The sequence below is a fragment of the Coregonus clupeaformis genome, chromosome 36, assembly GCF_020615455.1.
Source record: "Coregonus clupeaformis isolate EN_2021a chromosome 36, ASM2061545v1, whole genome shotgun sequence".
In the NCBI taxonomy this organism is placed as follows: domain Eukaryota; kingdom Metazoa; phylum Chordata; class Actinopteri; order Salmoniformes; family Salmonidae; genus Coregonus; species Coregonus clupeaformis.
In genome coordinates, this window is record NC_059227.1 from 38,305,916 (window position 1) to 38,446,342 (window position 140,427).

At 43.1% G+C, this 140,427-nt stretch overlaps 1 protein-coding gene across 1 annotated transcript; it reads left to right on the forward strand.

Annotated features, from left to right (window-relative positions):
- Positions 1-927: 927 nt before the first annotated feature.
- LOC121552835 (heparan sulfate glucosamine 3-O-sulfotransferase 5) lies at positions 928-112,130 on the forward strand. The gene is made up of 3 exons (XM_041865902.2): positions 928-1,425; positions 109,631-109,772; positions 110,012-112,130. Exons 2-3 carry the CDS (start codon positions 109,666-109,668, stop codon positions 110,943-110,945), a joined length of 1,041 nt encoding a protein of 346 aa, XP_041721836.1. The 5' UTR covers positions 928-1,425; positions 109,631-109,665; the 3' UTR covers positions 110,946-112,130.
- Positions 112,131-140,427: the final 28,297 nt, after the last annotated feature.

Sequence of the window (140,427 nt, forward strand, 5' to 3'; positions counted from 1 at the left end):
TGTGGTTAGTAAAAGTTGGATCGGGTAAATCATTAATGGTTCTTCAACTTTGCAATGAAAACAACACTTTCTGCTCTTCAAAACAATTATGAAGCTTAGCTAACTAAATCTTGAGCAACAGCACCCGCATAAGCTTTATTAGTTACATTTGAATATGCAGTAATGTATATTCATTTATTGATGTAAAAAATGTGGTACCAACTCACTAATACATATCCCATGGTTTCCCCTTGCAGCACAGGAAAAAAACAGCCAAGTTGTCTTACGCTTGACAGATTCAATCTGCTCTGGGATGACTGAATAATTGAAAGTTCTAACACAGGACCATCTGGCAGCTGTGAGTGCCACATAAACATCCAGACTAGTTTTTCAAATAGCTTTTGTGACCAAACTAGGCTAGTGACTGAGAAGCCTGGCTATCTAATTGATATTTGTGGCACTGGCGTCAAAGTTATGCTTTGAATGCATCTTTATCAAATCATGACTGCAGTGCCAAATTATCTAGGGCATTCTCAGTAGAGCCTTTGATATGGGTTATCAGCTAATTGCCCTATTATATAATGTCATGACAGTGGCAAGCATGAAGCCCCTGGATAGTCTTTCAAATATTTAAGTGGTACTATTGGTTTTATGGAGATTCAAGGACCTCTCCTTGTCAATAACGCACGCACGCACGCACGCACGCACACACACACGCTTTGCTCTGGTTATCAATTATTTACATTCTTATTTATGGTAGGTTAATTTGATTGACATTTGGACATGGAAGTTACAGTAGCCTACTTCACAAGAAACTTATGGCACTACCATCACCTCTCTTGTCTGAGCTGAGCTGCATATCTTTTGCGCATCCACCTTTCTCCTCCAAGAAACACGCCCAACTCTCAACATCAGTCGACCGTCACAAGTCTGCTGCTACTGGTCGAGGTATGTGGTGGTGGGCGATCCTATTGTATTTGGAACTCAAAAGCTTGAACGCGCAAATTCCAACAGCACAGTGTTTTTTCAAGGTCCCCTAAAAGCAGAGAGAAGAAGAGAGGACGTACTTTAATGCAGATCTAAAATTTCCGTGGGACAGCTCTGAGATTCACCAACACCATTAATATCCCACTAATTTTGCAGATTTACACCTGTATTCTTATCCCCAAGACTAGTCTCAGTGTGCGCGCGTCCCGTGTGGAACCACATGATTGTTTAGAATAGTTTGAGAGCATGTGAAAACAGCGTACCAGAACATTTTCTAGACTACTAGGTCCGGGACATCTCTTGCGGTAGCGTGTTGGTGCTTGAGACGGAGAAGCACCTGCTCTAGCCTGCGGGAAGGAGATTATGTGGAGGCGCTTTCTGACCTCTACTGCATCTTGCCGGTTCTTGTGCATTTCGCTGCTGAGAGGATAGCCGTGTCCCGAGGAGGATGCCGAACAGGTACAGTAACATTTTGTTGGTTCAAAACATTTTTCTGGACATTCCACTAACTCGGCACTGCGCTGTGTCTGACTAGGCTGTTTTCTACCGACTAATTCGTCAGTAAGGCATTTAGACATGTAACTACAACGAAGCATAGACTGAATGGATATATTTTACATTTTCATCCCAAAGTCCCTATAACTTAGTTCACAGAAATAATAGGCCTTAGCATTTTCCTCCATATTTTCACCTGTCAGGACAGAGCTGAAATTGACCTGCTAAGCATAATTATTTTTGCCCATAATTTAATAATATAATATTTATAAACAAACAAACAAACAAAAGTTTTAGATGCCTAGCTTTCCCTTATGTCAGCCTTTCAGTTCACAGTTATACTAACTTGTGTATTGGATAAATAGTATACTATATCTCCATCTAATAACCATGTAATAACCTCCAGAATTTCAAACATATTTCCACGAAATTAATTTGTAACACTTTATCACCTGTTTACAGTTTATGTATTTTTAACATGCACAGCCTCTACAGTATGAATTGATGCTGTTATTTGCTGCAAATTGCTTTATGAAATCTTATAGCAAGTTTTACTATATTTAGTACTATGGGAGTGATAGAGGTCACTCAATGCATTACACAGGCAGTTCATAAAACGTGTTGATGATAAAACAAAAAATCATAGAGATAGCTTCTGAGATACATTAGCTTTGAGATTGCTTTTTAGGATGTACTATAATACACTATATAAACAAAAGTATGTGGACACGCCTTCAAATTGGGTGGTCCTCTGTATCTCAGCTGGTAGAGCACGGCGCTTGTAACGCCAAGGTAGTGGGTTCGATCCCCGGGACCACCCATACACAAAAAATAAAATAAATAAATGTATGCACGCATGACTGTAAGTCGCTTTGGATAAAAGCGTCTGCTAAATGGCATATTATTATTATTATAAATTAGTAGATTTGGCTATTTCAGCCACACCCGTTGCTGACAGGTGTATAAAATCGAGCACAATCTCCATAGACAAACATTGGCAGTAGAATGGCCTTACTGAAGAGCTCAGTGACTTTCAACGTGGCAACATCATAGGATATCACCTTTCCAACAAGTCAGTTCGTCAAATGTCTGCCCTGCTAGAGCTGCCCCGGTCAACTGTAAGTGCTGTTATTGTGAAGTGGAAACGTCTAGGAGCAAAACGGCTCAGCCACGAAGTGGTAGGCCACACAAGCTTACAGAATGGGACCACCACGTGATGAAGCGCATAGTGCGTAAAAATAGTCTGTGCTCGGTTGCAACACTCACTACCAAGTTCCAAACTGCCTCTGGAAGCAACATCAGCACAAGAACTGTTCGTCGGGAGCTTCATGAAATGGGTTTCCATGGCCGAGCAGCCGCACACAAGCCTAAGATAACCATCCGCAATGCCAAGCATCGGCTGGAGAGGTGTAAAGCTTGCCGGCATTGGACTCTGGAGCAGTGGAAACACGTTCTCTGGAGTGATGAATCATGCTTCACCATCTGGCAGTCCGACAGACGAATATGTGTAGGAGAACGCTATCTTCCCCAATGCATAGTGCCAACAAGTTTGTTGAATGATGAATAATGGTCTGGGGCTTTTTTTCATGGTTCAGGCTATGCCCCTTAGTTCCAGTGAAGGCAAATCTTAACACTACAGCATACAATGACATTCTAGACAATTCTGTGCTTCAAACTTTGTGGCAACAGTTTGGGGAAGGCTCTTTCCTGTTTCAGCATGACAATGCCCCCGTGCACAAAGCAAGGTCCATACAGAAATGGTTTGTCGAGATCAGTGTGGAAGAACATGACTGGCCTGCACAGAGCCCTGACCTCAACCCAACACCTTTGGGATGAATTGGAACACCAACTGCAAGCCAGGCCTCAGTGCCCGACTTCACTAATGCTCTTGTTGCTGAATGGAAGGAAGTCCCCGCGGCAATGTTCCAACATCTAGTGGAAAGCCTTCCCAGAAGAGTGGAGGCTGTTATTGCAGCAAAGGGGGGACCAAATCCATATTAATGCCCATGATTTTAGAATGAGATGTTCGACGAGCAGGTGTCCACATACATTTGGTCATGTAGTGTATTTTCTTTGACCTGTTCTCAAAGTTTTCACCTTCATCCAGCAAGTTAAAATCAAAAGAACCTGATTACTCTGATGTGCAAATAGAGCTCTCGTGTCAGACATTTTCAGATCTTAAAACAGATGTATCGTCTGGGCTTCTAGTGATTGGATAGGTAGATCCAAGAGGGTCTTTGCTTTATAAACACAAATGTTAGTGTATTTTAATGTGTCCCTCACAGGTTTACTCTTGGGGTTTCTCTGTGTTCTGTTTTGAACGATGGAGACCAAGGCATTATTTTGACAGGAAAGCGCCGGTTGTATTGTACCCTTTGCTTGCTATGTGCTATCATGTCATATTTTTCCTATGCAATGAAATTCATGAGTTTAAAGTGATACCAGACCGACCAACACAACACAAACACACATACATACACAAACACACATACATACACACACACACACACACACACACACACACACACACACACACACACACACACACACACACACACACACACACACACACACACACACACACACACACACATTTGCTGCTGCTGCTCTGTTCTTCATTTTACTTGTATTATTATGTATCCTGATGGCTAGTCACTTTACCCTGCCTTCATGTACATATCTACCTCAAATACCTCATACCTCTGCACATTGATCTGTTACTGGTACTCCCTGTATATACTGTACCTCCATTCTTGTGTATTTTAATTTAATTCCTCTTGCGTTAGTATTTTATTTTGATCTTTAAACTCTGCATTGTTGGGAAGGGCTCGTAAGCAAGCATTTCACAGTAAAATCTGCACAAGTTGTATTCGGCTCATGTGACAAATACAATTTGATTTGATTTTGATTTGAAATGTAACAATACCACCAAATAATGGATAACATCAACACATTCTCTCTCTCGCTCGCTCGCTCTCTGTCTGTCTGTCTGTCTGTCTGTCTGTCTGCCTGTCTGTCTGTCTGTCTGTCTGTCTGTCTGCCTGCCTGCCTGCCTGCCTGCCTGCCTGTCTGTCTGTCTGTCTGTCTGTCTGTCTGTCTGTCTGTCTGTCTGTCTGTCTGTCTGTCTCTCTCTCTCTCTCTCTCTCTCTCTCTCTCTCTCTCTCTCTCTCTCTCTCTCTCTCTCTCTCTCTCTCTCTCTCTCTCTCTCTCTCTCTCTCTCTCTCTCTATCTCTCTCTCTATCTCTCTCTCTCTCTCTCTCTCTCTCTCTCACTCTCTGCATGCCTCCCCTCTCTTTCATTTCCTGTGTGTGTGCTCTTCTTTGTTATCTGTGTTTGTTTTAATCTCTTTTTGTCTCTGTTGTAATTTAGTTTCATTACTGTCTACAATTGCTTCTTGCAGTGTAGATTGGCCTGTCTTCATTATTCTGCATTTATATTATAATAGGTATTTTGCAATTAGTTAAGTCTCCAACCTCATCTATAACAGTCTGTGGAAACAAAGAAATAAACCACACCGACCAATACTGAACAATGAGCAATGGCGGAATTAACTACACTATGAAACAAAGACAAATGACACAAAAAATGATAGTAAAAAGCTTTGGAGCACCTTAAATGAAATTTTTGGCAAAAAGGCAAACCCCGCTCCATCGTTCATTGAATCAGATGGCTCATTCATCACAAAACCCACTGATATTGCCAACTACTTTAATTATTTTTTCATTGGCAAGATTAGCAAATTTAGGCATGACATGCCAGCAACAAATGCTGACATTACACATCCAAGTATATCTGACCAAATTATGAAAGACAAACATTGTAATTTAGAATTCCGTAAAGTAAGTGTGGAAGAGGTGAAAAAAGTATTATTGTCAATCAACAATGACAAGCCACCGGGGTCTGACAACTTGAATGGAAAATTACTGAGGATATTCGGATGATATTGCCACTCCTATTTGCCATATCTTCAATTTAAGCCTACTAGAACATTTGTGCCCTCAGGCCTGGAGGGAAGCAAAAGTTATTCCCCTACCTAAGAATAGTAAAGCCCCCTGAACTGGCTCAAATAGCCAACCAATCAGCCTGTTACCAACCCTTAGTAAACTTTTGGAAAAAATTGTGTTTGACCAGATACAATGCTATTTTATAGTAAAGAAGTTGACAACAGACTTTCAGCACGCTTATAGGGAAGGACATTCAACAAGCACAGCACTGACACAAATTACTTATGATTGGCTGAGAGAAATTGATGATACAAGTATTATTTGTTAGACTTCAGTGCGGTTTTTGACATTATTCTGGAAAAACATATGTGTTATGGCTTTACACCCCCTGCTATATTGTGGATAAAGAGTTACCTGTCTAACAGAACATAGAGGGTTCTTTCATGGAAGCCTCTCCAACAAAATCCAGGTAGAATCAGGAATTCCCCAGGGCAGCTGTCTAGGCCCCTTACTTTTTTCAATCTTTACTAACGACATTCCACTGGCTTTGAGTAAAGCCAGTGTGTCTATGTATGTGGATGACTCAACACTATACACGTCAGCTACCACAGCAACTGAAATGACATCAACACTTAACAAAGAGCTGCAGTTAGTTTCAGAATGGGTGGCAAGGAATAAATTAGTCCTAAATATTTCAAAAACTTAAAGCATTGTATTTGGGACAAATCATTTACTAAACCCTAAACCTCAACTAAATCTTGTAATGAATAATGTTGAAATTGAGCAAGTTGAGGAGACTAAATTGCTTGGAGTAACTCTGGATTGTAAACTGTCAACGTCAAAACATATTGATACAACAGTAGCTAGGGTGGGGAGAAGTCTGTCTATAATAAAGTGCTGCTCTGCATTCTTAACAGCACTATCAACAAGGCATGTCCTACAGGCCCTAGTTTTGTCGCACCTTAACATTTTAGTCATTTAGCAGACGCTCTTATCCAGAGCGACTTACAGTTAGTGCATACATTCTTTTTTATATTTTTCATACTTCCCCGTGGGAATCGAACCCACAACCCTGGCGTTGCAAACGCCATGCTCTACCAACTGAGCTACATTCCTGCCGGCCATTCCCTCCACTACCCTGGGCCAATTGTGCGCCGCCCAATGGGTCTCCCGGTCGCGGCCTGCTACAACAGAGCCTTGATTCGAACCAGGATCTCTAGTGGCACAGCTAGCACTGCGATGCAGTGCCTTAGACCACTGCGCCACTCGGGAGACATAACTTCTGTTCAGTAGTGTGGTCAGGTGCCACAAAGAGGGACTTAGGAAAATTGCAATTGACAGGACCGCACGGATGTACACAGAGAGCTAACATGAATAATATGCATGTCAATCTCTCCTGGCTCAAAGTGGAGGAGAGATTGACTTCATCACTACTTGTATTTGTGAGAGGTATTGACATGTTGAATGCACCAAGCTGTCTCTTTGAACTACTGGCACACAGCTTGGACACCCATGCATACCCCACAAGACATGCCACCAGAGGTCTCTTCACAGTCCCCATGTCAAGAACAGACTATGGGAGGCGCACAGTACTACATAGAGCCATGACTACATGGAGCTCTATTCCACATCAAGTAACTCATGCCAGCAGTAAAATTAGATTTTAAAAACAGATAAAAATACACCTTATGGAATGGCGGGGACTGTGAAGCAACACAAACATAGACACATGCATACAAACACATGATAACATACGCACTATACACACATGTACACATGGATTTTGTGTCATAGATGTGGTAGTAGAGTAGATGCCTGAGGGCACACACTTAATATGTTGTGAAATCTGTTATGAATGTATTGTAATGTTTTTAAAATGTATAACTGCCTTAATTTTGCTGGACCCCAGGAAGAGTAGCTGCTGCCTTGACAGCATCTATTGGGGATCCACAATAAATACAAATACAAATACAAACCACGTTAGTATCTACACATTGCAGCGCCATGTTGTTGGATGTTCAACATGGGTAAAAAGACAACTGCATAACTTCCCTAAGCCATCTGGCTCTTTGTTCTCCAGCTCAGTCTTGAACATACAACATGGGCACCACTAGACTTCACTAGAGAGCTTGATATCCTACTCCTTTAGAAACACAGCAGAAACTGTAAATAACGGATGGATCTGCTCTGGCATACCAATGGTGGAATAAACTCCCCCACGACGCCAGGACAGCGGAGTCACTGACCACCTTCCGGAGACACTTGAAACCCTACCTCTTTAAGGAATACCTGGAATAGTATAAAGTAATCCTTCTACCCCCCCCACCCCCCACCCCCCCATAAAAAAAAGAAGAAAAGTGGTTGTCCCACTGGCTATCATAAGTTGAATGCACCAATTTGTAAGTCGCTCTGGATAAGAGCGTCTGCTAAATGATGTAAATGTAAATGTAAATGTAAATGAGTGTTTTCCCCTCTCCCCTCTCCATCCACTCCCACATGGGCAACAGTACACCACAGGGATGAACTAAGGGCTGCTGCATTGTCGAAGGCCTAATTTGAGATAATAAATGCCATGATGGCAAACAGCAAGAGGCAGCCAGGGCACCATATTGTTGTATTTATCTTAATGATTCCACTGGGTAGGGCTGCAGCAGGGCACCCAGGCAGGAAGCTGAAAGCTGAAAGCAGGCCAGTCTCAGTTGACCTTCTGGAAGTATAAAATGGAGCGTCCTGCTACTGGCTGATGAAACAACAGGGCTGGCTGGAGAGCTTGCCAAGCACTGTAAAACTCTCAGGAAAGAAAGAGAGAGAGAGAGAGAGAGAGAGAGAGAGAGAGAGAGAGAGAGAGAGAGAGAGAGAGAGAGAGAGAGAGAGAGAGAGAGAGAGAAATGGAGAGTACCCTGTCACTCAGAGTTTACAGTGTCCTTTACAGTGAATACATTTTCTCCATCTCCCAAACCCAAGTTAGGTATATTACATTGTATTTACGTTTGGCAGCAGAAGCACTAATTTAATGTATTTAGTATTCTAGCAATAACTACAAACTTAAGGCTACCTACTCTCATTAAGAAAACAAGATAAACCAATAAAAAACAATCCTGATCTATAATAATCCATTGTCAGATACCAACTAGCAGCAACGCCCAATTTGATGTGACGTGTTTGTGGAACAACAACTGGGATGAATTGCTTGCTTGCAATGAAAGAGAAAGAGAAGAGATGGGCATAGGGGTTATACTATAGGGTTGAAAGCTGCTGCGTATGACGTAAAAATGTGTCAGACCCTATCTAAGTCATCTACCTGTGGCTGGTGAGTTATAGCTAAGGTGACTGTGATCATTATTCACAGACCGATCTGCTCTTCCCTTGCATTCTGTTCCTCTTGGGTCTGATCAGGGGTGCTCTACTATACCTCCCAGTAATGATTTGTGGAGGTTTGGCTGTGAAACATCTGAAGGACAGCGGCGCGTTTTAGCGCTTTTGAAAACAATATCACAATCCACATCCATTAGCCAAATGGGTTTCATTCTCAGGATTCGTCTGATGCAATTTAGACGCGGGTGTACCGCTGGAAACCTTATATTTGATTACAGTTTGTACTTCTGATTTTTATTTTATTTTTTCCAGTTGAGCTTCTCTTTCAAAAACACATTTTTATTTCACATTTGAAATAAGCACGGTTTAATTCGAAATACAAAAATGCATGCCATACTATTGGTGATATGTTGTTGAGTAGCTTTTGCTACAGGTTTTAGAATCAATTGCAGGGTATATCAGGAATTGTATCTATTTTCCTTTGTGTTTGGATGAACAATGAAATTGATAGCTCTCCGTCTGCGGTGCTTGTGGTTTTAAAGCCGTTGAATGAAAACACAGGGCATTACCCCTAGCATGGATCCATATTTACTACCAGTGCTCTGTACTGTGTGTAAATGACTTTGGAATGCATAAATAATGATGACGACTCCTTCTGTGAGTGATGCCTACTACCTCGCTCCCTGTTGCAAGCTCTCACTGCTCATTCCTTATCGTCCCCCACCCAGTCTCTGTTGTAGGCTAAGCCATGATACCGCACCTGTAGCAGTGCTTCTATTAGGAATAAAAGTGAGGGATGAGACCTTCCGTGAGTGACTTGAGTGGAGGAATGTGTGTACTGTTCTGCACTGTATGTTAAGTCCCATGGAAGGCCCAATGCAGATGGCTGTAGAGAGAAGGTCAACATTCCTAATAACAGGCATAATCTCCTCTATGCATGTCAATCATTCCTTGCGTGTCTGTGGCGCGCCATTTCCACAGCATTCATTCTTATGACACAAGTGATTGACTGTTGACTGACCATATTGGCCACTGGCTGAATACAAAGACAAGATCAGATCATTCAAGATCATTCAACTGTTATAAATAAAGTATCTCTTATAAAATGTAGTTGTAAATGTTTCATTCCGGCATTGATCTGGCAAAAGAAAACAATTGTAGAAAATATATTAAAATCCCCCTTCAAAGCTTCATGCTGTCTCATGCTTGTGAATCAATTGATAAACATCAAGTTTTATCTGATCTGCCTTCCTCTCCGGCTGTGTCCAGGGTATCATTCTCCAGCCTGACCTCTCTGTTGACAAAAATGATGAGAGCAGCATCTGTTTGTTGTCTGACTGCAGAGCACACAGTCATTACTTCACAGAGACAGACAGACAGAGGTTGTGGTGGGGTTTTTTCTCCTCTGTGGCGCGTTGAGTTTCGTCAGGGTTCAGCGTATTTTAAATTTTTTGCATTTTCTGCTGAAGTCTTGACCATAAACAACACTAAAATGCTAAAATCTTTTCTAGTTATATTTTCAACAGAAATCTGATTTAATTGACCAGATTCCTGGGTTGACTAATGGCAGGCATAACTAAATGAGAGTCAGGTTAATCAATTTCACAGAAAGCACCTTCCTGGCACCCATGGCTGCCAGGAATGAGGGGAAAAAGGACAGAGAGAGAGAAAGGAACCTAATTTCTCTTCTTCAACTCTGCTTGTTCTCTACTGTTTCATGCTTGTCAAATAATGCAGGCACAAGAAAGCCTAATGGAATTTTTACATATGAGAACTAATATACAGTGGGGAGAACAAGTATTTGATACACTGCCGATTTTGCAGGTTTTCCTACTTACAAAGCATGTAGAGGTCTGTCATTTTTATCATAGGTACACTTAAACTGTGAGAGACGAAATCTAAAACAAAAATCCAGAAAATCACATTGTATGATTTTTAAGTAATTAATTTGCATTTTATTGCATGACATAAGTATTTGATCACCTACCAACCAGTAAGAATGGCTCTCACAGACCTGTTAGTTTTTCTTTAAGAAGCCCTCCTGTTCTCCACTCATTACCTGTATTAACTGCACCTGTTTGAACTCGTTACCTGTATAAAAGACACCTGTCCACACACTCAATCAAACAGACTCCAACCTCTCCACAATGGCCAAGACCAGAGAGCTGTGTAAGGACATCAGGGATAAAATTGTAGACCTGCACAAGGCTGGGATGGGCTACAGGACAATAGGCAAGCAGCTTGGTGAGAAGGCAACAACTGTTGGCGCAATTATTAGAAAATGGAAGAAGTTCAAGATGATGGTCAATTACCCTCGGTCTGGGGCTCCATGCAAGATCTCACCTCGTGGGGCATCAATGATCATGAGGAAGGTGAGGGATCAGCCCAGAACTACACGGCAGGACCTGGTCAATGACCTGAAGAGAGCTGGGACCACAGTCTCAAAGAAAACCATTAGTAACACATTACGCTGTCATGGATTAAAATCCTGCAGTGCACACAAGGTCCCCCCGCTCAAGCCAGCGCATGTCCAGGCCCGTCTGAAGTTTGCCAATGACCATCTGGATGATCCAGAGGAGGAATGGGAGAAGGTCATGTGGTCTGATGAGACAAAAATAGAGCTTTTTGGTCTAAACTCCACTCGCCGTGTTTGGAGGAAGAAGAAGGATGAGTACAACCCCAAGAACACCATCCCACCGTGAAGCATGGAGGTTGAAACATCATTCTTTGGGGATGTTTTTCTGCAAAGGGGACAGGACGACTGCACCGTATTGAGGGGAGGATGGATGGGGCCATGTATCGCGAGATCTTGGCCAACAACCTCCTTCCCTCAGTAAGAGCATTGAAGATGGGTTGTGGCTGGGTCTTCCAGCATGACAACGACCCGAAACACACAGCCAGGGCAACTAAGGAGTGGCTCCGTAAGAAGCATCTCAAGGTCCTGGAGTGGCCTAGCCAGTCTCCAGACCTGAACCCAATAGAAAATCTTTGGAGGGAGCTGAAAGTCCGTATTGCCCAGCGACAGCCCCGAAACCTGAAGGATCTGGAGAAGGTCTGTATGGAGGAGTGGGCCAAAATCCCTGCTGCAGTGTGTGCAAACCTGGTCAAGACCTACAGGAAACGTATGAGCTCTGTAATTGCAAACAAAGGTTTCTGTACCAAATATGAAGTTCTGCTTTTCTGATGTATCAAATACTTATGTCATGCAATAAAATGCAAATTGATTACTTAAAAATCATACAATGTGATTTTCTGGATTTTTGTTTTAGATTCCGTCTCTCACAGTTGAAGTGTACATATGATAAAAATTACAGACCTCTACATGCTTTGTAAGTAGGAAAACCTGCAAAATCGGCAGTGTATCAAATACTTGTTCTCCCCACTGTATACTGTAATGTTACCTTACAAGTGGCATCAAAAACAATACCAGCAAGTCATATGTCTGGTTTAGTGTTTATTATATAGATTTGAGATGATATTACCTTATTCATGCTAGTGAATTAACATCCCATTCTTGGCAAAGATGATTTGATCATTTTTAGGACACCTAGACAAGTCTGTCTGATTTTTTATGTAGTGATAGAGTACTCTTGTAACTTGGGCCACACAGGGGCACAGAGTTACATGGATACAGATGTGGTCGGCCTGACAGCGGAATGCAACACAAAGTGTAATTCTGTGCTGCTATTCACCGCTATCAATTAGCCGTTTTATAGAGAGGTGCTCTCAGAGTTGCCATGGCAACCACTGTCTTTGACAGAGCTATGCATCACCTGCAGGCCTTGCCCCTGCAGGGCTTGTGGATGGAGTGCTGCAAGTTTTACTGCACTGTACCATTTTAAAGATTCTAAATCTTCAGCGTCCAGGGACAGAAACAATAAGCATGAAATACAGTGTTGGCAGAGCGAGCATAGTGTGTATCGTGGACCTAGTTTCTTCACTGGGTTCTCTCAGCTTAGCTAGGATTGCTGAGGCCATTTCTTGCGAAAAGATTGGCTTTGACAATATTGTGCCAAGGCAAGAGTCTTTCGGAGGCAGTCATACAGCGGCATCGGATCCAAGCCCCGGGGTATGTTGAGTTTAATATTGCTACTTTTCAACAGGAAATTGTCTGCGATGGGACACTTAGACAAGCCTCTTAGATGGATCCAGGCAAATGAAAATGGATGAGTTGACAACTTGATTCAAATCAAATAGTATTGAGATACATATTCTGTACACAGACAGTCTGCTCTGATTTAACCCTCAACCCTGAGTTTGCATCCACAGACTGAAACATCTAGGAATCTTCCATCTTGGAGATACTGCTACTGGCGGCCAGGAGAGGTCAACCTGAAACATACAGAGATGGATGGAGAGACAGGGACACGGGGTGTAGAGGGCTTGATGTCAGACTGGTCTGGCTGAGCCACTGGAGAGTGATGCTGATGAGGAGTAATCTGAACCAGCCCTCGGACAGAGAAAAATCTCTCTCTCTCTCTCTCTCTCTCTCTCTCTCTCTCTCTCTCTCTCTCTCTCTCTCTCTCTCTCTCTCTCTCTCTCTCTCTCTCTCTCTCTCTCTCTCTCTCTCTCTCTCTCTCTCTCTCTCTCTCTCTCTCTCTCTCTCTCTCTCTCTCTCTCTCTCTCTCTCTCTCTCTCTCTCTCTCTCTCTCTCTCTCTCTCTCTCTCTCTCTCTCTCTCTCTCTCTCTCTCTCTCTCTCTCTCTCTCTCCAGTCTCCCCACTGTGAGTTATGGGCGGAATTTATCTGATGGAGCACTTAGTTGCTGGTTGAGCCTTGTTTTCAAGTAGTTTTTTCACTTACGTTGGATCGATCGCTGTTGCCAGAGTGTTAATGATGAGTCATACTAATAAATGTGATGACCCACACCGTATTCAATTACCTCCCTTTCTTATAGAGATGGCACCTTGTAATTGAAGTCTAAGCAGATGCACTTAGAAAGGAAGAACAGCAGGCAAAACACAATTACACAGATAGCCTTCACACTGATACCAGTAGAGAAGAAATATGGAGCAGAGCAGATCTAAGGCTGTGTAAGTTTATAGTTCTCATTTTTTATTGGTTTCTCTCACTAAAATATATTAATGATTTGGTGAAACTAGTGAAATAAAATACTGGTGTGAAACTGACAGGATAATAATTTATGGGAATTAATGGGGGAGTACATCCTTTTTAAATTTATACGGCGTGGAATTTCCCCCAGTTGACTGTAGGTTGTGTTGGGAATGTGCAGTCACAGTGGTAGATGTAATGCCGAGGGCCTCCGGTCAGGCTAAGGGTTTTATATACATGAATAATTGAATATAACGAGGCTGTGTAGGACAGAGTTGTGTAACCACTAGGCAAAGTGCTTCTGTTCAGCCCGTCATCACTCGATTCTACTGACTTGCTGTATGTTTTTAGAGAGGAGGTGGAGGAAGAGTAGGGGAATAGGAAGAGGGCTATGGGATATTATTGTCAGTGCTGGCCACCCTGTCTGGGTGTGTTATAAGCAGTGGGACTGGGGTTGCGTTACTTTCATCTAATGGCAGGCTGAATAATTCAAAGGAAGAGAGCCAACCAAGGAAGGTTTTAGGTAGATCTGGATGTCTCCTGGGCACGTCTTACTTCTCATAGAACACCCTGCCACCCATTTAAGGTGGTTCTGAGAAATAAGTTGACCCAGGGCTGCTTAGATTCATGTGAACATATTTGCCTAATGCGTAAGAACATTGATCACTTAAACCATGACAAAACCTTCATGTTTGGTCTGCAGTGCTTATGTGGATCAATTATTATGTGGGATTGATTTGTGTTTTCTTTGCAGGCAGCATAACAAACACGAGGATCTAGTTTACATGGTTTCAGAATATCTGTCTACCAGGTCCTCTAAAATGTATTAATTTCATAGCCAGTTTGCTCCCTGAATCTCTGAGAGGGCAGACTCCTCTCCTCATAACTTTATTACATTCTCAGGACAATCTTGTGTCTGATTGCGTATTCAGGTCACCCTGTAGCAGCCCGAGGGGCGGTAATAAGAGACATGTCAGAGGCCATAAAGGCTGTGAAACTGGAAAGTTTATGCTGTCAAAACAGCAAAATCATATTAATATTCAATTGGTCTCACATAGAAGAGCTAGGAGGCTACAGCATTCCTTTAGTCATCAATTAGCCCACGGAGTAGGACACATAGGCTGAGTGACTTGCAGTGCTAGCCCACGTCATAGCCCTAAAACAGTCAGTCAGAACATCAGCATTGTCCTTTAGTTTGACAGACCTGACTCAAGTGCTACCGTGCCACCAATAATAAGAAGATAATAAGAAGAAGAGAATTATGCTGTTGAGGACGCTGTTTTGAATAGACTATGGAATCTGTTGCATGTATTTGAATAAGATATTCAACATTAGGTTAATGCAATAGACTGCAGGCCCTTTCTTAAGCCCGGCAGGTGTATGAAGAGCTGTTAGATCAACTTAATTCTAACTCTTACTGGCATCTCATTAACTATGTTAGAACAACTATGTTAGGGAGCATCATGGTTTAACATAGACTAAACAAGTTTCCTAGATTTTAGTGACATGTTTTGCAGAACAAAGAAGAGAAGGTAGTGGGTCGTTCCACCAATTCAGTGCCTTTTGTTTAAAGAACGAAAAATAACCGATCCTCAGCACTAATTACTTGTTACTTGTGTGAACTTTCATTATCCTTTCATTAACGTGAATATATCTTAAAGATATGTGGCTTTTTGGTAACAGCATTACAAGGCACGAGGCAATATTTTTTTAACCTACAGAAGGTAAATAATTTATCCAAAATGAAATATAAGTCTTGATATTAGTTGGTAGGTGTGATGGGTGGTTTGAAGGAGTCAGGCGCAGGAGGGTAAATCACAGAATACAGAATTTATTCCGGAATACAGTGTTACGCAGAAATGCGTCAAACAGTCCAGTGTGCAAAACAGGCGCACTGGAACCAAACAGGTACACGGGGAAAAATACCCCGGCAATACAAAAATACACAGAGCTCAACCGAGCTACACTCTCCTCACAATAAACAATCACACACAAGGACAAGGGGGTAGAGGGAACCCTTATACAAGTACTAATGAGGGGATCTGAACCAGGTGTGTGGAATAAACAAGACAAAACAAATGGAATGATGAGATGAGGAGCGGCAGTGGCTAGAAGGCTGGTGACGACGAACGCCGAAGCCTGCCCAAACCAGGAGAGGAGGCAGCTTCGGAGGAAGTCGTGACAGTAGGGGTCTTTACGTCAACATTATTGTGTTTTGATGTGCACTGAGTGTACAAAACATTAAGAATCCCTTCTACAAGGTGTTGAAAGCGTTCCACAGGGTTGCTGGCCAATGTTGACTCCAATGCTTCCCATAGTTGGGAGGATGTCCTTTGGGTGGTGGACCATTCTTGATACACACAGAAAACTTTTGAGCGTGAAAAACCCAGCAGCGTTGCAGTTCTTGACACAAACCGGTGTGCCTGGCACCTACTACCATACCCTGTTCAAAGGCACTTAAATCTTTTGTCTTGCCCATTCACCCTCTAAATGGCACACATACACAATCCTTGCCTCAATTGTCTCAAGGCTTAAAAATCCTTCTTTAACCTGTCTCCTCCCCTTCATCTACACTGATTGAAGTGGATTAAACAAGTGACATCAATAAGGGATCATAGCTTTCACCTGGATTTACCTGGTCAGTCTATGCCATGGAAGGAGCAAATGTTCCTAATGTTTTGTACACTCAGTGTATTTCTGATACCTTTTAAGGCTTTTTCTGGTAGATATTTTCTAAGACCCCTTTTCCATCTGTTTATCCAGAAACCAAAGCCTTTACTTATACCTAATTTTTAAGATGGAAAATGGTTGAAAAATGTATATATGCCTTCATTCCCCCAAAATATAGACTCTTAGCTTTCATTTGACACCCAATGTGTTATGCGCCTATGAACTTCACATGTTGGTGCTCATGGGTCGATTTTGATGGAAATGCCTTGCTACAGCAAACAATATTACTAGCATAAGATCATTACCCTCAAGCAGAACTTTTAGGGACCTCGACTTAAAGTACTCTGACACTGTCGGCTTTTTGAAATAATAAAATCATCCTGAAAGCAAAAACTGTCACTTTTGCTCAGAAACTCATGTTCTCACTCGGCCAAATGTAAAGTTTTGTGTCTGAACCCTCTCCAGGCCTGAGAGTGCAGTGCCCTCGCCAGACAAGAACAGACTCACCTAATGCGTTTCACTGTCAGATCGCACAATTACAAATACTCCCTTGAGCATGTGCTCAAGTATCAATCAATCAAATTTAATTTATAAAGCTCTTTTTACATCAGCAGATTTCACAAAGTGCTATACAGAAACCCAGCCTAAAACCCCAAACAGCAAGCGATGCAGATGTAAAAAGTATTAATGTGCAGGGTTGTTTCATGGCTAGCTTTATTCTCTGTATTTTTTGTGTGTCTCCTAATGATGTGGAAATAACCACACTCAAATGCAGTATTCAATTTGGGAATATTAGTGTGTAACAGTTGCTGAAACTGTTTCAGTGCACCTCTTGTACTCCTCTGCTCTCTCAGATGCACACACAATGCATCATTACATTTGTTGTCACAGATAGAATGAGGTGGAAGTGGGGTACAGTACATCCTCTGGGATGTAACCTACATGTTTTTATCCTCTCAGAGCTACATCCTTACCTGCTGCATAACAGCTTCTTACGCTTACTGTTGCTTACGTGACCTAGGAGGTTATACTAACATTACAGCCCCTGAAAATAATTCAGTTTTGAGTCATTTTTGTTTTGACATCTCTGCTTTTACACATTGTAAGCATGTTCCATTGTTGTATCCAGTCTCTCTCTCTCTCTCTCTCTCTCTCTCTCTCTCTCTCTCTCTCTCTCTCTCTCTCTCTCTCTCTCTCTCTCTCTCTCTCTCTCTCTCTCTCTCTCTCTCTCTCTCTCTCTCTCTCTCTCTCTCTCTCTCTCTCTCTCTCTCTCTCTCTCTCTCTCTCTCTCTCTCTCTCTCTCTCTCTCTCTCTCTCTCTCTCTCTCTCTCTCTCTCTCTCTCTCTCTCTCTCTCTCTCTCTCTCTCTCTCTCCCCCCTCTCTCTCTCTCTCTCTCTCTCTCAAATGTTTTTTTTTCCTGAGCTGTGTAACATCTCAGAGGTCTCAATTGTAAGTGTTGAAGGAAACACAGAGGGACTGGAGTTTTCAGTCTTCAAAGTGGTTCTGCTGAGTTTCTGCTTTCTCTGTTTACTCCACAACACTGCATCAGCCTTCCCATTTTGTCCTTTAAGCGGCATACAATTGTGTTTTTATATAACATCACATTTGCTGGGTTTTCTTTTAAATCTACAGTACTAATTATATTATAAGCAGAAATCTGACCTAATGCTAATGCACCAAAACACTGTAACGAACACGATAGTGTAACTACAGTAGAAGAAAAGTACACATTCAAGCTTTAGGTTCTTTCAATTGCTCCACTACTTACACCTATGCTCTGCTACTTACACATACAGTGTTGAGTTCATATCAACACAATACATGCATGAGCTGGGATGTATTAGTTGAGGCAGCAGAAATAAAGGCCTTTAGAATAACGGTTTGCGTTGAGCACCGGAGCTGATGACCTCAGGGTCAACAAATGCATTTACAGGTCATAGGTTCTCTCCGTCTCCGACAGCCACCTCCATTGAGCAGCGGACAGCTGAGCATCTTCCATGATTAGGTGCAGCCTCTGCATCGCAAGGCACAATGGAGATAAGGGGGATGGAGGGGGGATGTAAGGGAGGGGTGTATGGAGAAGGACGGACGGGGAGACGAGCGAGGTCATCCATTCTGGAGCTCCAGCTACTGCCTAGATCAGTAGATGTAGTACATAGATGAGTGTCCTGGCCTACAACTATGTCCTGCATACACCACTGACCTGGCACATCACTCTATGTATCTCTGGACGAATGCTATACTTTACATTGATATTAATGAGCTCCCACTGTATGCATGCATATAGGCATCAGTAAATTGAAGATACATTGCTTCCCTTATATGCAGCCTCAATCCCATTACACAGCTGGTCCTCTGTAGCTCAGCTGGTAGAGCACGGCACTTGTAACGCCAGGGTAGTGGGTTCGATCCCCGGGACCACCCATACACAAAAATGTATGCACGCATGACTGTAAGTCGCTTTGGATAAAAGCGTCTGCTAAATGGCATATTATTATTATGTACTGATATGGAAACTAATCCATGGCTAACTCTGGGGATTGAATTTCTTGTACCTAGCTACATACTCTCAGTTACCATGTAATACCAGATGTAATAACATATAATCTCTCTCTATACAGCATATTCCCTGCCTGGATTGCCAATATATCAAATCAAATCAAATTGTATTTGCCACATGTGCCGAATACAACAGGTGTAGACATTACCGTGAAATGCTTACTTACAGCCCTTAACCAACAATGCATTTATTTTTTAATAAAAAAGTAAAATAAAACAACAACAACAAAAACGTGTTGAGAAAAAAAGATCAGAAGTAAAATAAAATAACAGTAGGGAGGCTATATACAGGGGGGTACCGGTGCAGAGTCAATGTGCGGGGGCACCAGCTAGTTGAGGTAGCCATGATTAGCTGTTCAGGAGTCTTATGGCTTGGGAGTAGAAGCTGTTGAGAAGCCTTTTGGACCTAGACTTGGCGCTCCAATACCGCTTGCCGTGTGGTAGCAGAGAGAACAGTCTATGACTAGGGTGGCTGGAGTCTTTGACAATTTTGAGGGCCTTCCTCTGACACCGCCTGGTATAGAAGTCCTGGATGGCAGGAAGCTTGGCCCCAGTGATGTACTGGGCCGTACGCACATGTAGTGGCTTGCGGTCGGAGGCCGAGCAGTTGCCATACCAGGTGGTGATGCAACCAGTCAGGATGCTCTTGATGGTGCAGCTGTATAACTTTTTGAGGATCTGAGGACCCATGCCAAATCTTTTCAATCTCTTGAGGGGGAATAGGCTTTGTCGTGCCTTCTTCACGACTGTCTTGGTGTGTTTGGACCATAATAGTTTGTAGGTGATGTGGACACCAAGGAACTTGAAGCTCTCAACCTGTTCCACTACAGCCCCGTCGATGAGAATGGGGGCGTGCTCAGTCCTGCCATGCTGATCCTCAACACGGGGGCCCCTCAGGGGGCATAGCTCAGTCCACATTCATCTCCTTTGTCTTGGTCACGTTGAGGGAGAGGTTGTTATCCTGGCACCACACGGCCAGGTCTCTGACCTCCTCCCTATAGGCTGTCTCATCATTGTCGGTGATCAGGCCTACCACTGTTGTGTCGTCGGCAAACATAATGATGGTGTTGGAGTCATGCCTGGCCATGCAGTCATGGGTGAACAGGGAGTACAAGGGGACTGAGCACACACCCCTGAGGGGCCCCCGTGTTGAGGATCAGCATGGCAGATGTGTTGTTACCTACCCTTACCACCTGGGGGCGGCCCGTCAGGAAGTCCAGGATCCAGTTGCAGAGGGAGGTGTTTAGTCCCAGGATCCTTAGCTTAGTGATGAGCTTTGAGGGCACTATGGTGTTGAGCGCTGAGCTGTACTCAATGAATAGCATTCACACGTAGGTGTTCCTCTTGTCCAGGTGGGAAAGGGCAGTGTGGAGTGCAATAGAGATTGCATCATCTGTGGATCTGTTGGGGCGGTATGCAAATTGAAGTGGGTCTAGGGTTTCTGGGATAATGGTGTTGATGTGAGCCATAACCAGCCTTTCAAAGAACTTCATGGCTACAGACGTCAGTGCTACAGGTCGGTAGTCATTTAGGCAGGTTATCTTAGTGTCCTTGGGCACGGGGACTATGGTTGTCTGCTTGAAACATGTTGGTATTACAGACTCAGTCAGGGACATGTTGAAAATGTCAGTGAAGACACTTGCCAGTTGGTCAGCACATGCTCGGAGTACATGTCCTGGTAATCCGTCTGGCCCTGCGGCCTTGTGAATGTTGACCTGCTTAAAAGTCTTACTCACATCGGCCATGGAGAGCGTGATCACATAGTCATCCGGAACAGCTGGTGCTCTCATGCATGCTTCAGTGTTGCTTGCCTCGAAGCGAGCATAGAAGTGGTTTAGGTCGTCTGGTAGGCTTGTGTCACTGGACAGCTCGCAGCTGTGCTTCCCTTTGTAGGCTGTAATAGTTTTCAAGCCCTGCCACATCCGACGAGCGTCAGAGCCGGTGTAGTATGATTCAATCTTAGTCCTGTATTGACTCTTTGCCTGTTTGATGGTTCGTCAGAAGGCATAGCGGGATTTCTTATAAGCGTCCGGGTTAGAGTCCCGCTCCTTGAAAGCGACAGCTCTACCCTTTAGCTCAGTGCGGATGTTGCCTGTAATCCATGGCTTCTGGTTGGGGTATGTACGTACGGTCACTGTGGGGACGACGTCGTCGATGCACTTATTGATGAAGCCAGTGACTGATGTGGTGTACTCCTCAATGCTATCTGAAGAATCCCGGAACATATTCCAGTCTGTGCTAGCAAAACTGTCCTGTAGCTTAGCATCTGCGTCATCTGACCACTTTTTTATTAACCGAGTCACTGGTGCTTGCTGCTTTAGTTTTTGCTTATAAGCAGGAATCAGGAGGATAGAGTTATGGTCAGATTTGCCAAATGGAGGGCGAGGGAGAGCTTTGTATGCGTCTCTGTGTGTGGAGTAAAGGTGGTCTAGAGTTTTTTTTCCTCTGGTCGCACATTTAACATGCTGGTAGAAATTAGGTAGAACGGATTTAAGTTTCCCTGCATTAAAGTCCCCGGCCACTAGGAGCGCTGCCTCTGGATGAGCATTTTCCTGTTTAGTTATGGCCTTATACAGCTCAATGCCAGCATTGGTGTGTGGTGGTAAATAGACAGCTATGAAAAATATAGATGAAAACTCTCTTGGTAAATAGTGTGGTCTACAGCTTATCATAAGATACTCTACCTTAGGTAAGCAAAACCTCGAGACTTCCTTAATATTTGATTTTGTGCACCAGCTGTTGTTTACAAATATACACAGACCGCCACCCCTTGTCTTACCGGAGTCAGCCGTTCTATCCTGCCGATGTAGCGTATATCCCGTCAGCTGTATGTTGTCCATGTCGTTGTTTAGCCACGACTCAGTGAAACATAAGATATTACAGTTTTTAATGTCCCGTTGGTAGGATAACCGTAATATTAGGTCATCTAATTTATTTTCAAATGATTGAACATTGGTTAATAGGATTGATGGAAGAGGCAGTTTACTCGCTCGCCGTCGGATCCTTACAAGGCGCCCCGACCTACGTCCACGATATCTCCGTCTCATTCTCCTGCGATTGACAGGGATTTGGGCCTTGTCGGGTGTCTGTAGGATATCCTTCGCGTCCGACTCGTTGAAGAAAAAATCTTAGTCCAATACGAGGTGAGTAATCGCTGTCCTGATATCCATAAGCTCTTTTTGGTTATAAGAGACGATGGCAGAAACATTATGTACAGAATAAATTACAAATAACGCAAAAAAACACACATAATAGTACAATTGGATAGAGGGCTGTAAAACGGCAGCCATCTTCTCCGGCGCCATCTAATCTAATCACTGCCTCATTGCCTCTTACTCTTATACTCAGCTGGCAAACGTTTAACATTCCTACCAATGTGTCCGAGTCTTTACTGGTTTGATCAGTTAATTCCCTGTCCCTTTCCATGGAAAGATGATAGACTTCTAAAAGCTAAATACATGTTAATCTGTATTAATTTGGGAAATATGATATTTCCTCTGGCTATTTGTCAAAAGGCAGGTAAAGCTTTTGTTGTTGTTGATGTTGTTTTCCTCTGATGATAATATACATATTTTGCTTGTGATCCATGATGATGAATATGTGGCCCGCGCAAATACAGTGGGGAAAAAAAGTATTTAGTCAGCCACCAATTGTGCAAGTTCTCCCACTTAAAAAGATGAGAGAGGCCTGTAATTTTCATCATAGGTACACGTCAACTATGACAGACAAATTGAGAAAAGAAAATCCAGAAAATCACATTGTAGGATTTTTTATGAATTTATTTGCAAATTATGGTGGAAAATAAGTATTTGGTCACCTACAAACAAGCAAGATTTCTGGCTCTCACAGACCTGTAATTTCTTCTTTAAGAGGCTCCTCTGTCCTCCACTCGTTACCTGTATTAATGGCACCTGTTTGAACTTGTTATCAGTATAAAAGACACCTGTCCACAACCTCAAACAGTCACACTCCAAACTCCACTATGGCCAAGACCAAAGAGCTGTCAAAGGACACCAGAAACAAAATTGTAGACCTGCACCAGGCTGGGAAGACTGAATCTGCAATAGGTAAGCAGCTTGGTTTGAAGAAATCAACTGTGGGAGCAATTATTAGGAAATGGAAGACATACAAGACCACTGATAATCTCCCTCGATCTGGGGCTCCACGCAAGATCTCACCCCGTGGGGTCAAAATGATCACAAGAACGGTGAGCAAAAATCCCAGAACCACACGGGGGGACCTAGTGAATGACCTGCAGAGAGTTGGGACCAAAGTAACAAAGCCTACCATCAGTAACACACTACGCCGCCAGGGACTCAAATCCTGCAGTGCTAGACGTGTCCCCCTGCTTAAGCCAGTACATGTCCAGGCCCGTCTGAAGTTTGCTAGAGTGCATCCAGAAGAGGATTGGGAGAATGTCATATGGTCAGATGAAACCAAAATATAACTTTTTGGTAAAAACTCAACTCGTCGTGTTTGGAGGACAAAGAATGCTGAGTTGCATCCAAAGAACACCATACCTACTGTGAAGCATGGGAGTGAAAACATCATACTTTGGGGCTGTTTTTCTGCAAAGGGACCAGGATGACTGATCCGTGTAAAGGAAAGAATGAATGGGGCCATGTATCGTGAGATTTTGAGTGAAAACCTCCTTCCATCAGCAAGGGCATTGAAGATGAAACGTGGCTGGGTCTTTCAGCATGACAATGATCCCAAACACACCGCCCGGGCAATGAAGGAGTGGCTTCGTAAGAAGCATTTCAAGGTCCTGGAGTCTCCAGATCTCAACCCCATAGAAAATCTTTGGAGGGGAGTTGAAAGTCTGTGTTGCCCAGCGACAGCCCCAAAACATCACTGCTCTAGAGGAGATCTGCATGGAGGAATGGGCCAAAATACCAGCAACAGTGTGTGAAAACCTTGTGAAGACTTACAGAAAACGTTTGACCTGTGTCATTGCCAACAAAGGGTATATAACAAAGTATTGAGAAACTTTTGTTATTGACCAAATACTTATTTTCCACCATAATTTGCAAATAAATTCATAAAAAATCCTACAATGTGATTTTCTGGAGAAAAAAATTCTCATTTTGTCTGTCATAGTTGACGTGTACCTATGATGAAAATTACAGGCCTCTCTCATCTTTTTAAGTGGGAGAACTTGCACAATTGGTGGCTGACTAAATACTTTTTTTCCCCACTGTACACAGTCCCAGAGGTACGATCATTTCCCACTTGACTGATCAGACTCCTGTTTAATGGGGTTCACACCTTCACGCTCCACATAATGATCCCACCTGTGACATCATTAACTCTTGCAGCTCACCCTGTAGGCTACCTATAGTAGTGGTTCTCAAACCTCTCCTCGGGGACCCCCAGCCATTCCATGTATTTGATCTATTTCAGACTAAGCACATCTGATTCAACTTGTCAACTAATCATCAAACCCTTGACTAGGTGAATTAGGGGAGGTAGTTCAGGGCTATAACAAAATTGTGAAACCTCTAGGGGTCCTCGAAGAGTGGTTTGAGAACCACTGACCTATAGTACTCTACTGTATAGGGGTTTTTAACTTTGCTGCGTCATCCATATACAGTCATGACATTGTCTCTTCACACAGTGTGTTTCAGTTTTATCAGTAACTACAATTATCATAAAAAAGAGCATAGCCTTAAATGTCCACACCAGTAGAAATCCACTTTTTGGAGCTGAAAGATGACGGCCAGAGCTTACCCAAGATGTTGCACAACGATTTAAGTCAATAAGTCATTGTTTTAGTCAAAGTATGATATATTTGGGCTTGAAGTGACAAATCCGAACTGCCCACTTCTTGCAAATCTGTGTAAATGCTGTGTCTTTTCCTGTGATATGACATTTAAAAAATGTTCAAACTACGTTTCGTTTTCAGGGCTGGGTTTTATTCTAATGTTACCACCCACCAGCATGGCATTGTTTATTAAGTTAAGAGATGAGCCAAACAGCCTTGTGTCCACATGGCCACCTGAGCCAATAAAAATAGGGGTTGCAAACATATGTTTTTGCACCTCTTTCTTTTACCAGCAAATTATCATAATCCATTGGCTCATTTGTAGATTTTTATTTATGTTTGAGCTAGTCTTTATTAAAACAATATATATATATATATATATATATATACAAAAGTATGTGGACACACCTTCAAATTAGTGGATTCAGCTATTTCAGCCACACCCGTTGCTGACAGGTGTATAAAATCGAGCACACAGCCATGCAATCTCCATAGAAACACATTGGCAGTAGAATGGCCTTACTGAAGAGCTCAGTGACTTTCAACATGGCACTGTCATAGGATGCCACCTTTCCAACAAGTCAGTTTGTCAAATTGCTGCCCCGCTAGAGCTGACCCTGTCAACTGTAAGTGCTGTTATTGTGAAGTGGAAACATCTAGGAGCAACAACAGCTCAGCCGCGAAGTGGTAGGCCACACAAGCTCACAGAACAGGACCGCTGAGTGCTGAAGCGCGTAGCGCATAAAAATGGTCTGTCTTCGGTTGAATTGGGACAGACCTCCTTCCTAGACTGTGTAGGGCAGGCTGCAGTATCTTCAGCCCCAGGGCACCGTAGTACAGGATCTATGGCTGAGAGCAGACCAGGGCTGAGTGAAGGAGTCTGCAGGGCTGCTGTCCATGGTGCTGATTCAGCCCAAGGAGATGAGCAAGGAAAGCTATCACCCCAGTACTCAGACTCAACTATCAACACTTTTACTAGAGTGAAGATACATATTTATTTTTGCTCTGAATAATTCCATGACTGCGGGAATAGATCTGTCTCAATTATCCCCTATGCTTGTCCTTTGATAGATATCAGGTGTATTTATTCAATCCAAATATTTCCCTGTGCAGTTCCCAAGTAGTGCATTAGCAGTGCTACTTATCTGTCAGAGCATATGAGCGGAGTGGAGCGGGAGCGAGCGTGGAGCGTGAGCGGACGGATGTTGAACAGAGCGCAAAGCGGCATTTTTAAAAGGACGGAGCGTCGCCCTATGTCCCGCTCCAATTTCGCTCGCTCACACCACGAGTCTGAAGCATGCTCAAGCCTGACCCAGAATCCATCTGTTTAATTTAATTTGTGTCGTCCATGAATTTGTATTTTATAGAGCGAGAGGAGCAGCAGCAGCAACAAGAGAAAAGGGTTGAGGAATTCAAAAGTTTATTCACTGCACGCAAAGGCCCAACCATAACAAGGGAGAGAAAAAGAGAGCTGGATGTAGCATTTTTTAAAATGATTTTCATGGACTATGAACCGCTGAGTAAAGGAGAACGCGAAGGGATGCAACACTTCGCCAGCGCAGCTCAACCGGGCTACACTCCCCCAAGAAACTATGATAAATCAGTACTTTACTTTGTCAAATTTACATCTGAGATGCCCCATTCACATGCTTCAGCTGGCGGTCAAAAACGCCGTTAACAAGCACGACAACATTAATAGGCTGTTAGTGAAAGTCGGGCACCTGGTGAAAAGTGTACGCAAGAGCACAGAGGAAACCGACCAATTAGGTGTCCGCCCCACAAATGCCTGCGCCATTCGATGGAGCAGCCAGCTGCAGATGATTCAGTCGTTCATCCGGTTGTTCCAAAAAGACCCGTTATGGGTCAAACTCAAGTCTAATGTTGCTAACATCACCCTGAATCAAGTACGGCAGCTGACGCACCTTGTCAGTGTGCTGACACCACTAGCAGACCTCACAGACAAAATGCAGAAGGAGCTGGGGAACCTGGGGATGATCCTCCCTGCTGTCACAGAAATCAAATCCCTGCTCACCGATTACACTCACGCTGCACTTCCAATGGGCATCGCTGCTTTTGCAGAAACATTGGCAAACAACGTGTCAATTCGCTATGGAATATACTATACTGATTAACATCTCATTTTAGCGTCAGTGTTAGATCCCCGTTTCAAGACAGAATGGATAATCCGAGATGAGTCTGTATGCAACAAATTCGGGGAGATAAAGTAAGGCTGTGGTTTAAGCTAAAAGTGAAATACATGCAGATTTTGTTACTTTTTTGGAGTGAGCGGGGGGCGATTTGAGTGGAGCGCGATGCAAACTGCGTTGAGCGCTGAGCGATAATGAGCGGACTGGCCTGATGTGGCTTTGAGCGGGGGGAGCGGAGGGGTGAACAGCTCTGTGAGCGAGGAGCTGAGATTCTCACCGCTCCACTCCGCTCATATACTCTGTTATCTGTGCAAATAGATTGAGTTATTTCCAAGGAATGCCGTTCTTATCAGGAAAATGCTGCATCATAGTATTGGTTCAGCAGAATTAAATCCACTAGAGACGTGGCTCTGTGTCTAAATGGATTTGCTGCTCTGTGATTTGTGGGATCGGTAGCAGCCTCTTAACACAATTTCACGGAACAAGAGATTATTGATAACAAGCCATGAATATAATGGCCAGCTGCTGCGTGCGTGGTCAGTGAGGAGGGAAGTGTCATACGTTGGGGAAGATTGATGCAGGCCACGCTGTGTGGGGTCAAACACATTTCCAGAGCTGTGGCCAGGAAGCCATGGCCAAGGTAAAACTCAACATGTACATACTTTATGTATAATATATCCTGTCAGACAGTTCTGCACTATGAGCCCAATGCAAGAAGAAAAAGTTGTAAATAAACCCATTGAGATGTGATATGCTTTACACAGCTCCTTCTAGACATGATAAAGCCATGAAACGTATAGACGTGATATTGTTGTACAGTATCTGCAACTCCAAGGATATAGATGACTATCAACAGTCGGGTTATGAGGCAGAGTTTATATGAGCTCTGTAATCATTGGAATGCATGCTTATACCCCGCTGTAAATAAACCATGGCAACAGTGGCCATGGTTAGATGAGCCTCCATAAAAACTGCAGAATCCTATTAAAAAATATATAAAAGCGGCCATGTTTTATGAAGTCAACTCCACTCAATATTATTTCCAAGGGTCATAGCTTAGCATTGGGACTTGGGAGGGAGCAGCTGACATGATCTTATTACAGAGGATTGAGCAATGGACACTAACAATCCATAGATCTCAGGGCCCTCCACATTGAAGTCAATGTCTCTTGTATCCCATCTTACCGGAAAACGTATTCCTTTTGATGTCACTGGTTCCTATCAACAACCTCTCCTGTGATACAATGAGGGGAAAAAGTATTTGATCCCATGCTGATATTGTACGTTTGCCCACTGACAAATAAATGATCAGTCTATAATTTTAATGGTAGTTTTATTTGAACAGTGAGAGACAGAATAACAACAACAAAATCCAGAAAAACGCATGTCAAAAATGTTATACATTTATATGCATTTTAATGAGGGAAATAAGTATTTGACCCCCTCTCAATCAGAAAGATTTCTGGCTCCCAGGTGTCTTTTATACAGGTAACGAGCTGAGATTAGGAGCACACTCTTAAAGGGAGTGCTTCTAATCTCAGCTTGTTACCTGTATAAAAGACACCTGTCCACAGAAGCAACCAATCAGATTCCAAATTCTCCACCATGGTCAAGACCAAAGAGCTCTTCAAGGATGTCAGGGACAAGATTGTAGACCTACACAAGGCTGGAATGGGCTACAAGACCATCGCCAAGCAGATTGCTGAGAAGGTGACAACAGTTGGTACGATTATTCGCAAATGGAAGAAACACAAAAGACCTGTCACTCTCCCTCGGCCTGGGGCTCCATGCAAGATCTCACCTCGTGGAGTTGCAATGATCATGAGAACAGTGTTGTGGTCAGATGAGACCAAAATGGAGCTCTTTGGCATCAACTCAACTCGCCGTGTTTGGAGGAGGAGGAATGCTGCCTATGACCCCAAGAACACCATCCCCACCGTCAAACATGGAGGTGGAAACATTATGCTTTGGGGGTGTTTTTCTGCTAAGGGGACAGGACAACTTCACCGCATCAAAGGGACGATGAACGGGGCCATGTACCGTCATCTTGGGTGAGAACCTCCTTCCCTCAGCCAGGGCATTGAAAATGGGTCGTGGATGGGTATTCCAGCATGACAATGACCCAAAACACACGGCCAAGGCAACAAAGGAGTGGCTCAAGAAGAAGCACATTAAGGTCCTGGAGTGGCCTAGCCAGTCTCCAGACCTTAATCCCATAGAACATCTGTGGAGGGAGCTGAAGGTTTGAGTTGCCAAACGTCAGGCTCAGAACCTTAATGACTTGGAGAATATCTGCAAAGAGGAGTGGGACAAACCTGGTGGCCAACTACAAGAAACGTCTGACCTCTGTGATTGCCAACAAGGGTTTTGTCACCAAGTACTAAGTCATGTTTTGCTGAGGGGTCAAATACTTATTTCCCTCATTAAAATGCAAATCAATTTATAACATTTTTGACATGCGTTTTTCTGGATTATTTTGTTGTTATTCTGTCTCTCATTGTTCAAATAAACCTACCATTAAAATTATAGACTGATCATGTCTTTGTCAGTGGGCAAACGTACAAAATCAGCAGGGGATCAAATCCTTTTTTCCCTCACTGTATCTGAAGAGTTAGGTCCCTCTGTTGAGCATTGATAGGATACACTGTGGGGCTGTGCCTCAGAGAAACTACGTTCACCTTCCAGACATCACAATAACAACTGAAATAGAACCGTCCGCACTTCTACACTTCTAACCCACCTGAGCTTTCATTTTCTGCTGGGTTTCTTAGCTAGTGATGCATCACAGCACACAGCATGCACATAAAGGCCTGCTTCATGGGAATAGCTGTTGCCTTGGCTGTTACATGAGTGTGTGATTTAATTTACTCCGTGGCCCCAGCTGATGCACTCTTCATTATTTGTCAACACAGCAGAGCATGACTTATTAATGATTTCTTCATGGTTTATTAAGCTCACAGTTAAAACACTTCATTGGGGACTTCTTTGGGGGAAATTTCCCTTTCTCTCCTCCCACTGACAAAACTATTTCATGCTGAAAGAAGTAAAAAACTAGCTCTCAACAGGGTACCTCCTTGAACAGTTGTTTTTCCTTTACACACAACACCTGAGTCACTGCACTCAACACTGTGTAATGAAAAGGATACTCCTGGGAGCTTGATCATCACATGGGACTGGATTACTGCTTGTGGGCACTTTGCCTTGCAGCCATTTTAGAGCAGATTGTCCATGTTATTGCAGAGCTGTGTGTGTGGTATCAATCAGGCTTGGCTTGCTTACCCATCACCATTCATCCTTCAGCCTGTAGATTTCCATTTACAGGCCCTCCTGGTCGATGATTTCGGCAATCTACAGTTATCACTGCCTCAACAGTGAGTGGCGGCCATGCCAAATGGAGCCACAAGAAGAAGCAGTAGTGTGGCTCCTCTCCCCGGCCACTTCAGACCAGGAAGAAGACTGCTTCTTTTAGGCATGGCTCCTTTCCTCTACCCCCTCTACCCCCTCCAGTCTCTCATGCAGGGGGCCTGTCTGCGTTATGGATGTGACTTGCTCTTGGAGCACATGGCAGCCATGGAGTGAGACTATATATTTGCTTTAGAGGGGGCTCTCTCTACCCTCTACAGTCTACCCAGAGCACTGAGGTCTGAGAGACAGATGTTCTTTTCCTGATTCTGTTTACTTGTTGGGCTCGGAGCCAGCGAAGCCAAGTTTACTGCTGTGCTTGTTACTTTGCCTGTAGCAATGTCTAGTCCAGCTCCATCCCCTTCTAATACATTTACTCATCTGCTGCTTCCCCTGCTCATTAAGTTTGTGTGATGTTTATGCAAAAAAGCAGAATACTTTTAAAGAGAGTTGGCAGGAAGAAATCTCATGTTCAGGATGACTCATTGTAAAACAAAGTTAGATATTAAATCAGTGATCAAATAGTTTTCTCTGCGCAATTGTATTAATATAAAATAATATCATTTCCCCACTTCACAATATAGCTCAGTATTTGTATTATTTATTTTATACATTATTTTTTTGCTCATCTTTATCAAGGGTGCCAATAATTTTGGACCTAACTGTATATGTGTGGAATTAGCATGGGTCTAGTTATACAATGACAACCCAGAGACTCTTCTGGTGTTTTTGCACTTAGAGACAAATAAGATAATCTAATCAGTTGAGAATGACATCATGTTGCTACATCTCTGCTCAAGTGATCAAAGAGGAGAGAAAACAAGTTAATTGGATCTCCTCAGGGAAATCAGGCAGGGAGACAGATCCTGCATGAAATGTAGTTCAAAACACTGAAAATACAGTCTAAATATATACAGTACAGTGCAATATTATTTATGTCACTTCAAATTGCTTATACAGAGATGAGCATAATATGTTAAAACAGGTGCAACGAAATGCTTGTTTCTAGCTCCAGCAGTGCTGTAAATGTCTAACACAAATAATGTAAAAAAAGAAATTATTAAATATCAGAACGAGCAATATCGGAACGACCAATGTCAGAGTCCGGAATATAAATATGTGGTGTGTATAGACAGTATGGACAATATACAGTTGAAGTCGGAAGTTTACATACACTTAGGCTGGAGTCATTAAAACTCGTTTTTCAACCACTCCACAAATTTCTTGTTAACAAACTATAGTTTTGGAAAGTCGGTTAGGACATCTACTTTGTGCATGACACAAGTAATTTTTCCCACAATTGTTTACAGACAGATTATTTCACTTATAATTCACTGTATCACAATTCCAGTGGAATACACTAAGTTGACTGTGCCTTTAAACAGCTTGGAAAATTCCAGAAAATGATGTCATGGCTTTAGAAGCTTCTGATAGGCTAATTGACATCATTTGAGTCAGTTGGAGGTGTGCCTGTGGATGTATTTCAAGGCCTACCTTCAAACTCAGTGTCTCTCTGCCTGACATAATTGGAAAATCAAAAGAAATCAGCCAAGACCTCAGAAAAAAAATTGTAGACTTCCACAAGTCTGGTTCATCCTTGGGAGCAATTTCCAAATGCCTGACGGTACCACGTTCATCTGTACAAACAATAGTACGCAAGTATAAACACCATGGGACCACGCAGCCGTCATACCGCTCAGGAAGGAGACGCATTCTGTCTCTGTACTTTGGTGCGAAAAGTGCAAATAAATCCCAGAACAACAGCAAAGGACCTTGTGAAGATGCTGGAGGAAACAGGTACAAAAGTATCTATATCCACAGTAAAATGAGTCCTATATCGACATAACCTGAAAGCCACTGCTCCAAAACCGCCATAAAAAAGCCAGACTACGGTTTGCAACTGCACATGGGGACAAAGATCGTACTTTTTGGAGAAATGTCCTCTGGTCTGATGAAACAAAAATAGAACTGTTTGGCCATAATGACCATTGTTATGTTTGGAGGAAAAAGGGGGTAGCTTGCAGGCCGGAGAAAACCATCCCAACTGTGAAGCACAGGGGTGGCAGCATCATGCTGTGGGGATGCTTTGCTACAGGAGGGACTGGTGCACTTCACAAAATAGATGGCATCATGAGGAAGGAAAATGATGTGGATATATTGAAGCAACATCAGGAAGTTAAAGTCCCCTGTAGCTCAGTTGGTAGAGCATGGCGCTTGCAACGCCAGGGTTGTGGGTTCGTTTCCCACGGGGGTCCAGTATGAAAATGTAAGTCGCTCTGGATAAGAGCGTCTGCTAAAATGACTAAAAATGTAAAATGTAAAACGCTTGGTCGCAAATGGGTCTTCCAAATGGACAATGACCCCAAGCATACTTCCAAAGTTGTGGCAAAATGGCTTAAGGACAACAAAGTCAATGTATTGGAGTGGCCATCACAAAGCCCTGACCTCAATCCTATAGAACATTTGTGGGCAGAACTGAAAAAGAATGTGTGAGCAAGGAGGCCTACAAACCTGACTCAGTTACACCAACTTTGTCAGGAGGAATGGGCCAAAATTCACCCAACTGCTTGTGGAAGGCTACCCGAAACGTTTGACCCAAGTTAAACAATTTAAAGGCAATGCTACCAAATACTAATTGAGTGTATGTAAATTCTGACCCACTGGGAATGTGATGAAAGAAATAAAAGCTGAAATAAATCATTCTCTCTAGTATTATTCTGACATTTCACATTCTTAAAATAAAGTGGTGATCCTAACTGACCTAAGACAGGGAATTTTTACTAGGATTAAATGTCAGGAATTGTGAAAAACTGAGTTTAAATGTATTTGGCTAAGGTGTATGTAAACTTCCGACTTCAGCTGTATAAGTAGGAAAAGGTATGTACAGCAGTAGTTATATAGGATGAGCTATGTGGAGAATACATTTTGTGCATATAAAGTGAGTGATCAATTAGCTTAATTTCTCAGAAATCAAATTACAATTCAACAAAATAATGTTGCAGGAATGCTAATCTTACATGTGTCTAACTACATAAACGATTTCAGAACAATAAACATGATGTAAACATTATTAAAGTGACCAGTGTTCAATGACTAATTTCGATTATGGCAATTCATCTGAACATACACTACATGAGTATGTGGACACCTGCTTGTCGGACATCTCATTCCAAAATCATGGGCATTAATATGGAGTTGGTCCCCCCTTTGCTGCTATAACAGCCTCCACTCTTCTGGGAAGGCTTTCCACTAGATGTTGGAACATTGCTGCAGGGACTTGCTTCCATTCAGCCACAAGAGCATTATTGAGGTCGGGCACTGATGTTGGGCGATTAGGTCTGGCTCGAAGTCGGCATTCCAATTCATCCCAAAGGTGTTTGATGGGGTTGAGGCCAGGGCTCTGTGCAGACCAGTCAAGTTCTTCCACACCGATCTCGACAAACAATTTCTGTATGGACCTCGCTTTATGCACAGAGGAATTGTCATGCTGAAACAGGAAAGGGCCTTCCCCAAACTATTGCCACAAAGTTGGAAGCACATAATCGTCTAGAATGTCATGTATGCTGTAGCTTTAAGATTTCCCTTCACTGGAACTAAGCGGCCTAGCCCGAACCATGAAAAACAGCCCCAGACCATTATTCCTCCTCCACCAAACTTTACAGTTGGCACTATGCGTTGGGGCTGTTAACGTTCTCCTGGTCTCCAACAAACCCAGATTAGTCCGTTGGACTGCCAGATGGTGAAGCATGATTCATCACTCCAGAGAACGCGTTTCCACTGCTCCAGAGTCCAATGGCGGCGAGCTTTACATCACTCCAGCCGACGCTTGGCATTGTGGATGGAGATCTTAGGCTTGTGTGTGGCTGCTCGGCCATGGAAACCCATTTCATTAAGCTTCCGACTAATAGTTTTTGTGCTGACATTGCTTCCAGAGGCAGTTTCAAACTCGGTATTGAGTGTTGCAACCGAGGAGTAGACGATTTTTACGCACTACGAGCTTCAGAAATCTACGGTCCCATTCTGTGAGCTTGTGTGGCCTACCACCACTACGAGGCTCAGCCGTTGTTGCTCCTAGACATTTCCACTTCACAATAACAGCACTTACAGTTGACCGGTGCAGCTCTAGCAGGGCAGAAATGTAACGAACTGACTTGTTGGAAAGGTGGCATCCTATGACGGTGCCACGTTAAAAATCACTGAGCTCTTCAGTAAGGCCATTCTACTGCCAATGTTTGTCTATGGAGATTGTATGGCTGTGTGCTCGATTTTGTACACATGTCAGCAACGGGTGTGGCTGAAATAGCCGAATCCACTAATTTGAAGGGTGTCCACATACTTTTGTATATATAGTGTACCATGCAACTATTGTAATGAAGCATCCAATAAAACGTCATTTTGAAACATTTGCCAAAATGCAATTTGCGTGAAAACACCATTCTAAACACCGCACCTGATGCGAGCCGTATATGACAGAAATGAAAATCTCCGTTAGAAACTTGGAAAGAGGGTGAATCTAAAGATGCAACAACTAGGATAGGTTGCTAATATGACTAGGATTGCGCCTTTGGTTTCTGGACAACAAAATAAAGTTCATATGAAAACCAATAGAACAGGAGAGAAATGGCATATGATGAAGTCTTTCATAGGCAGCTCACGTGGCAAAAGCCCTATAGGCTAAGTGAAGGTACCTGGGCTTGTGACATGCCAGTGACATTGATGGACTTGTTGATTTGTGGTTAGGCTAGCTTTAACTAACTTTAAATGGCACTTAAGGTTGCCACTTTCTATAGACTGTAAGAGCAATATTGGTTAAACCTCTTCAGGGTAGTGAACTATGTAGGAGGGTTACTGAGGAGTATTTCTTTTCATAATAATGTATAATTTTTTAGTTTTTGGTCTATCTGATTGGGTGGGCCTGGCTTGGTCTGGCTCCCTAGGCCAACTCACTGCTGAATCATAATGAGTCTAAATGTGTGTAAATGTGTGAGGACCGGAGCATCCGTTGGTAGTTTAGTCTCCCTCCCTCCCTCCCCTCCCAGCCTCCTATCCTCTACTTTCAGGGTGGTAATAGTTGACTGGCACATGCAGTCTGTCTGAGCTGGGTAATTACGTGGGCAGAGAAAACTCCATTATCTCTAATGAACACTTGCAGGCAGCTGCTTTAAAAGGTTCCATGTCTGCCATGGGAAAGAAGAAAGAAAAAGTGCTGGAACTTACTTACCATCAAGCTTGCTGTGTGCCCTCTCTCCTCTGTGGAGTTGCTCCAGCACTCTTGTATCTTCTCAGAGGCTGCACCGTCTCTATTGTGGGTGAACATCTGATTTATGCCATTGGGTTGTGTTGTGATGGTGCATAACGTTGGGTTGTGTTGTGATGGTGCATAACATTTGGATGATGTGCAGGGCTCAGCACTAACGCTTGTCCATTTGCCCGGAGCAATTTAAAAAAAAAAAGTCTGACAACAAGAATATAGATTTCAGTTGTCAGAACGGACAAGTAAAAAAATGTAATCACACATAAATCACAATATCAAACAATTACTCCAATCAGAATTGGATCAGAGAGGCCAACATTGGAATAATATTCAAAATGTTTCATAAATAAAAAAGCCTACATGTCAAAGTGTAGGTGACATGCATATTGGCCACAGCCTCCTGTCCAAACCAATGCTGACATGAGGGAGGCGCCAGAAAATGTAGCCAAACTTTGATATATTTTAGTTACATAAATATAGGCTAAACGGCAGTCATGTTTGACTAATATAATGAAGGATAATTAATGTCTAAAGGCTTGATTCTGTCGACATACTCGAGGCACGGTTCGTTCAGATCAAATGGTCACAATACCAGTGAGTGAAGGACAGTGCCTGCCCTGTTGCGCACCGCACATCACCTACCTTGAATCTGAGTGGAGACGGTCAGCATTTTGAAACTATTTAACCATAAACTTAATTGTTTAAAACCTAGACGTTTTATGTAATTTTATGAAGCATGTCTTAAATTGTTTCAAAGTAGCTTAGCCCAGACAAAATACCACCATAGAAATGTTGAGGGAATTATTTTATAAACACTTAATATGCCATTGAAATCAGCATTTTCTCATGTTCTACTGGTTTTCAAATCAACTTTATTTTATTGTCCGGCAGCCAAAGGCATAATCCAACAGTGGCGAACAGCGCGTATTGGACCTAGGCCTTCAGTTGGGGAAAACATTTCCAAAACATCATATCAAATAAAAAAAATCTAGAAAATAACAGAAACAGAGCATCACTTAATGCGCCCGACATTATATTGTGTAGTCGGACTGTAAGAAAGGCTAACCTTCTCCCCTCCTCTCTACCTAACTTTCCCTCGGAGTCCCTTAATTCTCCAAAAGTCCCCCAGCTGTCCATCACATCCCTTTGGCTTCAGCCAATCAGCGTGCCTAAATGCACATCTGGACTCTGCCCTCTCCCGCCCCAGGTCAGAATGTTTTAGTCCTCGGAAGAAGACACACATTTTGACTGGTGAACAAGTTGACTGTGTTTACTAGAAAGATTGTGCGTGCATCTAAGAAAGTGAGTTGTGGGGCCTACTGTTGGGGGTTTTATGCTGCTAAACGATGCTTAGTTACTAATAGTACTTGTAACTGTATTGTAGTAGTACTATGTTATCTTGCAGCTAAGGTTTGTGTATATTTTAGATTGTGTATGTTGTTTTTATTGTCTAAGTGCCAGCATTGCCTTAATTGCATGAGTATTTGCACAGTAGATGTTATTGTCTAGAGATGGTTATTTATATAGCCTGTATGCCTAGTGGTATGCTGCACTTTCATAGTTCTTGCTACTTTTATGCCATGGTGAGTTCTAGAACCTGCCAGAAGTCTCGGAGACGTCCTCTGAGCTCCCGCATGCACAGTAAGATTTACGACCCTGTGGCACCAGACACAGATCAGATAAGATCTCCACCAGGCTGGAGAGAGATGGCCATAAATCTAGCCTGTCAGATTAATTAGTTTCAGCACTCGGCGGTCCCATTCTGTGAGCTTGTGTGGCCTACCACTTCACGGCTGAGCCGTTTTTGCTCTTAGACGTTTCCACTTCACAATAACAGCACTTACAGTTAACCGGGGCAGCTCTAGCAGGGCAGAAATTTGACGAACTGACTTGTTGGAAAGGTGGCATCCTATGACGGTGCCACGTTGAATGTCACTGAGCTCTACAGTAAGGCCAATGTTTGTCTATGGAGATTGCATGGCTGTGTGCTCAATTTTATATACCTGTCAGCAACAGGTGTGGCTGAAATAGCCGAATCCACTAATTTAAAGGGGAGTCCACATACTGTTGGTGATGTAGTGTATGTTGAGGTGTGTATGTGCTGCTTTGTGATTATCCCTTATTGGTGTAATCCTATGCCATTCATTCCTGTGTATACAAGTATATTCCTATTGCATGTACACCTATATTAATACTGTCATATGTATATTTTCCTTACCTTTAGAACCACAAGTCCATCCTATATAAACTGAATATTTCTGTGTGTGAGTGAGAATACTATAGTGTGGTGAAGATAATAAACGTCCTGGACTGAGAAGCATCCATACTGTTCCTGCCGGACAGCCTGTAGCGAGTCAGAACCAGGTATATCAGCATTCAGTCACTAGCGGGTGAGGGCTCAGAAGCCAGACGCTTAGATGGCTCCAGCTAGCCGTTTTTACACGGACCATTCTAGTGCATACTCTAGTGCAGGAGAAGCTGTGACACTCTGGCTCTGGGACTTTTGTATTTGAGCCAGGGTGTATTTTGTTTTGTTGGGTTTTGGTTTTGTTTCTAGGTTTGCCTTTCTGTTGGCTGCATTTCTAGGTTTGGTCGATGACTCCCAATCGGAGGTAACGAGTGTCAGCTGTCGGCTCGTTATCTCTGATTGGGAGCCATATTTATTCTGATTGTTTTCCTGTGGGTATTGTGGGTTTTTGTTCCTTTTGGTCAGTGTACCGTGGACTTCATTGAGTCGTCTTTTGTTTGTAGTTCGATAACGTTTATTTAATAAAGTCATGTTTCTTGGACACGCTGCGCCTTGGTCATACTTGGACGACATAGACGACCGTGACAGAAAAACCCACCATAAAAGGACCAAGCAGCGTGTCAAGCGGCAACAGGATTTATGGACGCCTATCAAGGATTCATGGACATGGGAGGAGATACTGGATGGAAGGGGTCCTTGGGCACAACCGGGAGAATATCGCCGCCCTCGTGAAGAGCTGGAGGCAGCTAAAGCCGAGAGGAGGCGGTATGAGGAGGCAGCACGGAGTCAAGGCTGGAAGCCCGTGGGTACTACCCAAACATTTCTTGGGGGGGGGCTAAAAGGGAGTGTGGCGAAGTCAGGTAGGAGACCTGCGCCTACTCCCTGGACTGACCGTGGAGAGCGAGAGTACGGGCAGACACCGTGTTACGCAGTAGAGCGCATGGTGTCTCCTGTACGCAGGCATAGCCCGGTTCGGTACATTCCAGCTCCACGTATCGGCCGGGTTAGAGTGAGCATTGAGCCAGATGTCATGAAGCCGGCCCAACGCATCCGGCTACCAGTGCGTCTTCTCGGGCCGGCGTACATGGCACCAGCCTTACGCATGGTGTTCCCGGTTCGCCCACATAGGCCGGTGCGGGTTATTCCACCTCCCCGTACTGGTCGGGCGACGGGGAGCATCAACCCGGGTAAGGTTGGGCAGGCTCAGTGCTCAAGGGGGCCAGTAAGCCTGCACGGTCCGGTATTTCCGGCGCCACCTCCCCGCTCCAGCCCAGTACCACCAGTGCCTACACCACGCACCAAGCCTCCTGTGTGTTCCCCGAGTCCTGTGCGTCCTGTTGCTGCTCTCCGCACTAGCCCTTATGTGCGTCCCCAGGGTCCAGCATGCCCTGTTGCTGCTCTCCGCACTAGGCCTTATGTGCGTCCTCAGGGTCCAGCATGCCCTGTTCCGGCTCTCCGCACTAGGCTTTATGTGCGTTCCCAGGGTCCAGCATACCCTGTTGTTTCTCCCCGCACTAGCCCTGAGATGCGTGTCCTCAGCCCGGTACCTCCAGTTCCGGCACCACGCACCAGGCCTACGGTGCGCCTCAGACGGCCAGAGTCTGCCGTCTGCCCAACGGGGCCTGAACTGCCCGTCTGGACTGAGCCTGCAAAGCCGCCCGTCTGCCATGAGCCTTCAGAGCCGTCCGCCAGACCGGAGCCGCTAGAGCCTTCCGCCAGACAGGATCAGCCAGAGCCTTCCGCCAGACAGGATCAGCCAGAGCCTTCCGCCAGACAGGATCAGCCAGAGCCTTCCGCCAGCCATGAGCAGCCAGATCCGTCAGCCAGCCATGAGCAGCCAGATCCGTCAGCCAGCCATGAGCAGCCAGATCCGTCAGCCAGCCATGAGCAGCCAGATCCGTCAGCCAGCCATGAGCAGCCAGATCCTTCAGCCAGCCATGAGCAGCCAGATCCGTTGGCCAGCCATGAGCAGCCAGATCCGTCGGCCAGCCATGAGCAGCCAGATCCGTCAGCCAGCCATGAGCAGCCAGATCCGTCGGCCAGCCATGAGCAGCCAGATCCTTCAGCCAGCCATGAGCCGTCCAGCCAGGATCCGCCAGAGCCGTCCAGCCAGGATCCGCCAGAGCCGTCCAGCCAGGATCCGCCAGAGCCAGCCAGCCAGGATCCGCCATTGAGTCCGGGGCTGTCCCTTAGCCCGGTGCTGCCCCTTATCCTGGTGCTGCCCCTTAGTTTGGTACTGCCCCTTAGTCCGGTGCTGCCCCTTAGTCCGGTGCTGCCCTTTAGTCCGGTGCCGCCCCTTAATCCAGTGGGGTTTAGTTGGGGGGTGGTCATGTGGAGGAGGCTACGGAGGCGGATAGTGACTAAGGTGGGGTGGGGACCACGACCAGGGCCAGAACCGCCACCGTGGACAGACGCCCACCCAGACCCTCCCCTAGACTGTATGCTGGTGCGCCCGGAGTGCGCACCTTTAGGGGGGGGTACTGTGACACTCTGGCTCTGGGACTTTTGTATTTGAGCCAGGGTGTATTTTGTTTTGTTGGGTTTTGGTTTTGTTTCTAGGTTTGCCTTTCTGTTGGCTGCATTTCTAGGTTTGGTCGATGACTCCCAATCGGAGGTAACGAGTGTCAGCTGTCGGCTCGTTATCTCTGATTGGGAGCCATATTTATTCTGATTGTTTTCCTGTGGGTATTGTGGGTTTTTGTTCCTTTTGGTCAGTGTACCGTGGACTTCATTGAGTCGTCTTTTGTTTGTAGTTCGATAACGTTTATTTAATAAAGTCATGTTTCTTGGACACGCTGCGCCTTGGTCATACTTGGACGACATAGACGACCGTGACAGAAGCAATGCTTTTTGATGACAAAATCAAACAGGCCTGAGTTTTGCGTCGGGCTGCAGCTCACACAGAGACAGCACATGGACACAACAGTGACAGACACATCAACAGTAGCGGGAACCAAGCCAGGAAAAAAAGCCATATTACTTATGTTGTGATAATTGCGTTGTTTAGGCTACTCTATAACCCGTTAGAAATGCATTCATACACCACAGTGATATACTGTATAAGGTCGAAAAGCCATACATCGTTTCACAGAAACAGTTCTAAAAGACAACACTCCCACAGTGGTGGAATAAATTCAACCACACATAGGCCTAACTATTGATTCAGGACCACAGACAGTTACTGTGAGTCAGAGCAAAGAAAACAGGTGCGCTGCCTCTGCTATTTCAGCATCATGCTGAAAGAGAGCGCCAATAGAAACAGCAGTCACACACAGCATCAAATAATGTTAAAGAATAAGTAGCCCATTCACTCGAAAATAATAAGCCAGTAGACCCCAATACAAAAACACAACCATTTAGTAGTTCCAACACAAAATGCACAAGCTAGCTATTACTTCCCATTGCAAACATATTTTATCACGTTCAACACACAAAATAACCAGTGGTCTAAAGTTCAAATGCAACAATGCTTCACACACATTATATCAAAGCGATTAATAGCAACAGCAAGCAAACTGCAATAAAAAAAACTGTCCCACTCACCAGATGATGATAATTTGAAAACTAAGTTTTTGTCTGTGTATGTTTTTTGTTTGTTGTCAAAAAAATACAGCAACAAAACAGTAAGTTGAATAAAATATTACACAAAAAAAAGAAAACGAAGTCCATACTCCAGTCCTTTTTTATGAAATGATTAATGGCAGGTTCATATAGTTTGTCCTTTGATTTTATATCCGAGAGAAGTACTTTCTCCATTGAGATCAAAGCCAAGTCAGGCCTGTCCGGTGGTTTTCCTGGAGTAAGTCTTGATCCGTTTCAGGGTGGAGAATGTCCTTTCAACTGAGGCAGTGGACAGGGAATGATCAAGACCAGACAGGTAAGCAGATACAGTTGGTAAATGCTCTCATTCAGCCTCTTCTGCCGGAGAAAGTGGAGGTCGTCGGCCGGGCTCCTACCCTCAAAGTCTAACATAGAGTACATCAAATAAAATAAAATGTTATTTGTTACATGCGCTGAATACAACTGGTGTATACTTTACCGTAAAATGCTTGCTTACGAGCCCTTCCCAACGATGCAGAGTTTAAAAATATAAATAAATATTAACACAAGGAATAACATAAAATACACAACAATGGAGCTATATACAGGGAGTACCAGTACCAGATTAATGTGCAGAGGTATGAGGTATTTGAGGTAGATATGTACATGAAGGCAGGGTAAAGTGACTAGGCATCAGGATAGCTTGAAGTGTCCCCACTGGTGAGATGCTTCAGGTGGGCGGTCACGTGTGCTAGCAAGGCACAGATCCCGAGTTCGCGCCAGTTATGGGCTGAATCGGGAGGAAGCAAGCAGCGCTGAGCTGTAGTCTATGAACAGCATTCTCACATAGTTATTTCCCCTCTTGTCCAGGTGGGAGAGGGTGGTGTGAAGTGCAATTGAGATTGCATCATCTGTGGATCTGTTGGGGTGGTATGCAAATTTAGGTGGGCCTAGGGGGTCTGGGATGATGGTGTTGATGTGTGTCATGACCAGCTTTTCAAACCACTTCAAAATTACAGATGTGAGTGCTACAGGGCGATAGTCATTTAGGCTGGTTACCTTGGAGCTCTTGGGAACAGGGACAATGGTGGTCATCTTGAAACATGTTGGGATTACAGACTGGGACAAGGAGAGATTGAAAATGTCTGTGAAGACACTTGCCAGCTGGTCTGCACATGCTTTGAGAACACGCCCTGGTATTCCATCTGGCCCAGTGGCCTTGTGATTGTTAACCTGTTTAAAAGTTTTGCTCACATCGGCCATGGTCTTTCACGCAAGGCACAGTGCTGTATTCCTCGAAACGAGCATAAATGGCATTAAGCTCGTTTGGGAGTTCTGCATCGCTGGGCAACTCATGGCTGGGTTTCCCTCTGTAATCCATTATCTGTAATCCGTTATCGTCTGCAAGCCCAGCCACAAAAGACGAGCGTCGGAGCCGGTGTAATAGAATTCCACCTTCCTCCTATATTGTCCTTTTGCATATTTGATGTCTCGTCGGAGGTCATAGAGGGCTTTCTTGTACGCGTCCATGCCCGTGTCCCGTTCCCTGTAAGAGGTAGCTCTAGCCTTTAGCCCAGCGTGGATATTGCCTGTAATCAAATCAAATCAAATGTATTTATAAAGCCCTTTTTACATTATCAGATGTCACAAAGTGCTTATACAGAAACCCAGCCTAAAAGCCCAAACAGCAAGCAATGCAGATGTAGAAGCACGGTGGCTAGGAAAAACTCCCTAGAAAGGCAGGAACCTAGAGAGAGAGAGAGAGCGAGAGCGAGAGCGAGAGAGAGAGAGAGAGAGAGAGAGAGAGAGAGAGAGAGAGGAAGATCACGTAAGTGACTCAATCCACTCAAGTGATGCACCCCTCCTACGGACGGCATGGAAGAGCACTAGTAAGCCAGTGACTCAGCCCCCGTAATAGGGTCAGAGGCAAAGAATCCCAGTGGAGAGAGTGGAGCCGGCCAGGCAGAGACTGCAAGGGCAGTTCGTTGCTCCAGTGCCTTGCCGTTCACCTTCGCACCCCTGGGCCAGACTACACTCAGAATCATAGGACCTACTGGATAGATGAGTCTTCAGTAAAGATTTAAAGGTCGAGACCGAGTCTGCATCTCTCACATGAATAGGCAGACCATTCCATAAAAATGTAGCTCTTTAGGAGAAAGCCCTGCCTACAGCTGTTTGCTTAGAAATTCTAGGGACAATAAGGAGGCCTGCGTCTTGTGACCGTAGTGTACGTGTAGGTAAGTACGGCAGGACCAAATCGGAGAGATAGGTAGGAGCAAGTGCATGTAATGATTTGTAGGTTAGCAGTAAAACCTTGAAATCAGCCCTTGAAAACAGTTTGGTGGAGCACCATTTCCATTCCAATTTTCTGGAAGCTTGCTTCAGGGCTTGGGTATTTTCTGTATACCAGGGAACTAATTTTTTATGACAAATGTTTTTAGTTTTTAGGGGTGTGACTGCATCTAGGGTATTACGCAAGGTTAAGTTTAGATCCTCAGTTAGGTGGTTAACCGATTTTTGTACTCCGACATTCTTGGGTAAGTGGAGGGAGTCTGGAAGGGCATCTAGGAATCTTTGGGTCATCCGAGAATTTATAGCACGGCTTTCGATCATCCTTGGTTGGGGTCTGAGCAGATTATTTGTTGCAATTGGTATGAAAATGTATGCACTCACTAACTAAGTCGCTCTGGATAAGAGCGTCTGCTAAATGACTAAAATGTAAATGTAATTGCAAACATAATAAAATGGTGTTCCGGTAGTCCAAGATTATGAGGAAAAACATTTAGATCCAATATTTATTCCATGGGACAAAACTAGATCCAGGGTATGACTGTGGCAATGTGTAGGTCCAGAGACATGTTGGACAAATCCCACTGAGTGGGTTTTTGGAGTGAGTCTGTGGACTTTTCCATGTGAATATTGAAGTCCGATAGGAATTCAGGGAACTCAGTGAGGAATGCTGTATACGGCCCAGGAGGCCTGTAAACAGTAGCTATGAAAAGTGATTGAGTAGGCTGCATAGATTTAATGACTAGAAGCTCAAAATAAAAGTAAATTGTAAATTGAAATCTGCTGTCGTAAAAGTTAGCAACATCTCCGCCTTTGCGGGATGCGCAGGTAATATGGTCACTAGTGTAACCAGGAAGAGAGGCCTCATTTAACACAGTAAATTCATTCATCGGGCTTGAGCCATGTTTCAGTCAGGCCAATCACATCAAGGTTATGATCAGTGATTAGTTAATTGACTATGACTGCCTTGGAAGTGAGGGATCTAACATTAAGTAGCCCTATTTTGAGATGTGAGATATCACAATCTCTTTCAATAATGACAGGAATGGAGGTCTTTATTCCAGTGAGATTGCTAAGGCGAACACCGCCATGTTTAGCTTTGCCCAACCTAGATCGAGGCACAGACACAGTCTCAATGGGGATAGCTGAGCTACTACACTGACTGTGCTAGTGGCAGACTCCACAGAGCTGGCTGGCTGGCTAACAGCCTGCACCCTATCTCAATGTGGAGCTAGCGGCTGAATGAGCGACACCGGTTGAGCATGCCGACAGCATTTATTTCCAGAAGCCTTGAGAAAATTGTCCGGCTGCAGGGACTGTGCAGGGTTTTATACTACTATTTTTACATACTGGTGGCACAGACGCTGTTTCATTCTTTCCTACACTTAAATTGCCCTTGTCTAACAATTGCATCTGAAGCTGGGCTTGCAACTCAGCTATCATCATCATAAGGCGATAGTTCTCCTGAATATTATGAGTACAGCGACTGCAATTAGATGGCATTGCGTTAATGTTACTACTTAGATTTTTCGGCTGGTGGAGGTCCTGTAGAACCATGTCCAGATAAAGCGTCCGGGGTGAAAAAGTTGAATGAAAAAATTAGAGCGAGGAAAAAACTAAGACGTTGGTAAATGTGTTAAATGCAGAGTTTTGATTAAACAGTTATTAAAAGTAAAAAATGAAATGTTTGGCAGGTAGCCAAGTAGCAACAACGAGCACAGCAGCACGGAGACAATGCGTAAATGTGACGTCACAATCCATGGTTTTTGGTTTGGATACGTTCACTCACTGTGGGGACGACATCGTCTATGCACTTATTGATGAAGCCCGTGAATGTTGTGGTAAACTCCTCAATGCAATCGGATGAATCCTGGAACATTTCCCAGTTTGTACTGGCAAAACAGTATTGTAGCCTCGCATCTGCTTCATCTGACCACTTACGTATTGAGTGCATCACTGGTACTTCCTTTGACAATAAACAAAAACATACATAGACAAAAACAACAGACAACTTAACATTTACATACATACACCTCCACAAACACCAATGACATCACACTGGCTCAGACCCACATGTTCCCACCGTATCCACACCCAATGTTGTTTCCAATGCTTGTAATATTACAGCTTTTCAAGTCTCGCTGATAGGAGACTCTCGAACAAAATTCATCCAACTTATTCTCGAGTGACTGGACATTTGCCAATAGAATGGAGGGGAGCGCCTTTCCGTTTTCTCTTCCCCTCAATTTCACCAGGACTCCACCGCGTCTCCCATGTCTACGCCTGCTGCGTTTTGGTAGCCCATGGATCAAAGGAATAGGGTCCGGTATGAACAGTGGAACAGCTGAGACGGAGTTGAAGTCGTATTTGAAGTCAAAATTTAGGTTAGTAACTGTCGATCTGATGTCCAGAAATGCTTGGCGGTCATATGTGATAATAGTATGAACTTTCTGTACAAAAAAAGTAAAGATAAACACGATAAAAGTCACTATATAGTTGGATTGGAACTTCTAAATTCAGACTTGAGAACATTTCATCGTTGTGAGAAAGAGTATCTCTGCGGTGCTGCTTGTTAAGCTGATGGTCCACTCTTGTGTCCCCAAATGTCCCTGTAGCTCGCAGATGTGAAGTTGAGTCTTGGTGGCGCAGAGCTGACTTGTAAAACTGGCCAGGTCTCTTTGAATCCAACCAGCACTGGCCCAGGTTGATGTCTTGTCAGTGCTTTCGAGCAGACAATCCCAACAGTACAGCTTCTTGGTTTGCTCACACTCAGTCATTCATGGATAGCGCTCATAATTGTTCACTTGAAAATGCCTTTCAAAGCACTTTCTTCATTGCACCAATCCTGGCTGTGCTGGTGTTTGCCTCCCCCATTTAATTTCTCGTTCAAAGTTAGTCTTGAAATTAACTACCACATCCTTCTCGACAACACCTGCTACAGCCGCCGCCATTGTCACATACACTACAACAAAAGCATGGGAAAACAAGTCTATTGCTCACTATTGGCTCTCAATCAGTAGTGATGTGTCAGAAGGCCTAGACACAAAAAAAAAAAACATAAAATGGTCCAACCCATTGCAAGTCAAAATGTGAGTGGTTCATTCCACTGTCACTCCAAAATTCTGCTCTAATACTGTCCAGCTTTGTAGGTTAGCAGTAAAACCTTGAAATCAGCCCTAGCCCTAACAGGAAGCCAGTGTAGAGAGGCTAGCACTGGAGTAATATGATCAAATGTTTGGGTTATAGTCAAGATTGTGTTTAGCACTAACTGAAGTTTATTTAGTGCTTTATCGGGGTAGCCGGAGAGTAGAGCATTGCGGTAGTCTAATCTAGAAGTGACAAAAGCATGGATTAGCTTTTCTGCATCAGAGGCAGAGGCCTTCTGTCCAGCTTCTGAAGGCCTAGCCAATGGCTGGCTGAGCTAGCTAGATCTTTCTACTCAGATACCTCCAAAGAAAAATCATGAATGGATATTTTTCTCTCTTCAGTATTAACCCTTCTCTTTCCAACACAAACTGAAGATCAGAAGATCATTCAAATTATTGAAAAGATGAAATAGAAATTAAAACAACATTTAATAAAAAAACTAATTAGAAGGCCATGAGGGTTCCCCATTGAATCCTAGTCATATTAGTAACCCATGCTAGTTGATGCATCTTTAGATCTCCCCTTTCTTCATTTCGAACTGATATTTTCATCTCTGTCACATGAAACTGCTCGCAAGTGTGTTTTTCCACTAATTGCATTTTGGAACATTTGCGTGTAGCCTACAGCCATGTGCGCATTGTTGAGGTTATAATATGCATTGTTGAGCTGATAATATGAATAAATAAACATTTTATGCTAACCGGTCTGATCTGTTGCATCAGCCTCATTGCTTAAAAAAAAAAATGGTGCATGAATTTTGGATCTGTCGACCCAGAACTGTCCCTTAGTCTGTTTTGAATCATAGACATATTTTTTTCGGGACAACATAAATTTAGAGCCCTGGATGGAATTATTTTATAAAGACACAGAAAGTATTTGGTTGTAATTGTAATATTGCAATATGTTATAGGGTACCAAAGGTGGCCAACCATCCTGCAGGAGAGCCTTAAAGGGGAGTGTTGTATTTTGAGACAGGCTTGAATATGCAAAGAAGCCAATAGGCAGAGTGTAGCCTACATTTTTGTCTGATTCGCTATGATAAAAAAAGATAGTAATGCATTTTATTTGGTCAAGTGATGAGTTTTTTGACAAGTAAAAAAATCTGTCCTACTTTTCCAAAGGACAAGTGGCTAAAAAAGTTAATGTCAAGCCTTGATGTGAGGGAGCCACACAACTAGTGACTCACAACTGATGGGTTTGCTCTGTATTTGCAGTCTATTAAATGCCCATACATGTTAAAAAAAGATTCCTCACTATGTATAAATAGACACAATGTCTTCACAAGACGTATACAACGCACATATACAATGACATGGTAGCAGCTATGCAGTGAGATTTACAGTGCTGGTTGTGAACATAGCGCTTGCCCTAAATGACTGTATTGTGTCACTGACACAGATTACTGACTCAATCATATAACGATCTCCCTGATCAACTCTATCGAGGAGTAATTAACACGTAGACACTGAGGACTTGGCCTGACAGTTTTATCAGTCACATCTCACACATGATTCAAACTTAAGTTTTTGCCCTTTCGGTCTTTGTCTTCATTCATTCCTCCTGAAATTTCAACTAGATACAGTGCCTTCAGACTTTTTCCACATTTTGTTGTGTTACAGCCTGAGATTTTGTGTCACTGATCTACACACAATACCCCATAATGTCAAAGTGGAGTTATGTTTAGACATTTTTACAAATTAATTAAAAATGAAAAGCTGAAATGTCTTGAGTCAATAAGTATTCAACCCAAGTAAAAATGTGCTGAACAAGTCACATAATAAGTTGCATGGACTCAGTCTTATTTTTGAATGACTACCTCATCTTTGTACCCCACACAATTATCTGTAAGGTCCCTCAGCTGAGCAGTGAATTTCAAGCACAGATTCAACCACAAAGACCAAGGAGGTTTTCCAATGGTTCCCAAAGAAGGGCACCTATTGGTAGATGGGTAAAAAGAAAATAGCAGACATTGAATATCCCTTTGAGCATGGTGCAGTTATTAATTACACTTTGGATGATGTATCAAGTAACTACAAAGATACAGCCGTCCTTCCTAACTCAGTTGCTTAAGAGGAAGGAAACCGCTCAGGGATTTCACCATGATGCCAGTGGTGATTTTAAAACAGTTACAGAGTTTAATGGCTGTGATAGGAGATAGCTGAGGGTGGATCAACAACATTGTAGTTACTCCACAATACTAACATACATGACAGAGTGAAAAGTAGGAAACGTGTACAGAATAAAAAATATTCCAAACATGCATCCTGTTTGCAATAAGGCACTAAAGTAATACTACAAAGATATTAACTTCTTGTCCTGAATACAGCGTTATGTTTGGGGCAAATCCAACACATCACTGAGTACCATTTTTCATATTTTCAAACATGGTGGTGGCTGCATCATGCTATGGTATGCTTGTCATCGGCAAGGACTAGGTTTTTTTTTAGGATAAAAATAAATGGAATAGAGCTAAGCACAGGCAAAGTCCTAGAGGAAAAGTTAGTTCAGTCTGCTTTCCAACAGACACTGGGAGACAAATTCACCTTTCAGCGGGACAATTACCTAAAACACAAGACCAAATATAAAACTGGAGTTGCTTACCAAGACGACATTGAATGTTCCTGAGTGGCCTAGTTACAGTTTTGACTTAAATCAGCTTGAAAATCTATGGCAAGACTTGAAAATGGCTGTCTAGTAATGATCAACAACCAACTTGACAGAGCCTGAAGAATATTTAAAAGAATGATAGGCAAATATTGTACAATCCAGGTGTGCAAAGCGCTTAGAGACTTACCCAGAAAGACTCACAGCTGTAATCACTGCCAAAGGTGATTCTAACATGTATTTACTCAGGGGGTTGAATACTTATGTAATCAAAATATATTAGTGTATTATTTTCCATTAATAAAAGAAAACTTCCACTTTGACATTACAAAGTATTTTGTGTAGATTGTTGACAAAAAAATGACAATTAAATCAATTTTAATCCCACTTTGTAACACAACAAAATGTGGAAAAATTCAAGCGGTGTGAATACATTCTGAAGGCACTGTAAGCTCTGCCTTGGGTGCTGACAATAGAGATGTTTTTATTTTATTTCTTCAAACTCAAGTTTCAGCTTTAAGTTTTACCAGAAAACCAAGCACTTGAACATAATCAACAAACAAACACAGAAGGCAGAAGTGCATTTCTATAACTTGAAGGATCGAAATTGAATGATTATGGGTTTCTCAGAGTGAGGCTATCTCTGCTATACAGACTTCCGGGTGTGAGTGCTGCTGTCACAGATGTGTTGCTACCAGCCAACTGAAGAACGAGTAGAGAGAGAGTTTATTATGCACCCAGTAAAATAAAATGGGTAAAGTATTTCCTGTTCCCATAGAGATCACTCATAAAGTACAGCATGCTACTGGAGGTAGACCAACACAAGCTGAAGTTCAAAGCCACTTAACATTTTATGGTTCACTGTTCACAGCATCTAATTGGCTGTCCTTATGGGTCTGTACTCTGGCCACATACAGAATTGCCCTGAGTTTTACTGACCCAGCTTTAAAGGCCTCAGCATGATACTATGTAGCCACTAAGCGCTACTCTTTTAGCTGGTCAGTGAGCATGTGGCACTGGCAACAGCTGATAAACTGGGAGGCTGAGGAGATGAAGCCTTGGCCAGTGGTGGGCTGCTGCCGCTGCTATACTAGGGTCCGTGCTGCTGTTTGAAGGCTGTCAGTTTTACAGCTGACCTTGAGCACAGTTCCGCACAGTAATTTATGGCAAATAATGTTCTAAGGAGACACATTTCCGAGATTCACTGTCATTTTGCACTAAAATATCACTCTGCCTCCAAAGACAATCTACACTCCTGACAGAGCAATCCCATTAACAATATTGCCCGGCACCTGGGTGTCCTATACAATTAGGTGGAGTGGAAATTAATAATTTTAAAAGCTGCTAGTTTTTGAAAGGTTATTGCAATTTATTCTAGCCGGTTCCGTGGCGTTATGATCTATTGGCTTATGGCATCATTAGTTTCTAGTGTGAGCGCCTTGCCTTGCAAGAGTGAACTGCATTGCCAACTCATTGATGTAATACTTATTCTGAATGTTGAAGTCCGAGTCAATCTATGTCGCGAACGGCTTAGTAATGGGTGACATTAGACCACTATATTTGAAGAATCTCTAGCCTGAACTTTGGTTTAAAAAATGTTTTTACCAAAATAAATGATCAATTCATGTTAATGTATTGATTATATATTAAAATATTGGTTATCAATTTGCAATGCATTAATACAGTTTGCTAAATAACCAGATTTCCTAGCTGTATGTGTCGATAGATTGTTGTTACATTTATGTAGCATGCTACATTGTACAGCCATATTAATGAACTCAAAGCAGAGTTGATTTATGACTTCTGTTGCTGTGTAGATGTCCCTGGACCCTGCTCTGGCACAGGGTGACCAAGGCCCAGGTTGCGTCCCACATTTTTTGCATCCCAAATGGGAGCCTATTCCCTTAATAGTGCACTACTTTTGTCCAGGGCTCTATGGGGGCCTGGTCAAAAGTAGTGCACTAAATAGGGAATAGGCTCCCATTTGGGACGCATCCCCAGAGTGTGCCTCTAAGCAGCTCTGGCTGGGATAAAGTGTGGAACTTCTTAGCCATTAATAATTAGAGTCCGGCACTCAAGGACATCTGTTTCCCCAGGCTGAATCAGCACATAAATACTTTAAGTTGATGCAGGAGGTCTAAAAGTGGACTCACGTGGTGACACTGCAGTTTCTCACCCAACCTTTCTTTGTCATCGTCTTGGCCCAAAGCCAGATCATGTTATAAATTAGTGGATTAGCATTTTGTCTCCCTTCCATTTCCTACCCTGATAAAAACAACAGCCCATATTAGAGCAAGTGGAAAAACCCTGCCTCACAGCTGGCCCTCCTGTAGCTCAGTTGGTAGAGCATGGCACTTGCAACGCCAGGGTTGTGGGTTCGTCTGCTAAAATGTAAATGTAAAGAATGGATAAGACCTGAGTGGATGCTAAAGCCATTTGTTATCATTAATAATGTGACTGCTGGGTCAAAAGGCATTCAAACAAATATACTAAGAGACAAGCAGGGAACTTATAGACAGTGCTGCAAAGGGGATTGTGTCGGTTGGTGCTGTGGTAGGATTGCAAAACTACTGGTCATTTACCAAAGTTGCCGGAATTGTTTGTAATTTTGGCAATCTATCGCTCTTTCTATAAATCCGACCCAATTTTTAGGCTACCCAAGAGGAAACACCAGCGTTACAGAGGCAAGAGAGGGGGGATCCTGGTGAGATTAAGGCGAAGGGAAAACCGGCCACCACATCCTTCACTCTACTGGTCACTTGATAATAAGATGGATGACCTTCGATCGCGGATTTGCTACCAACAGGACTCTCGAAAATGCAATATTCTCTGCTTTTCTGAAACATGGCTCTCGGACAAGATACCCCCAATGTTTATCCAACTCGATGGGTTCTCCAGTCACTATACGGACAGGACAGTGGAGTCAGGGAAATCGAGAGGGGGAGGGGTTTGTCTCTTCATCAACAACAACTGGTGTGCTGATTCAACCGTGGTGGAAGTGTTGACCCATTGTTCACCCATCTTGGAATACCTGATGGTCAAATGCTGACCCTTCTAGCTCCCAATGGAGTTTTCAGCTGTTATTTTGACTATTGTATACATTCCACCTCAAGACAAGAAAAATAACAAGCTGGCCCTTCTCGCGTCATTAAGACACTTGATGCCCAACTTCCATCAACACGTCTCCCTTGCCACTAGGGGTCGATAAAGTCCTAGACCACTGTTATTCAACCCACAACCAAGCATACAAGGCCCTCCCTCGTCCGCCATTCGGCAAATCAGATCATGACTCCATACTCCTGCTTCCTGTTTACAAGCAGAAGCTCAAACAGGAAGTACCGTGACTCGCTACATTGAGAAATGGTCACCAGAATCAGAGATTATGCTACAGGACTGCTTTGCTATTGCTGATTGGAATATGTTTCGACCTCCGTCACCAGCTTCATTAGGAAATGCATTGGTGACTTTGTCCCCACAGTGAAAGCTTGCTGCATCCCCAATCAAAAGCCCTGGATTAACACAGACGTTGTCGCTAAACTAAAGGACAGGGCTACAGCACACAGGCCTATCGCAGACAACCCTGAGGCTACGACTGAGGACAGCAACAAGTACAAGAAGTCCTGCTATGACCTCCGCAGAGTCATCAATTGAGCAAAAGGACAATATAGGAATAAGGTGGAATCATATTACATAGGCTCTGACACTCACCATGTGGCAGGGGCTACAGTCCATTACGGATAACAAAGGAAGATCCAGCCGTGACCTGCCCAACGATGGCTCTCTATCAGACAAATTCAATCCATTTTATGGACGCTTCAACAATAACAACATCGTGCCGGGTGTGAGGGCGCCACCGACCCAGAGGATTGGGTGATCTCGCTCTCCGAGGCCGACGTGAGTAAGCTCTTTAATCAGGTCAACACCGACGGTATTCCAGGGCACGTTCTCAGAGCATGCGCAGAACAGCTGGCAGGCATATTCACTGTAATTTTCAACCTCTCCTTGTCCCAGTCTGTAATACCCACATGTTTTAAGATGACCAGCATCATTCCTGTTCCCAAGAACTGTAAGGCTTCATGCCACAATGACTACAGCCCTGTAGCACTAACATTTGTAATTATGAAGTACTTTGAGAGGCTGGTTATGGCACACATCAACTCAATCAACCCTTGAACCACTCAATTTGCATACCACCCCAACAGATCCATAGACGACGCAATCTCAGTTGCACTCCACACTGCCCTCACCCACCTAGATAAGAGCAATACCTATGTGAGAATGCTGTTAATTGACTACAGCTCAGCGTTCAACACCATTGTCCCCTCCAAGCTCGTCACCAAGCTTAGGACCCTGGGACTGAACACTTCCCTCTGCAACTGGATCCTGGACTTCCTGACGGACCAACCCCAGGTGGTGAGGGTAGGCAACATCACCTCCGTCACGCTGACCCTTAACACGGGGGGCCCTTAGAGTGCCAGGAGTGTGCAAAGCTGTCATCAAGGCAAAGGGTGTGTTATTTCATAGTTTTGATGTCTTCGCTATTATTCTACAACGTAGAAAATAGTAAAAATAAAGAAAAGCCCTTGAATGAGTAGGTGTGTCCAAACCTTTGACTGGGACTGTATGTACTTCTATCACTCCAGTATCCCTGCACATTGTAAATATGGTACTGGAACTGACTGACCCTGTATATAGTATGCTTACTTACTTTCTCGTGTTTTTCTTGTTTCTTATTCTTATTTCTTGTGTTTCTTTGTTCTACTTTGTTATTTTAAGTATTACATTGTTATTGATTACTGCATTGTTGGGTTTAGAGCTTGCAAGAAAGGCATTTCACTGTACTTGTGAATGTGACATTAAAACTTGAAACTTTAATCACTTATTATATCTGTGTCCATATTGTCCCTGAGTTTTTAGTGGATAGACCATATGGTTCAAGAGAAAATAGCCTAATAAATTAAAAAAGCATCTAATCAACAATGCCATTATTTTTATTTAACTGTCACGTTGTATAATGATTTGAAGACAGGCGCAGGAATACGTATTAGGGTTTTTATTACTCCACCCAACACAAACACGTATAAATACAAAAGGGATGTAACCCAAACAAAGAGCGAGGTGTAACCTCTACACAATACACGGGACGAGACCCGTAAACAACAAGAGCACAATACACGGTACTCACGAGACCAACGGACATGGGACAATAATGGACAAGGACAATGGGGAAAAGAGGGCACATATATACACATACTAATCAGGGGGAACGGGAACCAGGTGTGCGTAATGAGACAAGACAGTCCGGGGTTGGTGGTAATGATCTAGTTCAGTGACACCTAGAAGGCCGGTGATGTAGACCTCCGGAGCTGGTGAACAGAATGAGCAGCAGTACCGGGGGGATCCGTGACATTAACTCTGCAGCTCTTCCAACTATTGACTTTTTTCACAACTGCCACCAGTTTGGCACCAAAACAGTTACAACAAAGATATATTGACATAGTAAAATAAAAAAAAGTGTGTAAAAATTTAAATGTAAAAATGATGAAACCCTCATATTAAACACCAACGGTATTCACTAAGGGCCCGATTCAGACTTAGGAAATGTACGGCTTTCCTACGCACGCCTTTCCTACACACTTCTCAGTAGTTGGTATTCAGCCTTTACGCACAAAATATATTGGTGAATCAAAAATACAGGGGTTTGATTAATCCTGAAAGTTGCCATATTCCATTTTTCAATCCATTAAATATTGGAAGGTGAGGAAAGTGTACAATAGGGGTTTAACAGTACTCCTATTAATCTACCCGTTGTGATGTCACGAGAGGCTACACAGCTTTCAGCGGGATTGCTCAAGTAGTGCAAGGAGACCAGGTTCAACCAAAACAAGGATTTTATTAAAGGTCTTGGGAAACTAACGAAAGTATAACACAATTCTGTTCTCTGGTGGCTCTTTAAGGGTTAACAGTTCAGGGATGTCTCTTCCACATCCAAAATCATAACTCTCCCTCGCTCAAATAACTTTTCCCCAGTCTTACTGTATTCCACGTTGCAGCTAGTGGCCAACCCAGCAAAACGTCCTTCCAAATGTCCCACACGTATTTCCACAGGTGCATATATCCAAAGGTGAGTATTTCCCAAAGGTAAGTATCTCCAAATCCTTATATTCCTCATGGAAGTGGACGTGCAGCACTCTTGTCCTCCAGAGAGCCCAGGTTGGAGACTGTGTTACTTCCCTTCCCAAACCTTCAGCTCATCAGCTCCTCATTTGTTTCAGCTGCGTGGGAAGATTGGCCATAGAGGGGTGGAGTTCCCGACCATACCAGCAGATGGAGCCATAGCTGTCTGGGTTTGCAGCCACCTCAGGGGGATGTAACGTCCCTCCAGGACACAGCCTCTCGTGACATCACACATCCCCCTCCTCGGGACCGACGTCCTCGTCGGTAAAGGCAGCGAAGAAGGCATCACGCCGGGAGAGGGCGTCCGCATTGCCGTGGTGCTTGCCAGCCTGCTCTCTCTTCAACTCCTCCACCTCTAGGACCAGGGACTCAGCCTCCTGTTGTCTCTCCTTGAGTTTCTTACTGAACGCATCAGCCTTGGTTTTAGCAGAGTTTAGCTTCTGTTGAGCAGCTTTCAGTTCCTTCTCTCTCTCTGCCTCCGCATTCTTCATCTTGTTCTCCAACACCTTGTACTTCTCCTCTGCCTTCTTCTGGACCTCCTTACTACTGCGCAGGGTCTCCTCACACTCCTCGATGGTCCTGCGCAGCCTCTCCAGCTCCTCCTGTTGCTTATGGAAGGAGCTCTGTTGGAGTTTAGCCTGGAGGATATCTAACTCTTCTGTCTTCATGTCTAACTGTTGCTTTAACAAACGATACCTCTCAGCGGTCCCCTTCAGACCAGACAGTTCTTTGTCCAGATTCTGTAGCTCCGTCTCTGTGTCGGTCTGGGCACCTGCCATCCCTATCAGAGCCCGGGCGGGAGTGAGTAACTCGGAGGATTGCACCGGAGCCTTCCCAGGATGAGTCTTGCCTCTCCGTTTCCGAGGTACTCGGGTTATCCTCTCCTGAGACTCTCTCCAGAGTGGGTAAAAGGCTGGGCAGTCTCGTCCAATTAGGACAGGGACGGGGAGGGAATCAACCACCCCCGCCGTCGTGTGTATGGTTCCCCCGTGTGCTGGTCATTGTAAGTTCAGTAATGGGGTATTCTCTGGTGTCCCCATGGACACAGGAAACTGGGAGGACTTTCCCCGGGGGTCAGACACGTTGGGCCCACCAAATCCTTACGCACCAGGGTGGCCCGGCTACCAGAATCCAGTAAGGCCTCCACATCATGGTGATTCACAGTTACCGGGCAGGTGGGGGGTCGATCTGGGCCGCCATCCACGACTCCCAAGAGCGAGGCAAAACGGTGTGTGGGTGCTGAGCTGGAGGACTCCGCAGTGGGCATAGGTTCATCGGCTGGTTTCCCACACTGCCAGGAGATATGTCCCATCTCCCCACACCGGTAACACTGTCGAGTTTCCCCCTCCTGGTGTACTCTTCTTGGACCCGCCTGGTTTCTGGCTCCCCCTGGAGCCGGGATAAGTCCTGACGTGGCTGGGTTCGAGACCTTGGGGTCCTTTGGACGGGTTCTTCCCATTTGTGGTGGGGCCGCACTCCTGGGGTCTTTTCGGGAAGCATTCAGCATCTCCGCTGTGGCCTGGTACTTTTCCACAGCTTCCACGGTCAGATCAGCCGTGGTCAAGGCCTGTTGACTGATGAACCGTTTTGCCTCATAAGGCAGGGCGCGTGAGGTAACGATCCACCACAACGGCCTCCACCACCGCCGCTGCTGTATTCCTCTGCGGATCCAGCCATTTCCTTGCGATTCGGACAAGTTCATGCATCTGCGCCCGAGGAGGTTGGTCTGGTTGGAAGGTCCAGCTGTGAAAGCGCTGGGCCATACCAAACTTTGTGAGTCCATATCTGCTGAGGATCTCAGACTTCAGGGCATCATAGTCAGTAACCTGGTCAGGGCCCAGGTCCCGGACAGCATTCAGCGATTCCCCGGTTAGAAAGGGGGCTAACAGACCACCCCACTGTTGCTTGGGCCAGGCTTCCCTAGTGGCCGTGGCCTCAAATGCATGCAGGTATGCCTCAATGTCATCGGTAGCTCCCATCTTAGATATAAAGTCACTTGCCTTTATTGGGCGGGTATTTTGGACAACCCTCTGTCTCTGCAACTGCAATTCCTCTGCCTTCAGAAGGTTGGCTTTCTTTTGCTCCTCCAAGAGAGCCACGTTTGCTTGCATCTGGGCTTGCTGGCCAGCAACAAGGGCTTTCAATATGTCCTCCATTTCAGTCGGCGGGGGAGCCTACGGCCAACTTGGAAAACTGGGTGATCAAACCTTCGGTATCCTCCTCTGACATGCACTATTAACGCTTGAGCGTGCCTGTATTCTCCACCATCTGTGATGTCACGAGAGGCTACACAGCTTTCAGCGGGATTGCTCAAGTAGTGCAAGGAGACCAGGTTCAACCAAAACAAGGATTTTATTAAAGGTCTTGGGAAACTAACGAAAGTATAACACAATTCTGTTCTCTGGTGGCTCTTTAAGGGTTAACAGTTCAGGGATGTCTCTTCCACATCCAAAATCATAACTCTCCCTCGCTCAAATAACTTTTCCCCAGTCTTACTGTATTCCACGTTGCAGCTAGTGGCCAACCCAGCAAAACGTCCTTCCAAATGTCCCACACGTATTTCCACAGGTGCATATATCCAAAGGTGAGTATTTCCCAAAGGTAAGTATCTCCAAATCCTTATATTCCTCATGGAAGTGGACGTGCAGCACTCTTGTCCTCCAGAGAGCCCAGGTTGGAGACTGTGTTACTTCCCTTCCCAAACCTTCAGCTCATCAGCTCCTCATTTGTTTCAGCTGCGTGGGAAGATTGGCCATAGAGGGGTGGAGTTCCCGACCATACCAGCAGATGGAGCCATAGCTGTCTGGGTTTGCAGCCACCTCAGGGGGATGTAACGTCCCTCCAGGACACAGCCTCTCGTGACATCACACCGTATAATCCTCAGTAATCATAGATAACAACGGCCCAGGTCCAGTTGTCGTGAACGATGAGCCAGGCTCCAGGTTTAAACTGCTACATGTGGTCTGAGTTCCATAATGATTCAAATAGGCTACATGTCCCAAATTATTGCACAACTTGTAATACATTAGCCTAATATGATTCACTATTGCTAGCGATCCTCAGGAACAACCACACGAACGTGACAGAGAAAAGAAAAGATAGGTACACTAACTACAGTGCCTTCAGAAAGTATTCACACCCCTTGACTTTTTCCTAATTTTCTTGTGTTACAGCCTGAATTTAAAATGGATTAAATTGAGAGTTTGTGTCACTGGCCTACACAGAATACCCCATAAAGTGGAATTAGGTTTTTAGAAATGTTTACAAATTCATTAACAGTGGATATCTGAAATGTCTTGAGTCAATAAGTATTCAACCCTTTTGTTATGGCAAGCCTAAATAAGTTCAGGAGTAAAAATGTGCTTGACAAGTCACATCAGTTGCATGGACTCACTCTGTGTGTAATAATAGTGTTTAACATGATTTTTGAATGACTAGCTCATCTCTGTACCCCACACATACAATTATCTGTAAGGTCCCTCAGTTGAGCAGTGCATTTCAAACACAGATTCAACCACAAAGACCAGGGAAGTTTTCCAATGCCTCGCAAAGAAGGGCCACCCAAAGTTATTAATCACACTTTGGGTGGTGTTTCAATACACCCAGTCACTACAAATATACAGTCATCCTTCCTAACTCAGTTGCCGGAGAGAAAGGAAACCACTCAGGGATTTCACCATGAGGCCAATGGTGACTTTAAAACAGTTACAGAGTTTAATGGCTGTAATAGGAGAACACTGAGGATGGATCAACAACATTGTAGTTACTCCACAATACTAATCTAAATGACAGAGTGAAAAGAAGGAAGCCTGTACAGAATAAAAAACATCCCAAACATGCATCTTGTTATATGGCACTAAAGTAAAGACTTTATGTCTTGAATACAAAGCGTTATTTTTGGGACAAATCCAACACAACACATCACTGAGTACCACTCTTCATATTTTCAAGCATGGTGGTGGCTGCATCATGTTTTGGATAAAAAGAAACAAAATAGAGCTAACTAACACAGGCAAAATCTTAGAGGGAAACCTGGTCCAGTCTGCTTTCCAACAGACACTGGGAGACAAATTCACCTTTCAGCAGGACAATAACCTAAAACACAAGGCCGAATATACACTGGAGTTGCTTACCAAGACGACATTAAAGGTTCCTGAGTTTCCTAGTTACAGTTTTGACTTAAATCTATGGCAAGACTTGAAAATGGCTGTCTAGCTATGATCAACAATCAACTTGACAGAGCTTGAAGAACTTTTAAACAATAATGTGCAAATATTGTACAAAGCTCTTACAGACTTACCCAAAAAGACTCAGCTGTAATCGCTGCCAAAGGTGATTGTAACATATATTAAATCAGGGGGTTGCATACTTATGTAATCAAGATACAGTATATTAGTGTTTTATTTGTATTTTCTTTTGTTTTATAGTTTTTTAAATCATCCTCTTTGACATTACAGAGTATTTTGTGTAGATCCTTGAAAAAAATGACAATTAAATCCATTTTAATCCCACCTTGTAACACAACAAAATGTGAAAAAAGTCAATAGTGGGTATTGTGGGTAATATTTAGAGTTGAAGTCAGAAGTTTACATACACTTAGGTTGGAGTCATTAAAACTCGTTTTTCAACCACTCCACAAATTTCAAAAAACCAATAGCTTGGGCCTCCAAATGTCATCCTTGCATAGGGTCAGCATTTCATTAACTTCAATGTGGAAAAGGTAATATGTTGATATGTTTCAGTTTGCTGCCAAATGACTGGTTTCACATTTGTCTCCAGCAAGGTTATTATAGTTTTGTGATTTAATATTCATTTTTCATTTTTATTTGAAATTCAGTTTAGTTTCAGTTAGTTTTCAGACTTGATTTACAGTGGCTTGCAAAAGTATTCACCCCACTTGGCATTTTTCCTATTTTGTTGTCTTACAACCTGGAATTAAAATTAATTTGGGGGGGGTTGTATCATTTGATTTATACAACATGCCTACCACTTTGAAGATGCAAAATAATTTATTTTGTGAAGCAAACAAGAAATAAGAGAAATAAACAGAAAACTTGAGCGTGCATAAATATTCACCCCCCCCAAAGTCAATACTTGTAGAGACAACTTTTGCAGCAATTACAGCTTCAAGTCTCTTGGGGTATGTCTCTCTAAGCTTGGCACATCTAGCCACTGGGATTTTTGCCCATTCTTCAAAGCAAAACTGCTCCAGCTCCTTCAAGTTGGATGGGTTCCGCTGGTGTACAGCAATCTTTAAGTCATACCACAGATTCTCAATTGGATTGAGGTCTGGGCTTTGACTAGGCCATTCCAAGACATTTAAATGTTTCCACGTAAACCACTCGAGTGTTGCTTTAGCATTATGCTTAGGGTCATTGTCCTGCTGGAAGGTGAACCTCCGTCCCAGTCTCAAATCTCTGGAAGACTGAAACAGAATCTCCCTGTAATTAGCGCCATCCATCATTCCTTCAATTCTGACCAGTTTCCCAGTCCCTGCCGATGAAATACATCGCCACAGCATGATGCTGCCACCACAATGCTTCACTGTGGGGATGGTGTTCTTGGGGTGATGAGAGGTGTTGGGCTTGCGCCAGACATAGCGTTTTCCTTGATGGCCAAAAAGCTCAATTTTAGTCTCATCTGACCAGAGTACCTTCTTCCATATGTTTGGGGAGTCTCCCACATGGCTTTTGGCGAACACCAAACGTGTTTGCTTATTTTTGTCTTTAAGCAATGGCTTTTTTTCTGGCCACTCTTCCTTAAAGCCCAGCTCTGTGGAGTGTACGGCTTAAAGTGGTCCTATGGACAGATACTCCAATCTCCGCTGTGGAGCTTTGTAGCTCCTTCAGGGTTATCTTTGGTCTCTCTGTTGCCTCTCTGATTAATGCCCTCCTTGCCTGGTCCATGAGTTTTGGTGGGCAGCCCTCTCTTGGCAGGTTTGTTGTGGTGCCATATTCTTTCCATTTTTTTATAATGGATTTAATGGTGCTCTGTGGGATGTTCAAAGTTTCGGATATCTTTTTATAACCCAACCCTGATCTGTACTTCTCCACAACTTTGTCCCTTACCAAGAGCTCCTTGGTCTTCATGGTGCCCCTTGCTTAGTGGTGTTGCAGACTCTGGGGCCTTTCAGAACAGGTGTATATATACTGAGATCATGTGACACTTAGATTGCACATAGGTGGACTTTATTTAACTAATTATGTGACTTCTGAAGGTAATTGGTTGCACCATATCTTATTTAGGGGCTTCATAGCAAAGGGGATGAATACATATGCACACACCACTTTTCCGTTATTTATTTTGTATAATTTTTTCAAACAAGTTATTTTTTTCATTTCAATTCACCAATTTGGACTATTTTGTATATGTCCATTTCATGAAGTCCAAATAAAAATCAATTTAAATTACAGGTTGTAACGCAACAAAATAAGAAAAACACCAAGGGGGATGAAATACTTTTGCAAGGCACTGTACTATTTTTTATTTAGGATCAGTTTAATAAAAACATTTATATTTTGTTGTTATATTATTTCGTTTTAGTTTTAGTGTTAGGGACATGCGTGGGAGGCTAGGAGACATTTATGTGTTGTAGGCCTATATTTGGGTTTTTTGGGATGTCACTTCAGTAATACATAAGGTGATGGGCCAGGACCATAGACTTGGATAGACATAACATCTCTGTATCTGTGTCATGATGGCATCTGTGAGAGCATGGGCAGAGCCATCTCCATCTTGAAATAGTATATTTTCTTCTTCACAAGTAAAATTCATGGGCTGATCCCTCCTGATGACCCGACTGTCACGACTCCAAACTGGTTAGCAGGACATGCCAACCAGGTCATCAGGAGGAATCAGCTAATGAAGTTGGAAGTCCCGCCCAGTTGACTAAACCAAAATGGAGAAAGTCCTCAATGATGCTGCCTTGCTAACACAGGCTTTTGGCCACTAGAGGACTCCATACACCTCTATGGCCAGGACATATGATTGATTTAGAATTTAAACCTAACCAAACCTAATTTGGATTTAAAGGATAAGTGCTTAGACTGGTGCAAGAAATATGGTGGAAGGAAACTCTCTTGCCCATGTTTACACCAATACAATGCTTTTTTAACTTTAGTAGTAGATGTTAGAAGAATAAAGTACCTTTACCTTTATCTGACAGAGGAAAAATCCGTAAGTCATGGCACATTTGACATGTTATGTTTATGCAATACTAAACATGTATCACTGACTAACCCCTTCAAATAGGGTTAATAGAAACCTCTGCAACAACAGCAAAAACATAAGCAATACAACACTTCTTCACAGATCTATCAGTTCACAGCCAGCCAGCTTGTGTGTGTGTGTTTGTTCAACCAAACAAGATTTATCTTCAAGAAGACTGCGTTCCAGAGGGGGTCGTTCGGTTTCTCAATCCTGATGATAGTTGTCCACAGACAGAGAATATTCTCTCCACGAACGCTTGGGATGCAGGGGAAGAAACCAAATCCAGTGCCATAGAGCACAGCTTTGGATAAACAACCAATCCTTGCCTGTTAGAACTGGAGAGGTGACTCTGTAAACATGCCCCCCTTTACCTCTTTCAGGTATTTCCGCAGCTCACACGTGGCACTTAATGCCCTGCCAGGTTGACCCTCCGGCTAGACAGCGACCTCAGACACAATCTTCAATGCGAGAAAGCTATATTTCTGAAGCACTGTGGTCAAGATGCTTGCTGGATTCATAGTGCTGGCATCTTCATAGTGCTGGCATCTTCCTGGGGTCCTGGCTGTACTCTCTGATTTTCTGAAGTACAAAACACTGCTTCCCTCATCAGTGGCATAATTTCTGATGAGCGAAGTGCCAGAAACATACTTGGGTCCATCAGGCAAGCTGCTGTTGGGGTTGGATCGAAGTTGGCTGCCAGATGATTCAGTATGCATGCAAATTGCTCACGCTGTGACTTCAGGAGCACCTGTGCCAACTTTTTTGCAAAAGTAGTTGACTGCAAGTTTGCTTCAAGGTTGAGAAGGCACGGTACCACAAACAGCAACTGACTGTCAGTTAGAAGTTGGTCGGTGTGGATTACGAACGGCACCTGCAACTTCACAAGCTGCTCTAGCTTGGCCCAGTCACTGGTCAGCAAGTTGGTCGGTGTGGATTGCGATTGGCTCCAGCAACTTCACAAGCTGTTCTAGCTTGGCCCCGTCACGCTCCGTGCTAACCCTAGGATTTCTTCACTGTTAGCCAGTGATAGTTAGTGATAGTGATGCACAAGCTAAGCCTATTTGAAACATTGGCATCTACTTTACCCACCAGATTTAGAAGTTCGAAAATCCCATTAGAAAAAAAAGCTTGAAAACCCCATTAGATTTTTGCTCCAAGTTTAGAAAGAAACTGAAACTAAACATCATTTATGATGGTTTTTATTTTATTTTAGTTAGTTTTAAAGATAATAGTTTCAGTATTGTTTTAATTTTTCAGTAGTTTCAGTAATAGTTTTTATTTCAGTTTACCAAATAATTGTTCTAATTTTTGTTTTTATTTTTGTTTTAGTTTACTATAATAACCTTGGTCTCCAATTGTCATTTATATTTACAATCCCCTTATCCAGAAGGCTTACTCAGTTACCTAGCTCTTATCAATAGCTCTTATCAATTTGTAAATTACAGTGCATGGAATATGGTGTTATTTCTATAGGAAAAATTACAGTAGATGTTGTTCAGAGACTTTTCCTGAAGCCACTCCTGCGTTGTCTGGGCTGTGTGCTTAGGGTCATTGTCCTGTTGGAAGGTGAACCTTCGCCCCAGTCTGAGGTCCTCAGCGCTCTGGAGCAGGTTTTCGTCAAGGATCTCTCTGTACTTTGCTCCATTCATCTTTCCCTCAATGCTAACTAGTCTCCCAGTTCCTGCCGCTGAAAAACATCCCCACAGCATGATGCTGCCACCATGCTTCACCGTAGGGATGGTGCCAGGTTTCCTCCAGACGTGACACTTGGCATTCAGGCCAAAGAGTTCAATCTTGGTTTCATCAGACCAGAGAATCTTGTTTCTCATTGTCTGAGAGTCTTTAGGTGCCTTTTGGCAAACTCCAAGCAGGCTGTCATGTGCCTTTTACTGAGGAGTGGCTTCCGTCTGGTCATTCTACCATAAAGGTAGAGTCTCCCATCTCCACAGAGGAACTCTGGAGCTCTGTCAGAGTGACCATCGGGTTCTTGGTCACTTCTCTGACCAAGGCCCTTCTCCCCCGATTGCTCAGTTTGGCCAGGCGGCCAGCTCTAGGAAGAGTCTTGCTGGTTCCAAACTTCTTCCATTTGAGAATGATGGAGGCCACTGTGTTCTTGGGGACATTCAATGCTGCAGAAATGTTTTGGTACCCTTCCCCAGATCTGTGCCTTGAAACAATCCTGTCTCGGAGCTCTACGGACAATTCCTTTGACCTCATGGCTTGGTTTTTGCTCTGACATGCACTGTCAACTGTGGGACCTTATATAGACAGGTGTGTGCCTTTCCAAATCATGTCCAATCAATTTAATTTACCACAGGTGGACTCCAATCAAGTTGTAGAAACATCTCAAGGATGATTAATGGAAACAGGATGCACCTGAGCTCAATTTTGAGTCTCATAGCAAAGGTTCTGAATACTTATGTAAATAAGGTATTTCTGTTTTTTTTCTAAAAACGTGTTTTTGCTTTGTCAATATGGGGTATTGTGTGTAGATTGATGAGGAAAATGTTTTATTCAATCCATTTTAGAATAAGGCTGTAACGTAACAAAATGTGGAAAAAGGGAAGGGGTCTGAATACTTTCCGAATGCGCTGTAGTTGACTGCAGAAATCAACACTGCTCCTGTGAGTAGTGTGAAGATGGTTATCGTCTCTACGGGCGAACGTTGTGTTGTATCCTGTATTCCTGTGCCTGCTTCACAGGTTGTATTCTACCTCATCAAAACACAGGGCTGTGGTTCATAATTAGGTAGGTGTAAGACACGGGAGTTCACAAGCCCAGCAATCTGTTGCATGCAGAGCTGTCTCTTTTTTAATTATTAAAATTAATCTACCCTTGTGCCTATTTGCATAAGTTAAATTAATATTTGTTCTGCACTGCTTGGCAAACACATTCCCGTTCCTAACAGTGTACAAACTCTCTTACTTGCAGTGTGTGCGTGTGTGTGGATCCTACAGGAGCAATATTCTCTGTAGCTCCACTGATAGAAGAGAGAGGACACAGTTCAGAGGCCTTATATATGACCTTATCATATATGATTCATCTCCTTTCAATTCTGTCACGATGCTTAATATTTTAAGTGATTCAAGTACTGTGCATTCCTTGAGGGTAGACCAACAACACCGACCCCTCTTCCCCACCCATGGGATTTGACCTTTTGACCCTGTGACCTTTGAGGTCAGAGTAGAGCTCTGTAATCACAACATTGCCTGCTTTCCTCCTATCTCCATCTCTGCCTTCTGCTACTACTCCATAAGGCTGAAGGAAATAGAGCCCAGCATATGAGTCTTAATGATTGTCATGAGCCCCCCTTTCCAAAATATGTTATAATATTCTCATGATGGAGCATAGTCCCGTTGCATCAGTCTGCATGGAATAAATTACGGAGAGGCTTAAAGCCAGAGCCAATCAATACATTATATGAAGTGAAAGGTCTGTGAATCACTTGTGGGGGGGGTTGTGCTTTCATGTCCGTATTGCATTCCTCCCTGAGCCTTCCTATAGTCTGGGATAAAGTAGCTAGCAGTCCAGCCTGCCCAGGCAGGTTAAATTTACAGCTTGATACTTTTGTGATGGTCATAGTGGTTGAAGGTGAAGGCAACAGTAATTACAAGGTTGTAGACTCGCTGTGTAACCAACCACTGTGGCCTATCTGTTTACATAATGGTAACTGAACGTCAAATTGAATCATACTTAAAACCCCTTGTTTCCAGGGTGTCCAGACGCTTGGCGGACCGAGATTGTTTCAGCGGAAAGAGAAACAGCATTATAAGCATAATAATTAAGTTATGTTAGTAGAAGCAGTGCAATTATAACGAAATTATTTCCGGAAGCTTCCCAGATAAAACTGCTTGTGTTTATGCTAATGTATTGCTATAGTGATGAGTTCTGTGTTGTTCTCGTCTGCTGGGACGCTTTTAACACAGTACAGAATCCCCCTGGTGTATATCAGTCTATTTATCATACCAGCTGGAGGTGAATGAGCTTCTCCCTGAGTGTGAGGTAAACAGATGTGTTAGTAATTTAATTTACAGATGTTTACTTAAGCAATAAAGCACGAGGGGGTGTGGTATATACCACACATACCACGGCTAAGGGCTGTTCTTATGCAAGACGCAACGCGGAGTGCCTGGATACAGCCCTTAGCCGTGGTATATTGGCCATGTACTACAAACCCCCGAGGTGCCTTATTGCTATTATAAACTGGTTACCAATGTAATTAGAGCAGTAAAAATAAATGTTTTGTCATACCCGTGGTATACAGTCTGATATACCACGGTTGTCAGCCAATCAGCATTCAGGGCTCGAACCACCCAGTTTATAATATGATTTATACCACAGCATTGTTGAATACTCATTTCTGATTGGTTAGAAGGCCATTCTAGAATGGACAAGGTTCCTTTATTAAAGTATTTTAATTACATACCATTAATATTAGATGTAGTCCTGAAAAAATCATGAAACTCCATGCATTTGTCTCTCAAGTTGACATACAGTACCTTCAGAAAATATTCAGACCCTTTGACTTTTTCCAAATTTGAATGCTTTATTCTAAAATTGATTAAATCGTTTTTTACCCTTATCAATCTACACACAATACCCCATAATGACAAAGCAAAAATATGATTTTTAGAAATGTTTGCAAATGTATTATTAATAAAAACCTGAAATATCACATTTACAGAAGTATTCTGACCCTTTACTCAGTACTTTGTTGATGCACCTTTGGCAGCGATTACAGCCTCAAATCTTCTTGGGTATGACACTACAAGCTTGGCACACCTGTATTTGGGGAGTTTCTCCCATTCTTCTCTGCAGATCCTCTCGAGCTCTGTCAAGTTGGATGGGAGCGTTGCTGCACAGCTATTTTCAGGTCTCTCCAGAGATGTTAGATCGGGTTCAAGTCCGGGCTCTGGCTGGCCCACTCAAGGACATTCAGAGACTTATCCTAAAGCCACTCCTGTGTTGTCTTGGCTGTGTGCTTAGGGTCGTTGTCCTGTTGGAAGGTGAACCTTCACCCCAGGCTGAGATGCTGAGCGCTCAGGAGCAGGTTTTCATCAAGGATCTCTCTGTACTTTGCTCCGTTCATCTTTACGTCGATCCTGACTAGTCTCCCAGTCCCTGCCACTGAAAAACATCCCCACATCATGATGCTGCCACCACCATGCTTCACCATAGGGATGGTGCCAGGTTTCATCCAGACGTGACGCTTGGCATTCAGGCCAAAGAGTTCAATCTTTGTTTCATCAGACCAGAGAATCTTGTTTCTCATGGTGTGAGAGTATTTAGGTGCCTTTTGGCAAACTCCAAGCGGGCTGTCATGTGCCTTTTACTGAGGAGTGGCTTCCGTCTGGCCACTCCACCATAAAGGCCTGATTGGTGGAGTGCTGCAGAGATGATTGTCCTTCTGGAAGGTTCTCCTATCTCCACAGAGGAACTCTGGAGCTCTGTCAGAGTGACCATCGGGTTCTTGGTCACCTCCCTGACCAAGGCCCTTCTCCCCCGATTGCTCAGTTTGGCCGGGCGGCCAGCTCTAGGAAGAGTCTTGCTGGTTCCAAATTTCTTCCATTTAAGAATGATGGAGGCCACTGTGTTCTTGGGGATCTTCAATGCTGCAGAAATGTTTTGGTACCCTTCCCCAGATCTGTGCCTCGACACAATCCTGTCTCGGAGCTCTACGTACAATTCCTTTGACCTCATGGCTTGGTTTTTGCTCTGACACGCACTGTCAACTGTGGGACCTTATATAGACAGGTGTGTGCCTTTCCAAATCATGTCCAATCAATTGAATTTACCACAGGTGGACTCCAATCAAGTTGTAGAAACATCTCAAGGATGATCAATGGAAACTGGATGCACCTGAGCTCAATTTCGAGTCTCATAGCAAAGGGTCTGAATACTTATGTAAATAAGGTATTTATGTTTTTAATTTTTAATACATTTGCAAAAATTTCTAAAAACCTGTTTTTGCTTTGGCATTATGGGGTATTATGTGTATATTGCTGAGGATTTTTATTTATTTAATCCATTTTAGAATAAGGCAGTAACGTAACAAAATGTGGAAAAAGTCAATGGGTCTGATTACTTTCTGAAGGCACTGTAGAGTGTTTTATGTTCATGCATTGTTGTGTGGTTATTAAATACTGCACATGTTTATAGAAAAAAGGTTATATGGTCATAGTAAGTGTATTATTGCCTAACAGGTGCAGTGAAAAGGAAGGAGCAGGATTAGCCTGTTGTCTGGCCTAGGCGACTGTTTATGTCACTGCAAGTTACCTGTCCTTGGTGGTGACTTTGCCCTGTTCCGCATTCACTTGTCAACAGTTGAGCTGAGAGGGGAGATGGCTGACGAGCCCTGCTGCCTGCCTTGGCACACACACTGTGAGTGGTGGTGGGGTGCCAGCATCGTCTGGGCTGGGGGGGTGGCAGGCCACTAAATCTCCCCCACACTCATCCATCAATCTTCCCACGTTTCGCTCTCTTCTCTCTTTCTCTTTTCTCTCTCTCTTTTCCTATCTTTCTCTACCTTATCTCGCTCTCTCTCTCTGTCCCTATCTCTCTCACTCTCACACTCACGTTCTCTTTCTCTCTGTTTCTTTCTCTCTCTCTTTTTCTCACCTTCTCTCCCTCCCCCCCCCCATCTCTCTTTTAGCAGAGGCAGAGAAACATCTCTGTCTACACAATTCCTGAGTTGCATGATTAATCACACCTCTCATATCTCTGCTGATGTGTCAGCACCATTACTGCTTTATAGGCTTATTTTCAGATGAAGTGACAGTTCCACACTAAAATATCACCAAATTAAGATCACTGGCATGTGGAAACAACACAAATATAAATCTATATTGTAAATAAAACTTTGAGCATATCACCTTGGTTGTCTTAACACTTTATTGGCCAGTAGTGCTGCTGTTGTTCACTGGATATCAAATAAATGTAGTGTGTGTATAATTAGTTTACGATTAGTCAGTGGGGCCATTTTTATTGCCTATAAAGTATTGAGACACCTTCACCTTTCCCACATTTTGTTACGTTACAGCCTTATTCTAACATTTATACAATTATTTTTTTTCCTCATCAATCTACACACAATACCCCATAATGACAAAGCGAAAACAGGTTTTTGGAAATTTTTGGAAATGTATTACAAATAAAAAACAGAAATACCTTATTCACATAAGTATTCAGACCCTTTGCTATGAGACTCGAAATTCAGCTCAGGTGCATTCTGTTTCCATTGATCATCCTTGAGATGTTTCTACAACTTGATTGGAGCCCACCTGTGGTAAATTAAATTGATTGGACATGATTTGGAAAGGCACACATCTGTCTATAAAAGGTCCCACAGTTGACAGTGCATGTCAGAGCAAAAACCAAGCCATGAGGTCGAAGGAATTGTCCGTAGAGCTCCGAGACAGGATTGTGTCAAGGCACAGATCTGGGGAAAGGTACCAAAACATTTCTGAAGCATTGAAGGTCCCCAATAACACAGTGGCCTCCATCATTTTTAAATGGAAGAAGTTTGGAACCACCAACACTCTTCCTAGTGCTGGCTGCCCGGCCAAACTGAGCAATCGCGGGAGAAGGGCCTTGGTCAGGGAGGTGACCAAGAACCATCTCTGCAGCACTCCACCAATCAGGCCTTTATCGTAGAGTGGCCAGATGGAAGCCACTCCTCAGTAAAAGGCACATGACAGCCCGCTTGGAGTTTGCCACAAGGCACCTAAAGGACTCTCAGACCATGAGAAACAAGATTCTCTGTTCTGATGAAACCAAGATTGAACTCTTGGCCTGAATACCAAGCGTCACGTCTGGAGGAAACCTGGCACCATCCCTACAGTGAAGCATGGTGGTGGCAGCATCATGCTGTGGGGATGTTTTTCAGTGGCAGGGACTGGGAGACTAGTCAGGGGGAAAGATTAATGGAGCAAAGTACAGAGAGATCCTTGATATAAACCTGCTCCAGAGCGCTCAGGACCTCAGACTGGGGTGAATGTTGACCTTCCAACAGGACAACGACCCTAAGCACACAGCCAAGACAACACAGGAGTGGCTTCGACAACAAGTCTCTGAATGTCTTTGAGTGGCCCAGCCAGAGCCTGGACTTGAACCCGATCGAACATCTCTGGAGAGACCTGAAAATAACTGTGAGTGACGCTCCCCATCCAACCTGACAGAGCTTGAGAGGATCTGCAGAGAAGAATGGGAGAAACTCCCCAAATATAGGTGTGCCAAGCTTGTAGTGTCATACCAAAGAAGACTTGAGGCTGTAATCGCTGCCAAAGGTGCTTCAACAAAGTACTGAGTAAAGGGTATGAATACTTATGTAAATGTCATATTTCAGGTTTTATTTATAATACATTTGCAAACATTTCTAAAAACCTATTTTTGCTTCGTCATTATGGGGTATTGTGTGTAGATTGATGAGGAAAAATCTATGTTAGAATAAGGCTGTAAAGTAACAAAATGTGGAAAAAGTTAAGGGTTCTGAATGGTTTCCCGAATGCAATGTATAAGAACATGTGATATAGATGAGCTCTACAAAGTTTGTTTTGAGGTTTTGAGAGAAACTTTTCTGATCAGAGTTTATTTATTTATCTTTTTGTCAGTTTTCCATAACTTTTGACTTGTAAGTTTTTCTCTATAACCTCAGTAATATCTTCAACCCACATCTTTATCCAGAGCATATTTACTTTGATCTTTTATCAAGTCACAGGGAGCATTCTGTTGTGTAACTACTTGAAAGTTTGTCAGGGTAAGTTTGGCAACTTGGAGGAAGTGTGAAGCACTTTGACAGGAGGGAAGGAAGGGAGCTTCTCCCACTGGAGTTTAATCCAAGGCAAGGCCCTGCAGCAGCCCCGCTGTGTAGCAGACAGCTGGGGAAGGATTTTTACTCTGCACGTTGTAGAGAAACGTTTACAATCTGAGTTCTGACTTACCTGCATATGCATTAAGTTAATTTGCTAAGTGTGTTGAATCCACCGAATTTAAAAAAATAAATAAGCTACATCTCACACACACTCTTACGGCACAGCTCTGTAACCACATTTCAGACTGTTCAAGCATCAGGATGGATTTAGCCCTGCTACTGAAGGGGGCTGGAATTTAATTTCTCAGATCTACCAGAGAAATTATTTTCTCCCTTCCATCCTCTTGTCATCTGCCATAAAATACAGGCATCTGTGAGACGGAGGCCTCCCTATCAATATTCCTAATTTCTCTTTGAAACTGGAGGGATTTATCCCAGAATGCTTTGCACAACGATTAAGAAGCAGGAAGGGAGGGATATGAATGGAGTTCTGTAAGCTGTCCTAAAAGTGTTGACAGATGACAGCAATTATGGAAAAAAAATCTAATACACACAGAATTATTCGAGAATATGACAAACAGATTTTTCCATCTGAGCTTTCAGATATTTTCTTCCCCTCAGTCGGGTTATTTTCATGCACAGAGTATCTGTGCTAGGCCTACTAAACTGGGCTGAAATGTGACAACAGCGTGTGGCTAATTGTATTGACAGAGAAACATACATCATTTAGGCCATTTACATTTTCATTAGCTGAATCACTATCACTTTGACAAGGCCAGCTGAAGGACAATGGCATTATGAAGTCTGCATTTTCTGCTTTGTTTATGATCAGCTGGCTGCTGAATCACGATAGAGAGATAAGAGCGTTAGCTCACCTTTTGGATATTTTTTTGTATGCAAGTGACTGGCCACGAGCAAATGGCACTAACAGTAATGATGCAATTACCTTTAATTCTATGCAAATGGAATGCCCAGGCCCCAGACCTGAAATGTTCAATCAATGCGATCAAAGGCAGCCATCCTGTTATGCCCTAAATGTTCCATTAGAACTACCAAAGTTCTGCACTACTTACTGCCCCTCTCTCACATTCAGGTTCTGCAATATTTCATCAACTCAATATAAGATATTGTTGGGCCGGCTTATTTATGGATCGACAGTGTTCCCTTTTAGCTTGCAGGGCAGAGCTCGGCCACGCTCTAATGAGGCAGAAGACAGGCTGAAATCAATAGCTGCTCCAAGTGCAATGCAACGAGTTCCACGCCATGGCAACACAGCTAGGACACCAGTAATTAAATGTATTTTACCATGTATAACAGCAGACTGGTTAAAGGTTGGAGGACCAGAGAATTACTCTGTAGATGCTGCCTGGCTGTCGGAATGGAGGTTATTCTTCTGTTGGAGGGAGACCATTTCACACTAGCCCTGGTACTGAAGAACATTTGCTTCATAGGGTTAGTTTACGTTCTAGGCCTGTTAATTTTCACTGTAGGAGAGAGAATACTTTGGCCCAATGTAAAAGCTTGATGTAGCACAAATGACTAACATAGGAGCTGTTGTACAGATTTGCTCGGTCGCTATCTCGGTGTGCTGTACAGCATGGAAATGTCAGATGATTCCCTTAAGAAGAATAGAGAGTGGGTATGAACTGCCCTTGCATCTCCCAATCGCTTTACACTTCAGGGTGAATCAAGGAGGATCCATCAGTCTCTGCTAATAAGGAAATGGAGTCAATCCCACCTAGACTGGGCTAGTCATGGGGTGTAATACAGATTTTCACCCTCAAACTATGAGATTTTCAACTTGTTTTAGGTTTTGGTAATACATTATGTAGTTTCAAACAATACACATTACACTCAGTTCTTGGAAATAACAGATATTAACACCAGGGTCTGAAAGAGAACACAGCAAGCTTTTGCATCATAACCTCAGTAATGTCTTCTGTTGACACAAATACTAACAAAAGGCCACTCCCGGGCCTCCTGAGTGGCGCAGTGGTCTTAGGCACTGCATCGCAGTGCTAGAGACGTCACTACAGACCCGGGTTTGATCCCGGGCTGTATCACAACCGGCCGTTTTCGGGAGTCCCATAGGGCGGCACACAATTGGCCCAGCGTCGTCCAGGTTAGGGGAGGATTTGGCCAGGGGGGCTTTACTTGGCTCATCACGCTCTAGCGACTCCTTGTGGCGGGCTGGGCGCCTGCAGGCTGACCTCAGTCGTCAGTTGAACAGTGTTTCCTCCGACACATTGGTGTGGCTGGCTTCCGGGTTAAGCGGGCGGGTGTCATGACTCGACCTTTGCCTCCCAAGCCCGTTGGGGAGTTACAGCGATGAGACAAGATCAAAATTGGGGTAAAAAAAATAGATTTAATAAATAAAAGGCCACTCCCCTGTTTTATAATCAGCCTGTTATAATTTCCATATTTCCTATTATTCAGGAGTTTCATAAATTGTAGAGGAATGGTGATGAAACTAAGCAGTTGCTCCAGCCACTGTGGCTTTTAATGTTGTATCCCAGTGCTAGGCAACCTGCCTGAGGCGGGCCATAATTGAAGTTGATGTCACGAGAGGAATGGGACGAGGTCATCGGAGGAACACATCCAGCGCGTGGCCGGATGACACACTGGTGTAACCGAGCAGTCACCGTTGCTGTATACATTATCAACTACTGCCGCCAGGGTGAGGGTACATAGCGGCGAAATGGATGCATAAACCACTGCCCTTCAAACAAGGCCTTTGCCTTAGATACTTTGGCATAATTACATTGTATGTAGAGGTTGTTGTTATCATTTTGCTTGAGATGTACAGTGCTGTATGAGCTACAAGAGAATGTAGTTTGAAGGACAACACTGAGATGCATTTAAGATAGTTTAATGACTGTGTTCTTCACATGGAATAGACATAGAATCTAATTGTAGGAGACAGTACGACAGTAAGAGGTTTTTACGGAAGGTTTTGTCTGATTAGCTTTGGCAGAAATAAAGTTTGAGTCTAAATAGATTTGTTCAGGTTTGAGAGTAAATAGTGTGATGTCACGAGAGGCTGTGTCCTGGAGGGACGTTACATCCCCCTGAGATGGCTGCAAACCCAGACAGCTATGGCTCCATCTGCTGGTATGGTCGGGAACTCCAACCCTCTATGGCCAATCTTCCCACGCAGCTGAAACCAATCAGGAGCTGATGAGCTGAAGGTTTGGGAAGGGAAGAGACACAGTCTCCAACCTGGGCTCTCTGGAGGACAAGAGTGCTGCACGTCCACTTCCATGAGGAATATAAGGATTTGGAGATACTTACCTTTGGGAAATACTCACCTTTGGATATATGCACCTGTGGAAATACGTGTGGGACATTTGGAAGGACGTTTTGCTGGGTTGGCCACTAGCTGCAACGTGGAATACAGTAAGACTGGGGAAAAGTTATTTGAGCGAGTGAGAGTTATGATTTTGGATGTGGAAGAGACATCCCTGAACTGTTAACCCTTAAAGAGCCACAAGAGAACAGAATTGTGTTATACTTTCGTTAGTTTCCCAAGACCTTTAATAAAATCCTTGTTTTGGTTGAACCTGGTCTCCTGGCACTACTTGAGCAATCCCGCTGAAAGCTGTGTAGCCTCTCGTGACATCACAGATGGTGGAGAATACAGGCACGCTCAAGCGTTAATAGTGCATGTCAGAGGGGGATACCGAAGGTTTGATCACCCAGTTTTCCAAGTTGGCCGTAGGCTCCCCGCCGACTGAAATGGAGGACATATTGAAAGCCCTTGTTGCTGGCCAGCAAGCCCAGATGCAAGCAAACATGGCTCTCTTGGAGGAGCAAAAGAAAGCCAACCTTCTGAAGGCAGAGGAATTGCAGTTGCAGAGACAGAGGGTGGTCCAAAATACCCGCCCAATAAAGGCAAGTGACTTTATATCTAAGATGGGAGCTACCGATGACATTGAGGCATACCTGCATGCATTTGAGGCCACGGCCACTAGGGAAGCCTGGCCCAAGCAACAGTGGGTTGGTCTGTTAGCCCCCCTTTCTAACCGGGGAATCGCTGAATGCTGTCCGGGACCTGGGCCCTGACCAGGTTACTGACTATGATGCCCTGAAGTCTGAGATCCTCAGCAGATATGGACTCACAAAGTTTGGTATGGCCCAGCGCTTTCACAGCTGGACCTTCCAACCAGACCAACCTCCTCGGGCGCAGATGCATGAACTTGTCCGAATCGCAAGGAAATGGCTGGATCCGCAGAGGAATACAGCAGCGGCGGTGGTGGAGGCCGTTGTGGTGGATCGTTACCTACGCGCCCTGCCTTATGAGGCAAAAGCGGTTCATCAGTCAACAGGCCTTGACCACGGCTGATCTGACCGTGGAAGCTGTGGAAAAGTACCAGGCCACAGCGGAGATGCTGAATGCTTCCCGAAAAGACCCCAGGAGTGCGGCCCCACCACAAATGGGAAGAACCCGTCCAAAGGACCCCAAGGTCTCGAACCCAGCCACGTCAGGACTTATCCCGGCTCCAGGGGGAGCCAGAAACCAGGCGGGTCCAAGAAGAGTACACCAGGAGGGGGAAACTTCGACAGTGTTACCGGTGTGGGGAGATGGGACATATCTCCTGGCAGTGTGGGAAACCAGCCGATGAACCTATGCCCACTGCGGAGTCCTCCAGCTCAGCACCCACACACCGTTTTGCCTCGCTCTTGGGAGTCGTAGATGGCGGCCCAGATCGACCCCCCCACCTGCCCGGTAACTGTGAATCACCATGATGTGGAGGCCTTACTGGATTCTGGTAGCCGGGCCACCCTGGTGCGTAAGGATTTGGTGGGCCCAACGTGTCTGACCCCGGGGAAAGTCCTCCCAGTTTCCTGTGTCCATGGGGACACCAGAGAATACCCCATTACTGAACTTACAATGACCAGCACACGGGGAACCATACACACGACGGCGGGGGTGGTTGATTCCCTCCCCGTCCCTGTCCTAATTGGACGAGACTGCCCAGCCTTTTACCCACTCTGGAGAGAGTCTCAGGAGAGGATAACCCGAGTACCTCGGAAACGGAGAGGCAAGACTCATCCTGGGAAGGCTCCGGTGCAATCCTCCGAGTTACTCACTCCCGCCCGGGCTCTGATAGGGATGGCAGGTGCCCAGACCGACACAGAGACGGAGCTACAGAATCTGGACAAAGAACTGTCTGGTCTGAAGGGGACCGCTGAGAGGTATCGTTTGTTAAAGCAACAGTTAGACATGAAGACAGAAGAGTTAGATATCCTCCAGGCTAAACTCCAACAGAGCTCCTTCCATAAGCAACAGGAGGAGCTGGAGAGGCTGCGCAGGACCATCGAGAGTGTGAGGAGACCCTGCGCAGTAGTAAGGAGGTCCAGAAGAAGGCAGAGGAGAAGTACAAGGTGTTGGAGAACAAGATGAAGAATGCGGAGGCAGAGAGAGAGAAGGAACTGAAAGCTGCTCAACAGAAGCTAAACTCTGCTAAAACCAAGGCTGATGCGTTCAGTAAGAAACTCAAGGAGAGACAACAGGAGGCTGAGTCCCTGGTCCTAGAGTTGGAGGAGTTGAAGAGAGAGCAGTCTGGCAAGCACCACGGCAATGCGGACGCCCTCTCCCGGCGTGATGCCTTCTTCGCTGCCTTTACCCCGACGAGGACGTCGGTCCCGAGGAGGGGGATGTGTGATGTCACGAGAGGCTGTGTCCTGGAGGGACGTTACATCCCCCTGAGATGGCTGCAAACCCAGACAGCTATGGCTCCATCTGCTGGTATGGTCGGGAACTCCAACCCTCTATGGCCAATCTTCCCACGCAGCTGAAACCAATCAGGAGCTGATGAGCTGAAGGTTTGGGAAGGGAAGAGACACAGTCTCCAACCTGGGCTCTCTGGAGGACAAGAGTGCTGCACGTCCACTTCCATGAGGAATATAAGGATTTGGAGATACTTACCTTTGGGAAATACTCACCTTTGGATATATGCACCTGTGGAAATACGTGTGGGACATTTGGAAGGACGTTTTGCTGGGTTGGCCACTAGCTGCAACGTGGAATACAGTAAGACTGGGGAAAAGTTATTTGAGCGAGTGAGAGTTATGATTTTGGATGTGGAAGAGACATCCCTGAACTGTTAACCCTTAAAGAGCCACAAGAGAACAGAATTGTGTTATACTTTCGTTAGTTTCCCAAGACCTTTAATAAAATCCTTGTTTTGGTTGAACCTGGTCTCCTGGCACTACTTGAGCAATCCCGCTGAAAGCTGTGTAGCCTCTCGTGACATCACAATAGCAACATGTGTTAACAGTTTAATTCTGTAGGTGATTAATTAACAGTCTAAATGGCTTGCAGGTTCTGTACCTCAGATGGGGAAAAAACAATATATTATATTCTGGAGTTCCAATTCACACTATCACACATTGCATGTTGTTTTTAGTTTTTTGTCTACTGATTCTAATCATACTCTTGGCTAGTTTTTACTTACAGGATTATACTGTGCATCCTCTCACCCAAGTAGGAATTTGGATGCATTCTATAATTCATTGCACTCCAATACATGGACAGTTCATAGAGTTGATCTCTCATCTCTGCCTACATTGGTAGAATGTATACACTGTAATCTATCCTAATGGGCCACTAGTGACATCTTATAGAGCCTGTAAAGTACAGTGCTACGGTATGTAAGAGCGTATGTATGAAGTCTTTATCCTACCCCAGAGTGCTTTGATTCTATGAGATATTCCTCAGATCAAACACTGTCAATGCATGGCTTAGATATGTTTAGCAAGCACTGGGTTCACCAGGCACGTACACGAAATGAGAGAGAGAGAGGAGAGGGAGGAATGGTATTATTCAGCAGCACAGCAACACTGAATCCATTATTCATGGACCGTGTACTCACTGCAGTCTTCATTTCGTGTAACAAGGCTTTTCGATTACATCTTTCCGGGCTTTGGAGGCAGAGCACCCCTCTATATGAAATTGTGGGTTTTGCCTAGCTAATGTGGCATTATAAATAATTAATTGTAATAAGTGGAGCGTCCAAACTTCTATGTTTTATTGCCTCCCTCCCTCCCTCTGCATTGCCCTGGCATTCCAGAACTGGCAAATATGTCTGGAAATGGCCAGTGCACATTAATAATAGAGAAGGCTTTAGTTCTTTTGAGACTAGATTTCTCTCCTCTCTCAGGGTTTTTACCTCAGCCCTTTCCTTTTTATCACTTCCATTGTGCAAATGTTATGATGGATATAATATGGGGAGAGTAATACAAGTTTTTATACAAAGCTTTATAAGTCGTTCATAAAGTCACCAGAGCCAAGTGCTGTGGAATTAAAGGGACGTTTTGGAAGCAGGCCAAATGTCAGAGCCTATTTGAGCAAAGCTATACTATTCAGAGCAATATCTGTACTTCTTCTTCTTTTTCTTCTCTTTCGCTCTCTTCCCTCCCTTTCAGTCTTCCACTGAGCTCCAAATTCTCCGCTAGAAGAAGTGCATGGTCCAAAGGGTCATCAGTGCTGTCTGCCTGCAGTGAGAAAAATATATATTTCATTATAGTTCTCTATGCATTAGATAAATCCACCTCTCCACACTGTGACAAATGGATTGACTATAGACTCTACTACTTGGCACGTTTAAGTAATACTTATCCGCGTGGCTTTGAGTAATGATTGTTCTAACAGATTTCGGTTGGCTGAGTAGAAGTTATAGGACAGGAGCTGCGACTGTCCATATTGTCGTCTCTGATGAAGGAGTAGGGATGCACACAGAGGTTAACGACATAGATTGTGAGTTATTCCTTGCTACTTTATTCTGTTTCATATGCAGCTAGTGAGCTGGTTTTAATCATACTGCTAATAGATTTTAGATAGAAAAAGAGCCTGCACCAAATTCACAAATACCAAAATATCTCTATGATAACACGTTGGGATATGATTTACAAAAGAAGCACGCAAACAAACAATGTTCTTACATGTGGTTTTGTAGATGGACATCATGTTTATTTCAGTTTGATTGTGTCTGACAAAAAATAAAACAGAGCCTCTTTCCAAACATGAATCTGTTTCAAAGTCTGTATTAGATGACAACGACAGGAGCACAAACAGGCCAGAATAAATATTTCATTCCTAGTTGAGAGGTATTTCACGAACAGAAAAACATGGCTACATATATTTAGTATACATTATTAATAGCACATCAGCTATTTAATGCATTAGTATTCTCTGGAGACTCAATTTGATTTGACTGCTTTACTGAGATGGATCTTATGAGCCAGGTCTTCAGTGACACCATTAGTTGGGAGTGAGGGGTGATCTATTGGAACTCATTTCTGTTTGGCTCCCCCAGGTGATTCTGTTTTACCTTTAGTAGTAGGCTTTAGTAGTGATGGGCAAATCCTCTAAGAGTATGACATTTACTTTGGTGATGAAGCTAATGCATAATGACACCAGGATGGACTTTGTTTGGCAACATGGTGAAACAGGCACTTAAGGAAAGAATCTGAATGTGCCACCAATTAGTTTAGAGTGTGGCAAACCACCAGAAGCTGCCCGCCCGGGGCGACAGCACACCAGGCCCCCTTATTAGCCTAGATGGTGGGAATCTCCCCAGTGTTCAGTGGTAGAGAGAGGGTCTTCCTCCCACAGTGGGGGTCTAACATTGTGTGACAGTTCCACTAATCAGCTGATCCACTGCAGCAATCTCCATGCTGTGGTTGGTCAGAACGATCAATCGCCTGATTGACTGGAGACGTTGACTGGGCTTGATGGAGTGTGATGGAGGAGGACGAGAGTCTAGAGACAATGAATTGTTGAAGGAGTGTATACATGATGTAAACAGAACTGACCAACATTGTGACCACCTTGGTAGCTCAATTGGTAGAGCATGGTGCTTGTAACGCCAGGGTAGTGGGTTCGATCCCCGGGACCACCCATACGTAAAAATGTATGAACACATGACTGTAAGTCGCTTTGGATAAAAGCGTCTGCTAAATGGCATATTATATTATATTATACTGTACGTGGATTTAGCTATTGTCACCCGACATTTTAATCCAAAAATAGAAGCATGTTATGGAGGCGATGTTGAAAAGGCTTTAAGGAAAGTTCCTAGTTTTACATTTGTTCATGATTAAACTCAAAAGGGTTAACGCTATCTGGACAGCGGACACCACTGAGGCAATTGCCCTGGAGCTCATTTCTCTTTTCCACCTTGTTCACATCTCCCATCTTTCACTCTCGTAGACCAGATGAGGCCTGGAGCGGTGCACACTAAGAAGGAACCAATTACAGAGAGAACATGGTGCTCAGGATCAGCTCATTACAGAGACTGAAGGAGTGCTTTCTTCGCTTCAGTCCGTTACAGCAGGGGATAAGTATCTACAACCATTCAAGTACAGGGAACAGCAATGGGGATCTCACTCACTCCAGTTCTGCACTGTGAATTTCCATTTAGATTCTCTGCGAGAACAAACTGCTTGTGTGATTGAAACATGAGATTGAATCTATCGATCCGGCGCTTGATTCAATAAAATTGTTTTCCACCCCAAATGAAAAAAGTGTCAAATGCTAATATTGATTTGATTGTACGTGGCTGGTCCACTATCAAAGACTATAACAGCATTAATAGGGATGTCCTGCTGTGCTGAGATGGGCTGTTTGCTGACAACCGGATAGAGCAATGAAATCCTGGGCAGCAATAGGTCTCTGCGGAGCGGAATGGATGAAATGTTAAGCACCTTGGTGGGGTAGATTCTTTATGCAAGGCAGAGCAGCAGACCTGTCACTGGGAATCAGAAGGATCTTGATGGCTGTACACAGAGAGGGTTCTGGGTAAGAAGAACCTGCTGCATATGCAGCACCATGTGGGTTATTAAGGTCCATGTGCATTTTGTTGTCTCTTGCCAGAGGGATGTGTTTCACATGACTCAGAGGGTGCATCCCAAATCCCCACCCGATTCCCTATATAGTGCACATATAGACCAGAGCCTCAGAGTCTGATCACTTACACATTAGTCAGCTTTAACCTCCACATGCACCTGCCTTTTTTTGCTGTCCCTCAGAACCTTCATAGTCCAGCTTTAAAATCATGGATGCATCCCAAATCCCAAATGGCACCCTATTCCCCATATAGTGCACTACTTTTGACCAGAGCTCTATGGGCCCTAGTCAAAAGCAGCGCACTATATAGGGAATAGGGTGCCATATGGGATTCACACCATGTGAGACCGATGATCCTGTTAGGATAGGCCCGCTCACTCTGTTTGAGCTGTGTGTGGATGGCAGAGTTTATTTACCCAGGTGTGTGCATGCATAAGCCCCTAATAAGATCTGGTCTTGTATCACTGGGCTAATGGTGAATGTCCTTTCATCTTTTGATGAAACACCTGCTTGATCCATGGCTGTTTTTTCTCTCTCGTGCCATATCATGGGAAAAGCAATGTTGCTGATCTGCAAGATGATCAAGTGTTTGCTCACTGGAACAAATATGAAAATACCTTAATAATAGATCAATAATAATATATTTATTTTACAGACAGGCCACGAAGCTCTTCATCGGGCACCTCGTTGTCTTCGATAGTCACAGCTTCTCGTCTGTAGGTAGGCTGGATTGTCTACTACTGAAATGTAGCAGCCATCTGGGTGATGCTTCGACAATTGTAAAAGCACCAGTAACACCACCACACCTCAGCAGTGGTCCAGAAAAACCCTCTACGAAGCGGCATCTGCATCCCCTCACATAGCAGTCCACTTCCCTCGAGGAACTAGGGCAGGAAGCCAAAAAGCTGATGCTGTTGATCTGGTTTTGCTGCATCATTCAAATCATATTAGCAAATCATATTAGCCAAATAAAAACGGACTTGCCATAATCAGTCCTGCAATTCCGTGGGTCACCACCATATATTTCAGTTCATCTATCAACAAAAAAAGTTGATAAAAAAATGCTATAAAAAACACTTAAAAACAATACAATATTTACAATATTTGAAGATCACACACACACACACACATGCCACACACACAAACATTAATGCACGCTCATGCAGGCATGTCTCCTATTAAATCCTGCCAACAAAAAAGCCCTCTAGTCAGTGGGCTATGTCTAGATGACGGTATCCGTCTAGGAAACATGCAGGCACGACACTGTTATACAGAACTAAGCTTGTCTCCCCTGGATATCTGGATTAAGTTGTTTCCACTTGACAACCTCTGTTTTAGCAGTGCCTGCCCAGTCTCCTAGCTAGCTGTAGTAGTGGGGGCAGAGCCCAGGACAGCCAGCGAATAGAGCAGAGCCCAGGACAGCCAGGGAACAAACAGCATGTAGCAGTAATGGAACTGAATCAGAGCGGTTGAAGCAGCAGCAGTGGCTCTGGCTCTGGGGAGGTTGTGACTGTGCAGCACTGCTCCTCTGGTGGTGTACCAGACAGACAGACAGACAGACAGACAGACAGACATCAGCCTGCCGATGGCTGAGCACGGCGCTTTACTGAGCACAAACTCAGCACACAGCCAGCCAGCCTACATGGCCCAGCCGGCCTTCAACCCGAGGGGGTCGGTGGGGGCTGGTTGGTTGTTAGGACAGCAGACTCTCCTGTTAGGGAAGGAGGGTTGGGTGGCACAGCTGTTGGGGGTGGCACAGCTGTTGCAGACCAGAGCCCCTCTCTCAGATGTGGCCCAGGTTCCCCCCAGAGGTAGAGAAGCAGCCAGAGGCTCGTACACCCCCACCCTATCGCATCCCCATACAACTAAAGTACATCACGTGCCCCCCTCTCACAAGTCCCATTTGCGAATTTAACTACAAAGGTAAAACAGGCCTTCTTCTATTAGCGTACTTGACAACAAAGGTCAAATCACCCCCTTCCCTGATACATGTGAAAATATTGGACTATAAATTGTGCCTTCCTGTATTATACTTATGCTAAAATGTCTATTCTATTCTACTGAGCCATTTACTTTATGTTCCTATTATTTTCTTAGTTCTTATTATTGTTGCATTGTTGAGAAGGAACCTGCTAGTAAACATTTAGTTGGACAGTGTATACCATGTGGATCCTGTATCTACACTATATATACAAAAGTATGTGGGCATCCCTTCAAATTAGTGGATTCTGCTATTTCAGCCACACCCGTTGCTGACAGGTGTATAAAATCGAGCATACAGCCATGCAATCTCCATAGACAAACATTGGCAGTAGAATGGCCTTACTGAAGAGCTCGGTGACTTTCAACGTGGCACCGTCATAGGATGCCACCTTTCCAACAAGTCAGCTCGTCAAATTTATTCGCGTAGCGATTAAAAATCGTCTGTCCTCAGTTGCAACACTCACTACCGAGATCCAAACTGCCTCTGGAAGCAATGTCAGCACAAGAACTGTTCGTCAGGAGCTTCATGAAATGGGTTTCCATGGCCGAGCAGCCGCACACAAGCCTAAGATCACCATGAGCAATGCCTAGCGTCGGCTGGAGTGGTGTAAAGCTCGCCACCATTAGACTCTGGAGCATGGAAACGCGTTCTCTGGAGTGATGAATCACGCTTCACCATCTGCCAGTCCGACGGACGAATCTGGGTTTGGCGGATGCCAGGAGAACGCTTCCTGCCCCAATGCATAGTGCCAACTGTAAAGTTTGGTGGAGGAGGAATAATGGTCTGGGGCTGTTTTTCATGGTTCGGGCTAGGCCCCTTAGTTCCAGTGAAGGGAAATCTTAACGCTACAGCATACAATGACATTCTAGACGATTCTGTGTTTCCAACTTTGTGGCAACAGTTTGGGGACAAAGTGAGGTCCATACAGAAATGGTTTGTCGAGATCGGTGTGGAAGAACTTGACTGGCCTGCATAGAGCCCTGACCTCAACCCCATCGAATACCTTTGGGATGAATTGGAACGCCGACTTCGAGCCAGACCTAATCGCCCACCATCAGTGCCCGACCTCACTAATGCTCTTGTAGCTGAATGGAAGCAAGTCCCTGCAGCAATATTCCAACATCTACTGGAAAGCGTTCCCAGAAGCGTGGAGGCTGTTATAGCAGCATAGGGGGGCCCAACATGGTTGCTCCAAATGCAGTTGGCTGTGGTTTGCTGAGGTTTGTTAATGCAAACAGACATCTTTAATTGGAGGTGTGGTGCTCTCCTCTGTCTCATTTGCAAATTACACCTCATTCCTCTGTGGGGTAGGCAAAGTCTAAGTCACAGGAATAGAGAGAGACAATCCTTTGTCTTACCTCGCAACGACCCTGTCTGTTCTCGGTTGAGGGACGACCGTCCGTAGGAGTTACGCCACCTGTCGGAAGACAATGTGAGAAAATCAGGATGACTGCAAGTGTTATCAAGCAAGTGACTTCAAGTGATATCTCCAGTTTACATAGACAAAATCAGGTTGTGAATATCTGTTTTTTGTGCACATATTATGTGTATTTCATCAGCGTCTGGGATCTATAGTGTCATTCATATCATCTTCAGAAGGGGTGGGGAGATGAAGAGTAAATGCCACACTATAGAGAGACTTTGTCTTGAGGGGTAGAAGCATAAACCTTGAATCTCTCCGTCTCTGTCTCCAGGCTGGGAGTTTATTGCATCAAGGTTCTGTCTTATTTGTTGCTTCAAGGTCGCAGCATAGTCAGCAGATATTGTCTTTTGAGTTCAGTGCAGTGATGCTGTTTATTATTTCAGCCCACTAGTTCACTTCCTCCCCCCATGTCTGCATGACCTTTGTATGGAATATTCCAAAGACCCCTCAAAGGGACTTCTACCAATTAGTGTATTTTTATTTGGCGATGTGTCTGATAGCAGCTTGTCTGGAGTTAAAAGGGAAGGCTGGCATTTATGAAGAGCTGAAGCACTTTCAGGTTGTCTAATTGAGCCTGACATTAGTAAAGTAACTTGACATTAGTCGAGTCCTGGGGTGATCAAGCCTTCACAAAGACATGGATGGGTTAGTCAGTTGACCTGAAGCGATAGCGCTTTATTTGCGTAATGATGTGATTATACACTGAGTATACCAAACATTAGGAACCCCCCGGAATCACCTGGTCAGTGTATGTCATGGAAAGAGCAGGTGTTCTTAATGTTTTATATACTCAGTGTATAGTTTTGATATTAGCTTATTACGTTCCGTTGTGTACTGTGTTTGTGTCTTTACTATGTAGCCAAAGCAGCCAGCAACAGTTTCTTTTGATATGTAAATCATAACAATATCCCAATGTTCATGGTTTCTCTGGTGTCTCTTTCTGTGTGTGTGTGTGTGGGGGGGGTGTCTGTGGACAACGAGGCATGCAGACACATTGGTGCCAGAGGAGAGTTCAGGACAAAGCCAATGCAGCGTGCTGGTGATAAATAATGTAGGTGTAATATCACAACATGGAGGCTTGGAGAGGCTGGTGGAAGGGCTTGGGTGGAGGCTGGCTGCAAACAGAACAGTAAAATCATTCCCCAGTGCATAAGCATACAGATCAATAATAATAATAAACCTCAGACACAGTGGTGAATTATTCATAACCATTCCGTATTTCTTCATCTCTTTCATCCCACCACGTTGTCCTCAGATGGCATTACTGGGCATTAGAGGGAATAGTGGCGCCACAGTCTGTCTCCATTAAACTTCATTGGGATTTTTTCATTACCAAAGAGACACTTAGAAATGTGAGAGATGCAATAAAGTTTGTATATGAATATGTTCAGATGAATGGGATTGAATGTTGTTTGGCCTACATCAATAGTCTGTATCCTTCCTTTTGCACCAGTTCATAGTAGCCGTCTACTGCCCAATCCCAGTCTTCTGTCAGCTATGGAGAATGACATTCCTATGTCTGTGTCAAGTAGACTGTTTCATTTCTAGTGGTAGTTTCTCTGCTGCTCGACTTGTCAGATAAATGGTGTGAAGTAAATCACTCAACTCAATGTACTTTCCCCAAAAGTAAGTGAATTTAGCCTCTAATATTCAGCAGTCACATTACATGAGCATAACTCAAGATGGGACATGATTCTGAATAAAATATAGTAATTTGCTGCGTGCTTCATGGGTGTGAACAATGACTCGTTTGAGGAAAAATGTTCCTTCTGGAAATAGTTCCCCATATCACTTCTCTGTGTGGATCATTACCATTTCCTAATGTTCCGCTCCATCCTATAGACATTCTGTTTCCCCATTTATTTGGAGTTGGAAGGCAGTGGAGATAAGGCAGTAGTCAGTCATACATATCTCCAAATGGATTATTTGAAGTCGAGAATATGGTATTGATCTGACATGATAGTTTGGATCAGAGACAATGTGTCTCTCTAGACTGTTCTTACAGCTTCCATGTGATGTGACACTCCACAGCTGCTGACTGTTGCTGTTGCTGCCACTGCGGGTATCCCTGTGCCCTAGCCGCCTGTCTGTCCTCTTGGTCCTGGTGACAAACAGGGAGTAGCCTAGGACACAGTAGCCCTGAGACCCTACTCTGTGGGGCTCTTGGGGGGCAGGCAGGACCAGAGACTGGGGCGGGTTGGGGTGGGGATAGGGGGTGCTGGGGGTCTCCGCTGGCTTGTCTAATAACACTGGCCCACTCAGGTGTTCTACTATGAGCTCACAGACGGCCATGGACTCCACTGAGAACAACTGCAGCACTGATCTATTTTTACCACCCAGCCACAGCGTGATGTTCTGAGAATTAGAACAGCAGCGTAGCAGAGTACACATAATTAGCAGTCAACAAGATTTTATGCAGTATCACTGTCTATAAGCACATGCTACAGTACACTAATATGAGGGCTTTATTATAGGGTGCATAGTCTATATTGAAATGATTGTTATTATCTAGTCTGTGGATATTAAACATTTACTCAATGTTCAAATGTGATTTGGGAAATAGCATGTAAGGATCTCCATGGTCTTTGCAATTGCAGAGGACGTATTGTGGTAAAAAAACATAGTATTTTGAAGCCTATGCTGTACTTCAGAACTCATGTCAGTCAAAATAAATGTGGGAAACAAATAGTCTACCTTCTATCCCTGTTTTGCATACAATAAACATTTGAGGGGTAAGAATGCCTTGAGACAGTTAAAGACATGCTTCGGAACTTTGGCGACTAGTAAGTATTTTTTAAATGTATGATGTATCAATGTGTAGTTCATACATGCATAATCTATGAGCAGAATTACTGTATTACCTCAATTAGCCACAAAATCCTTTGAAAGAGACTGTTTACTATGGCCGGGACGATACTAGTATTGCGATACTCGTTAGTATCGTGGCAAAGGAAACTAAACACAAAGCGGATTTTACTTCTTTAGAAAAACAGCCCTAATGTTGGAAACAAACATCATGTGACAAGATAGCGCCGGCATACTTTGCAGTATTTAGTTTCTTTGTGTGTTATTTCTTACATTATTAGCCCAGAACATTTTTCTACTGTATTTTAATCAATGCCACTTTGACATTGCCTGTCCGAATATTTATATATTTCTTAATTTTATTATTTTACTTTAGATTTGTGTGTATTGTTGTGAATTGTTAGATACTACCGCACTGTTGGAGCTAGGAACACAAGTATTTCGCTACACCCGCATCTGCTAAATAGGTGTATGTGACCAATAAAATTTGATTTGATTTGATTTGATTTTATGTTGTCATCCAGAGTCACATTTATTTATTTTCCAAGCTATGGCACACAATATTTTACATACAACAGGTTTTTAAAGGACCAAAGAGTTAGGTCTGCTTCATGGTTAAATTTTTGGCATCGAAAAATATTGCGATACTGGTATCGTCACAGCCTTACTGTTTATTGGAAGCTTTGTGGCGCCATTTTCCCTACATTCCCCCCCATGTGGGCCAGCCCCCTAGCAATTTCAGTTCCAGCCAATGAGATTCAGCCCCTCTCCATTTGAGTAATAGCTAGCAAGATGCACACACAGCAGAACGAGAGAGGGAGCAATGACATGGTGCACGTATCTGCACATGTGACGTAGTACGCAATTTTCGGGGACCACTTTTGGCTCGTGAACGTTACTTTCAGAACTACTGGTCTAAAAAATATTCAAAAGTACCGGAGAATAGATGAGAAAAATTGAAAATTACTGAATAAAAGGTTATTTAACCGAGAACTGAAACATCAGAGGGCCTTATTATGGATATCCATGCTTTGATGTAAAAAATCTACACAAGAGTCTGCCAGATTTGTTTGAATCCCCTGCATTAATGTCAATTCCTTGTGTTGTCTGTTAAACTGCATTTTGGCTCAGAGTTGGACAGAGCAAGACTTTTTGTAAAACTGAGAAACTACAAATAAATACATCTTGTCATAAACTTGCTTCCAGAATCTAGTAAAACTGTCAAGGTGAAACTGATTTCTTCTCGAAATGTGTATTGATGCTGCTGTTCAATTTATTTGTATACAATTCCATTTTCCTCTCGAAGGACCTGCCTGCTTACAAATGCATCGAAAATATGTCAGTCTTCGTTTCCCTCTGTCACTGGTACCTGTACACTCTCTACTCTGATTGTTCAAACTTTTCTCTTTGTCTGTCAAGTCCTTCAAAGGGAATATCTCGGAGGCTCATCTCGGTTTATTTAGGTCACATTGTGTGAATCTGCTGCTCGATTGCCTTCTGAGGCTATTGTGCTCCTAACTTTGTTTTTGCAGGCTATAGGCTATAAATACAGTGCCTTCAGAAAGTATTCATACCCCTTGACATAATCCACATTTTGTTGTGTTACAGCTTGAATTCAAAATTGATTAAATATATATTTTTACACACAATACTCCATAATGACAAAGTGAAAACATGTTTTTAGAAATTCTTACACATTTAGTGAAAATGTAATACAGAAATATCTAATTCATATAAGTATTCACACTCAAGTCAAAACTTTGTAGAAGCACCTTTGGCAGTGAATTCAGCTTTGAGTAGTCTTGGGTATGTCTGTATCAGCTTTGCACATCTGGATTTGGGGAGCGGCGGTGAACAGTAATCCTCAAGTCTTTCCACAGATTTTCTTTGGGATTCAAGTCTGGTCTTTGGCTGGGCCACTCAAGGACTTTCACATTCTTGTTCTGAAGCAATTCATGGCTGTATGCTTGGGGTCATTGTCCTGTTGGAACGTAAATCTTCGCCCCCAGACTAAGGTCGTTTACACTCTAAAGCGGGTTCTCTTCAAGGATTTGCCTGTATTTGGCTCCATTCATTGTTCCCTCTATCCTTACCAGTCTCCCAGTCCCTGCCGCTGAAAAGCATCACCATAGCATGATGCTGCCACCACCATGCTTCACGGTAGGGATGGTGTTAGACGGATGATGAATTGTGCCTGTGTTTTCCTCCAGACATAGCGCTTTGCATTCAGGCCAAAGAGTTGAATTTTTGTCTCATCAGACCACATAATATTTTGCCTTATGCTATCAGTGTGCTGTCATGTGTCTTTTTCTCAGGAGTGGCTTCCATCTGGCCACTCTCCCATAAAGCCCAGACTGGTGAAGTGCTGTAGAAACTGTGGTCCTTCTGGCAGGTTCTCCCATCTCAGCCAAGAAACTCTGTAGTTCTGTCAGAGTGGTCATTGGGTTCTTGGTCACCTCCCTGACCAAGGTCCTTCTTGCCCGGTTGCTCAGTTTGGTCGGACAGCCAGCTCTAGGCAGAGTCTGGGTAGTTCCATATTTTTTTCAGCACTCAATAAATAGTTTTATACCCTTCCCCAGATGAGTATATGTAAGGTTCTGTATTTATTTTCTTAGTTCACCTTGTGTTCTTGAACATAGCCCTGTTTCTTTGTGTTCTTGAATGTAGCCCTGTATTTCATTTTTGTTCATTGATTTCACCTGTGTTAGTTACTCACCTGGTCTCATCAGCTCCTTATTTAGTTCAGTTCTTTCTGTTTGTGCCTTGAGAGGTACTGTTCATTTTGACTCTACTAAGCCTTTTCCTAGCCTGTTTGTGAGAACCAGTTTTAGCTTTCAGTCCTAGTTTTGATTCTCCTGCCTGTTTGCCTACCTGTGTATGACCATTGCCTGCCTGTGACCACGATTCCTGCCTTCTGCGAAGGCGTAATAAACACCTGCCGCACTCTGCACGTGAATCTACACCTTTTTGTCCCTGAGTATTCATTACAGAATACCTCACCAAAAACCGAATGGTTTCAGCAGAGCTACAGTGGCGCCTAACCCGGCAAGAGGAGTGTATGGAGGTAATTGGCCATCTTCTCCGCCAGCCTATCCCTACTCCTCCGATGCCAGGTATCGTAACCCATAGCCCTCCTTCAATCATATCCATGCCTAGAAAATATGACAGTTCACCTGGGAAATGTCAGGGATTTCTGATGCAATGCAGCAAATACATTGAGCACAACCCCACTAACTTTGCCACCGATAAGAGCAGGGTGGATTTTGCTGTGTCTCTCCTCACAGGCAAAGCCCTGGATTGGGCCACCGCCATATGGACTGCCAACAGCACAGAACTCGGATCCGAGACCCATTTCCACACCCTCTTCAAAGAGGTATTCGATCACTCTCCTTCCGGTCATCCTATAGGGGACCTCCTCATAGACCTTCAACAAGGATGCAATTCAGCTGCCGAGTATGCCCTCGAGTTCCGCACCATGGCTGCAGGGAGTGGATGGAGTGAGGCTGCTTTACTTACCGTCTACCGAAGAGGGCTCAACAGGGAACTTCAGGCGGAGCTGGCCTGTAGAGGTGACCTTCAGGATTTAAATCAATACATTAGTATGTCCATCTCCATCGACCACCTCATCGCCGATCACCGAAGAACTCTGCCACCCAGGAACCCGAAACCGTGTCTTTCCATGATTCCATCATCCCGTCCGAGTCTTCCAGAGCCCATACAGTTGGGTCATGCTCCTCTCCCGTGTATCAAACGTCAAAGGTGGATACAAAAAGGGCTCTGCCTATACTGTGGAGGGAAAGATAATCTACTTAGCCATTGCCCTGTTCGCCCCCCACGGAGAGATGAGAAGGGTCCCTCCGCTGCCATGCAGGTAGGTGGGTCAATATTTCTAAATATCTCCCAGAAGCAATTCTCCATCCCAGTATTGATAACCCAGAAGGGGGTTACGAAGTACGTAGAGGGCTTGATAGATTCGGGAGCAGCAGGTAGTTTTATCGATCACCAGCTAGTACAAGAGCTTGACATTGATCTTACACCTGTCACCCCTCCCTTAAGGATTAACACCCTGGAAGGGCAGCCATTGGGCACGGGCTTCATTACGCACCTGACACAGAGCGTCACCCTCCAGATTGGAGTCTTCCACACCGAAACCATTCAACTCATGGAACTCTTATCCCCCAAACAGCCACTCATCCTCGGACACCCCTGGCTTTGTCGTCACGACCCTGCCAACTCGTGGCGACAAGGTGAACTACTCTCCTGGTCTCCTACCTGCTTCACCAGTTGTCTCAGCCTACCCAGCAGAGCCACCACCATTGAGGACTCTGCCTCTGCAGTGCCACCCACCATACCATCTGAATACGCCCAGTACAGCAATGTCTTCAGCAAAATCAAGGCCTCCACTCTGCCACCACATCGCCCAGGGAACTGTGGTATTGACTTACTCCCTGGAGTGTCCCCACCGAAGGGCCGTGTTTTCCCCCTATCTATTCTGGAAAATGAGGCAATGGAGAACTACATACAGTGGGGGAAAAAAGTATTTAGTCAGCCACCAATTGTGCAAGTTCTCCCACTTAAAAAGATGAGAGAGGCCTGTAATTTTCATCATAGGGACACGTCAACTATGACAGACAAAATGAGAAAAAAAAATCCAGAAAATCACATTGTAGGATTTTTAATGAATTTATTTGCAAATTATGGTGGAAAATAAGTATTTGGTCAATAACAAAAGTTTCTCAATACTTTGTTATATACCCTTTGTTGGCAATGACACAGGTCAAACGTTTTCTGTAAGTCTTCACAAGGTTTTCACACACTGTTGCTGGTATTTTGGCCCATTCCTCCATGCAGATCTCCTCTAGAGCAGTGATGTTTTGGGGCTGTCGCTGGGCAACACGGACTTTCAACTCCCTCCAAAGATTTTCTATGGGGTTGAGATCTGGAGACTGGCTAGGCCACTCCAGGACCTTGAAATGCTTCTTACGAAGCCACTCCTTCGTTGCCTGGGCGGTGTGTTTGGGATCATTGTCATGCTGAAAGACCCAGCCACGTTTCATCTTCAATGCCCTTGCTGATGGAAGGAGGTTTTCACTCAAAATCTCACGATACATGGCCCCATTCATTCTTTCCTTTACACAGATCAGTCGTCCTGGTCCCTTTGCAGAAAAAACAGCCCCAAAGCATGATGTTTCCACCCCCATGCTTCACAGTAGGTATGGTGTTCTTTGGATGCAACTCAGCATTCTTTGTCCTCCAAACACGACGAGTTGAGTTTTTACCAAAAAGTTATAGTTTGGTTTCATCTGACCATATGACATTCTCCCAATCCTCTTCTGGATCATCCAAATGCACTCTAGCAAACTTCAGATGGGCCTGGACATGTACTGGCTTAAGCAGGGGGACACGTCTTGCACTGCAGGATTTGAGTCCCTGGCGGCGTAGTGTGTTACTGATGGTAGGCTTTGTTACTTTGGTCCCAGCTCTCTGCAGGTCATTCACTAGGTCCCCCGTGTGGTTCTGGGATTTTTGCTCACCGTTCTTGTGATCATTTTGACCCCACGGGGTGAGATCTTGCGTGGAGCCCCAGACCGAGGGAGATTATCAGTGGTCTTGTATGTCTTCCATTTCCTAATAATTGCTCCCACAGTTGATTTCTTCAAACCAAGCTGCTTACCTATTGCAGATTCAGTCTTCCCAGCCTGGTGCAGGTCTACAATTTTGTTTCGGGTGTCCTTTGACAGCTCTTTGGTCTTGGCCATAGTGGAGTTTGGAGTGTGACTGTTTGAGATTGTGGACAGGTGTCTTTTATACTGATAACAAGTTCAAACAGGTGCCATTAATACAGGTAACGAGTGGAGGACAGAGGAGCCTCTTAAAGAAGAAGTTACAGGTCTGTGAGAGCCAGAAATCTTGCTTGTTTGTAGGTGACCAAATACTTATTTTCCACCATAATTTGCAAATAAATTCATTACAAATCCTACAATGTGATTTTCTGGATTTTTTTTCCTCAATTTGTCTGTCATAGTTGACGTGTACCTATGATGAAAATTACAGGCCTCTCTCATCTTTTTAAGTGGGAGAACTTGCACAATTGGTGGCTGACTAAATACTTTTTTCCCCACTGTAGATGAAGCACTCAAACGGTTTCATTCGTCCTTCTTCCCCGGCTGTGTCCAGCTTCTTCTTCGTTGGAAGAAAGGACGGTGGACTTCGTCCATGTATTGATTACGTTCCCTGAATGACGTTACGGTCAAGAACCGTTTTCCTCTGATCCCAGCGACCCTTGAACAAGTGGGCCACGCCAACATCTATACAAAACTCGACCTGCGGAGTGCTTAAAGCCTTGTCCGTATACGTGAAGGCGACGAATGGAAGACGGCCTTTATCACCGCATGAGGGCACTACGAATACCTGGTCATGCCCTACAGCCTTACTAATGCCCTCGCCGTCTTCCAATCCTTTATGAACTAGGTTTTCCAGGATATGATCAACCGCTTTCTTATCGTCTACATTGATGACATCCTGATTTACTCCCACTCCCTGAAGGAACACATACAGCATGTACAAAGTGTTATTCAATGGCTCCTTGACCATAACCTTTATGTGAAGACTGAAAAGAGCACCTTCCATATAACCTCAGTAAACGTCCTCGGTTTCGTACTGACACCTGGAGGGGTCAGCATGGATGAGAACAAAGGCACCGGCGTCAGTAACTGGCCCAAACCCACCACCGTTAAGGAACTCCAACGTTTCATTGGGTTCTCCAACTTCTATCGCCGGTTCATTCGGAACTTCAGTTCTACTGCTGCTCTCCTCACTGCCCTTTACAGCCAAAAGACCCGGACCCTTCAATGGACTGATACCGCACTGACCGCTTTCAACACCTAGAAACGCCTCTTCACCTCAGCTCCTGTCCTTTGCCAACCTGATCTGACCCTTCCTTTCACTCTGGAGGTGGATGCCTCCGAAGTAGGCGTAGGAGCCATACTCTCGCAGTGGGTGGGAACACCTCCAAAATCATATCCTTGTGCCTTCTTCTCCAGGAAGTTATCCCCTGCTGAGAGGATTTACGATGTGGGGAACAGAACTCCTCGCCATCAAGCTGGCCCTCGAGGAGTGGCGCCACTGGTTGGAGGGCACACAACATCCCTTTCTCATCCTAACAGATCATCGTAATCTGGAATATATCAGAGGGGCCAAGAGGTTAAACTCCAGACAAGCCCACTGGGCTCTTCACACGCTTCCATTTTCATGTTACTTACATCCCTGGAAAGAAAAACGTAAAAGCTGATGCTCTCTCCCGCCAGTTTGACCTTCCGACCAGTAACTCAGACCCTACACCCATTCTTCCTTCCTCTTGCATTATGGGACTGGTACAGTGGGAGGTTCACTCTGCCATACAAGAAGACCTAACCTCAGACCCGGCTCCTCCTGAGACACCAGCTGGGAAGAGTTACGTACCAGCAGCTGTTAGACCCCAACTGATGCAATGATGTCACATGTCCTTGGGGTCAGGACATTCAGGCATTACACAAACTACCAAACTTCTAGCCCGTAAATTCTGGTGGTCCTCACTGGCATCCGACGTCAGGGATTACGTACTCTCCTGTCCAGTCTTCGCACAAACCAAAAGCCCTCGTCATCTCCCTTCCGGGATGCTTCAACCTTTGCCAATCCCTCACAGACCCTGGTCCCACATAGCTGTTGACTTCATCACAGACCTTCCTGAATCCTCTGGTAACACCACCATCCTTGTCATAGTAGACCGTTTTTCAAAAATGTGTCGTCTGGTTCCTCTTCCTCATTTACCTAACGCCATGGAATTGGCTGAGTGTATGTTCCAACAGGTGTTCCGTCTATATGGGATTCTGGAGGACATCGTATCTGACCGTGGGCACCAGTTTGTCTCCCAGGTGTGGCAAGCCTTCTGTGACAGACTGGGGGTCGCCCTCAGCCTCTCCTCTGGGTACCATCCCCAGACCAACGGGCAGACGGAATGCCTGAACCAAGAAATAGGGAAGGTCCTCTGCCAACAATGTTCTGCCTCTCCACACGACTGGAGTCGGTATATGTCCTGGGCCGAATACGCTCAGAACTCACTCACGCATTCATCCCTCCGCCTTACTCCGTTTCAATGTGTCCTTGGTTACCACCCCCCCCATGTTTCCCTGGGAGGCGGAGCCTGGTACTGTCCCAGCTGTCGACGACTGGTTTTCGGCATAGTGAGCGTGTATGGGAGACCGCTCACCGGCATCTGCAGGACCCCTCTAATATCCAGAAACGCTTTGCCGACAGACGCCGCCGACCTACACCACTCTTTCACCCGGACAGCGTGTGTGGCTCTCTACCAGAGACATTCGGCTCCGCCTCCCCTGCAAAAAGTTCTGTCCTCGCTTCATTGGTCCCTTCAAGATAACCCATCGCATCAACCTTGTCACGTTCCGCCTCCAGTTACCCCGTCAGTATAAAATCTCCTCGTACTTCCATGTGTCTCTGTTAAAACTGGGGGGGGAGGTACTATAAGGTTCTGTTTTTATTTTCTTAGTTCACCTTATGTTCTTGAACGTAGCCCTGTTTCTTTGTGTTCTTGAACGTAGCCCTGTCTTTCAGTTTTGTTCATTGATTTCACCTGTGTTAGTTACTCACCTGGCCTCATCAGCTCCATATTAAGTTATGTCTGTTTGTGCCTTGAGAGGTACTGTTCGTTCTACTAAGCCTTTTCCTAGCTCGTTTGTGAGAACCAGTTTTAGCCTTCAGTCCTAGTTTTGTTTCACCTGCCTGTTTGCCTACCTGTGTATGACCATTGCTTGCCTGTGACCACGATTCTTGCCTTCTGCGAAGGCGTAATAAACACCTGCCGCGCTCTGCGCATGAATCTACACATTTTTCTCCCTGAGTATTCATTACAGTATATGCCTCATCACAATTCTATCTCGGAGATCTACTGACAGTTACTTGGACTTCATGTTATAGTTTCTGCTCTGACATGAACTGTCAACTGTGGAACCTTACATAGACAGGTGTGTTTCTTTCTAAATAATGTCCAAACAATTGAATTGGCCACAGGTAGGGCTGTGTTGGTCATGGAATTTTGTCAGCCGGTGATTGTCAAGCAAAAAAATGTTGTCTGACCGTTAATTAACATAAACACATTTAGCATCTCCAGTCATCCATGCATAGCCTACAAGCCACTGATGCAGACCTTTTGAACATCTACATTTAAAAAAGTCTAATAAATCCATGTAATAGCCTACACCATCACAATAAATCTATTATTTATTTTAGACAGGTCTATAGAACATGATATGAAGAAAATGTAGTCTATTTCAGAAGAACAGAATAGCATACTCTGAGTTGTCCTTATGTTAGGCCCTGATCTGGCTATGCCATATGGCTGTGGGCTACACTAGTTCATTTAGCAGACAAGATTTGCTTAGAATTCCGTGGCATTATTTTATAGTATGAAGAATACAATTTAACATAGCTGAATAAAATAGAAAGGACAATTTGAAGGAGTGCGCACGTGACTATCCTGTGTTGAGCAGTTAACAAAGAAACAGGTACTCCTATATGCTTAATTTAGAGTTATTTATGTAACATTAGTTGTGATACAAATGTTGGGCTATATGTTTAGATTTTTTATACATTGTAAGGCTGAATGATGCGACTCTAATGATGATTTGAAAAAAGTTGCATGAAAGGCATAAGCTCTGCTTTGTTTTTTTGCGCAGGCTGTACACACTTCATCAGTCTCTCATTCACAATTTGACAAGCACGTGATAATGCCTCGAATCCCCTTTGTGTGGCCGTAATGCCGCCTAAAAAAATCCATGCCTTTTACAGCCAGTGGACGTTGTGCCCTTGGGCTGAATATAATAATTATAATTCCCTTCTCCCGGCTGCATCCTCCAAAGCACCTCTCACTCACATGGCTCTCCGTCAAGTTATCAGGTCTTTCTCACAGGCTACAAGTGAAGACAGACACATCGGGGACGCAACTGCGCGTGTCCTCATCCAATTCCGAGGCGCATGAAGATATTGGAAGAACTGTCCACATTTACTTTTCGATGCAATAGATCCCAAATTAATACAACAAAAACACTTTTTTAAGCAATGAGACTGACGCAACAGATTAGAACGTTTAGCTTAAAATGTTGATAAACTATTAGGCTTTTTCTTCACATTATAAGCGCTGCAATACGCACACGGCAGTAGGCTATAAGCGCGAATGCTCCAACTGCAGGAAAACACCATTCTCAAAAGGGACCACAAATGCGATTATGCATGTAATGCTTTTATTATAAAGGTACATTTTATGACCAAAAGTTTCTTCCCCAAACTTGAAACTCACGTGCTGCGTATGTATGCCTGTTAGGCTCTATACCCCTTGTAAAGCAGATTAATGGGCTTCATTTGAAAAAGTTATTTGGCCACTTTAGTTGCTATACAATCCTTATCAAAACATATAGGCCTACGGGCTAGGCTACATAAGGTGTGCATCTATGATCTGAAAAAGTCGCAAAAAAAAGGCATGTGCTGTTTCTTGCCTTAAGCTGGACATCATTCACAAGTGATAATATATCATTCACAAGTGATAGGCTAATATTGTCACCCATCAGACTATTCTTGATTTAATCTTGTCTTTACATATGTGTGACATTTGTTTTGAATTTTTTTTTTTTTTTTTTTGTCATTTAGCAGACGCTCTTATCCAGAGCGACTTACAGTTAGTGAATACATATCTTTAATTTTTTTATACTGGCCCCCCGTGGGATTTAGAATGGACCATTATCATGCACCTGTCTCGAAACAGAGGCAGCGGGAAAAAATACATGTCATCTATGCACTTAAATAGCAAATGGAGGACGCTTTTCCGGTGGTTCATTTTCATGCCAGCCAGATAGGCTATACTCCTGTTGTAAAGAGAAGCAATGTGCTTAATATTAGGAAAGTTGAGAAATAAATATAATAGGCCTAGCCTATAGAAAGCTGATGGAATCCTCCTTTTTTTAATAGAGGCCATCACTTTTCTCAAGCAATTGCATAGCCTATATAAATGCTGTGCAACATGAGCTCATGGGCTATCATAAAGTGTTTGATTAGATTTTCGATTACATTTGCGTTGATGCCAGAGTGATTAGAGGGACAATAGAGTTCTGAGTACAAGGCAGTTAGCAAGTTTGGTAGGCTACTAATGACCATCAGCAGCATCAGAGCTTGGAGAAGCCCATTTACCATGACTAAACGGTCACGTGGAATTTGACTGCCGTCATGACTCGTGTCCGCCGGTGTGACGGTAATATGGTTGTCGAAACAGCCCTAGCCACTTGTGGACACCAATCAAGTTGTAGTGACATCTCAAGGATAATCAAAGGAAATTGGATGCACCTGAGCACAATTTGGAAAAGTCATAGCAAAGGGGTGTGAATACTTATGTAAATGAGATATGTCTGCATTTCATATTCAATACATTTGCAAACATTTCGAAAAACATGTTTTCACTTTGTCATTATGGGGTATTTTGTGTAGATGGGTGATACAAAAATCTATTTAATCCATTTCGAATTCAGGCTGTAACACAACAAAATGTGGAATAAGTCAAGGGGTATGAATACTTTCTGAAGGCACTGTAATCTGTAACAGTCAGAAGAGGACTGGCCACCCCAATGTGGTTCCTCTCTAGGTTTCTTCCTAGGTTCCTTCCTTCTAGGGAGTTGTTCCTAGGCACTGTGCTTCTGCCTGCATTGCTTGCTCTTTATGGTTTTAGGCTGGGTATCTGTAAAGCACTTTTACATTTGATAAAATACATTTAATTTAGTGTTGACTGTTTATGTTGATGCTGGGGCTTCATAGAGAAAACCCCATATGGGCAGTGCACAACTCTTCTTATCTCTTGATGACCAAAATGTAAATGTAACATGTCCTGATAAGCGCAAACACGATCATGATTCTTTTTTGAACAACAGAGGTTCACAAATGGGTCAAGAAAACTTGTCCGAAAGGCAATTTACTATACATTACTCTACTATGAAACTAATTTGACTACAAGTCTTTCAGACATCTTTGCAGTGCTAAAATAAGCCAGGGTTCATCATGTGAAAGAGGCAATTAATTCAGACATTCAACAGTCTGAGTGAATAGAAGGAATTCAAATACATCAGTATTTGGTAAGAGTACTATAATAATAATAAGCCATTTAGCAGACGCTTTTATCCAAAGCGACTTACAGTCATGCGTGCATACATTTTTTTGTGTATGGGTGGTCCCGGGGATCGAACCCACTACCTTGGCGTTACAAGCGCCGTGCTCTACCAGCTGAGCTACAGAGGACCACAGAGATATGGGGGTAGCAGGGGGATATGTTTCCCACAGATTTCCTACAATTGAGTCAAATGTAGGTCCGCTGTCCCTGACCATAGCGTAGAGGATAGGAAAGAATGGACACCCTGGAATTCTAAGGGTGTACATTAAGTGTACTCTAAAGTAGCGGTTGGGCTTTAAAAAACAGTGCATTGATTTGGAGCGAGTCTACTTCAGCATTGTACGTAAGTAGGAGCATTGTTCTGCAAATGACACCCTCTATAAACCAAAGAGCCATTGACATAAAAGCTCTCTCCAGGAGATCTGTGAATCGCTCCCAAGCCCTCTCAAAGATACCACCTGTGATGAAAAACATTTCATTTCCAAATGGGAATCCACAAACAAGGGGACTGGACTGGCCCTCTGGCTAAATGGGTTTATTCTCCTGTTTTGTCAGACTGATAAAATAGCAATTGCTTGGCTAGAGTCCCTTTAGAGGCCAGGGCAAGGTAATATTACTTATTTTGTAGTTACAGCGAGAGTCAAAAGCCCACTCGACATGCCTGTTATATTTTATATTCAATCAAATCAAAATCAAATGTTATTCGTCACATGCTTCGCAAACAAGAAGTGTAGACTAACAGTGAAATGCTTACGGGCCCTTACCAACAATGCAAAGAGAAAAAAATAGAGAAATAATAGAAAAGTAATAATATAAGTAATAATAAATACACAATGAGTAACGATAACTTGGTTAAATACATGGGGTACCAGTACCGAGTCGATGTGCAGGGGTACGAGGTAATTGAGGTAGATATGTACATATAACTAGGAATAAAGTGACTAGGCAACAGAATAGATAATAAACAGTAGCAGCAGCATATGTGATAAGTCAAATAAAGTTAGAGCAAAAAGGGTCAATGATAGTCCGGGTAGCTATTTGGTTAACTATTTATCAGTCTTATGCAGACTTGGCACATCGGTACCGATTGTAATGCGGTAGCAGAGAGAACAGTCTAGGACTTGGGTGGCTGAAGTCTTTGTAAACATTTTGGGCCTTCCTCTGACACCGCCTGGTATAGAAGTCCTGGATGGCAGGGAGCTCGGCCCAAGTAATGTACTTGGCTGTACGCACTACCCTCTGTACCGCCTTGCGGTCGGATGCCAAGCAGTTGCCATATCAAGTGGTGATGCAGCCAGTCAAGATACTCTCAATGGTGCAGCTGTAGAACTTTTTGAGGATTTGAGAGCCCATGCTAAATCTTTTCAGCCTCCTGGGCCCGTGTAGCTCAGTTGGTAGAGCATGGCGCTTGCAACGCCAGGGTTGTGGGTTCGATTCCCACGGGGGGCCAGTATGAAAAAAAAAATGTATGCACTCACTAACTGTAAGTCGCTCTGGATAAAAGCGTCTGCTAAATGACTAAAATGTAAAAAAAAAAAATGAGGTGAAAGAGGCGTTGTCGTGCCCTGTTGGTGTGTGTGGACCATGATAGTGATGTAGACACTGAGGAACTTGAAGCTCTCGACCAGCTTCACTACAGCCCCGTCGACGTGAATGGGGGCGTGTTTGGCCTTCCTTTTCCTATAGTCCACGATAAGCTCCTTTGTCTTGCCCATGTTGAGGTAGAGGTTGTTGTCCTGGCACCACACTGCCAGGTCTCTGACCTCCTCCATATAGGCTGTCTCATCGTCAGTGATCAGGCCTACCACCGTCGTGTCGTCAGCAAACTTAATAATGGTGTTGGAGTCGTGCGCGGCCACGCAGTCGTGGGTGAACAGGGAGTATCAGGAGGGGACTAAGCACGCAGCCCTGAGGTGCACCCGTGTTGAGGGTTAGCGTGGCGGATGCGTTGTTGCCTACCGTCACCACCTGAGGGCGGCCCGTCAGGAAGTCCAGGATCCAGTTGCAGAGGGAGGATTTCAGTCCCAGGCTTTGTGGGCACTATGGTGTTGAACAAGAGGTGATGGCGGCGGCTAGCCCTGCGGCCTTGTGAATGCTAACCTGTTTAAAGGTCTTACTCACATTGGCTACGTAGAGCGTGATCACACAGTCGTACGGATCAGCTGCTGCTCTCATGCATGGTTCAGTGTTGCTTGCCTCAAAGCAAGCGTAGAAGGCATTTAGCTCGTCTGGTAGGCTCTCGTCACTGGGCAGCTCGCGGTTGGGTTTCCCTTTGTAATCCGTGATAGTTTGTAAGCCCTGCTACATCCAACAAGCTTCCTTGTATTGTATTAGGATGATCCAAGCCATCTGCTAATTGGTTTTGGAGACTGATCTCTCTGGGTCCACAGGGGTAAACAGTCAAAGCTGTGTAATTTGTCAGTTGGTGGTTATTCTTTGGAGAGGAAAGTGGGCTTCCATAGCCTAAGTCTACATAACTTTGCAAAGCAGAGTGTTCTACTGCTCCCTCTTATAATTGTTCTAAAATATTAAACATCTGCAACCACTGACAACCACTAGTATGTCTCAACCAGGAGCAGGATAAAAGACTTGCAGAAAAAAAACAGTAATGTCTGTGAGAGTCACAGTACTTTGATGTCATTATTAGATAATGAAACACTGTCCCCACATGTGTCACACCCTGGCTCTGGGACTCATTATGTTGAGCCAGGGTGTGTTCATTTCTATGTGTGTATTTCTATGTTGGTGTTCATTCTAGTTTGTTGTATTCTATGTTTGCCTGAGTGACTCCCAATCAGAGCCAACGAGTGTCAGCTGTTGGCTGGTTGTCTCTGATTGGGAGCCATATTTAAACTGTATGTTTTCCCTTTGTGGTTGTGGGTTTTTGTTCCGTGTTCGGTCATTGATACCGTGGACGTCACGAGTCGTTTCTTGTTTTGTTTCGTGCTTTAACTAATTAAAGTCATGTTTGTTCATCACGCTGCGCCTTGGTCTACTCCTTACCTCGACCTTGACAGAAAAACCCACCCGCCAATGACCAAGCAGCGTGTCCAGGGGCAGCTCTTGGGCTGGACATGGGAGGAAGCGCCGGGAGAAGAGACGGTGGAGGCGCGCCGTAGAGAGGAGCTACGGCGTGATCAGGGTCGTCGTCGGACGGTCGTGAGGCAACCCCAGAAAATTTTTAGGGGGGGGCACACGGCATGGACGACGGGGCTGACGGAGGAGAAAAGGGGGCGGATCCAGAAGGCCACCAGGCCAGGGTACACCGCCCTGTACGTCCTGTGCGGATGCCTCACACAGAGTGTGTGAGGGTAGGCATTCAGCCAGGACGGGTGGTGGCCGCTCTTCACTCCAGGCCTCCTATCCGTCTCCACAGCCCGGTTCGGCCTGTCCCTGCTCCACGCACCAAGCCTACGGTGTGCGTCGACAGCCCAGCCCGGCCTGTCCCTGCTCCACGCACCAAGCCTACGGTGTGCGTCGACAGTCCAGCCCGGCCTGTCCCTGCTCCACGCACTAAACCTACGGTGCGCGTCGCCAGCCCGGTCCGGCCTGTTTCTGCCACCCGCACCAAGTCTACGGTGCGCGTCGCCAGCCCGACCCGGCCTGTTCCTGCCACTCGCACCAAACCTACGGTGCGCGTCGCCAGCCCGACCCGGCCTGTTCCTGCCACGCGCACCAAACCTACGGTGCGCGTCGCCAGCCCGGTCCGGCCTGTTCCTGCCACTCGCACTAAGCCAGGGGTGCGAGAAGTCAGCCTGGTAAGGCCCGTCCCTCTTCCACGCACCAAGCCAGGGGTGCGAGTCGTCAGCCTGGTAAGGCCCGTCCCTCTTCCACGCACCAAGCCAGGGGTGCGAGTCGTCAGCCTGGTAAGGCCCGTTCCTCCTCCACGCACAAAGCCAGGGGTGCGCGTCGTCAGCCTGGTAAGGCCCGTCCCTCCTCCACGCACCAAGCCAGGGGTGCGAGTCGTCAGCCTGGTAAGGCCCGTTCCTCCTCCACGCACCAAGCCAGGGGTGCGAGTCGACAGCCTGGTAAGGATCGCTCCTGTTAAGTCCAGTCCTGCTCCAGCCGGGCGGGGCCAGACTGGACCAGGGGCACTATGGGGGGTGTATTGGAGGGTGGTGGTCAAGGCCGGAGCCAGAACCGCCGCCGAGGAGGTATGCCCGCCCAGCCCTCCCCTGGTTTGTTTAGTTGAGGCGCGGTCGCAGTCCGCGCCTTTAGGGGTACTGTCACACCCTGGCTCTGGGACTCATTATGTTGAGCCAGGGTGTGTTCATTTCTATGTGTGTATTTCTATGTTGGTGTTCATTCTAGTTTGTTGTATTCTATGTTTGCCTGAGTGACTCCCAATCAGAGGCAACGAGTGTCAGCTGTTGGCTGGTTGTCTCTGATTGGGAGCCATATTTAAACTGTATGTTTTCCCTTTGTGGTTGTGGGTTTTTGTTCCGTGTTCGGTCATTGATACCGTGGACGTCACGAGTCGTTTCTTGTTTTGTTTCGTGCTTTAACTAATTAAAATCATGCTTGTTCATCACGCTGCGCCTTGGTCTACTCCTTACCTCGACCTTGACAACATGGTTTAACAGAGGAACAGGTTTTAGTTTTACGTCATTGAAGGTCAAACGAGTCATGTTGTACACGATAAAGATACAGCAGTTTTATTTTGTATGCTAATCACAACAAGGGATATGTGCTGAGGCAGATGGTTATTGATGATCTTACACTATTAGCACCAACAGTAGTCTCTGGGCCCAATTTTTCAAAAATGATATATCTGGATTTCGGCTATCGGATAGGAATAAATGCATTGAAATAGAATGAATAGAATGAGAGTCCCCATTCAAGTAAATTATTTGTATAATGGGAGTCCCCATTCAATTCAATTATTTGTTTAATGGGAGTCGCCATTCAATTAAATTATTTGTATAATGGGAGTCCCCATTCAATTAAATGATTTGTATAATGGGAGTCCCCATTCAAGTAAATTATTTGTATAATGGGAGTCCCCATTCAATTAAATTATTTATATAATGGGAGTCCCCATTCAAGTAAATGATTTGTATAATGGGAGTCCCCATTCAATTAAATTATTTGTATAATGGGAGTCCCCATTCAATTAAATGATTTGTATAATGGGAGTCCCCATTCAAGTAAATGATTTGTATAATGGGAGTCCCCATTCAATTAAATGATTGGTATAATGGGAGTCCCCATTCAATTAAATGATTTGTACATTCTATTCATTCTATTTCTATGCATTTAATCCTGTCCGATAGCCGAAATCCAGATAGATAACTTTTGCAAAACTGGGCCCTGGTGATTGATTGGCTGTTAAGAGTTTGTCATGAAAGCTCTGGACTGGACAGAGACATGCAGATCAAATGCTGTCTTATGAGGTAACATTGATTCAATCAATTAGACAATATTGTCAATTAGACAATAGACACATAATCCCTTTCCACTCTAAAATAAAAACCATACATACAATGAGGGAAAAAAGTATTTGATCACCTGCTGATTTTGTACGTTTGCCCACTGACAAAGAAATGATCAGTCTATAATTTTAATGCTAGGTTCATTTGAATAGTGAGAGACAGAATAAGAACAAAAAAATCCAGAAAAACGCATGTCAAAAATGTTATAAATTGATTTGCATTTTAATGAGGGAAATAAGTATTTGACCCCCTCTCAATCAGAAAGATTTCTGGCTCCCAGGTGTCTTTAAGACAGGTAACAAGCTGAGATTAGGAGCACATTCTTAAAGGGAGTGCTCCTAATCTCAGTTTGTTACCTGTATAAAAGACACCTGTCCACAGAAGCAATCAATCAATCAGTTTCCAAATTATCCACCATGGACAAGACCAAAGAGCTCTCCAAGGATGTCAGGGACAAGATTGTAGACCTACACAAGGCTGGAATGGGCTACAAGACCATCGCCAAGCAGCTTGGTGAGAAGGTGACAACAGGTGGTGCGATTATTCGCAAATGGAAGAAACACAAAAGACCTGTCAATCTCCCTCGGCCTGGAGCTCCATGCAAGATCTCACCTCGTGGACTTGCAATGATCATGAGAACAGTGAGGAATCAGCCCAGAACTACACGGGTGGACCTTGTCAATGATCTCAAGGCAGCTGGGACCATAGTCACCAAGAAAATAATTGGTAACACACTACGCCGTGAAGGACTGAAATCCTGCAGCGCCCGCAAGGTCCCCCTGCTCAAGAAAGCACATATACAGGCCCGTCTGAAGTTTGCCAATGAACATCTGAATGATTCAGAGGAGAACTAGGTGAAAGTGTTGTGGTCAGATGAGATCAAAATCGAGCTCTTTGGCATCAACTCAACTCGCCGTGTTTGGAGGAGGAGGAATGCTGCCTATGACCCCAAGAACACCATCCCCACCGTCAAACATGGAGGTGGAAACATTATGCTTTGGGGGTGTTTTTCTGCTAAGGGGACAGCACAACTTCACCACATCAAAGGGACGATGGACGGCACCATGTACCATCAAATCTTGGGTGAGAACCTCCTTCCCTCAGCCAGGGCATTGAAAATGGGTCGTGGATGGGTATTCCAGCATGACAATGACCCAAAACACACGGCCAAGGCAACAAAGGAGTGGCTCAAGAAGAAGCACATTAAGGTCCTGGAGTGGCCTAGCCAGTCTCCAGACCTTAATCCCATAGAAAATCTGTGGAGGGAGCTGAAGGTTTGAGTTGCCAAACGTCAGCCTCGAAACCTTAATGACTTGGAGAAGATCTGCAAAGAGGAGTGGGACAAAATCCCTCCTGAGATGTGTGCAAACCTGGTGGACAACTACAAGAAACGACTGACCTCTGTGATTGCCAACAAGGGTTTTGCCACCAAGTACTAAGTCATGTTTTGCAGAGGGGTCAAATACTTATTTCCCTCATTAAAATGCAAATCAATTTATAACATTTTTGACATGCGTTTTTCTGGATTTTGTTGTTGTTATTCTGTCTCTCACTGTTCAAATAAACCTACCATTAAAATTATAGACTGATCATTTCTTTGTCAGTGGGCAAACGTACAAAATCAGCAGGGGATCAAATACTTTTTTCCCTCACTGTATAATGTTGTGAATATTAGGATCTGTTCTAGATTGGAACAGTAGATGAAGTGTAGCCTACAATGAATTGAGGTCAGTATTTACCTTTGATCATTCTTGTTTTGTTCCCATGCAGCAGCTTCTCACAGTGATGCTTTCTTTTCATACAACATGATAGTCTCTTTGTGGTGCATATTCAAAATTCAAAAACAGGTGTGTGTGTGTGTGTGTGTGTGTGTGTGTGTTTGTGTGTGTGTGTGTGTGTGTGTGTGTGTGTGACGGAATGGTTTGAACATCTAGTTAACAACATCCAAATATGCCATTTCTATCCTCTTTTCAGTCTTTCTTTGAGGTGAACTATTTTCATGAGGCACCAATTTACAGTATTTATTCTAGATTGCTGGTTTTTCTTTGCAATAGGCAGTTCCTCTATTCTCTGAAACTTTATAATTGAATGGGAGTCACAGTAATCTAGAAAGTTAAACCTTATCATATTCTAGTTAATGAATCTCTCTCTCTCTCTCTCTCTCTCTCTCTCTCTCTCTCTCTCTCTCTCTCTCTCTCTCTCTCTCTCTCTCTCTCTCTCTCTCTCTCTCTCTCTCTCTCTCTCTCTCTCTCTCTCTCTCTCTCTCTCTCTCTCTCTCTGTCTCTCTTTCTCTCTCTCTCTTCTCTCTCTCTCTCTCTCTCTCTCTCTCTCTCTCTCTCTCTCTCTCTCTCTCTCTCTCTCTCTCGCTCTCTCTCTCTATATATATAGTAAAAGTTTGGACACACCTACTCATTCTTAAAAGTTAATTTGTGGAATTTCTTTCCTTCTTAATGTGTTTGAGCCAATCAGTTGTGTCGTGTCGTGATAAGATAGTCCTATTTGGTAAAAGACCAAGTCCATATTATGGCAAGAACAGCTCAAATAAGCAAAGAGAAACGACAGTCCATCATTCGTTTAAGACATGAAGGTCAGTCAATACGGAACATTTCAAGTTTCTTCAAGTGCAGCCGCAAAAACCATCAAGCGGAACTGGCTCTCATGAGGACCGCCACAGGAATGGAAGACCCAGAGTTACCTGTGCTGCAGAGGATAAGTTCATTAGAGTTACCAGCCTCAGAAATTGCAGCCCAAATAAATGCTTCACAGAGTTCAACTAACAGACACATCTCAACATCAACTGTTCAGAGGAGACTGTGTGAATTAGACCTTCATGGTCGAATTGCTGCAAAGAAACCACTATTAAAGGATAATAAGAAGAGACCTGCTTTGGCCAAGAAACACGAGTAATGGACATTAGACCAGTGGAAATGTGTCCTTTGGTCTGGAGCCAAATTTGAGATTTTTGGTTCCAACCGCCGTGGCTTTGTGAGACGCGGTGTGGGTGAACGGGTGATCTCTGCATGTATATTTCCCACCGCAAAGCGTGGAGGAGGAGGTGTTATGGTGTGGGGGTGCTTTGCTGGTGACACTGTCTGTGATTTATTTAGAATTCAAGGCACACTTAACCAGCATGGCTACCACAGCATTCTGCAGCGATACGCCATCCCATCTGGTTTGGGCTTAGTGGGACTATCATTTGTTTTTCAACAGGACAATGACCCAACACACCTCCAGGCTGTGTAAGGGTTATTTTACCAAGAAGGAGAGTGATGGAGTGCTGCATCAGATGACCTGGCCTCCACAATCCCCCGACCTCAACCAAATTGAGATGGTTTGGGATGAGTCGGACGGCAGAGTGAAGGAAAAGCAGCCAACAAGTGCTCAGCATATGTGGGAACTCCTTCAAGACTGTTGGAAAAGCATTCCAGGTGATGCTGGTTGAGAGAATGCCAAGAGTGTGCAAAGCTGTCGTCAAGGCAAAGGGTGGCTATTTGAATATATTTTTATTTGATTAATACTTTTTTGGTTACTACATTATTCCATATGTGTTATTTCATAGTTTTGATGTCTTCACTATTATTCTACAATGTAGAAAATAGTAAAAATAAAGAAAAACTCTTGAATGAGTAGGTGTTTCCAAACTTTTGACTGGTACTGTATATATATATATATATATATATATATATATATATATATATATATATATATATATATATATATTCATTAATTTACACCTGAGGGGTTGGCTGGAACCAAACTGTGCAGTCACCCTTTTTGTGAAGAAAAAAAAAAACACTGGCTGTTGAAATAATTGTGTATTCTGCTTTGCATTAGCTACATGAAAATTATACCATCAGGCTCTCACAGAGGGAGGCTGCCTGTCATACATTTGATCCAATCTGATCCAAGACTTATCTGGCAGAAATAATTAAATGAATAAATAAAAGGGTATGAGGAAAATCGGGGGTGTACTCATTAGTCGGATTTGTCTGTTGCAAAATGTTTTGCAACGGAAACCATTTACTGTTTACTCTAAGAACCAAACGGGGCGGGACCTACCTGAATTTGCCCAATAGAAACTCTCGTTTTAGTTGCAGAACATTTTACGTTTGGAGTAAACGGTTTTTGTTGCAAAACGTTTCGCAACAGACAAAACATTTTGCAACGGAACCCGACTAATGAATACACCACAGGCGTCTGCTCTAATGGCACTGCAGCACTTTGCAGGCTCCTGTGAGTGTGGCTTAATCACTTGTAAGACTTGATTGAGTGTGTGTTAATAAACATTAGGCTGTCTCCTCGCCAGTGATTAGTGGTTTATGTGCTCTGCTCTCCCATCCCCAGGCTGAAGACGCAGTCCTGAAGATTGATGGAGGGCCATGCTATTCAAACAGCAGGCGTTGCTGAGACAGAAGCTCTTCGTGTTGGGCAGCCTTGCTATCGGGAGTCTCCTCTATCTAGTGGCCAGGGTTGGGAGCTTGGATAGGTACGTTGTTTGCTGAAAGCAATGCCTGTTGAATGTCAAGTATAGAATGCTTTTAGTTTATATGAATAATCTAATATTTTTTTCCAATAACAAAATCTTGATCATATATGATTAGATTATGATAAGACTTTATAGTATTTAACAATGTGTTTAAAGTTAATTCCAAAGTGCTCTATAGTATACTGATGAAATTATTATACAGAACTAAATGTCTCTTTCTGTGTTTTCCCCTCCTCCAGGCTGCAGCCTATTTGCCCCATAGAGAGCAGACTGGGCCCTCCTCACCTGCCGGAGCAGATCCCTCTCCGGACCCTGCAGTATAAACGTGGCCTGCTCCACGAGATCCGCAAGGGCAATGCCACCAAAGAGCAGATCCGCCTGCACAACCTGGTGCAGCAGCTGCCCCGGGCCATCATCATCGGGGTGCGCAAGGGGGGCACGCGCGCCCTGCTGGAGATGCTCAACCTGCACCCGGCTGTGGTCAAGGCCTCGCAGGAGATCCACTTCTTTGACAACGAACAAAACTACGCCCGGGGCATCGACTGGTACCGGGAGAAGATGCCCTTCTCCTTCCCCAACCAGATCACCATTGAGAAGAGCCCCGCCTACTTCATCACAGAGGAGGTCCCGGAACGCATCTTCAAGATGAACTCCTCCATCAAGCTGTTGATTATTGTGCGTGAGCCCACCACCAGAGCTGTGTCTGACTACACACAGGTGCTGGAGGGCAAGGAGCGTAAGAACAAGACCTACCACAAGTTTGAGAAGCTGGCCATCGACGGCAACACGTGTGAGGTGAACATAAAGTATAAGGCGGTACGGACCAGCATTTACACCAAGCACTTGGAGCGCTGGCTGAAGTACTTCCCTGTGGAACAATTTCACATTGTAGACGGCGACCGTCTGATCACAGACCCTCTGCCTGAGCTGCAGCTCGTTGAGCGCTTCCTCAACCTCCCCTCCAGAATCAGCCAGTATAACCTGTACTTCAATGCCACCAGGGGATTCTACTGCCTGCGATTTAACATTGTCTTCAACAAGTGCCTGGCAGGCAGCAAGGGGCGCATCCACCCTGAGGTGGACCCCTCAGTGGTGGCCAAACTGAGGAAGTTCTTCCACCCCTTCAATCAGAAGTTTTATCAGATTACTGGGAGGACGTTCAACTGGCCCTGAGAAACTAAGGGAAGGCCTAGCCTATATAAACTTGTTAACTGAAGTTGTTCTGTTGGTATTTTCAAGATGTCAACCACAACAATATTAAAGGATATTAAAAGCACTTTGATTGAATTTAATACGTAGAGGAGAGTGGGGTAAGTTGAGCCGAAGGGTTAGTTGAGCTACTCCTTGTTTCTAGGAAACCATACACAAAATGTACCATGTGACCAAATATTTAGGAATAGGTCATCATTTCATGGAGTCTATGAAAGAAGAAAACACATGGAAAAAGTGGTAAGCAAGTTAGGTCAAATTAATGTATTGTGTTATAGTTTTCATGATGCTTCTATCTAAACCAAAGTAGATTGTTTTGTACATCAGTTGGGGTCTCTATAAGCTACAATATGAGGTCCTAAACCTAGCATGAAAGTGCACCCTTGTAGCTGTGTGGGCTAATATAGTCAAAATGTTTGCCTTGGGGTAAGTTGGGCCAATGGCCACCATACCCCATGCAGAAGATGATTACATTTAGTCAGTTTTATGCATAAAATACATAGTATTTTTGCAATGTGTCATGCATATGAACTCAATATAATGCATTTATATTGTTATAGAGCAGACATAATCATTCCCCGTGTATACAAATGTAAAACAAGCAGGGATCTAGCCCCCCTTGAGGTTCTTGAGAGCAGCCAAGGAAGTGAGAGAAGGGAAGAAGTCCATTTGAGCAGCAGCAAGGGATGAAACAAATAGACTGAATGACACTGAGGAGGTACATTGACGAAAAGGAAAACGAACATGTAGCTGTGTGAAACAGAGGCTATTATAGAGTAGCAGAGACACACAAGGTCTTCTCTGATGAATTGGAGTCTGAGCTTGCTAAACGTATCCAGAATCTCGCGGGCCAGCTTCATGTCCCAGACAACTGGTCAAGAAATTGAAGGGTAAGTGATATTTAACAGAGAAATCTATATCTGAATGTAGGCATACATTTAAGATATACAGTACAATATACCACACCCCCATTCCATGAATTAAACTATGACCAACTAGCACCATCATCCACTGTCACAGGACACCATCACCGACTTACCCAAAGGCGGCTCAACTTACCTTTTCCCTATGCTCAATTTACCCCGGAGTAATTTTTTTTATTTTACAAACTATGTTTTTAAAACTGTTATGTTTACATGAATTCTGATTATTTCCAGGGATACATAACATCCTGAAATATATGTAGATATCTTTGTTAGAAATAATACTATATTGACGGAGTGATGCTGAATGTAAAAAATGGCTCAACATACCCCACTCTGTCCTGTGAGAACGACAATGTGACCAAATATGTAATGGAATCAATGTATATTTGTTTCTTAATATGTAAGGTGGCAGAGGAGGAAAAATGGTTTGTGAGTTGTGTGATTAGAAAACAATTGAGTTTAATGCGCCTGATCTTCCTGCATAATAGTTCACCTGTTTGACACTTGTGCCCGTTATAAACTCATAATTTTGCCATAATCTCAGCCAATATTGAATGAAGGATATACTACAATGAGCGATAGACATGAGATTATTTTAAGTGAACATGTGGCTTTTGAAAGAAGACTTGTCAGTCAACAACACATGCATTTAACAGATTTGAAGGCTATATCATGAAGCTATATGTGTGACAATGTTTCATATAAAAACAACCTTGACAAAGACGTAGGCCTACGTGTTCTAGCAGTTCTGAATGTGATAGTGTTGCATTTATTACAGTCCTCTCATTTTGGTTTTGGTTTTCTCCTGCATGTGTATAGAACATACCATTGACAAAGCATTGGCTCTCTAATGTAGTTTTGTGTTATTTAATTTATTGCAGTATCATTCTTTAAAAATGTGCTACTTTTATTTGTTTCTATGTGGTTTTTAGGTAGTTTTTTTTATATTCTCAAACTACCATGAAGTGCTTGTATCCGTAATCTACAGTTGAAGTCGGAAGTTTACATACACTTAGGTTGGAGTCATTAAAACTCGTTTTTCAACCACTCCACAAATTTCTTGTTAACAAACTATAGTTTTGGCAAGTCGGTTAGGACATCTACTTTGTGCATGACACAAGTAATTTTTCCAACAATTGTTTACAGACAGATTATTTCACATATAATTCACTGTATCACAATTCCAGTGAGTCAGAAGTTTACATACACTAAATTGACTGTGCCTTTAAACAGCTTGGAAGATTACAGAAAATGATGTCATGGCTTTAGAAGCTTCTGATAGGCTAATTGACATCATTTGAGTCAATTGGTGGTGTACCTGTGGATGTATTTCAAGGCCTACCTTCAAACTCAGTGCCACTTTGCTTGACATCATGGGAAAATCAAGAGAAATCAGCCAAGACCTCAGAAAAACAATTGTAGAGCTCCACAAGTCTGGTTCATACTTGGGAGCAATTTCCAAACGCCTGAAGGTACCACGTTCATCTATACAAACAATAGTACGCAAGTATAAACACCATGGGACCACGCAGCCGTCATATCGCTCAGGAAGGAGACGCATTCTGTATCCTAGATATGAACGTACTTTGGTGCGAAAAGTGCAAATCAATCCCAGAACAACAGCAATGGACCTTGTGAAGATGCTGGAGGAAACAGGTACAAAAGTATCTACATCCACAGTAAAACAAGTCCTATATCGACATAACTCAGCAAGGAAGAAGCCACTGCTCCAAAACCGCCATAAAAAAGCCAGACTACGGTTTGCTACTGCACATGGGGACAAAGATCGTACTTTTTGGAGAAATGTCCTCTGGTCTGATGAAACAAAAATAGAACTGTTTGGCCATAATGACCATTGTTATGTTTGGAGGAAAAGGGGGTGGCTTGCAAGCCGAAGAACACCATCCCAACCGTGAAGCACGGGGGTGGCTGCATCATGCTGTGGTGGTGCTTTGCTGCAGGAGGAACTGGTGCACTTCACAAAATAGATGGCATCATGAGGAAGGAAAATTATGTGGATATATTGAAGCAACGTCTCAAAACATTAGTCAGGAAGATAAAGCTTGGTCGCAAATGGGTCTTCCAAATGGACAATGACCCCAAGCATACTTCCAAAGTTGTGGCAAAATGGCTTAAGGACAACAAAGTCAACGTATTGGAGTGGCCATCACAAAGCCCTGACCTCAATCCTATAGAACATTTGTGGGCAGAACTGAAAAAGCGTTTGCGAGCAAGGAGGCCTTCAAAACTGACTAAGTTATACCAGCTCTGTCAGAAGGAATGGGCCAAAATGTACCCAACTTATTGTGGGAAGCTTGTGGAAGGCTACCCGAAACGTTTGACCCAAGTTAAACAATTTAAAGGCAATGCTACCAAATACTAATTGAGTGTATGTAAACTTCTGACCCACTGGGAATGTGATGAAAGAAATAAAAGCTGAAATAAATAATTCTCTCTACTATTATTCAGACATTTCACATTCTTAAAATAAAGTGGTGATCCTAACTGACCTAAAACTGGGCCTTTTTACTAGGATTAAATGTCAGGAATTGTGAAAAACTTAATTTCAATGTATTTTGCTAAGGTGTATGTAAACTTCAGACTACAACTGTACCCATAGATTGGACATAATATTTTCTAGGCCATTAGCGATAACAGGAAATGCACAAGCCGTAGGTTACACTATAGCTCAAGGTGGCTACATCGTAATGTCGGATTGTACGGAAAAAACTGTAAATGTCTTACATTTATGGTTTAGATTTAATTAATATGTATATGTTTGCTGATGCTGGTTTAATCAGTGAAGTAATGAGAGACATGAGATATTTGTGACATCACATTCCTCCAGTCACTAAAATATGATAAAACTTATCACAAGGTCATGGTCCATCTAGGTTACATTGAATCAACGACTAGGAGATTAAGGTGTTACGGATTCCCCATGCCTTTGAGTCTTATCATTTCATGCAGCTCACAACCCCTTCTTAAAATAAAGTGATGATCCTAACTGACCTAAGACAGAGAATATTTACTAGGATCAAATGTCAGGAATTGTGAAAAACTGAGTTTAAATGTATTTGGCTAAAGTGTATGTAAACTTCCGACTTCAACTGTAACTAAGAAATATGTAGGGGTAGGAAATTATCATGAGGGAATGGGAACATAGCATTTCTCATAAAATTCTGACTCAGATGATGTCCTCATACGTCAAGCATTTAAATGTTGCATAAGGGATTTAAGTGGTAACTTTGTTATTTTTTTCCCAGTATTGATTACATTGTTTGTCATTCCCCTTGGCGAAAAGCCACAGTAAAAAAGTAATTTGTTAGTTACTGTCAAACTATCTAATGCTTATTCTACTACAATTAACATATTTGTCTTATGTGCAAATAGCCATTCTGTATCATAAGTGTGTTGTTCTGTAACAAAAAATAATTGAATTAAAATTACATTTAAACGCGTGTCAGCTGAGTCATTAATTCTTTCTGTTTTGTCTCGTAATCTATCGTGGTGTTCAAAGACTGAGACTCTTCCTTGATGCTTTCATTTATAATAATCACTGCGTCATTCTATTGAGTCTGTCATTTGAATTAAATTACAACTGGAAACTCCTGGTACCTTCATTAATTGCCCACATCTCAGCAAATACATAATTCCACATATAGTATCTTATTATTAGAGGATCAAAGTAAAACAGAAAAAGTGGTATTTTCTGATCTGCTGCAGCGCAGAACAGCTATTCAGCCACAGACTAGCTGGTGAGTTTGTTCAATGTCCAATTTTCCAAATCATAATTTCCATTGCTTCAATGCTGGCTTGTCTGGACTGTACCCGTATCTGAGTCAGGCTGTGTGTACAGTTTAATCTTATTGAATGATGACACCTACTGCTGTGCAGTTGAATGAGACGGTTAATCATGTGGGAATGGAGTGGCAATAGACTCAATAATACCCTGTCCCTAACAAAAATCTGAGCAGGTTGTTCATCCTTATTGCAATAATAAAGATGCTGATCATTTGGAGAGTGTAATGATGTCATGTCATAGTATTGTGAGGACAGAGGAAGAGTTAAGAGATGAGTGGTTTGGGGCCATGAAGTCTACATTCCATTAGGTCAAAGGAGATTAGTGATGTTTAGGATAGCATGAGTGATGTTTAGGATAGTGACTTGGGGTAAAGAGTGATGAACATCAAAGACAGGGAGTGCCCATTGAGACTTGCCAGATGTATGCCAGGAAGATGGTAATAAAGGGTATATAAGGTAGAGTGTCTTTGTTCAAGTTAGTTCAACTGACGAAGGGCAAAGCCATGTCCGTTTGTTAGATGAACCCACAAGCTCGTGATTCAATAAATACTTGGTATGAAATCTCCACAGAATGTCTAAGTATATCCTTGCATCCTTGATTCTTTGATACCTGAGAAACTCATCATAACAGATGGGCGTCTAAACGAACAGGATGCAGTTCACAGCTCAACTAACAGGTAAGCAGACTTTCATTTTTTGAATTATGTCAAAATCTGCTTGTCTGTGGTAAAGCTGAACTGTAACGAACTTTAAAATTCAATATTTTTTGAAGGGGGACGATGAGTGGTATTGAATTATGTAAAGGGATGTAAGGAGGAATATATAATTTTACTATTACATGGTGCTATGATTCAAATTAGAGTGTGGTCGAACTAAGGAGTAAATGCAACAGATTAGTGAGAGATAAGGCGCAGGGCACCTTTAATATGATTTAAAAGATTATATCATAAATAGAGATTAGGCGCAGAGCACCTTTAATATGATTTAAAATATTATATTATAAAGAGAGTGGGCGGAAGGCATCCTTAATGTATGGTACATTATAAAGATAGTGGGTTTTTAGTCCCGTAGTGTGAAAGACATTACAAAAGAGAGGAATCGGTTACGGACCGTTGATGTAATAAATCGTCATAAAATGAAGTTTGTAATACTCAAAACGACCAGGAGATGGAGCCAATAACATGTAACATATTGAATCATAGCACCAAAATGACATTAAAGGCGAACTACATTTTAAAAACATTATCAGAAGTGGATATTTGATGCAAGTATTTAATTACTAGCATTGAATGTTACTAACATTGCATAAAATAATAATAGTGATAGGTAAGCATAGAGGTGATAATAAATATCCTCAGGAGAGTATTTATAAGAGTTAATAGAGCTTGATGTTATTGTAGAAAGTAGTGGAAGAGTCTGTGTTTTCTGGGACAGGCATGGCAGTGTCCTTGGAAATTACAGTATGTTTTTTGCTTCCGCTGAGAGAATGAAGGAGAGGCTGATTTGGGTTGAATGAGGATTGTTAAACTAACTGAAGTATTCGTTGATGTGATTATCTATAAGTTTCTAACGGTCTATATGGAGTTTGTGACAAATGTGAAAATATGATCCATTTTACGTATATGTAGGTGATTATTAGAGATTTCATAAAATAATAATTGGAATAATAATAAATATTAACTTGTTCACCCAAACGTAGATGTACGTCGTGGGTGAAGAAAGTAATTAATATGGGTTTTCTAAGTTTATACCATTGTTGGATCATGTGATGGTGGAATAAACTGACCATAAGTAATGTTGTTTTAGACGTAATGTATAATATAGTACAAAGCCAATATAGGGTTCAATTGAACTAATTATCATGGTAGAGCTAATGTAGTGAAGTGAGGGAACTTCATTTTATATCAGAGGTTAAGATGAAAAATCATTGTAATGGCGCTATTTGTGGAATTTATTTATCATTTCAAGGCATGGAGTAACAATCTGCATCTATGAGTGTAAATTCCACTGCTGATGTGTTGATTGAATGGGTACGACAGAGTATTTGGTTTGGTGATGTTGTATTTGAAGCGTGTGTGGTTTAAATAGCAGGACTCTTGTAGCTCGGTTGGTGGAGAATGGTGCTTGCAACGCCAGGGTTGTGTGTTCGATTCCCAAGGGGGGCTAGTATAAGTATAAAAAATGTATGAGCTCACTAATTGTGGGTCGCTCAGGATAGGAGTGTCTGCTAAATAACTAAAATGCAAAAATGTTAACGGGTATGGAGAGAAGTGTGCGTGGTAGTCATTTTTTGGGGCATTGAATAAGGTTTTGCTAGATTAAACGAGTGAAAATTGTGGAATATGTCAATAAATAAATTGGATCGTGATAAATGAATGATTTCAATATATGATGGTAAACTACAGCAAGTGTTTGGTGTTACTTGTAGCCTACTTAGAAAAGACAGTTACCTAGATCTGATGTATTCTGATAATGGCAGATTGGTGGTTTCAGAAGAGCTGTGGCTATGATCTTAGTTGATTACAGAGGACATAGAATGTAGTTTAGGACGCATAGAGAAGCAAATGTCTTATCTTCAGGGGAAGTGAAGCAAGGGAATTCTGAGAATAAAAGGAAATATAACATTGACTGAGGACTGAGGTAGAGTATCTTATGATAAGCTGTAGACCACACTATTTACCAAGAGAGTTTTCAGCTATATTTTTCATAGCTGTCTATTTACCACCACAAACCAATGCTGGCATTAAGATTGCACTGAATGAGTTGTACAAGGCCATAAATCAACAGGAAAACGCTCATCCAGATGCAGCGCTCCTAGTGGCCGGGGACTTTAACGCAGGGAAACTTAAATCCGTTCTACCTAATTTCTACCAGCATGTTGAATGTGCAACCAGAGGAAAAAAAAACTCTAGACCACCTTTACTCCACACACAGAGACGCATACAAAGCTCTCCCTCGCCCTCCATTTGGCAAATCTGACCATAACTCTATCCTCCTGATTCCTGCTTATAAGCAAAAACTAAAGCAGGAAGCACCAGTGACTCGGTTAATAAAAAAGTGGTCAGATGACGCAGATGCTAAGCTACAGGACTGTTTTGCTAGCACAGACTGGAACATGTTCCGGGATTCTTCAGACAGCATTGAGGAGTACACCACATCAGTCACTGGCTTCATCAATAAGTGCATCGATGATGTCGTCCCCACAGTGATCGTACGTACATACCCCAACCAGAAGCCATGGATTACAGGAAACATCCGCACTGAGCTAAAGGGTAGAGCTGCCGCTTTCAAGGAACGGGACTCTAACCCGGACGCTTATAAGAAATCCCGCTATGACCTCTGACGAACCATCAAACAAGCAAAGAGTCAATACAGGACTAAGATTGAATCGTACTACACTGGCTCTGACGCTCGTCGGATGTGGCAGGGCTTGAAAACTATTACAGACTACAAAGGGAAGCACAGCCGCGAGCTGCCCAGTGACACAAGCCTACCAGACGAGCTAAACCACTTCTATGCTCGCTTCGAGGCAAGCAACACTGAAGCATGCATGAGAGCACCAGCTGTTCCGGATGACTATGTGATCACGCTCTCCGTAGCCGATGTGAGTAAGACTTTTAAGCAGGTCAACATTCATAAGGCCGCAGGGCCAGCCGGATTACCAGGACGTGTACGCCGAGCATGTGCTGACCAACTGGCAAGTGTCTTCACTGACATTTTCAACATGTCCCTGACTGAGTCTGTAATACCAACATGTTTCAAGCAGACCACCATAGTCCCCGTGCCCAAGGACTCTAAGATAACCTGCCTAAATGACTACCGACCCGTAGCACTGACGTCTGTAGCCATGAAGTGCTTTGAAAGGCTGGTCATGGCTCACATCAACAGCATTATCCCAGAAACCCTAGACCCACTCCAATTTGCATACCGCCCCAACAGATCCACAGATGATGCAATCTCTATTGCACTCCACACTGCCCTTTCCCACCTGGACAAGAGGAACACCTACGTGAGAATGCTATTCATTGACTACAGCTCAGCATTCAACACCATAGTGCCCTCTAAGCTCATCACTAAGCTAAGGATCCTGGACTTCCTGACGGGCCGCCCCCAGGTGGTAAGGGTAGGTAACAACACATCTGCCACACTGATCCTCAACACGGGGGCCCCTCAGGGGTGCGTGCTCAGTCCCCTCCTGTACTCTCTGTTCACCCATGACTGCATGGCCAGGCACGACTCCAACACCATCATTAAGTTTGCCGACGACACAACAGTGGTAGGCCTGATCACCGACAACGATGAGACAACCTATAGGGAGGAGGTCAGAGACCTGGCCGTGTGGTGCCAGGACAACAACCTCTCCCTCAACGTGACCAAGACAAAGGAGATGATTGTGGACTACAGGAAAAAAAAGAGGACTGAGCACGCCCCCATTCTCATCGACGGGGCTGTAGTGGAACAGGTTGAGAGCTTCAAGTTCCTTGGTGTCCACATCACCAACGAACTATCATGGTCCAAACACACCAAGACAGTCGTGAAGAGGGCACGACAAAGCCTATTCCCCATCAGGTTACTGAAAAGATTTGGCATGGGTCCTCAGATCCTCAAAAAATTATACAGCTGCACCATCGAGAGCATCCTGACTGGTTGCATCACCGCCTGGTATGGCAACTGCTTGGCCTCCGACCGCAAGGCACTACAGAGGGTAGTGCGTATGGCCCAGTACATCACTGGGGCCAAGCTTCCTGCCATCCAGGACCTCTATACCAGGCGGTGTCAGAGGAAGGCCCTCAAAATTGTCAAAGACTCCAGCCACCCTAGTCATAAACTGTTCTCTCTGCTACCGCACGGCAAGCGGTACCGGAGTGCCAAGTCTAGGTCCAAAAGACTTCTCAACAGCTTCTATCCCCAAGCCATAAGACTCCTGAACAGCTAATCATGGCTACCCGGACTATTTGCACTAACCCCCCACCCCATCCTTTTTACGCTGCTGCTACTCTGTTAATTATTTATTCATAGTCACTTTAACTCTACCCACATGTACATATTACCTCAACTACCTCAACTAGCCGGTGCCCCCGCACATTGACTCTGCAACGGTACCCCCCTGTATATATAGCCTCCCTACTGTTACTTTATTTTACTTCTGCTCTTTTTTGCGGGTGTTAACCACTGGGGCTTGCTGAAACGTGAGAGCGCTTTAAGGGACATTATGGGTTACGTTAGGTGTACAAGGATCAATGGTTGCTGTGGAGAAGGAAGTTATAGGGGGTTGAATGTTTGGTGAAATGGTTAGCTAGTTAGCGGTGAGAGCTAGTGCGGTTTTCATTGGGTGACGTCACTTGCTCTATGAACTGGAAGTAGTTGCTTTGCAAGGATAGCGGATTTTGTATGGTGTGTCGATGGTGAATGTTGTCGATATGTGTAGAGGGTCCCTGGTTCGAGCCCAGTAAGGGACAGAAAGCAAATATTTTACATTGATGCTATTGACGTGAATTACTGGTTTCATTGATAACATTATAGGAAAGATGTTGTCCTACCAATCCATGTCGAATAGGATAACATAGTAATTAAAGTTGCATAGCTTTGAATTGGATGTTTTATTTGTTTTAACTATACATTTAAATTAATTTGTTGAGGTACCGTTATAAGGAAAGTTAGCGGTATAGTATGATAGATATTGTAGAGGGTTTAAAAAGTAAGTAAGTTAATTGGGTGATGAGACAGGTTGACTTGATGTTGAATGGGATTGTTTAATAGAAGTAATTATTTATATTTAGGAGAATGAGAATATGTTATTAGGTAGTATTGCTTTGTGGAGACGATTTACTAATGAAGAACATGTCTAGATAGTTGAATAAGGAACAATATTTGATAATTGATCATTAATATTATGACATTATATAGTCTGTTTAAACAGCGGTGAGTTATGACGACGGTTCATTACTTCTGATAACGATAATCTGTTTATAGTACGTTGAACGATGGGAGATAGTTGTTGCTGTTGGCCTGATGGATTAAGTGGACATCTTTTTGTGGGTTTTGGATTATGAAACAATAGGTTTATATTTTAAAAACATCAATGCAACAGTTTGCGATAATTAAATTACTTGATAGGGGTTATAGGTTTATAGTGGAAGATGTAGTTAACTTAATCAAACGTGTTATTATCTAGTGTCTTCTAAGGAGGAGTTTTTTTTCTCCAGGATTGATGGAAGTCTCCTATAGCATTATGATAAGGGGAGAGTAGGAGACAACATAGCAAACATATTTTAAATAGATGCCTGGTATAAAATATCAAGTCTTACACAAAGTAAGTGAGGGTATTGGCTAATGAATGAAATATGACATTTATAGGGGTGACAGGAACAAGTGCGAAGGACATGGATTATCTTTTGTTGTTGATTAAGTAAACGATAATGGATTTGTTGATAGGGGATCAAAAGGAGCAGATGTAGGGGTTCAATAATCATGGTGAGATTTAAAGAGGATATAATCTGAAGGGTAATCAATTCAACATAATCATTGTAAACAAAGAGGAATTTTGAGTGGTTTAAATTTTTTGAAAGGTTTTATATAATCTTTTTATGGAGTAGTTATGAGGAGTTAGATTGATACAAATGGTTATTGATGAGGTAGGACTGTGGATATATGTATCATGTTTTGTGTGTAATCACTATCTTTGGATTGTTGATTATATGTTAATGACATGTATACTTTCTATTTCTACACTTGGGGTACATAACATTTATTACATGTTTTGAATGTTGGTAATGATTAGTATACTATTTGATGGAACAATTCATTGAATGATTTCAATGACCTCTGAACTCTGTTCTGACTTTCTGGTGTGATCTGATCATCCACACTAGTAATCCTAGTAATCCTAGAAACAAGGGCTGAGGAATTTAAGATAGTTCATTTTACTGAGTTGAGGGTAATTTATTAAAACTGACTATGGTGAAGTGGTTTATAATTTTGTAATAATATATGAATCAAACCATAAAATAACTACAGAGAGAGGGAGCTATCCTGAATGAGGGATACCTGTTGCTAGTTAAGTGTACTAATCTTGGATTACTTTACGGGATAGAAGTAAGTTGAGGTATTATCAAATGTTGTCATTTTAATTTCATTTTTATTATTTAATAAACAATGGTGTTTTATTTTTGAAAGCATGAATCACATTGTGACTCATGTGTTCAAAAAAGGGGGTAGTATTGATGGTATGAGGATTTATTGGTACAATTGCATATCATAGTAAGAATGTGTGTGTTATGGGTTAGATTAAATGTTTTAGGGGAAAATGTATTTGTGGTATAAGGCAGAATTTAGAGGAGGCCTTTCTATGACATTAGTAGACTGCAACAAGCTGCAAGAATGTGCACTTCCTAATCTAAAAGGCTTATGAGGAATGATAAGAAGACAGGATGAAGTAGCATGCTGTGTCTCAACTAACAATGTTATCCAGACTTTATTTTGAAAAGGTGAAGGCTTCTCTGACAGACCTACCAGGAGAATCTGGACATTTTTTGCAACTTGGAGACTATGTGGTGGTAAAGGATTAATGAAGTAATTGATGGACAACACCCAAGTGGGAAGGTTAGTAATAGGTGTTGATGGCTACCTTGATGGAGGGGCAAGTAAGAGAGAGAGATTCCTAGATCTGTATGTAACATTGTAGGACTTTTCTAACGCAGAGGAGGAAGATGGCACCGCTTCGGCGGAGCATTGTTTTGTTTTGTTTGTGTGTTTTTGGAAGCAGGGAATATTGGTATGCTGATAGAAGGACACAATACACAGAGAGATGGTGAAGGAAGAAGGTTCATGCATCATCACACAGTCTACACCAACGGAGGTATGGATAGAGGGGAGATTGAACAGGTATCAGGTCAACCAATGCTACAGATGGCTACGAGGAGATTAGAGATGAGGATACTGTTGATGACAATTATCAGGTGATAGAGGACGATGTTTGAGGAATGATACTGATGAGATGTGGGTTATGGCTGATTACCTCAGTGGAGGAACAGAGCTATAGACCTCCAATAATTTCAAGATTTTCAAGATTTTCAGGAATCAACTGACTGTCATTCCATTCGGTTATATATATTTAAAGGAATTATATAATAGAAATTGGGAAGTATATTAGGAATTGGTATTAGGAATAATTGTTAAAGCATAATAATTTGTCATATGATGAATGTTTATATGGATTTATTGGTTTAGAAATGAAATCAATCAAATTGTTGTGTTTTTGTCTTCTAGTGAGGTAAATACAGAGGGTATCTTAATGCATAGTAGGGATAATTTGGCCTAGCATGGTGTGAACCTAAATAAGTAAAAGTAACAAACTATGAACCGGCTGAAGATGAATATCAGAGGCGTTGAAGACGTTTTTGTAAAATACCATTTCTACATGCAACTGGTCTACAACAAACAATCTAAGATATCAAAGGATTTTCTCATGTTTTATATCGAAGGAGTGGGAAAGGAGTCCACCATTGAGTGAGAATTAAGAAATATCTGTTCAAATGCAACATTGCTCATGTTGTTGGTATAATGGTTGGCAAATGGACAAGGCATTGAAATTGTGGAGTTGGTGGTGAATCGAATGAGACATTGTAGGTGTGACATTGTAATGGGCAAGTCATTTTGAAATATGAAGCTGTCTGAAGAACATAATGAAGAGACACCAGAAGATTTAAGTGCTGGGTGGAATAAAGGGGTTGCTTGCTGATAATAAAATTGGATTTATCTAAATTTGATAATTTGGGTAGTAGGTATATACACTGCTAAATTAATAGTATTAAGAATGCATTGAGATAATGATCTGTATTTATTATCAGGATGAGGAAGGTCATAATTGAATTATGGATGTTTATAATGTATGATAATATAAGTATACATTCTGGAAGTTGTAATGGAAGTTAAGGTGAGGATTGTGAATGAAATAATGAAGATGTTGATTAATTTGGTTAAAGTATTAACATATTAGTAATGATATAGATTTGAAGTATTGGGTGATATTGATATGGATGTTTAGAGTAGTACATATTTATGTTGATAGGCAAGTACTTAGTTGGTTATTATCAGGGGGTTATGATATTTTCATATGATCTGAATTTGGATGAATTATTAAAGCAGAAATAGTTGAGGGATATGATGATTTAACAGGGAGTGATAACAGAGTGTTATAACATAATGTGCATGTTATATTTGAGGTATATTAGGAGGACAAAGTCGGAGTTGAATATTGTTTATTTGAACAATCATGGGTTTTTAAGGATTGGGTCTGAGATGTTAATCATTAGAATGGGTAATTGATAATCACATAGCATTGGATGCTATTATATTCAGATGAGGATGATATGGTAATTTGAATGCTGTTGAAGTTTTTTCAAAGTTTTTTTAGTGGTAATTCCATAGGAACATGGATGGCAAGCATTCTAGGTCCTCTAGTGGCCATAGTAATTATTGTAGCCATAGTTATGGGATGTTTTTTTTCAAGTTTTTGGGGATTGATTTTAAGATCTGTACAAATTATTATTAACATGCCTGTGATTACAGTTAGAGATGTGTCAGTTAATGTTAATGCAAGGAGGGAAAGGAATAATTATTCTTCTTTGTCATCTTATTCCAGTTTAGAATCCATTGATAATGTTGATTGAGGACAGGGAATGTTAAATTGGAATTGTATGCCATGGAATTAAGGGTTACAGGAAGAAGATGAATATCAGTGGATCAGATAGAGCCCCTTGTGACCAGGGAGAAACTTGAGGTTCCTCTGACAGCGAATGGATGATGAAGATGGACGTTTTTGTTATTTTTATGTGTATAGATTATAATATCCATGTAATTTAGTAATGAGTATGTATAATTGTTGTGTATTGTTGATGTCATTATGTTAACAATTTATTTCGATGTATGTTTTTTTGATTGCATGTATCAGAAAAAGGGGTCATTTTAAAAGCGGGGATGTCTATGTGGGATTTTTTCCTTATATATATAAAAAATAAGGTTTTGACTACATAGATTATTAGCATGAATATATAGTAGTTAATTATGTGTTTATCTTTTACTCAGACTGAGTTTATAGAGGTTTGAGAGGTTTGATATCGCATAAGATAGATGACTGAGAATGTATACCTTTGTTGATTAAATAAATGGAGAATTGAGTTGGATTCAGGTATGAAAGGTGGAAGGGATCAATTCTCAGTTATCTAGCATAGTTTAGGATCTAGTCAGAGATGTATGTACTACTGATTGGAGAATATTGTATTTTATATAAAGTTAAATGTGAATTGTTGGGGTTAAGTCATGTCACTTACCACAAAAAAATAAAAAAATTAATGGATTATAATGATGTCATGTCATAGTATTGTGAGGACAGAGGAAGAGTTAAGGGATGAGTGGTTTGGGGCCATGAAGTCTACATTCCATTAGGTCAAAGGAGATTAGTGATGTTTAGGATAGCATGAGTGATGTTTAGGATAGTGACTTAGGGTAAAGAGTGATGAACATCAAAGACAGGGAGTGCCCATGGAGACTTGCCAGATGTATGCCAGGAAGATGGTAATAAAGGGTATATAAGGTAGAGTGTCTTTGTTCAAGTTAGTTCAACTGACGAAGGGCAAAGCCATGTCCGTTTGTTAGATGAACCCACGAGCTCGTGATTCAATAAATACTATCCTTGCATCCTTGATTCTTTGATACCTGAAAAACTCATCATAACAGAGAGACACTTACTCCATGAGAGAGCACCACTGCTGCCGATCTTCAGTTATTTTGGGGATGGTTTTCCATGACAGGGCAAAGGAAGAGAGTGGCTCTCCAGTTGGGCTGGTCTGTATCTCACTGACACCTTTCCTTCTCAGAGGAATAAGGCAACCTCACAGAGAGTTACACACAAATAAAGAACTATATTTCCAGAGGACATATGAGATGGATGTGGTTCTGTTCAAAGAGAGAGATTAATGAATATACTGTACATAACTATCATAACATGACAATGAATGGGTGAATACAATACATAGATAGTGTTACATGCCTCGGACCTCCTCCCTATAGGCTGTCTCATCGTTGTCGGTGATCAGGCCTACCACTGTTGTGTCGTCGGCAAACGTAAGGATGGTGTTGGAGTCGTGCCTGGCCATGCATTCATGGGTGAACAGGGAGTAAAGGAGGGGATTGAGCACGCACCGCTGAGGGGCCCCCGTGTTGAGGATCAGCGTGGCAGATGTGTTGTTACCTACCCTAAACACCTGGGGGCGGCCTGTCAGGAAGTCCAGGATCCAGTTGCAGAGGGAGGTGTTTAGTCCCAGGGTCCTAAGCTTAGTGATGAGCTTTGAGGGCACTATGGTGCGTTCTTAAAAGTTAATTTGTGGAATTTCTTTCCTTCTTAATGCGTTTGAGCCAATCAGTTGTTTTGTGACAAGGTAGGGGGGGGTATACAGAAGATAGCCCTATTTGGTAAAAGACCAAGTCCATATTATGGCAAGAACAGCTCAAATAAGCAAAGAGTAACGACAGTCCATCATTACTTTAAGACATGAAGGTCAGTCAATACGGAAAATATCAAGAACTTTGAAAGTTTCTTCAAGTGCAGTCGCAAAAACAATCAAGCAGTATGATGAAACTGGCTCTCATGAGGACCACCACAGGAATGGAAGACCCAGAGTTACAGTGAGGGAAAAAAGTATTTGATCCCCTGCTGATTTTGTACGTTTGCCCACTGACATAGAAAAGATAATTCTATCATTTTAATGGTAGGTTTATTTGAACAGTGAGAGACAGAATAACAACAACAAAAAATCCAGAAAAACACATGTCAAAAATGTTATAAATTGATTTGCATTTTAATGAGGGAAATAAGTATTTGACCCGCTCTCAATCAGAAAGATTTCTGGCTACCAGGTGTCTTTTATACAGGTAACGAGCTGAGATTAGGAGCACACTCTTAAAGGGAGTGCTCCTAATCTCAGCTTGTTACCTGTATAAAAGACACCTGTCCACAGAAGCAATCAATCAATCAGATTCCAAATTATCCACCATGGCCAAGACCAAAGAGCTCTCCAAGGATGTCAGGGACAAGATTGTAGACCTACACAAGGCTGGAATGGGCTACAAGACCATCGCCAAGCAGCTTGTTGTGAAGGTGACAACAGTTGGTTTCGATTATTCGCAAAACACAAAATAACTGTCAATCTCCCTCGGCCTGGGGCTCCATGCAAGATCTCACCTCGTGGAGTTGCAATGATCATGAGAACGGAGAGGAATCAGCCCAGAACTACACCAGAGGATCTTGTCAATGATCTCAAGGCAGCTGGGACCATAGTCACCAAGAAAACAATTGGTAACACACTACACCGTGAAGGACTGAAATCCTGCAGCAAGGTCCCCCTGATCAAGAAAGCACATATACAGGGCCGTCTGAAGTTTGCCAATGAACATCTGAATGATTCAGAGGAGAACTGGGTGAAAGTGTTGTGGTCAGATGAGACCAAAATCGAGCTCTTTGGCATCAACTCAACTCGCCGTGTTTGGAGGAGGAATGCTGCCTATGACCCCAAGAACACCATCCCCACCGTCAAACATGGAGGTGGAAACATTATGCTTCGGGGGTGTTTTTCTGCTAAGGGGACAGGACAACTTCACTGTATCAAAGGGACGATGGACGGGGCCATGTACCGTCAAATCTTGGGTGAGAACCTCCTTCCCTCAGCCAGGGCATTGAAAATGGGTCGTGGATGGGTATTCCAGCATGACAATGACCCAAAACACAGCCAAGGCAACAAAGGAGTGGCTCAAGAAGAAGCACATTAAGGTCCTGGAGTGGCCTAGCCAGTCTCCAGACCTTAATCCCATAGAAAATCTGTGGAGGGAGCTGAAGGTTCGAGTTGCCAAACGTCAGCCTTGAAACCTTAATGACTTGGAGAAGATCTGTTAAGAGGAGTGGAACAAAATCCCTCCTGAGATGTGTGCAAACCTGGTGGCCAACTATAAGAATCGTCTGACCTCTGTGATTGCCAACAAGGGTTTTGACACCAAGTACTAAGTCATGTTTTGCAGAGGGGTCAAATACTTATTTCCCTCATTAAAATGCAAATCAATGTATAAAATTTTTGACATGTGATTTTCTGGATTTTTTGTTTTGTTATTCTGTCTCTCACTGTTCATATAAACCTACCATTAAAATTATAGACTGATCATGTCTTTGTCAGTGGGCAAACGTACAAAATCAGCAGGGGATCAAATACTTTTTTCCCTCACTGTACCTCTGCTGCAGAGGATAAATTCATTAGAGTTACCAGCCTCAGAAATTGCAGCCCAAATAAATGCTTTGCAGAGTTCAAGTAACAGACACATCTCAACATCAACTGTTCAGAGGGGACTGTGTGAATCAGGCCTTCATGGTCGAATTGCTGCAAAGAAACCACTACTAAAGGACACCAATGAGAAAAAGAGACCTGCTTGGGCCAAGAAACACGAGCAATGGACATTAGACCGGTGGAAATGTGTCCTTTGGTCTGGAGTCTAAATTTGAGATTTTTGGTTCCAACCGCCGTGTCTTTGTGAGACGTGGTGTGGGTGAACGGATAATCTCTGCATGTGTATTTCCCATCACAAAGCATGGAGGAGGAGGTGTTATGGTGTGGGGGTGCTTTGCTGGTGACACTGTCTGTGATTTATTTAGAAATCAAGTCACACTTAACCAGCATGGCTACCAGCGATACGCCATCCCATCTGGTTTAGACTATCACTTGTTTTTCAACAGGACAATGACCCAACACACCTCCAGGCTGTTTAAGGGCTATTTTACCAAGAAGAAGAGTGATGGAGTGCTGTATCAGATGACCTGGCCTCCACAATCCCCCGACCTCAACCCAATTGAGATGGTTTGGGATGAGTCAGACAGCAGAGTGAAGGGAAAGCAGCCAACGAGTGCTCAGCATATGTGGGAATTCCTTAAAGACTGTTGGAAAAGCATTCCAGGTGAAGCTGGTTGAGAGAATGCCAAGAATGTGCAAAGCTGTCATCAAGGCAAAGGGTGGCTATTTGAAGAATCTCAAATATAAAATATATTTTGATTTAACACTTTTTTGGTTACTACATTATTCCATATGTGTTATTTCATAGTTGTGATGTCTTCACTATTATTCTACAATGTAGAAAATAGTAAAAATAAAGAAAAACCCTTGAATGAGTAGGTGTGTCCAAACTTTTGACTGGTACTTTATGTAGTTAAGCAGGTTATCTCAATATTTTGTGAGTCATATTGTACTTTTGCACATTACATACCTAAATTAACAGGGTGGAATGATGAGATGGAGAAAAGTTAGTAGTGTTCAGTATTAGGCATTCTCCAAGATTGAATAAGCAACATCCAAGACCCCACGATCCCACTAACGCTCCCCATTGACGTCACAGCTCCCCATAGCGGCAGTAATCATATACATTACTTTCAATGCAAATACCTGGGAGGCCTAGAAAACGATACAAGGGATGACTCCATAAAATAACAAACTAAATAAAACATAAAAAATATGACCATCCATATGTGTGCGTCACAATAGCACAAGAGCAATAAAAATATCTTATTTTTCTTCTTATATGATATATATATAAACAAACGTTTAAGGTGCATGCCGCCACCTACTGTGCTGGAGTGTGTGGTCAATCATGGTTTACAACATTAGCTCCACATTTCTAAATCCTCTTACCTAACTCAGTACTTCTGAGAAAATAAAAAAGAGCCCTACTAACTTCTAAAAGACCCTCCCCCTTCCCCAAAATCCCCTCCAACTCCCCCCCCCCCAAACTCAATGACCCTACACTTCAATCTTTCCCTCTTTTCAACATACTTACAACAATATAACAACACATGCGCCACCGTTTCATTGACCAGACACTCCAGACACAAATCATTCACATGCTTGCCAACCAGATGTAATGACAAGTTCAATGTACAATGTCCTAGGCGCAATGGAGCAAACACCACCTCTTCCTTCCTAATCTGACCTTTGAATCTTGGTCCACCAAAGAAAGCATATAAATGCAGGCCCTCAAATCAAATCAGAGTCCCATCTCAGAGTTCCATCTCTTCTGCCACACATCTATCAAAATGGCTCTGATCTTACATTTGGCCTCACCTCTACCCAGTGGAACATGAATATCAATTACTGTATATCTCGCTTTATCTGGTCTACAATTTCATTCCCTTCCACACCCGAATGGGCTGGGATCCGGCATTAAATCCTCTTAAGGATTGGACCCTTTTATTCAATTTTTGCCTAAAATGACATATCCAAATCTAACTGCCTGTAGCTCAGGACCTGAAGCAAGGATATGCATATTCTTGATATCATTTGAAAGGAAACACTTTGAGGTTTGTGGAAATGTGAAATTAATGTAGAAGAATATGACATATTAGATCTGGTAAAAGATAGCACAAACAAAAAAACATGTATTTCTATTATATATTTTTTGCATCATCTTTGAAATGCAAGAGAAAGGCCAGACAGTGATGTAGGATTCTAGGTGTAATTTAGATGTTGTCCACAAGATGGGAGCAGTGTGTCTGCAAACTTTCAGACTCATCCAGTGAAATTACATCACTACACAATATTTTGTATCAAGTCTGCCAGGAGTTTTCCCAAATGTGCAGAATTGGTAAATGTATACATTTTCAAGTACATAACTATAGAGAACATACAAAATGCTATGGTAAAAAAAAAAAAAAAAGTTTACACACTCCCAGGAATGTCATACATGATAATAATAATAATATGCCATTTAGCAGACGCTTTTATCCAAAGCGACTTACAGTCATGCGTGCATGCATTTTTGTTTATGTGTGGTCCCGGGGATCGAACCCACTACCATGGCGTTAAAACGCCGTGCTCTACCAGCTGAGCTACAGAGAAACATTAGCTTCCCTACAGAAAATACACTAACCTTCACACCTCTAGATGGCCAGGCGGGGGTGGGTGTGGAGCCAGAGACAGCAGTGGTGTTAAACTTTAGAACCCAGTTCCTACATTTGAATATAAAAATTGATTTTTCAAACAAAACTACACTACATTTTATCTCTGGGACCCTCAGGATGACAAATCAGAGCAAGAGCACTGAATGTAAGTACATTATTTACCTTCAGAGGTGAATGTATCAAACCAGTTGCTGTGATAAAAGTGTTTTGTTGTTGTGCACTATCCTCAAACAATAGCATGGTATTTGTTTTACTGTAAAGGGCAGCAGGTAGCTTAATGGTTGAGCGTTGTGCCAGTAACCGAAAGGTCGCTGGTTCTAATCCCTGAGCCGACTAGGTGAAAAATATGTTGATGTGCCCTTGAGCAAGGCACTTAACCCTAATTGCTCTGGATAAGAGCGTCTGCTAAACATGTAAAAAAAAGTTTTAAAAAATGTAAATTGGACACTGCAGTTAGATTAACAATCAGTTAAGCTTTCTGTCCATGTAAGACATGTCTATGTCCTGGAAAGTTGGCTGTTGTTTACAATGCAATTCTAGTCACATATCGCATATTAAGCAGCAACTGTCCCGGTATAGGGACACCAATCCAGTAGAGGTTTTAATGCCTCCAATAGTAGGTCACTCCTATTAGATTTGCCAGATGATAAACTATTCAGCGCAGACAGGGAATCTGAGCATACTATAATTCTGACAGGTTGAGTGTCCTCCACCAACTGGAGGGCAACTACTATCGCCAACAGTTCAACTGAGTGTTAGTCTTCTACATATCTGCACATCAAATTCAGGAATGTAAATGCCTGCTCCTATGCACCCACTATCTGGGTCCTTGGATCCATCTGTGAAAAGCGGTAAAAATGCTTAAAAACTTCTACCAATATAATTGTCAACCAGTTTCCTGATATCACAGACTTCTGACCAATCTTAGGTTAGATCAACAACAGGATCCGGTAGTAACCACGGAGGAACATCCCCTATCACCACAGAAGGGCCAACCTCCAACTCCCTCAGATCACTCTCATCAGCAAGCTTTTCAAGTGTCCAACCAAAACTACTGCCTTGTCTACCAGTATATTCCCAACAGTAATCTAGAACAGTAGCAGTGGGATAATCCACCTCACAGCCTAACCAATAAGTGAATGACAATTTGTTACGCTGTATATGCAAAGTTAGCTCTCCTGCCTCCGCTAGTAAGGCACTTACAGATGTTGATTTAAATGCACCAATATGTCCTTAAAGCTATATATTGGATTCTGTTCAGCCTCTGAAGCCAAGTCTTCGCCGCTGTTCCATAAACTATACACTCGTAATCAATTGCCGTCCTGATCATACCTTTATAAATATCTATCAACGATTGTCTGTCAGCACCTCATTCATAACCAGAGACCGAGCGCATAAGATTCACCACCTTCTTACACTTTGTTTCAACATTGATTACATTCTCTTTCCAGGTATATCGCTCATTGAACCATAGACCCAAATATTTTTACTTAGAAACCCTCCCCATAGGCTGTCTATACAGAAACAACTGTATATTATCAGCAACTTTCTTCTTTGAGAAGAACATACAGCAAGACTTTGCCACTGACAATTTAAAATCCCAGTCAATCGACCATCTTTCAACATCCACTATAGCTTGTTGAATATATTTGGTCACATGAGAGACATTCCTTCCCCTCTTCCAAATAGCTCCATCATCAGCATATAGGAAAGCCCCAACGCCCCTACCCACATTTGAAAACACATCGTTAATCATAATATTGAACAAAATAGGACTGATAGCACTGCCTTGAGGAATACCATTGTCAACTTCATAGGCATCAGATAAAATGGCTCCTATTTGAACTCCAAAGAGCAATTAAATAAGAAGGTAAAAACCCAGTTATATAACCTCCCACCAATACCAAGTCTTTCCGTCTTAATCAGGAGGCCTTCTCTCCACATAGTGTCGTATGCCTTTTCAATGTCCAAAAAGACAGTAGCCATTACTTCTTTCATGACCAGAGTTTTCTCAACTTCATTGGTCACCTTTACTAATGCATCCAAGGTAGATCTACCTTTACGGAAGCCACTTTGACATTGTTCCAGGAAATAGGACAGTCTGTTGACTATCATCTTTTCTATCAGTTTACACAAGTTAGAGGTCAGTGCTATTGGTCTGTAACTATCACCACATGAAGGATCCTTACCAGGCTTTACAAAAGGTAAAATTACTGCATGTTTCCATCCAGATGGTATAACCACCTCACTCCAAATCGTATTAAATAATCCCAGGAGAACATGTATGACTTCATCAGGTAGATGCTTAAACATTACATAGCACAACTGGTCATGACCTGGGGCTGTATATCCACAGCCTATTAAAGCTAAACACATTTTTTTAAGCCAGCATTGAAAAAAAAGTCAACAGTATCCCTTTTCTTATATACATTAACATGAGCATTTAAAATATCACACCTGCATTGCTTATATACTTAGTCCAAAGTAACCCCACTATGTACCCTAGCAAATGTCTTCCCCAACAAGTCAGCTTTTTCTTGATCAGTTATTCGAGTGGAGTTGCTTCTTCCAGTCATCTTCTTCAACATAGACCATACATCCCCCAGCTCAGTACCCCTGCCCATTGTAGAGCAGAACTGTATCCATGCATTTCTCTTGACAGACTTAAGGACCCTACGCACTAAAGCTCTCTTCCTCTGGAAATCAATTATGTAGATTATCAGGAGTCATATTCCTACGCAACACTCTGTAAACCCTATTTCTTTCACTATTCAGTCCACTAAGGAACCACCTTCCTTTTCTCACCCACGTCACTCTCTGGTACATATAAACTCGCAGTACTCAAAATCAGAGAGGTCACAGGCGCAGCACATACATCAACCAGCCTCTCTAAGGACAACTCTCCAAATGACTTTAACAAACTTTAAAGGGAAGGGTTGTGTGAGCTGCATGAAATGATAAGACTCACAGGCATGGGGAATCCGTAACACCTTAATCTCCTAGTCGTTGATTCAATGTAACCTAGATGGACCATGACCTTGTGATAAGTTGTATCATATTTTAGTGACTGGAGGAATGTGATGTCACAAATATCTGATGTCTCTCATTACTTCACTGATTAAACCAGCATCAGCAAACATATACATATTAATTAAATCTCAACCATAAATGTAAGACATTTACAGTTTTTTCCGTACAATCCGACATTCCGATGTAGCCACCTTGAGCTATAGTGTAACCTACGGCTTGTGCATTTCCTGTTATCACTAATGGCCTAGAAAAGATTATGTCCAATCTATAGGTACAGTTGTAGTCGGAAGTTTACATACACCTTAGCAAAATACATTGAAATTAAGTTTTTCACAATTCCTGACATTTAATCCTAGTAAAAAGGCCCAGTGTTAGGTCAGTTAGGATCACCACTTTATTTAAGAATGTGAAATGTCTGAATAATAGTAGAGAGAATTATTTATTTCAGCTTTTATTTCTTTCATCACATTCCCAGTGGGTCAGAAGTTTACATACACTCAATTAGTATTTGGTACCATTGCCTTTAAATTGTTTAACTTGGGTCAAACGTTTCGGGTAGCCTTCCACAAGCTTCCCACAATAAGTTGGGTACATTTTGGCCCATTCCTTCTGACAGAGCTGGTATAACTTAGTCAGTTTTGAAGGCCTCCTAGCTCGCACACGCTTTTTCAGTTCTGCCCACAAATGTTCTATAGGATTGAGGTCAGGACTTTGTGATGGCCACTCCAATACCTTGACTTTGTTGTCCTTAAGCCATTTTGTCACAACTTTGGAAGTATGCTTGGGGTCATTGTCCATTTGGAAGACCCATTTGCGACCAAGCTTTAACTTCCTGACTAATGTTTTGAAATGTTGCTTCAATATATCCACATAATTTTCCTTCCTCATGATGCCATCTATTTTGTGAAGTGCACCAGTCCCTCCTGCAGCAAAGCACCACCACAGCATGATGCAGCCACCCCCGTGCTTCACGGTTGGGATGGTGTTCTTCAGCTTGCAAGCGACCCCCTTTTTCTCCAAACATAACAATGGTCATTATGGCCAAACAGTTCTATTTTTGTTTCATCAGACCAGAGGACATTTCTACAAAAAGTACGATCTTTGTCCCCATGTGCAGTTGCAAACCATAGTCTGGCTTTTTTATGGTGGTTTTGGAGCAGTGGCTTCTTCCTTGCTGAGTGGCCTTTCAGGTTATGTCGATATAGGACTTGTTTTACTGTGGATGTAGATACTTTTGTACCTGTTTCCTCCAGCATCTTCACAAGGTCCTTTGCTGTTGTTCTGGGATTGATTTGCACTTTTCGCATCAAAGTACGTTAATCTCTAGGAGACAGAATGCGTCTCCTTCCTGAGCGTTATGACGGCTGCGTGGTCCCATGGTGTTTATACTTGCGTACTATTGTTTGTACAGATGAACGTGGTACATTCAGGCGTTTGGAAATTGCTCCCAAGTATGAACCAGACTTGTGGAGGTCTACAATTGTTTTTCTGAGGTCTTGGCTGATTTCTCTTGATTTTCCCATGATGTCAAGCAAAGTGGCACTGAGTTTGAAGGTAGGCCTTGAAATACATCCACAGGTACACCACCAATTGACTCAAATGATGTCAATTAGCCTATCAGAAGCTTCTAAAGCCATGACATCATTTTCTGGAATTTTCCAAGCTGTTTAAAGGCACAGTCAACTTAGTGTATGTAAAATTCTGACTAACTGGAATTGTGATACAGTGAATTATAAGTGAAATAATCTGTCTGTAAACAATTGTTGGAAAAATTACTTGTGTCATGCACAAAGTAGATGTCCTAACCGACTAGCCAAAACTATAGTTTGTTAACAAGAAATTTGTGGAGTGGTTGAAAAACGAGTTTTAATGACTCCAACCTAAGTGTATGTAAACTTCCGACTTCAACTGTAATCTGTCTTTCCCTCAACACCTCATGGGATGGTATGTTATCTTATCTCGCTGTATACAGATCTAAATGTTGTTAGCCAATCACAGACTGTGTTGTTACCAGTTCCCAGTATCAGACAACCAATAAGAGTTGTGTCCGTGGCTTTCAGTCGAATAGAGGAGTTCATAGGCTTTCCCAGATAGTCCATGCTATTCGGGTCCTTGGGATGTCCTTACCTCAATCAAGTATAAATGTAAAATGGTTAAGTTTAGTGTTAGTTAAGGGTAATAGTTTAGGGTTCAGGGTAGGGACGTCCCAAGGAATCTGGATAGCAGTGACCGTTCATATAGTGAGAGACAAGCACGGTATTTGAGAGCTCGGCGGCAACACAGACATGAATTTGTTTAGTTTTTTACTATCTGCCCCAGATTGTTTCCTTAGAGACGATTAAAATAATTACCAAGATGTCTTTGATCCGATTGAGGAGTAAGTAGGCTGTATTTAAGTTGTGATATCGTTAGGAAATATGTAGGCCTACTGTGATGATAAGGCAAATTTGGTTTATTTGAAAATAATTACTTTTTGTTGATAACGAGTTGATAACGTATTGTCAAAAGCACGTAGGCAATATTATTTACTGTGTCGAGTAGGCTAGTGTACAATAATAACGTAATTTGATATGTTAGTATTATTTATTTCATGGATGAATTAAAAAGTAAATGAAAATCTTCACACATGGTGCTTTAGGATATATACATATTTTACATTGTAATACACTACCTCTACATGCCATTGTGTGCTGGAGCTATGGGTTTATTTTTCCACTGTCACTAGGCCTACACATTCACACTCGAACTAAATTGAATGGGGGATGCATAAGTACTTTTCACTGAAGAAGGGAAACGAGGTACAACGTACAACTTTGATATAAGAGCTAAAATCATGCCTGACAAGACCAATGAAATATATAGTTTGGATACAGGAGTAGCCTATTCTACAATAATGTAACTGTATGTGCTAGTATTATTTATCTAATTGATAAATGAAATTGTAAATGTGGATGGGTACGCTACTTCATTCAATGATTACAGTATTGTACAAGATAGATACAGGAGTAGCCTATAGTCTACAATAATAATGTCATTGAATGTGCTATAGCATAATTTATTTCATTGATGAATGAAATTGTAAATGGAGATGATAGGCTACTTCATTGAGTGAATACTGAATGTCTTGTTATCTCTGGGAGTATGTTAATGAGGCTTTTCAGCTGTTGAACTACAGTGGGGGAAAAAAGTATTTAGTCAGCCACCAATTGTGCAAGCTCCCACTTAAAAAGATGAGAGAGGCCTGTAATTTTAATCATAGGTACACGTCAACAATGACAGACAAAATTAGGAAAAAAAATCCAGAAAATCACATTGTAGGATTTTTAATGAATTTATTTGCAAATTATGGTGGAAAATAAGTATTTGGTCAATAACAAAAGTTTCTCAATACTTTGTTATATACCCTTTGTTGGCAATGACACAGGTCAAACGTTTTCTGTAAGTCTTTACAAGGTTTTCACACACTGTTGCTGGTATTTTGGCCCATTCCTCCATGCAGATCTCCTCTAGAGCAGTGATGTTTTGGGGCTGTCGCTGGGCAACACGGACTTTCAACTCCCTCCAAAGATTTTCTATGGGGTTGAGATCTGGAGACTGGCTAGGCCACTCCAGGACCTTGAAATGCTTCTTACGAAGCCACTCCTTCGTTGCCCGGGCGGTGTGTTTGGGATCATTGTCATGCTGAAAGACCCAGCCACGTTTCATCGTCAATGCCCTTGCTGATTGAAGTAGGTTTTCACTCAAAATCTCACGATACATGGCCCCATTCATTCTTTCCTTTACACAGATCAGTCGTCCAGGTCCCTTTGCAGAAAAACAGCCCCAAAGCATGATGTTTCCACCCCCATGCTTCACAGTAGGTATGGTGTTCTTTGGATGCAACTCAGCATTCTTTGTCCTCCAAACACGACGAGTTGAGTTTTTACCAAAAAGTTCTATTTTGGTTTCATCTGACCATATGACATTCTCCCAATCCTCTTCTGGATCATCCAAATGCACTCTAGCAAACTTCAGACGGGCCTGGACATGTACTGGCTTAAGCAGGGGGACACGTCTGGCACTGCAGGATTTGAGTCCCTGGCGGCGTAGTGTGTTACTGATGGTAGGCTTTGTTACTTTGGTCCCAGCTCTCTGCAGGTCATTCACTAGGTCCCCCCGTGTGGTTCTGGGATTTTTGCTCACCGTTCTTGTGATCATTTTGACCCCACGGGGTGAGATCTTGCGTGGAGCCCCAGATCGAGGGAGATTATCAGTGGTCTTGTATGTCTTCCATTTCCTAATAATTGCTCCCACAGTTGATTTCTTCAAACCAAGCTGCTTACCTATTGCAGATTCAGTCTTCCCAGCCTGGTGCAGGTCTACAATTTTGTTTCTGGTGTCCTTTGACAGCTCTTTGGTCTTGGCCATAGTGGAGTTTGGAGTGTGACTGTTTGAGGTTGTGGACAGGTGTCTTTTATACTGATAACAAGTTCAAACAGGTGCCATTAATACAGGTAACGAGTGGAGGACAGAGGAGCCTCTTAAAGAAGAAGTTACAGGTCTGTGAGAGCCAGAAATCTTGCTTGTTTGTAGGTGACCAAATACTTATTTTCCACCATAATTTGCAAATAAATTCATAAAAAATCCTACAATGTGATTTTCTGGAGAAAGAAATTCTCAATTTGTCTGTCATAGTTGACGTGTACCTATGATGAAAATTACAGGCTTCTCTCATCTTTTTAAGTGGGAGAACTTGCACAATTGGTGGCTGACTAAATACTTTTTTTCCCCACTGTATGTCAATGTGGAACTAATTTCTAAATCTATATTTATTTTTGTCAAGAAGTGATGAGCCAGAGCAACCAATCAGCGTCACTGCAGCTGTTCTACTGACCACCAACACTGCTCTCCCTCCACAAGCAACCACATCCTCTTCTCCTGTTCAACTAATTTGCCGCCACACTGAAAAGGACTGTACATACATACTTCTGTACCCATCTCATTGCAACATGATCCATCCAAGGCTTCAGCTGGATGCCTAAAATGTGAGAAATGTAAACAAGATGCTTCAGTTGTGTGTGTGTGTGTGTGTGTGTGTGTGTGTGTGTGTGTGTGTGTGTGTGTGTGTGTGTGTGTGTGTGTGTGTGTGTGTGTGTGTGTATGGATGGAGTTCCAAGAAAAGACATGAGAAGATGGCAAAGGAGATAGTGATTAGAGTGAGAGCATACAGTATGAAAATAAAGACCCCTTGGGATCTAAAATGAGTGTGGGGTGCCCTCTTGTGTCTCTTCAGTTCATATAGGCTACATAGTATTAATATTTAATTCAGTGATTGAAATTACGAACCCATCGTCTGTAGCCTAAACATTCATTTTTTAAAGTTCTTCCAAGTGTTTCTTGCTCAAAGATTTCGAGATCCTCTGTCCAACTTTCATCACTCAAACTCTCCTGTTGGATTTATCTATAGTTATGCACATGCGCAAAAGGGATTGATTTACAATTATATACCAGGTTCGAGCCCTGAATGCTAATTGGCTGAAAGCCGTGGTATATCAGACCATATACCATGGGTATGACCCAAAAATATTTTTACTGTTATAATTACCAGTTTATAATAGCAATAAGGCACCCCCGGGTTTGTGGTATATGGCCAATATACCACGGTTAATGGCTGTATCCAGGCACTCCGCATTGCGTCATGTGTAAGCCCTTAGCCATG

Bases quoted from the DNA above. Each gene is read 5' to 3' on its own strand.
- LOC121552835 (XM_041865902.2), top strand. From the start codon at position 109,666: ATGCTATTCAAACAGCAGGCGTTGCTGAGACAGAAGCTCTTCGTGTTG. The intron at 109,773-110,011 runs GTACGTTGTTTG...CCCCTCCTCCAG, and splicing joins AGGGTTGGGAGCTTGGATAG to GCTGCAGCCTATTTGCCCCA.